Source organism: Battus philenor, unplaced genomic scaffold (assembly GCF_028537555.1).
Source record: "Battus philenor isolate CCGP_79_NKW_IND1 unplaced genomic scaffold, ilBatPhil1.0.hap1 SCAF_21, whole genome shotgun sequence".
NCBI lineage: Eukaryota > Metazoa > Arthropoda > Insecta > Lepidoptera > Papilionidae > Battus > Battus philenor.
The window spans coordinates 11,114,047-11,258,225 of record NW_027181684.1 but is presented as its reverse complement, the minus strand read 5'-3'; the positions used below and the strand labels follow the sequence as shown (position 1 = coordinate 11,258,225).

At 33.6% G+C, this 144,179-nt stretch overlaps 3 protein-coding genes and 1 non-coding gene across 9 annotated transcripts; 2 read left to right on the top strand and 2 right to left on the bottom strand.

Annotated features, from left to right (window-relative positions):
* Positions 1 to 45,302: 45,302 nt before the first annotated feature.
* Positions 45,303 to 76,930, top strand: LOC137923509 (ankyrin repeat domain-containing protein 29-like). Its single transcript, XM_068766769.1, has 11 exons — positions 45,303 to 45,332; positions 47,055 to 47,183; positions 48,097 to 48,195; positions 48,784 to 48,882; positions 52,234 to 52,431; positions 65,317 to 65,514; positions 65,894 to 65,992; positions 66,125 to 66,223; positions 72,107 to 72,241; positions 76,201 to 76,273; positions 76,861 to 76,930. The coding sequence occupies exons 1-11, from the start codon at positions 45,303 to 45,305 to the stop codon at positions 76,881 to 76,883; spliced, it is 1,182 nt and encodes a 393-aa protein (XP_068622870.1). The 3' UTR covers positions 76,884 to 76,930.
* Positions 66,441 to 66,512, bottom strand: TRNAC-GCA (transfer RNA cysteine (anticodon GCA)). Its single transcript has one exon. It is a non-coding gene; the product is annotated as a tRNA-Cys (tRNA).
* Positions 76,931 to 80,244: 3,314 nt separating the features above from the next.
* Positions 80,245 to 112,922, bottom strand: Hrb27C (Heterogeneous nuclear ribonucleoprotein at 27C). 6 transcript variants are annotated; one of them, XM_068766411.1, is made up of 12 exons: positions 112,770 to 112,922; positions 109,942 to 110,145; positions 102,987 to 103,177; positions 101,629 to 101,711; positions 100,794 to 101,017; positions 99,730 to 99,929; positions 96,936 to 97,025; positions 94,093 to 94,265; positions 89,845 to 89,917; positions 83,036 to 83,121; positions 82,268 to 82,346; positions 80,245 to 81,560 (listed from the first exon to the last, which is right to left on the bottom strand). In XM_068766411.1, exons 1-12 carry the CDS (start codon positions 112,805 to 112,807, stop codon positions 81,436 to 81,438), a joined length of 1,566 nt encoding a protein of 521 aa, XP_068622512.1. In that variant the 5' UTR covers positions 112,808 to 112,922; the 3' UTR covers positions 80,245 to 81,435. The 6 variants fall into 6 exon arrangements, with proteins under 6 accessions (XP_068622512.1, XP_068622507.1, XP_068622508.1 ...); XM_068766406.1 differs by lacking the exons at positions 82,268 to 82,346; positions 83,036 to 83,121 and having other exon boundaries at positions 112,770 to 112,912; XM_068766407.1 differs by lacking the exons at positions 82,268 to 82,346; positions 83,036 to 83,121; positions 89,845 to 89,917 and having other exon boundaries at positions 112,770 to 112,908.
* A 1,435-nt stretch (positions 112,923 to 114,357) lies between these two features.
* On the top strand, positions 114,358 to 133,805 carry Impbeta11 (importin beta11). The gene is made up of 17 exons (XM_068766511.1): positions 114,358 to 114,645; positions 115,095 to 115,241; positions 116,368 to 116,588; positions 117,112 to 117,271; positions 118,096 to 118,342; positions 119,446 to 119,727; positions 120,395 to 120,576; positions 121,403 to 121,588; positions 122,757 to 122,856; positions 123,330 to 123,538; positions 125,018 to 125,215; positions 126,711 to 126,903; positions 127,470 to 127,722; positions 128,770 to 128,996; positions 129,708 to 129,837; positions 130,305 to 130,479; positions 131,583 to 133,805. Exons 2-17 carry the CDS (start codon positions 115,107 to 115,109, stop codon positions 131,685 to 131,687), a joined length of 3,003 nt encoding a protein of 1,000 aa, XP_068622612.1. The 5' UTR covers positions 114,358 to 114,645; positions 115,095 to 115,106; the 3' UTR covers positions 131,688 to 133,805.
* The last annotated feature ends 10,374 nt before the right edge of the window (positions 133,806 to 144,179 follow it).

Sequence of the window (144,179 nt, the reverse complement as noted above, 5' to 3'; positions counted from 1 at the left end):
ATGATCGAGAGCTTCGTTCTTTTTCTTTTATTTGCCTCCGATCTTTATAAATGACTTACTCATATTATTATCCTATAACATCTTATGTATAATAGACGTGGTCACAAAAATTCTAATGAGTTTGTTCTTAATTTTTCTCAGGACCTGTATGTATCCTCGTAGCTTTATTAAGCTCGAGAATTAGTAATTTGTGATCTTTTGACAATAGAGTTTAATTTGCCATTAATTTTTCTCAAACAGGCTGTTTTAATCTTCTTGTCGTGTACACGAATGAATACTGTAATTGATTCAATGTTAATAATAGAATAAGTGGATTAATATTCAGGTCGAGTCTCTCTTAATTTTTGACAAAAGTGACTATCATTAATTCACTGTTTATTTATAACTTGATATTTCTAGAGACTTTGTAAAGTCAATTCAAAATAAATGAATAAAAATAATTTCATTTAAAACTTTATTTATTGATTCAACATCTAAATAATTAACCAATTAATTAAAAAAGCCTAACCATTTTTCTATTCCGTGTACGACATAATTTTAGTGACAATTTTAACATGTTTTAATTGTCATGTTTTGTAATAAAGTGATAATCACATGATTGTTTTTATAGCAAAAGAAATATATTGGGAGGGAGGAAAGGAAAAATATGTCCGTACAGTTTCATAGAGAGGCGTTTAAGAATAAGACCCTTCTAGACTGACGAGGCACTTTAAGAAGGCATCATCATTATCTCAGCTTATAGACGCCCTGCTAGACATAGGCTTCCTCAAATATAGCCGCGATAAACGGATTAGCGCTGACCGTATTCAGAGACATCCCGCAACCTTAATTGTAATTCTAAGAAATTCTGCATAATTGTTAAATATCAGTGTGTGTTAATAACAATACATTGTGCATTATATAGAATTGTCACTGCTCACCAACAAGCTTCCGGAGAATGGGCATTAGCATCCTCTGAGTACCATAATACCACACAGCAATCGCTAACCAGCCTGCCAGGCGTAGCGACTATAGTATATCCCCTCATAGATATATGCAATGTACCTAAATGTTTTCTTTCAACTAACCGGTCCAAGACGCATGCTTCCAGACTATGCCCGGTGCGATAAAATGCTGCATGGGTCTAAATATGACGAGAGAAAATATATTATTTCTATTTTAGATAATTGGATTCCTATAATTTGTGTTTGTCTCCATTCTATTTACATTATAAATTATTATAATATTATAGTGTTTCATTTATAAATGGTTAAGGATTTCATTTAAAACAAATTTTAAAGACTGAGATAGACTTCTTATTAAGGGTAAACGGTAAACACTATAGGGAACGCATATGTCTACCAGTGAACGTCGTACGGCTTAAACGTAGATGATAAAACTTTAAAAGTCTGAAACTGTAATAACAATAATATTTTCTGTCAAGTATTTAATGGAATCAGGCGTTACCTTCTAGGCGTTCTTTTCTTATTTTCTGTCAAGCATCTCAATACATTTTTATTATTCAGTAACAATATGCCTTTTTAATTCTGCCTTCATTGTTGCAGACGTGACATGTAAAACTATAAAAACCAGTTTCAAAGAACTATTGCAATACGCATTATAAAGCTTTTCAGTGAAAGTAGAGCTTACTTTTGTTTACATCGAGGTCTTGGTACACTGGTCACAGAAGGTAGACAATAATGAGTATTGGAAGCGTACTTTGTTGCAATCGACGCTTGGATGTCATAGCGTGACGTTTTTAATGAACTGCGTGTAGTTTATAAAGGCAAAACGCGTGGCTGACGACGGCTTGAGGCAAAAAGTAATCACTGATAATAAATAAGCCTTAAGAAGAATCAATATAGGTGTCCGCAACTTTCGATAGTGGATTTAATCGTACTTTTTCAAACTCAAGTTTACACTTACGGCGCAAAATCATTGTATGTTTTGGCTTGTGTGTGTAAAAGTTCAATTGTATCTACGCACTATCTTTTAGTTCTTGCCCTTTAAAATATGTGAGCATAAGTAGTATTTTTTAAGCAGTGGTAGCGTAACAGTAGAAGACTGAAACTTGGGATCGTAGGTCGCGAGTTTGATTTCCGGGATACAGTATTATAGTATACTAGGATATTACAGATATATACAGTATTACAGTATGTTAGGATTGTTCCTGCTCACAAACAAGTTTCCTGAGGATGGGCAGCAGCATCCTTTGCGTACCAAGAAACCACATTGTGATCACCAACCCGCCTGACGAGCGTGGTAATTATGGTATGAGAAATATATTTTTGGCGGAGATACAAGGCAAGGCATAGCTTGCAGTGAGCGTCTGTGGGCTGAAACGAGGAAGCACACTTTTCAATTACTCACAGTGTTCACGAGTCGATAGAGTCAGAGGGAGCCCTTACTAGGTGAACCGACGAAATAGTTAAGGTTGCGGGAAATCCTGACGGCGCAAGACGGTTCTTTGTGGTTCGTTCGATTTTTGGGAGTGGCCTAAATGGGTAAAACATCTTTACTTTGTCTAGACAAAGTAAAAATGCTGTTTCCAATATAAATTTGATGTAATTATTATCCAATATATTTTCTACATATACGTTAGGTAAAAAAGTGGTGCAAAGAAATCAGACGTAATAGTGGCAAAGGGAATAAAACCAATCTTACGTATTCTGCAACACATAAAAATTTTACAGCAAATAAATCCACGACAAAGTAGGTAGTGAGTCCAGATTAAGGATTTATCAGACGTTTTAGTGAGAAATAAAATTTACGATGATCCCATTGTTGGGATCAAGGCGCTTACGTATGTATGATATAGACTAACAAGGTATAAATTTTTTATCTGTAAATCGTAACGAAAAGAACTTTCTCCTAATGCCAAATCCAATCTCCCTGTAGATTTATTATGAAAATCTTATAATATGAAATTATTTATTACCTTTGATGTACAAAACTTTGTTATGAATAAATCTTAATATGTTATTTTTACTAAGCATATGAGAAAATAAATGGCTTTTTATTACTTACCTCCACAGTATTGTTTTTTCAATTGGACAGACTATAAATATTTTATAACTTCTGGATTTCATCTTCATCATTACAACCGTGGGACATTCATTGCTGGGAATATGCCTCCTTCCTAAATTTCAGCAGAACCGGTGGGAAACCATCGCTGCGTTTGCCGGCCCGTGGTCTCCCTTGAACCTTGAGGTCACAGCGGCCATCTATTCTGTTCGCTATGTCGTCTGCCCACTGCTACTTCAACTTGTTTGTGAATCGTCTCATTCTCGACATGTTGTGTTGAAATCCCGAGCACAGACCTCTTTATAGTTCTTCATTTTTAATAACGGGTGTATTCACGCGGGCAATTTTGTTCAAAATGCGATATATAATGTTTTTTAAATTTTATTGTAAATTAAACGTATTGCTATATTCCTAAAATTTTAAGAAGAAAAAATATGGGTTATATATAGTATCTTTAATTATAATATTTCAAGCACATGTCTAAACTAAATACCGTAATTAAAATTGCAATCAGCATTTTTTGTCTTGTAATTAGAACTGAACTGGCTTGAAGGTATTACTTTTTATCGCTGGATGCGAACAGTTCAAGACGGGTTTCCTTGGAGATTTTGGAGCAGGCTTATGCCTTGCAGTAGGCGTCAATAGCCTGACATGCTGATAATGATGATTTTCTATCCCATACGCCTTAATAATATCTGAAATGATAGTTTTTCATCATTTTTAATTTTTTTTCTATTGCTACAGTTACTTATAAATGAGGTTGATATAAATGTAATATTAACCAAGAAAGTCTAAAATAAAAACACATCATTAGACAATATAACAAAACATCGTGAGGAGAAACTCAGAATACAAGATACTGCAACTTATCCTACAGGGTAAAATTCACGAAAAGCTAAGTGTTTGTTAAAGACGAATATACTGACTGAAAAACTTACGCAAGTGGTTTAGAAACAGCACCCGTTCGATCTTTTCCACCTTCGTAGGAACATGGCACTTGAAGAAGAAGATACGATAACTAAATTGCTGGAGAAAGAATTTCAGATTCATTTAAAATTGTGTTACGTAAATAAGTATACAATTGATTGGTGTTTTAGTCGCGATATTTACATATGAATGTTATAATGCTTCCGTTTAAACGTATGCCAATTAGAATGGGCGTAGGCTATATTGATTTAACTTCGTCTGTATGTAGGCATTCCTTCGATTGTCATTAAGTGATATATCTTAATGAACGGTATACATACACTGCAATAATACAATGGTGAACATATTATTAGATATATTTCGAGGAGGGTTTTTTATTAGCTAAAATAGATATCATACTTTGCCTTTAAACTAAACTTTCGAAGAAAAGTTTTGTGAAGAAAAAATGACAACAATACACATTGTCATTATTTTTGTTTGTATCATAATTCGGTTTGAGTATAAAAATAGTTATGTATATAAGAAATCAAGTAATGTACAGAAGTTTAGCTATAAATAGAAATAAAGATAAATTTTTACCTTTTTACAAGCTTCATAAACTTTATGGGCATTTGTATTATTAGTTACTTAACACTGTTTGTAAAAAAAGGTTGTAAAAAATCCTTTTACAGTGAGAAGGATATTTTAAGTGATAATTAAGTTTAAGCATAAATTTTTATACTACTGCATTACAGAGAGTTGTCGTGGGTTCCGCCTGAGTCTATCATAGGTTCTTCTAAGATCAAGGTGCGTTTGGAATTCTTGTAGATTGAAGTTAAGGGGGTCCACAATTCAATTTTAATTTGTATCAAATTAAGTTTTTCTGATATTATTCTCATGATGTATACATTTGATCGCTGTTAATGAATCCTAACTGTGAAACTCTACCAGAATGATACACGTTTATATCTTCTGACAGTATAAAGTCTTCGGAGACAGATAGTAAACAATAAATAGTTTTAGTATGTAGTATTACTGCACATATTATTTTTTAAACCATTGACATTTGAAATATGAACACATGAATTTGCCGTAGTCAGGATTTCTACAGAGAGATCGTATTACCAAAGTAAATTTGTATTATCAAGATTATTTACACAATGTATCCTATACGTATGGAAGGCACAATTTCACGAGATAAAACTGGGTCAAAAAAAGGTATGAATACTTTATAATCATGAGTTAAGTGTCGTAAGTACTCATTTGATTCTTTCTGTAAGCTCTCGTAGCGGTTCTACAGGTCGTCAGTATCGCGGGGATTACGGCGTAGCACGCACGTGGTTGTCTGTTACGCTACCCGGAAACTCGAATACACGTATTTTTTTTGATTTCGTATTATTTCATTTTACATTAATCTTTTGGTGAAAGTCGGTCTTCATAAGAAAGGACACCAAAGGTAAGTGATATTTCATAGATGACGGTTGAACAATGTAATAACGTATACATACACCGTTCACAAATAAACAGAGTCGGATATCCGGTCGTTATTATATGTGTTAAATGCACTTTGAAATTTTGAATCATTACACTTTTAAATAGCACATGGGAAACTGAGAAATATAAATTACCTGGATACTAGATATTGGCCAATTTTTAGTAAAATCACGTAACGGGTTCGGAGTTATTTTTAGCAGAGTTAAAAATAAAAAAATTACAATATAAACAGTATAGATTAAATAAAATTGATCTTCAAATAAACAAGAACAAGATATGATCACGTCTGTAGTAAATTTATTCTAAAGGATAATCACGCGGCTTAACGTATGAGAATGTTTCATAAATGATAACGACCTATATATCAGGCTCTATAGGCAAATAAAGGAGATTATATTTAAATAGCTTCCTACAGTTCCTGGTAACCTAGTACATTTTATATAACGCTATTATTAGAATAAAAACTATAATTAATGATAATTTTACATCTACGGATGGAACATGTTGCGATTGACAGGTGATAAATATTTCTCGGAGCATTTTGGATCTAATTCTATGAAATAAGGATCGGTAGTCAATTTAAACAATGTGTTTAAAATAATGCCTTAACATTATACCGATGGCCATTACAAAGTCAGTTGGCCGAGAGACATTAAACCGAAGTAATTTTTTGATATTCTTTTATTCATTTATCGCTTTAAACTTAAATACTTAAATTTTATTATTAACAGATAATAGGAATATGACTAATTCTTATATTTATATATGTTTTGTTAAAATAGTTATTCGCATTTGTACGTTTCATTTATTTTACGAGATGTGTCTCTCTGTTGATTTTTTTCAGTCTTATATTCGAACACCTTGGATACACCAAAAGGAGACGTGAAAATAGCTTTGTAGGCGTGTGGGCCGGCTATGGTGTTAAAAGCTAACGACCTATGTACAAGTTTAAGATGGCCTCTGTGTATTGCATTGACGTTCATCTACACCGACCAAACCCTACCTAAACAAAAATTGAAAAATTAACAATACTGTTTAAGAAGCTCGTTCCGAAAATGTGCTGATGTTACCTTCCATACACTTCACTGTTACATTTGTCGCTCCGATATACTCAAATGGCATAAAAATTTGTTATTGGTATTTATTCCTAGTTATTTCGTCGACAGTAATAATAATATTAACAAATTTATTTAGTATGTTTTCTTCACAAGCTAATATACAAATGGAAAACAAACTTTTTAACTACAAAACCTATTCGCAGAATTACAACAGTAGTGTAAATAAAATGAAAAGAAAGAAAATAATGAATACAAAAAAAATTAAATCAATTAAAGTGAAATAATTTAGTATACAATACTATTAAACTGAAATTTAAATAGAAAATATCTTTATTTAAGTAGGCATTTACGAGCGCTATGGATTCTTCGTTTATTTTAATATTATAAGTAGTAAAACTAAGCAATGGAACATATAAGATTATATATATGTATACTCAGACCAATGAAGAATTTGTTAACTTTTCGAAGATGAAATTTAGGCGTTACGAGTTTATTAAACTTAAAAATAAACCTTAAAATTATAGCGTATAAATAACATGTTATTGAAAATGTATTGTGAAGCAAAGTTATAATATGATTTTCTTTAAAAACGTCTTTCAGATAATCTCCAGCTTTTAAGTTATAAATAGGCCATACAGCAATTTTTTATACAATAAATATAGATTTAATATCGGCGGCTCTGCGCCAAGATAAAATAACGTGAGACAGAACTCTATGAAAATAACTTATATATACGAGTCGGGACTTATTAACGTACGTTAACTGTCTTACTTTTTAATTTGCAAAGAAAAAATTGCAAAGAAGGCAGAGTCGAGTTTACCTGCGAATGTTTAGAGATGACGGATTCTCTGAAGCTTTTTATCCAAATTAATGCCCAAGAGAACCGTTGAGTCAGTCACCTCTAATATTTCATCGCTAATAACTACACCACAATTTTGACTTTTTACATTAGAAAGTGTAAACCTGCACTTAGATTCGAACCAATGAATAAATGTAACAAGTTCGTACTTTAAATTTATCACGCGTATATAAAGGGAATTGTTATCGTTGCTAAGGAGCGACAAATGCTCGATCTCGACAAACAAGTATCCAGTCAACGAGATTCAGGACGGCGGAAATTATTCCATCTTGTTGTTTTCGAATAAGGAACCATTGTTATATAAATAGAACATAATGTTTTTCAATTTGTTCCTATATTAGACACCGTTACAGTACATCGCTTCTGTTTATTTTGAATAATTATATCAGTAAAAAATATTTAGGGTCGGGACAATGGTCATAATGGTGGAAATAAAATACTGTTTTATAAAGTACACCGCATGACTGGACCATACGGAATCATCATCGTCATGCTAGCCGATAGACGCCCACTGCACGGTAAAGGCTTACCTTAAAGTTTTTGTGCTGCTCACATTCAATGACTGTCCGCAACTCTGACTATATCGTATACCCACCAGTGGTCGCTAATTGAGAATCTTTCAGCCAAGTGGTCGCCTGTTGCACTAGCGATGTGCCCCGCCCACTGCCATTTCTAACGAGCAATTCCTTGAACTACGATTTGATGTCGCAGCGAAACTTCGAGCTTCGCCCTTTCCATTGCTCTCTGGGAGACCCCCAACTTTCTTATAAAGCCCGTGGTAATGATCACTTCCCAGGTCGTTGCACGCAGGTGTTGTGGTGATATCCAAGTAGACAGTCCTTTAAACAAAACTCCGAGCACAGCTTTTTTTTCCATTGTTCTATAGGTAACCTTAAACTTAAACCTTCTTAGGAATCCCAACGTCAACGACCACATCTCAGATATCGGCATTAATTTTTCTTATAGAATGCTGTTCCGTAAGTATATCATCATTTTCTTGTAATTGGCGCCAATTTCCAATTAACCAATCAAAAAGCGTTTTATTCTCACTCAAATTGTAGAAATTCTAGCCAATAGCCGACAATCATTTTTGACGTTCGCACGTTCGTCCAATCACGGATCACCAAAATTAAAAAGATGGCGTCCTCCAGTGAATCGAACTAGTTCAACTTAATTAGCTTGATGTCGGTTTTAAAAATAAAATACATGAACTTACATATTATTTAGTTATTTAGTTACCTTCGGGAATAATATCATGAAAGGTCCTCACAGTCGCGCGACACATGAGTTGTTCATGTTCGTCGTCAACCTCGTCCTGTTGCATTAGGTGTCACTTATGTCCGCTGTCAACAAGACGATCTCTCTTTGTTCGTGTGTTTGTGTGGCATGTGTCGGGACCAGAGAGCTAGCAATTAGATGATAACGTATGTAGCTAAGCTATATGTGCTGCAGCAATAAGTATTTCATTCTGTAGTTATTTTCACTTAATAACAGACTTTTTTCCGTTTCCTAATTTTACTGCACAAAGAATCTTTCATTGAATAGATTTAGTTGCTAAGAGAATTATATTACCCTTTGCATATTTTCTATTGATGTTTATATATGAAATATAATTTATCTAATTATTCTAGTACAGGGAAGTTGTTCAAAGGTGTAAAAGCTTTGTAAGGTTGCACATGTCTTATCAAAAAATCAACGGTTTCAGAAATAAAAAATAACGTAATGATAATATATTAAAAAACGGTTGTCAAAATTTGTAATACAACTTATGAAAATTTTTTTTTCCTTTATAATCTATCCGTGTACACTTTTTAAGAAAGTAGAAGAAAGAAGAAGTTATCTTGTCGCATTAAAATAAAAAAAAAATATTTTACGAGTGATCTCTTTATAAAATTTGACTATTTTTGCCGACAAATGTGCTATATTCACCTCTTTCCAACTTTTTAATTTATAACGAATCATCCTGTATTCATGTGACTATACTTCGGTATAATATTTTAGATCTTTCCCAAAAATCTTACGTATCATCAAAAGTTATAGTATAAAATTAAAAAAGATGTGTAAGTAGGTTTAACTTTGTCCATTTTAGGAGCCGAAGTTGTTCGCGAAACTTCGGAATCTCTTCCCTCCGGTGATGCTTATACTTTTTAATTGTTTAATGAATATCTAAGCACTTAATTTCCCTATTTGTTAAGTATCAAAGAATGTTTTACAATTTGTTATATTTAAACAACTGCTTATTTATAAATTTATAATGTATTTTGTATTCGCTAGTATATATATAGTATCACTAGTTATAGGCGTGAGGGTTTAAAAAAGAAATAAAGATCATTTTGAATGTATAGTTTTATTTAACTTATACTACACCTATTTTTAATTACCATGTATTCAAAGTGGTCATTTACACTTTGAAATACGTTACATTACTTTAATTTTCCTATCAAAATGCTACAGGCAAATAACTTATAGCATTGTAAACTATTCAATAACAGAGAGTAAGCACTAATTCATTTTAATTTGTAGTTGTATAAACGCGTATTTTTTATAATTTCTTATAACCATATTTTATTTTCATCAAGTTATTTATTATTTCTGAAATCATTGCTTTTTGGGCAGAGTGTAACAAACATTAATTAACTAATAATTAACTTAAAATGGCAAATGATGGTATATGAACTATACATTCACCTCTTTAATGTTTTTATAACTGTAGCACATTACCCTGTGTGTATATATTGTACTTTTAAAAACGTTAAGTTCAAAAATCACAAAGGCTCCAGACGATAAATTTAACTTTCTTGTTAAGGCATTTACTTCATAAACAGTATGCATCAAAATAAAGAGAAACTAAAGTTTTCTAACGACATTATATTAAAAACTAAAAATAAAAACTCGTTTCGCTTTTAAATCGGAACGTCGCCGTAAAAACAAACTTGCACGTAATAGCCCGCTTTTGAATCTCTCGCTTTGTGCATGCGTTATTATGCTCTGTTTAGACTCGCAACTGATTTTTTTTTAATCATGATAGACTGCCGTCTCACCTGATGTAAAGATATATAGGTATTTGTAACACATGCTGGCCTGGTAATAGCGTATTCATATAAGGCCTTTATGATTTTTGTGATGAAAATTCAATTTAAAGATATGTAAGAGATATACTATACCCTTTATATATATATAAAGCGTAATTGTTAATAGGTGCAAAAATGATCTCTAACTTCGGACCTCTTTGGCAAGCTAACAGTTTAGTACCGGAAATTATCTATAAGATTGAAAAAAGAGATCTAGAGATGAACTGTAAGTGACGTAGCTCAGTAGATTAGCAAGTAGAAGTGTCAGTGAGCACGCTGTGTGCGCAGAACTGATGACCACTGGATCCTCAATATATTGTAGTGGAGACCATGGAACCGCAAGCGCAGCGTAAGACGTCCACTCACAAGGGGAAGATGTCCTAGACATGACCTTCTTATGGTCGTCGGAAAATGTTAGATGCAGACCGCTTTCAACCGGTCTTGTCGGAAATATGGTTGGTGCCAATGTCCTGCAGTAATGATGACAATGACATGACTAAATATCTTTCTCAGTGAAATAATATCTTGGACCATACTTTATTAATATTGTTAAATATAAAATAAAGAAATAATGATAGTTATCTGCGGTATTTATACAACTGAATGTTATTAATATGATATGAAGTTTTAATATTGCACATATGGAGGTAGTGACCGTTAATATTTTATTAGTAAATAAACCTGAATCATAAATCTATGAACTTAAATATGCTGACAAAAATAATTTAATGTTCAGCCGATTTCATAAACATGTCTTTAATAAATTTTAACGACAGCCTTTATTGTAATAAAGAGAATAATAAAAAATACCAACGCTTTGTTTGTTTGTATGTTTATTTAATAAGTAAAGTCATTAAAAATGTAAAGCAAAACTCAACAATACGTCAATGTTGTACCAGGCAAACACAAATACAGAACAACAAAGCTTACATGTAAAGTACAGTTCTGGCGCCAGGGGGCAGCACTGTCGCGGCGGAGGTCACTTTTCTCGAGGGTATTTATTTGTTTTGAAAACATTGTGAAACCTGAAAATTTCGACGCCTCTACAAATATACTGTAATTGTACTTGAATATCATCTAAATTACGTTTCTTCATAAAACTGTTTAAAATTTACGTGAATTATAGATATGTAAATACAAATTGTACATTTTTTTAGATGATATATTTAGAGAAGGTCTCAATTTGATGGCAAGCCCTGAGATACCTGAAGATTAAACCTTAAAATGATTGTAAAAGAATTAAACATTTATTTTATTCAATCTGTACTATAATTTTTAAAAAAACAATTTGAATTTTTTCGTTCACGATTCAAAATTTAATTATAACTACGTAATATAATTAATACGCAAATGGTTGAACGAAGGCCTCATTCACAATTTAAGCACAAAACAATATTTTATTCCTAAAAAAAATATTTCAATTAATTTTAAATTTAATATTCTTTATTGTTCACGCTAGGATACATTGAAAGTTTTATAATAAGCAAAAAAGGACAATGAATGGTCTTATCACACGAGGCGATCTCTTACAGACAACCATAATATGGCAACAGTAGAAGTATAAATAATGGGTAGTTAATTTGTACAAAACCTCCATACGTATGTATATAGCTTATACGTTTATAATAAATAAGGTATAATACATATTACGGTACAGTACAAATTATAAATATAATACAATAATAAATAAAAACATCATACTGAATTGAACACACTTACCTCAGAAAGAATAAAGAAAAAGATAAAAATAAATAAATGAAGTAACGGATAAATAATCATGGGTCTAGTAAATAGTTTTTAACCATTTTACTAAAGATAGGTAGTGACAGCAGGTTTTATATTATAATCTTCTACGTGCTAATTTAAAAAAAAAGTTACAGGCCGTAAACCTATCCAACACAGCCACCCATTCGTTCGATTTGTCAAACAATTATTATTATGGCAACAGGCGCTGTGTCAAATGTTTATATAATAAACGATAAGTGCGGCGATGTTGTTCGAAACTAAAATGGATGTGGAAATAATTATAATTTGTGTTTGAAAAGTTTCACGAAGCTTTTTATTTATACATCATCTACAGCCATCTATCCCGTTTTACTAATTAACTAAATGTCTTGTATGTTTTGTATGTCTGGTTCATGCCTGATGATGGTGGGTTGTAGGTAAATCCTGCAGTTCCTAAAAGCTACTTCCAAGCTGTTATTTGTATGCAGAACTACGTTTCAGTTTGGTCGCAATGTAGTTTATGAAATTACTTTACTAACAAACGTACTTATGTTATCATGGAAGAAACAATAAACTAACCTCACACTTACAATAACCTTATACGCCCCAGCATGTACCTGTTCCTTCTTGTTTGCGAAGTCACGTATATAATACTGCGATTAAAAAAATAGGTGAGTATGTGTATAAAATGTAAGTTCTTTATTTATTCTTCTAAATCAATTTCGTCCCCTTCAAAGGTATTCCGTTCGATAAAACGTACTTTTGCTAACACTTTTTACAGTCCTCGAAACGGCGTCCTTGCTGGCTTTTTGAGTTTGCTTAATAGCCGGAAGTAAATCAGGCGGATACGGTGGTTGCGGAACGACATGGGTCAAGTTTTTTTTACGCTTTTTTGCTTTGAATTTGATGCGTTTAAGACGCAAAACATCTTTCAAAATGATTTGGCATGAGTCAAATAATATTCGAGATTTTAACGAACAAATGCTTGGCAAATATTATGGCAGTTCTACCAACCTTTGCAAATAATTACCGGCCCTCATAGTGCTCAAGAGTTTTAAATGAAAAATTCACCTTACTTTTTTAAACAGCAGTATGTGTTAGCGGATAAAGGTGACTTACCACCCGAGCACGTCGGTGAGGAAAATGAGAGCCAGTAAGGTGTATTTACATTTATATATTTACAGAGTCTATAAAAAATTCAAAATTTACAAGAACTTAACGCAATGGCATCCGCCACATCGCTTATGACGTCCGAGTTCAAATCGGCATTCGAATTTGAATTTAAAAGCGCTTGATTGAATTCATTCAAAGGTGAATTGTAGCAGTAGTGGCCAGTATACGTGAACGTTACACACTTTAAAGCTTATGGATGTAGTATCACTTACCATAAAATCCTATATTCAATGATAACCTCAACAATATGGTGTTTCTCAAGAAGCATGCATTATGCAGTTTCTAAAAAAAATCTAGTCGTTTTCATCAAGTACAAGGTGGTCTTCAATATTACACAAAATGTTATTCTCAAGAAATAATTTTTTTTCAATCACAAGCTTCAATTTGAATTATACGCAACTGCTTAAGAACTTTGAAGGAGGCACGTTTTCAATTTCCATTCGCAGCAATAAAAATATTGTTTCAGTATTTAAACAAATCAACGGAACATTGTTTGAATTCGGTAATGGGCGCGAAAGAAATTGTTTATACTTGAATTACGTTTGGCGATGGTACAGAAAAAATGGAAAATTATACCACTAGTAAATTTTTCCAATTTAAAGTTGTTATATTCAAATAAAAAATTAACGACAGTTCCAAGTGAGAAATTGAAGTGACGACAATTCGTAATACTAAAGGCGCGAATGAACAAAGTCAACCGACATAATAAAGTGAATTTGTAAGATGAAGTAGCAATGAGCAAGTTACATAGTGCGCATAACATAAGACCAGAGCCTTAAGGTTCTGTAGTAAAGGAAGAAGAGATCTCCGACCGGTAAGATTAGCATAGGCTTTTCACCCACAAGGTAGATAGACGACCTTAGTGATTTGTCAGAAGACGTTGTATAGAAGTCGCTTTTAACCAGTCCTATTTGAAGTCTGTAGAGAAGATGATGATGATGATAATAATAATGATGATGAAAGATACAGGCTATGCCGAAGAGGCAATTAATGTTTTTTGGTAAATTTGTTGTTTTGATACAGCGGCGGTTTTCTGGATCTGGGAAAATATAAGCAGTTGCCATTGGACATCGATACTTAACAATTATATATCCTAAATAGTAAATATTTGCACATGTTTATTTTAAAGATATTTAACAGAATCACGAGTTTAATAATACTAAAAACTAAAACCAAAATAATAATTTTAGGTCTCATATAACAGAAGCAATAAAAAAGAAGGTCTAGGAGACCTGAGGAGGCAGTTCGTCGAATCCTCGTCCAAGGCTTTCAAAGCAACTTTCATCAATAAAACTAATCGATGAACAAGAACAAACATTTTTCATTTATTCCGCTCCTCTTCATCCGTATGAAATCCACTAATATACTTCAAGTCCGCGTGGTGGATGCCGTACCATATCCCGAAATGGGAGATTGTATGTAACAAAGTAATATTACGAGGTCGAGGAATACCCGAATGGTGCCGGTATAATAGAAAGATTATTCGCAACAATTCCTCGAAATATTCTGCATTTATCTATTTATTTATATCGTTATCCGCTTTTCACAATTACTGTAACCAGTTGTGTACGTGATAAAAATGAAAATTCCCGAAAATTATAATTTGATATAAATTAAAATCAAATAAAGTTTGCTTATAGTTGTATACTACAATAGATGACTGCAAGAATTTCAAACGCTACCTAATGTAAGAGTATAAAACAAACTCAGTTACGTTTTTCGTGCAATTCATTCCCATGTTGATGTTATCACCTTAAATCTTTTCACTGTATGTGTAATTACATTTTTTATGCTAGTTTTTGTTTAACTCTTTAATTTTATTGTTTTATAATACAGAAGGGAGATGGAGGTGTTGCTTATAACAGAGATATTTTAAATGATAATTATGCAAACACATGTGTTCATGATTCGAAATTACAATTTCAAATTGCTCTTAAGCAAAGTCTGCACTGTTTATGTGGCATACGGCATAGATATGAATTCATTTTATTGCATTGCGAATACAGTTTCAAATAGAAGTTATGCGACACCTTCTGTATAAATATCCGCGAATGTAAAATATAAAATGGTCGTTAAATCTGTTAGAATAGAATTCGTTTTCGAATACGAATTATTTTTTGCGCAAATATAAACGCGCGTTACGAAAATACTTTTCAATACTAACCGCTCCGATAAACGCCGCTGCAGGTCGCCGCTGCGAACAAAATCGGACGCCACTTCAGTTGTGTGAACAGGCTTTATGTATTCGAAAGGTGTTAAATTTTAATTACAATTTCTATTTCAAAAACAAATGTTTGTCACACAGTTCAGAGTTCATTTCCATATGTTATGATGACCTCTGTTGCGAATATTTGCAATTTCATATTAGCGGTAAAATATCGTATTACATCGGTTGGAAACAGACAGCATTCAATATCTTAGGAAGACTTTAACAACCTTGTGGGTGGACGTCTTTCGCTGCGCTTGACGGGCTACTGTCTCCAGAATCTTAAGGCCTTGGTGGCCATCTATTTTGTGCGTTATGTGACTTACCTACTGTCACTTCAACTTCCGAATCTGCTGGGCTATCTCGATTACATTTATAGATCTTCTAATTGTTGGTATGATCTCGTAGAGAATTTTTGGTTACAGACCTCTCGGTGTTTTGTTGAGCGACTATTAGTTTTATTACTATTTCGCCAATCTTGTATAATACTTTTATATAACAATAGACGAAGAGGACGTTCACGTAATCTTCAGTAATACGAGTCGACTGTAACAGTGCGGTGTTGAATAGGATTTCGTAACATAATATCCTGCGCTAAGCCACATTTGCGCTTATCGCCTTGAGACACGGGACGACACGTCCCATTAGGTCAGTAATTTCATTTGCTACGGCGCTCTTCATACCGGAACTCAGTTAAACTTGCACACTACTATTACATGGTATATATTTATATATATACACGTATATATATTTGGTGTTAAAATCGTTTGACTTTTATTCACTAAACAACCTAAGTATAAAAATAAAAATAATTAAAGTCTCTCAAGAGGCGATTCGATTACACATCCCATTAGATGGACCTATAATATAGTAAAAGTTGCAGGAAGTGGTTGAGTGCGAGCAGCCCAGACCGAACATCGTGGCGTAAGTTAGAGTAAGCCTGTCTTGCAGTCAGATGATAATGATGACTATAACAGTCACAATGCAAGATTCATCGATGTGGCGAAAACGGCAACCGGCAAATGGAATAAGGATGAGGTCAGGGAAGTGGTCGCACAAACCGTAAAGTAATAAACTGGACATTGTTAGGGCGTCACTATGACGTATTAAGCCTTCTATTTTTTTTACTTAAATACTGTAACATGCAAAAACGTGAGAAAAAAAATCTGAAAAATAAACGTGAATGTAAAACAAAGGCACAGACACTAATGTCTTTGGAACATCGATTATAATAATAAAAAATTAATAGTGAAAATTAGTATCATCATCACTACAACCGTAATACGTACTCTACTAAACATAGGCCTCCCTTATACATCTCCAACAGAACCAGTTGGGATTTGCCTGCGTCCAGTGTCCTCCGACGACCCACCCCCCACCTTGAGAGCTGGACTCCTTCGCTACGCATTCCACTACATTACTTTAAGAATTAGGTCCATATGTTCTGCGCATTATGTGGCCTACAAACTGCTACTTCAACCTGCCAATTCGCTGAGCAAGAGTGATAATAGCTCCTAATTGCTTATTTTGCAGACGTTTTATTTTTTTTAATAACGGCAGAATGTACGTCGTAAATAAATGTTATAACCAGCCAATTAATAACAAATAATTACTGGCCAGAAAATTAATGAACATAGTTTACACTAATTAAATTACAGTGTTTTAAAATAAATTATTAGTTAACGTTTAGTGTAAATATTTTCGAGTTAATTTATCAACATAAGTTCGTTTATTAAGAAACTTTGAATAGATGAGCTGTCCATTGCATGTGGATAAAATTTAAATATTTCAAGTGAAATTGATTAATTATTTTTAAATATTTATTTTCGTAACAATTTCAAGTAAACAGCAATTGCATATTTTTATAAGATATAATTGTTTTGTTTTATCTACATTGATGTAAAACATGATTTGAGTACTGATATGTTTCAATTGAAATTACCTTACCATGAAGAAGTGATCATGAATATTAATAAGCAGATTTATTATTCAATAACATTTTCCGGTGATCTCTTTAAAAACTGTTATCAAAGTTTCGCCCGTTTCGTGTAGTAAAACTGCACAAGTAGTTTGTTTGTTTTAATTTCGGTATATTACTGTGAGAAACTGGTTTATTATTCTACGTGTTACTGAAACTGCAGTACTGCGCCTTAGGTATGTGCGCGGTGAGACGGGGGAAACTCGGTCACTCAGTTCCGTCAGTCTACCGTTAACGCTCAGGGCGACGTCGGTCATGCTCTTTTACGCCCTGCTACCACCTCGCCTAAGTTTCCTAAGGAGCGGTACAGCGGTTTCGGTAGTATATACAATAATATACGTGTTTCGGTACTACTCAATAAGAGAACTGATATATTATTCTTTACTTGTAACGTTATCCCTGATTAGATATTCCTGCGATTTACTAAGTCAAACCCTTTGGTCGTTTATTCCTGAAGTTCCAAGGAAGTTTGACTAGTCCAGGTTTATTGATAGTCCTTATAATCCGGATGTTAAACTTTTATTTGTATTCTGTAAGAGGATTGTCATTTTGAAGGCTAACATTTGTCCTGGTACCTGCCTACCTGTCGCGTGATCGCCAGTTCCTTCCAGCTCGTCTACTGCGAACTTTACCTACTTTTTACTGCTTGCGGAACACAGTCTGCTTTGTGTCTATTCAAAACCGCTGTCTCAACAAACACGTTACCTTTAATTTGTCGTCCTTGTGTTTTATGTATCAAACTCAACCAAGTAACTACGTTATAAGTCTTATCGCTAAGAGCGATCTCTTTGCAGTGTTTTAGTTTTTTTAACGTCTTGGTTAATTAAACGAAAAATCTCCTATATACATTCCATCTTGTAATATAAAGTCTCGTTTACAATCTTGGGTATTTATTTAAAAAAAATGGTATTTTTACATTGTTTTGAGTAAGTTGGAAATTGGTATTTTCACATTGTTTTTAACAAATTGAAAAATGTCAGTCACGTCACATGATTTTCTGTATAAAAAGGACGTACGAAAATCTGACGCAGCAAGAATGAGTCAGCGCGATCTTAAATGAGCATCGTTTTCATTGGAATTGAAGATAAATGGAGTTCGTGTCCAATCCGCAGTCGTCACTCGGGACAGAGTGCCGTCGCAACTTATGTACTCAGTTGTTAAGACACAACCCGTGAGAACCTGTTCGCTTATACGAAATATATAAAGTATATTCCTTTGGGATCGAAAATCTCGAGAAGGAAAGGCTTGAAAATTTTTATTATAAATTTTAAATAAAATATTTTTAAAGTTTTGCATATACCGGTTTAGCTTAGCGGATAAGAAACTTGAAGTGACAGTGGGCTAGCCATAGCGCACAAAATAGATGGCTGCTGGAACCTATCGCGATTACAGTATTCTGTAATCGCGATCACGGATCGCCAAACGCAGCGTGGAGCCCACAAGGTGGACAAACATCCTTGTTAAAGTTGTCGGAATACGCTGGATGCCATATTGGGATTCTCTAGGGGAAGTTTTTCTCCATCAGTGGACTTATAGCTGAAATAATGATGAATATCTCTATTATACAGGTAGTTAAGATCCGTTTACACCTCTCGGAAATTGTTAATCTTCGTGTTTTGAGACCACACAGACAAAGACGACGTTATAGTGAGACTTTTAACCTAGTGTTAATTTGGAAAATCCAAAAAACGCTTCACTTTGCGATGGACAGGTTGATATTAAGACATTACAATACCGCCCTTATATTATTGCACGTGAAATGCTCCAGTGAGAGAGAAATAGCGAAAGAATGTGAAAAGTCGTGAAAGAACACAAGTAATTAAAAAATTGGATGCAAAAAACAAGCTGCCTATGTTTTTCCACTAAATTTTAAAAAAGTCTAGTCAACCATTCACAATTAACGAGTAGCGTTTAACTGGTTTAATTTATTTTCTGTAGAGTCCTCGAATATCTACGAAAAATAAACTAAATTAATTCATCCAATGAAAGTATCTCTTCTAATGAATACACTTTTATTGCAAACTTTTAACATCTTCTTTTTAAAATTGCGGACCTGAATTCTTTATAATCCCTCGCAGCAGTACCTGCCTTCAGTACCTCGCGAACTACGGCGTAGCATAGTCAACTGCTACGTTACCAACGGTACGTAGGTAACGAAATGTTTTATAATTTGTAACAAGTGTTTAAAAATATATTTAATACCACATTTAAAGCTTCGTGATCATTATATTAACATATATTTTAAATGAATACTTAACACAGATTTTTAAAAGTTTATTTATTTATCTTAAGCGTGTTTGAAATAATTTGTGGAGCTTTTTAATCGTAAGTATGTTGTAACTTATTTATATCTAACTTATTTATTCTTTGCCTTTAAAAGTAAATTTTGTATTTACATACGTATAGATTTAATAATATTTTATTGCTGTAATATACTGCCTTCGGCGCGTTCCGACGTCAAAATATATAAATAAACGTAAAGTATAGATTTATGACAATAATATTAAAAAATTATTTGTTTAATTAAATACTTTATTGTGTTCTTAATGACGGAATCCATGTTCAGTGAGCCAATGCATATGCACACCTACTCGTATTATTGCAATTATATAATTTAAATTATTTTATCCGTTCTTCGTAATTTTAAAATTTGATTATTTATTTCTTTATACATGTCTGGTTTTTAATATTTTTTTGGACCCTTGTTGGGACCTCGCGTTCTACTCCCATCGCGGACAGGGTCTTTATTATACACTATAAAAAAATTCAAATTACTTTTTTTATTTTCTTTATTATTTTTAATTGGTTATATTATCATTTTTTCGTCATCTTCCTTCCTTTTTGTCTTTTTCGTCCAAGCTTCACTACCTTCCATGCATCGCCTTTTATCCCTTATCACTATTCATAGGGCATCACAGGTTATTTCTATTTTTGGTACTTTTGTATTATCACATTGCAGTATCAAAGACTCTGAAGGCTCTGATTCTCAATTTTTCGCTTAATATTTCAACACAGCACCTTTTTATTTTATTAGCATCTATTTTCATTTTTCGATTTATATTAATTCCTCTTTCTTTCTTACCCAATCTTTAACTATCCTAAGCCTTGTTCTTGTTTATTACGTACTGCACAAGTTTTTGCATTACTCCAAGAAAGTTGTGCGGAAATCTCTCATCGTCACCCACCAGGGAGAGTCCTAAGGTATCACAGTTTATTATTGTTACCCTTTTATTATCACATATTTATTCATATTAATATCATATAAAATTAATCAGACTGAGTAAAATAATTAGTAATGTAATATTAAGATAAACATAAAATAAAATAGCTGGCATTGTAGCCGTCGTAGACTCGATTCAGTGAATAATGTTTTAATGTCAACAAATGAAAGAATAAAGTGTAAAAATTTATCCCTATCTGGAAATCAACGGTTTTAAAAATAACAAAGAACGTAATGAATTATCACTTTTACTTATTATATTAATAATAAGGAAAAGTGACTAATATTTATTAACATAAATTACTGTTTACTATGTATTCATTGTAACTTTTTACTGCTTGGAGTTATTGACCTTTGGCATTCTAATAATAACAATAAATTAGTCAAAATTATCGCTATATACCAAGTTTTTTTATTGACAAATGAAGTATACATTCACTCTTTTCAAGCCTTTAAATTTATAACCAATAACTATGTATAAATAAAAAGATTTAATTTCTCTAAAGTATAAACGGAAGGCATAGCTATCTATATGCTGTCTTTGTCTTTATCTATAACAATGAAAGAAATGTAAACATTACCGACGCGTTGGTAGAAAGTGCTCATCTGTCATTTCTCATAATTGGATTTTAAATTGATTTATTGGTTTGATTACTTCCGTCCGGTAAATTTCATTTGAATACATAAATGACGAGAATGTAATAAATAAATTTAAAAACGGAGCATCGATCAAATATTTATGTAAATATATATATTTATATATATATACATATATATATATATATATATATATATATATATGTATATAGCTGACTGTGTCAGTATTCTCCGTAAAGAGCCTTTTGCATGCACATCTTGATACCTTATGAGTATAATTGTATTATGGCTTGAAAGGCGCCACAGAGTAAAGAAGAATACGATTTAATATCTCAAGATGACAATCGCATTCGTAGTGTTTTACATGAAAATTTATTTCATCAAAATTCTGGTACAGTATATTGTTAAGAATAATAAAAATACCATATAGTCAAATAAATTTAATGTTTGAAGTAATAGTACTTCCTACCTATTGTATCTGTACGTGGATTAAAAATAATGTTGTACATCGGATGAAAAGAAACTGAATCCTTTGAATATTTACTACAATAGTAAAACAGGTACGAGATAAACTTTCGGTCATTAGAAACGCTGCAGGTAGTCGCTACTACGCCCCACTAGGCGGACCCCGCTAGGTAGACTCCCACTAGGTAGACCCCCACTAGTTAGACCCACCTAGGTAGAACAACCACTGGCTATACCGAAGACATCATATCGTCGCGGGAAATCGCTGAATGCGACGAGATTTGTTATCGAGACGATCTTTGGGGGAGGCCTATGCTTTACAGTTGGCATCTGCCTGCTGATATGATGATAATTGTTTATTTCGTTGAGATACCCTTAATATATAAAGTAACATATAAAAAATACCATAACATCAATCTAACTCAGTAATTTTAATAGTTACTGTTTTAATGGTTTTGAAAAATACATAGCGTCGTAGATATAATTTTCAGATAAAATAAAAAATGTTTCTCAATTATCATGATTAGCATATAGCGTGTGACTGTTACGATAGACGCTGTGATTTATAGCTTTTGTTATTATTTTTATAAATAAAATATTCTGATTAATTACAGTTTGTCGATAAAATCAGAATATTGGTTTTGTTTTGTACACCATTAATTTTAGTAAAGTAAAAATAGTAAGTGGAAAATGTAAGTTATTATTTTAATTAAAAATCGCGTGATATACTGCACAACCATCGGTTGAAATGTTGACGATATCTGAAATTTATTTGTGTAAATTTTTATGTTTTTAGCTAGATAAAATAGGCTGCAATTAAAACTCCCACCCATTCCTGATGTTACACGGCATTTCTGTTGCGCCCAAGGCTTTTATTACCAACTATATTTATTATCATTATACCTAAGTTAGTAACAAGAACTCGTATCTGTCTAAAGACATGATTCACTTGTATCTTTGCCTTGTTCTGTCGCCAAAAATTTTTTGATAGACCCGTCGTGGAAGTTCAAAAAGTGTAGAGCGTGCGGTACGTTTTTCAAATATTATTTCTAATCCAGACTTGATAACTGTGTCATAGTATGGGCCGGGATTAATAATAGAGAAGTTTGAACGATGTTAGATTTTACTAAGACACCGTGCGAGCCGATAGACACCCACTGCAAGGCCCAGGCCTACGCTAAAGATCGTATAGATAATAATAGGTCTTGAACTGAACCCATCTAGGGACTTCCCGTGGCTTTGACTATGTCGTCTGTATACCTAATGACAGGCCTACCCACGCTGTGTCTATTGACTCCATTCACTACTCAAGTACCTGCCAGATCCAACAACGGTTGGACGCACGAGCGTTACGCCCGCCCACAGCCTCTATTTATATAAAATCCTCATAAAATTCTTAGTTTTATACGAATTAAAGCGCATAACCAATATCCTGATTTAATTATTTATTTTAAGTGCAATAAAACCCGGAAGTAACTTGAGAAACTACACGGAATTGAAATTTTCAGTTTGTCAAAGAACTACTCAGAGATGATTTTATATTGCGCGTAGTTAATTTCATCTCTGTCTGAATAAAGCAGACATTCATGTAGATTCGGCTTTAAGTAAAATCTCTTTAAAAGTTTAACTCTCTGCATTTTTATCTGTGTTGATAGAGCGCATAAAACGTATAATTAGTGGAAAACGGCGCAATCATCAATGCTAAAGAGGGGGCAGAGAGATATATAGAGAGGGATGGATAAAGAGAGGGAAAGAAATATTCACAAAACCTTACGCACTCTTAGATATACACGCTTAGATATGCATGTTTAGATATAAACTTATTTTCTCTGAAATAAATTTAAAATATAGACTAGCCAAAATTTTTTTGGATTTAAAAAAAAACTTTTATCTAGCATTTAATGTAAATGGCTTTAGGGGGTGCATGTGTGGCTGTTAATTATAATAACTTATTCCAAAAGCTATAGTTTCAGAAAAACGAAATAACGCATGTAAGAATAAGCGTTTTAAAAATTCGAATTATTACGTATTAAATTTCATTGTTGTTTATTATCTCTCTACAGAATTTTGAATACTAGAAGTTATTGGGCTGTTGCATAACAATAAAGTTTTTAAGTGATCATTTTATACAGGATGATTTAATTTTTTTTATTTTGCTGATAAATGGGATGTAATACTTATAACCAATCACGTAATTTAACCAAATAAAATATATATACAGAGAAACAATTTGTGTTAATGATGCAATGCTACAATTGTACGCCAGCTCAGCAAATGTTGTCGCAAAATTTTCCAACGAGTCGAATTTCAGCGAGGCACACGTAAATGTGCGGCTCCGGTTTTTGCGTTTTCACTAATGTTTTGCAACATTTACTATTTAATGTATATTATTTATATATAAAGTGAACAGACGATCTCTCAAATGTCGTTGGAGGTTGCTGCAGACCGCTTCTTACTGCTTCTTATTGGAAATCTTTGAGGTAGGTATATACTTATTCTGGCCATAAATACTGTTATAATTAAAAATATTACTTTTGAATTAGCAATTTGTCATTTATATATGATTGATCATTGTGGTCAAAAATATTGTCATATTAAAATAGTTTGCATTACATAGGTGCGAAAAAAAAAGATCAGGCCTCCACGTATTCGCTATCCATTTTTTTAACGGGGAAAAGGTTTTTACAATTGAACAATATCTTAACTAAGAAATTAATTGTATTAATACTGAAAGCTCCTAAAGAAGCTTCCTAATAAGTCAACAGAGTACAACATGGCCATTATGCGACTTCATGATGGTTTGGTGTGGTGTTAGATATGAAAGAGTGACTCAGTCATATTTTATTGAAAAAGATATCAAAACATCGGCACAAGTGTATCAAAATACCATTCTTCAGAAGGTACTAAAGCCCGTAAATAACACCATGTTCAATAACCAAGAGTGGATCTTTCAGAAAGACTTGGCGCCGAGTCATTAATATTGATTTACTCAATCTTGGTTAGAAACAAATGTTCTGGACATCATAAGAGCTGAAGACTGGTCGTCATCGAGTCCTGATCTGAATTTACTGGATTATTATTTGTGGTCAGTTTGAAAGAGAAATTCTTGCTCTAAACGTCATGATAATTTGAAGTCCCATAAATAGTCTATTACGGTTGGCAGTGAAGAACTTTTCCATTGTAAGAGTGCGTACTACTATAGATAACTGGCCTCTAAGTTTAAAGGACTGTGTTGCAGCGGAAACCACTTCGAATGGGCTTTATATCTTTTAATGGTTTTATATTATAATGTATTAAACTAACACGCTGTAATAGTAAATGTTGTTTTTCTTTGTAACTATATTTATGGCTAGACTAAGTTTACCCAGTAGTGGACATTTTATGTGACGTGAGTGATGTGAGGATGATATAGATTAATGATGTTACGACACAACAGAAGGTTTTCTTTTATTTTACATTTGAATTTAGTCGTTAATGATTATCCTTTGACCTAGAAACATTCCGTAACGAAACATATAAGTTATATTCAGAAAGTCAAGTGACGCTGTAGTTGTAGGCGTACTTTCTGACGCTACTATTTGATTGATGGAACAATTCAATGAATAATTAATGCTAACGAACTGTAATGTAATGGAACCCATGAAACAGAACTAATAATCTTTGACGTTCATGTGGAAACGCCCCATATTACTGGCCACAATGGCTTGGAGTTAAATTATTCTTAATTTAAATTTTAAAATTAGCCGATTAGAACATCGTGACGTAGTCCCAGCCTTTATGTTTCGGACAAATTATAAACAGTATACGATTATAATATTTCTCTACTTTGAGAAGGAACAAAATCGTGCACGGGTGGTCTCTGGCCCACATAGAACATGTAAATTATATATATAATGCAATTTGTATTTAATGCTCGCTTTATTCATTTCAAAACAAGATCTACATGTGTACATAGTACGCCGGAAACCCCTTAGACGATCCATTTCCCTTCGCTAATTTTTCGTTAGATGTTCCATTTAAATTTTCCAATAAAAAGTCGTCTCCGTTTCTGAACGTGATCGATTTATAACATCGTTTCGTGTGACCTCTAGTTTTTATACACGAGCTCGAAATAAAATGCAAGTAAATTTAAGAGTTCGAATCTTTTATTAGCTTTCTCCGTAGTTACATTATGGTTTTCCACGAAAAAACCTATTGTAGTCGATCGGATACATTTCATCAACATCACCATATCAGCAGATAGACGCCCCCTGCATAAGCTTCTCCCAAAGAACGCATCGATGAACGGTTTTGCGGTGCCCCCATCTAGTTCCTTGTCTATGTCGTCCACCTAAAGTTTGTTGAATATCCAAGAGTCATATGGAGCAAAATTAGGCGCATGCGGTGGTTGCGAATCGATTTTAATCAAGTTTTTTGAATTTTTTTTTCAAAAATGGACCGATTTTGACACCAATCGAGACTTAACACATTTGAGACACGAAACATCTTTTAAAATGGTTTAAGGTGAGCCAAATGATATTCAAACTTTTGACAAATGGTTGGAAAATGTTTTGGACAGTTCCACTGACCTAGAAAAAAAAAACCATTGCCTTCCTAATGACCGAGAGTTTAAATGAAAATATCATCTTATTTTTTTAACCACAGTCACAATAATATAATGGGCAAAGTCAAAGGCAGTAATGATATTTGCTTATATGCAAATACAATTAATTTCATGCACATTTGTGTTGTGGTATTCTCAGGAAAGAAAACTATGCTATGCTTATTATTAAGACTTAATAAGCTGTTCTTAAAGAAAATACCCGACATGAATATATAGCTCATTTGCTATTAATCTATGCATCGTACACCTTATTTAAAAATCACAGTTCAGATGTAATACAGAATGTTATGATAACAAATCAAGACAAAGGTTTTCAAAATTCAAATTACTATATACCAATATTTATTGTTTACTATCTGTCCCTGTAGACTTTGTACTGCGAATAAAATATTGCCCTGTCGCATTTTAATAAAAAAATAAATTAATGTAACATGTTCCAGAGTGATCACTTTATATCGGGTGATTGGATATAGCTAATAAGATATGAGCTATATATTTACTCCAATAAGGCCTTAACATCCATAATCAACCACCATTTATAAAATCTTTATATGTATATATAACAAATTGTTTTTGTGATATGGTTATATTTATTCTTTAATCTCATGAATTTATGTTTGACAATCACAGTAGAATATATTCACAATGCTCCGCTTCTAGATTCTAAGCGACGAATAGGTAAATGCAAATACAACCACCGTATATTATTCTAAAGAACACAATATAATTTGATGCTGTTTATGTTCTCCTTGTAGACTAAACCGGTCTCCAGCTGTATATTTGTTTAGTGCAGTCTCCGCTACTGTTGATATTTTAAAGAGTTATCTCTCTCTAACGGGCTTCTCTAAGGATTTCTTCTCGGTTGAGTCTGTACGCTGTTTATCTATTTATATATAGCAAAATAGGTTACAATTTTCTTTGGGATATGTTTTCGTAAATAATATTTTGTAATACTGATAAAAGTTGCTTTACTTCAACGTAACTTCACCATACATCATATTTAACATTTGGAATACGTACTCCTATCATCATCATCATTTCAGCCACAGGACGTTCATATATGGTTTCCTCCATAGGTTTTTAATTATACTAAGAAGACAGGAAGGGGTCTGCATTTAGCGTCTTCCGAGGACCTTAACAAAAAAGTTTTCAATAATTCAATCGAGAGATCATTCTGAATAGCTGAACTTGTCCGCATACATGTATAAAAAAATTCAAAATTTAAAAATCGAATATAATAAACGCAGAAATGCAAAATAACAAAACGAGATTTTCTAAGCTAGAATAATATATAAGGAAACATAAAAGAGCTATGATTATAATTTCTCTTTGAGATCATATCAGACATGAAGAGATCCGTAGAGAAATAAATATTACCGACGTAGCCGATTGGCAAGTAGAAATGACAGTGTACTGGCCATATAACACGGAAGCCCCAGCGGCCATCTAGTAGAGGGTTTAAGAGTTTTTAAGTGGAGACCACGGGCAGATGACCTTGTTAAGTCATCGAAAGACGCTGATTGAAGGCTGTTTCAAACCGGTCTTAATGGAAACGTATTTCCAGCAGTGGACATAAGCTTTCCCCATATGGTTAAAATGAAGATAATACATCGTAGAAATCCATATTTTACAAAATAACATACAAAAAAGACTATTATAAGAATTCATAAACAAGTTACGAAGTTAAAAATGTTATGATTATGTTTAGTCGCGTGAAATAGTTCGTATCTAAACGAAAGCTTTTAGACCGAGGAAAATTTCCATTAAATACGAATGCGGGCAACAATTTGCATAGGCCCGCGTACTCGCGGCGTAATGCACTCCGCGCTAACGACACCCTGCATTACCGGTGAACGCATAACGAGAGCGCGGGGGGGACGAGGAAAAACTGCCTACTGCGCGGTATTGAATTAAACGCTTGTATTTTATTTATTCATATAAAAATCTACATAGGATGGATCACAGTGACCACTTCTGTCACTAAATAAAAAGAAAATAAGAAGAGCGAAATATGACAGCTACCTGAATCAGATTGAACTGCCCATTAATAGCGTCTATTTATTTATATATTTAGGTATACCAACGATACACATAAGTTAAAAAATACAATAAATGTTACCGTATAAATAATGGTTCTGTTATGTGTTCCATTATAGGTGATGCAACATTAAAAAATTATATTGTAGAAAAAATCAAATAAAAAAAATTGAAGAGAAAAGTCATCACGCTTGAAAAGAAACATTTGGCTTACTGGCTTTAGGCACCAAAACAGCTCTTAATTTGAAAATGTTTTCTGCGGCGCGCAATCATCTTTAAGATTGTGAGCTTTAAAATTTTTAAAATCTGTTATGGATACAGTAAATTATTAAGATGGTTTAAGGCTTTATAAGAGACGCGAAAGATATAGATGGCAGGCAATCCTTCAAGTTCTACGAAAGTTCCAACGGCCTTATCTTATAAGAGCCCGCAGCGAAACAGGCGGCTTTATATAATCACTTCGACTTTATTCCTAATACTAATAATAGTACTAATAATAGAGTCCTAGTACTAATAATACAGCTATTTATTCCTAAACTCGCTTAAAAATCCTTAAAAAATCAAAAGGCGTCCACTGCTGGGCATAATAAACTAAGGCAGCTGAACATTTTATAATACTAAGAAATTTTCATTTTCTTAGTAAGTTTTAATTCATCGCATGTGAGCAATTATTTTATATGAACGTTTCAAAGTTCGAGCTAGGCGCGAAACAAACATGGACCATCGATCAAAAGTTACAGTTCTCAACCAATGGTCTAGTCCACTTTTAGGTAATGTTTGACGTAAGGGTATTTGCAGTAGCTAACTTTAGGGATCTAATTTGTTGTGTAACACTTGACCCTCGTCACTCAAATATTTGAACTCGGGACCTCTGCCCGCCAATTGATAAGAGCACAATGGTAGCATTGTGATGGGATTGTACGACCTTTTGTTGCGTGGTATTGTTGCTTTTCTGCAGGATTTGATTAATCTTATTGTTGGGTTCGCCTCGACTCGCTTCTCCATTACGTTTCTAATAAACATAAGTTAATTTATTTTTGTATAGCATTACTTTGTCTGTTTCTATTCTTCGGTAAATTGGTTATAAGCTAATTCAAAAACTTTTACAAAAGGCCTTATTATTATGGTAGGTAACTTTCTAAATATTAACGCAATAATCATTAAAAATGATATAAAAAAGAAAATACCAGTTTGTTTATTTCTAGATAATTGCTTTGTTGTTTGCCTCGGGCGATAAGACTGCCTGTTGTATCACTGCTGCGAAAACATGTATTAATTTTTTCAAAAATGCGTATAATAAGTTACATAGCTTAATATTACGTTATGTGTATTATTTGGTACGATGTACATTTTTTTATAAATATATAAAGAGGGACCCTTACAATAGAACACATACACTTTTCTCTTTAACAAAAATAAGTTATTTCTTGCAATCCAAAGTTTAAGTTCTTAATGTTTTTTAATTTGTTTTTTTTTTTTTTAATTAAGGTCATGCAAAAGATAAAGTTAAAACAGGGCAAACAGAATCGATTATCTTAACTTTAAAGTGACATCGTTAATAGACTAATAAATAGTGTAATAGACTCCATTTTGTCAAAACATATTTAAAAATGTAATAAAATAATCGACTGTATATGTAGCGGTCATTTATTAATTGCCAAATGCTAATCCTTCCAATACATTAAAACTTTAATGTTTTACATATATTACTTTATATATTTATTCACTTTTTGTGAACCTATGTTATCTATGCACCACCATAGATAACATAGGTTTGTAAATATTATATTATTTTTATTTACAAAAATAGTTTGCATATAAAAACTCTTTGCTAAAGTATATAGTGATGCTATAATAAAAAAGTATTATAGATTCATTTGAAAGCAACGTCGCAGAATGATCGTATAAAGTTTTTTTTTTTGTAAATGTTAAGAATAGACTCTTTCTTAAGTTTAAACTGATAATAAATAGGATCGAGAGCAGAGAGGTGATAAGGTAATAAGCGAGCTGACGCGAAGTGGGTCAGGCGCACTCTCGCGTCTCCACATCCAGTATTTACGGTTGAAAGAATATTTTTTTACAGGTTTAAGTGTGTAATACTGCTAGTTTTATATCAACCACGTAATACTAAACAGAATAGAAAGTTTTTTTTTTTAATTTTGAGAAAAACATGGGCGCCATTTTCGCTCTCATCACCTTATGACTTGGCACGTTTCATCAGATCTGTAAACATACTACAGTTAGCTATATCAGACAGAGATAAATAATACTAGAAAATACACAATTTATCTCATTGGTTAAAGAAATTTTTTGATAACTGGTGATTTTTGAGTAAATAACATATATGTTAATAGATGCTGAGAGTCGCTATTCCCGGAATACATTATGTATGTATATATATATATATATATATATATATATATATATATATATATATATATATATATATATTTCACACTTTGTGCATTAATTAAAGATTGCAATTGTTCACGAACAAGTTTTTATACGATAAGCAACAACATTATCTCCGTACCATAATACCACACTGTGTTATTGAATGGAGTATATAACCTGACTGCCAAGCGTGGCAATTATGATAAATCTTTGGGGGAGGCCTTGCAGTGGGCGTTTAAGTTTAAATAAAATAAATTAAAATATTGAAAGCAGGAAAATATACGCGAGAATGTAACTGTCGTCCAATACATATTAAAACATTCAAAAAACCGTGAACTTTCCACGTGAATACAAAACAAAGCGAAAACAAAATATTTTCTCTCGAATCGGAACAGCGTTGCCAGAAATTGGACCGGAACACCGATGAATTTCGGCTCCGCTTATTTAATATTTCTAACGAGTGGCCGACTCTAAATGTCTCTTACGTAATTTAAATTCGGTTTATTTAGACATTCTTGTATTTTCTTGATTTAACTAAATTAAGAAACTTAACATCTACTTAATTTAGAAGCAGACATGTTTCTCTTGAGCATTTGTTTATTTAGGTCAATTTAGATCAGCTTGACTAGACAAGCCTATTCCTAAATACTCGAAGTAATTTGAATATAAATATATAATGCAAATAAAATTATCTTAAAATGGCTAGCTGATTTTATTTATCGTCATATATTTACAAAAACGATTCAATTTAATTATTGTAATTTTTATTTATTTGTTTATTGACACTCTGTGGTAGAACTGAACTCTTTAAAAATACATCAAAAAGAAATGTAACAAAATAACATAGATAATAACAAAAAAAAGAAACAATTTATATACAATTACAAGAGGCGGTCTTATGGCTCGAGGCGATCTCTACTTGGAGATGAGAGACATGAAAAAGATGGCAGTTTAGGGTGTATATAATAAGAAAATTAAAGGCATTAAATATACTACGCATTTTATTGCTGAAGTGTTTCAGTTTATTATAATATCAACCCTGAAAATGAGGCAACAAACCAATACATACAACATAAACGAACTTGAACTGCAGTCGGAGAAAGAACCTGCGACTTACGATTATAAGTCATTATTCTTAACCAATGTAGTTACACACGAAATATTACGTAATTGCTATTAAAATTATTAAATTACTGATGAAAATTTAACCAACCATTCCTTAACTTATTCTCCGCTTAATTTGATGGAAATCAAAAATTATTTCTATTGATAGAATCGAGGCCCGGCATATTTCGCGCTAAAATTAAAAATAAACATAGGTCGTTATTGTAAGGTATTGTCGGAAAATACCCCGCAGCTGGCTCCAGTAACCTCTTTAACAGTTTGTGTATTTTAAATTTCGAATACATTGAACCGTTTATTTTTAAATTGACGAGCCGGACAGAGTAGCAAATAGAAGTTAATAATTCATATGTATAATTTTTTCCAGCCCCTCCTCCGTATTTATCAAAAATTAGATAATTATTATGATATCATAGAAGATAAAATTGGAACCAAATCGATACTATAAAGTTATAGTAATATTTACTAAATTCTTGCCATTTTAAAAAACATTTGATGATTTGTTATCATCAATTCAAATTGTTAATTCTGTATTCCATATATAATGGATTACATTTCTCAGTTACATTAAGTTAAGTTTATCATTTACTCGAATGATTACATGGTTTATTTATAAAAAATATGGTGTTACCAAAACCACTGTACCGCGTCTTAGGAACATCGGCCGCTCAGTTCGGTCGTTCCGCCGATAACGCTCGCGATGGCGGCGCCCTTGCTTTCTTCCTCGGCCTCCACCATGCCGCGTTTTCCTAACGGTACAGCGGTTTTGCTTATTAGTGTGTGTTTGTATGTATTCCAAAAACAATAAATAAGTATAGATAGAAGTATAAATACAAATACAAAACATTCAACCCTTTTTATTTAGTAATTGTATATTTAAACAAAATTACTGGTTTTATCAAATTATTGTAACATCGTAATAACTTGCAATTTGTTTCTGATTCTGTATCTTGTGTTGTTTATTAATTAATTTATGTTTGATCAAGTCCGAAAAAATAAAACGTTTTCAGTTCGAATGAAAACTTTTATATACAGATATTCCACGGATTTTTTTTTACCGTAACACCTAAGTCTTTAGCATAAATTACTTGGACGTTACAGTGGACGCAAAGTCAGATTTTAGCGAACACATTGATAACAACAAAGAAGGCAGCATGTCTTACCAGGTTTTGTGTAACGACAAACAAAATTCTTTATAATTCCCAAAATTGCTGTTGTCCTTTTTAGATATTTTATACGATCTGTTATTGAACATTGCTCCACTATCTGGAGTCCATCATATACCATATATATTAAAGAGTTTATGTATTTTTTGACGTACGCGAATGGTCTCTGTGACTTTTCACATAGTTACAAGAAGAGACTTATTCATTTCCAAGTAATTTCTCTCGAAAGTACGCGAATGGTCTCTGTGACTTTTCACATAGTTACAAGAAGAGACTTGTTCATTTCCAAGTAATTTCTCTCGAAAGTAGACACAAGGTGACTAACTGATGCAATTTTTCTACATAAATTAGTGAACGGTATTACATTGACAGCCCTGATTTGCTAATAAAAACTTAATGTTACTCTGCCTTGTTCCAACAGCCGTCTAAATAATAGAGTGAGTTTCAACTTGCCTGCACGACGAACTAATTATGGTAACTGCTCGCTGAAAGAAATAGATATTTTTTATGTTAAAATATATTAAAATAAGAAGCAAAGTATAATTACTTCTATACATAATGTTTGATTTTACTCTTTATGCATAGTGTTCACTTGCCGAAATTTGTTCACCTGGTTTATTTCAAATATTTACTTTATTTACAATTAGTGGTATATGTAATCGATTAGTTTTGTAAACGTAACAGTATTATATCAATTTTTTATGTTCACAAAACTAATCGATTACACAAACACAATCAACTACATTACAACAAACCAGAATAAATATGTGATCTGCTTAAACAAAATATTTTAAATAAGCGTAGTAAAAACGTAATGACGACAAACTTTCCTCAATTACTTCAGTCAGGGATGTGGAATTTGACGCATCACGTCTCAAGGAACACAGTAATTGTTCTTTAATATAAATGTTTAATAATCGCAATATTAAAATTTAACCCATTAAACACATTTATTAATTAAATGCCCGCTGGGGCCTTTAGGTACTGTAGAGGACAACATCGACCGGCAGTCGCACTGCCCACGGGGGCTAAGTTCAACCACAAAGCGGACAGACAGACGTTATTAAAGTTGTCGGAAAATGCTAGATGCAGATCGCTTCCTATTGGAATTGTTGGAAATGGAAGACCTATATAACCTCATATTGAAATATACCTATATAACCTCATATTGAAATGAAATAAAATTGACATGTAACTCCTATAGTAGCATGACCCTTATCACAACTTCTCGCAGTCTTTCGCCGTCTGACACGACACGCATCCATTTTAGAGCGATTCTTTGAGAGTCATCACCGGATTCATCCATCACGATCTAGACGACTGGATCTACAGTTATTTACTATACTTTGGACAATAAGTTATCGCAGCGCCATTTTTCTTTCTATAACGTGGTCAAATAATTTTAAAATTCGATTTTATGTTAGGTAATGATAATGATGGACGGACGATTAAATAAAATTTATTTTAAGTAAAAGAGATTTCTTAAGATTTTTTTTTCAACTACAACACATTCAAATTTAAACGTATATGTTTTAATTAAAAGATATAGATATTAGTATTAGTAGCTATCCCAACAAACTTTGTACTTATTGACTTTATTGTCGCAGTTCAATAAAAAAAAACATATTTAATAATTTATTGTCTTAATGTAATACAAAAATATGTTTTCTCTTTCGCATACTGCAACACACATTAATAATATTACTTAATTATACATGATATTGTTTATTTGATAGCAACCTTTTTTTATTAAACGCATTTGTTTTATTTTTTTCTATCAAATGCTTTACAATTAGATTCTGTGTAAGGAAAGAAAGAAGTTCTGTTATTTCATATTTTCTTACGTAAGTTTTCCTTAAAGAGGTTCTTTATTTAAAGGAAGACATTAAAAAAACTAATTAGCCGAATTGTTGGGTTCTTGATTTTTGCGCTCAAAATAACTTAGTGATTCTTTTTTTTGCTTTAATAATTGTCAATATATCTCCGAAATAACTTTAAAATACATGACAAATTTTCAACAAAACTCAATCATGACGTCGTTATTGTGAAAAATGTAAAAAAAACAAAGGTAAACTTTAATATCCTTCGCTCCGTAAGAGCCTTTGAATAATTTATCATGATTATGACACATTCTTCCTTATAAGATAAGGCAGTAAAAAGGTTCTTTAAATTCAACAAATAAAATTAAATAGTCTTGATGATTATATATTTAATTTTTTTTTATACATAAAACTGATCAGGAAAAAAAAATCAATATGACGTAAAAGTATTGTTCCTTAAGGACGATGATTTTCCTGGAAGAAGTCTTTAAGCTTGTAAACTTTACCGGGTACGGTATCAACATAAACAGCGAGTATATCACTCACCTTCGGTTTGCCGATGATATAGCCATTTTGGCTGAGACCATGGGAGACCTGAGTACAATGCTCGATGATCTCAATAGAGTCTCCGGATGAGTTAGTCGTTTTGTTTAAGCCTATAGACGTCTATATCACAGACACGCTATGAAAGGGTATACTATAATCGTCACGCTTGGTAGGTGCGATGGCAATTGCAGTGTGGTATTATGGTACGCAGAGGACACTGCAGTCATCCTCTAGAAACAATTTGAGAGAAGTGGCAATCCTATTTAAATAATGCACAAAGTGTGAGTTATATAACACTGTATACCGGGAATTGAACCCGCGGTTTACGGTCGCAAATCTCAGTCTTCTGCTAGGCTACCACTACTTAAAAGATATTATTATTCACATAAATACATTTATTTTAAATTTTAGCTACGTCTTTCAGTTTTATATAAATAAGAATATAAATTCTTATAACATGACTTATAAAATTACAATAAAGTCCTTCTTTAAGTGTAATTTTTCTCGAACATTTGACATTTGTCCTGTTTTACTTTACAGTCACTTCAAATCTCGGATACGCCCTTAAGACATATAGAATATAATTTTATAAGGCTATGTTATAAATAACACGATGCATTTCATTATTAATTTCGCCATAAAATTAAATTCGTTCTGCAAGAAATAAGAGCTAAATATTTTAATACTCTGTGCCCTCGTTACAGAGAAATACACGCAGAGAAATGTTTGTCGCGCAAGTGCATGTTGATTGCTTTGCTCATTAAGTTTACCGGACGCTAATTACTCTGTGCGGTTTTTTTCAGAATTCCCCTATTATATATTAAAAATAAGCAATTAATTAAAAAAATAATTGTATGTTAAAGAAGTTTCCATACGTTTACATATTTTTATAGGTATAAAAGCTCTAATGGGGTTTAAGTATAGTACGTTTGCTATTAATTAATATACACATACAATACTCATAGGATACAGCGTATGATAATCAATTATTGTTTTTATATGTATGATTTTGTACTGCCACAAATTACTAACCCGTCTTCACCTTCATTACGCATTATGAAGTGTTACACAACGTTGTAGTGTTACAAAAAGTTGTACAACCACGTATTTCAGAATCCTGAATCAGGACTAAATACATAAATAATTATCAAAATGTTGATTAACATATAATCTTAGTCATCTTATGCCTACGCCATATCTGATATATAAAATTCTCGTGTCACGGTGTTCGAACTTGAACTCCTCCGAAACGGCTTGACCGATTTTTACCAAATTTTACATGCGTATTCAGTATGGTTGAGAATCGGCTACTATCTATTTTCCATACCCCTAAGTGATAAGGGTGGTCCACCCCTAAATTTTATTTTTATTTTTTTAGACAATTTTTTTGGTTTTTGTTTTATTATGATACAGCATATAAAAATACATACAACCTTAAATTTTCACCCCTCTACGATCAACCCTTATCTTACATTTGTTAATTAAAAACTTTAATTTTTTTGCAAAACAACGTTGCGGGATCAGCTAGTTATACATAAATTTTATATACAAAAGCTACGTATTTTGCAATTCAAGTTTTAATTCTGTAAAAATTTATTTATTGTTTGCTTAAAATCTCTTGATATTTACGTTGAAGCGCTTATAGCGTCGTTAACTGATATAGCTATTTATTACGTTTTAATTAATGCCTGATATTTGATCACGGTCGTTATGTTGCCCGGACACACAAATTAGCTGCAATTAATTAAATCACCAGTCGCTCTCCATCCAATATTTGCACTAATTGATTATAATTATATTTATTGATGCTATAATACCTTTAACCTCAAAATCACAAATTTTATTACCATGTTGTGGTGGAATTTAACAGGTTAGGTAGACAATGTTAGAGACGACCTAACCAGCTGGAGCACAAAAATTAAAACGCTTGGATGATAGTTAGACACAATATATTTTAAAAGTCATCCGCCTACAACTTCAGATACACCAACGCCGTAATAAATTATTTGTCATGCGAATTAAATAATTTTTACATAAAACTTTCACCATTCATTTGTAAATATTAAACATTGATTCAAAATTAATATAAGATAGTCTTTAACTCAATATTCCACCAAGCACTAAAGATTTAATACAAATTCATAAAACAACAAAACATATGTCACTTGACGCCGGTCGCCATTTTGTATTTCATAATATTTTTTGGCGTGAGACGCGGTTTTGACGATCGCCTACAAATCATACGCCGCGCGTCCTTAGATTTTGCGCATGCGTGGATGGATTGACAGATAAGCGAAAGCATTTTGACAACTGCGATTATTTCGCTACAATGTCATGAACCAAGCCATTCATCATTATGTCAGCCGATAAACGCCCATTGCAAGGCATAGGTCTCCCCCAGAGGTTACCACGTTGACTGGTTTTACACTGCCCGAAAATTGTGAGTTCTCCCGATTTTAACTACTTATGTCGTGGGTGCACTTAGTGAGCGACCTACCTATGCCGCGTTTACCGGCTCCTGGTTATCACCTTTATTCCTGAACGGATGTCGCATGTCTATTAATCAAGTGATTAACGGAATAGTATTAATAATGTACATGCTTGAAAATCACTCATTTATTATACATTCTATTTGTTTCGTTGTCCGGTTGGTATATGGCTAAAATATTCTGTCCTTGTGCGTTTAACTTAACCACATTATCGTATTCATTTACAACAATCGATTTTCCATTTTTCTAATAATCGTGAAGAAAATCTCTGCAAAAGCCGATGATCAAAAGCTTTGTTTTTTATTCGGTACTTTATACTATGAAAGTTTTACTTTAAGAATCGTCTGTCTGTAAATTACACTAAGGTGAAAAACTATATATGTCTGCGCTTTCAACAAAATCATCTCATTTTCATTTTTCAACGAATCGACAATGCGTGACCAATAAATTTAGTGCATTCATATTGAAGTAAAACATTATTGCATATTTACAGAGTCGTTCGAATCACTGTGACCATTACATGTGCAATTAAAAAAATATGTAAACTTTTTGCGACATTACCTATATGTCGACGTCGCTAAATATGGACAGAGAAAGACTGGTCTTCATTGCGATCTTTAGAAGCCTGCGTCACGCGTTAGGCGTCTATTGACTGACATAATGAAGCGCTATTTTTAACTCTCTATAAAATCGTGTGATCTTATATCGTGAGTAACAGTTGATTGCAAATCCCCGGCTAACTACACCTAAATTTTCAAATTGACCATGAATCACGTAGCAATTTTCATATTGACCGCTTTCTCGCATCGTTTTTCTCATTGTTAAGATTATTGTTCTGCTAGTAAATCCACCTCCTCAATATGCTGCGCCACGTGTCACCGTCTAGCGTAGCATGAAGTTAAAAGGAATTTTCCACGTGAGCGGTTTTCTTGGGTTATTTCGAGGCATTCAATTTCTCTCCAAAATTAAATTTTGAGGAGGATTTAGGCCCTCACGGCTACAGAGACGATTTATGCGTTCATCTAGGTGTCGGAATACTTAATTGCTACCCGATAACTCCGTCGCTGCTTGTTCCAAACTCCGATAACAAAAAAAAAGGATTGTCTGAAAATTTTTGCCTATTTTTTTTCGACCCTGGTAATAATGCCTGAAATTATCATATACATATATATATGTGTGTAAATATATATATACAAAACTATAATAAATGATAAATATATACCAGCTGGTAAAAAGTGTCTGCAAAATTCAGACGTGAATTTTAAATTTCATTCGGCTTGGAACTCTCAAACCGCATCGTGAAAAATTTTCTTTTTTTATCTCAGTGCAGCTTCGCTTTAACTTTTTTGAAAATTCCGATTTCTATGCATTGGAATAGACACTTTCAATATCGCTATCAACATTCGAAAGCGTTCATATAATAGCATCAAAACTTTTCATCTTAAAAAAAATATCCGATCTGAACGGAATACGAAAGTATCGTAAATTGAAAGTCAAAAGCTTAAACATTTATCGAACTTCATTAGAATTCTATAGCTTATTTATGATCATACGTAACGGTTTAACTTTTATAAGTTATTTATAGATAGACGCTTTCTGCAAGACATGGACCTCCAAGGATTACCAAAATGATCAGTCTTGCGCTGCACGTATCCAGTGACTTTCCATGACTATGTCGTCGGTCTACCTAGAGTGGGATCGACGACTCATGCCTCGTCTACCAGTTCTTAGCCGCCACTCCAGAACCTTTCTGCACCCAAAGGCCGCCGTTTGTGGACATTTCAGACTAGCAATAGTTCTTGTGGTGTCTCTGTGGATATTACTGTACTGTATTTAAATTATATTTCAATGTTGTTTAATTGATCAACCTCTGAACTGATCTGTAACTTTATTTAAATTATTTTTTACCTTTTTAGGCGGCCGAGTCACATACTGAAAATCAGTGCTTTGCTTAAATTCTGCAGTACATAGATGGGTTCACATTTTTGGTACTCTAATTATTTACCTACCCATAGTAATTTTTGAGATTAACCAAGAAAAAAAATTCTTTTCATTAAAACTAATTTTGTTTATTAAGGCCACAATTATTTTCTGTTGATATTATGTATTTGCTTAACCGCCACTAAAGAAGATCGGTAAAGAAGGTGACAACTTAATCCGTAAGAAGAAAATTTAAAAAGAAAACCGTCAAAGAGTGGGTTGTTGAGCTCGAGTGGCGTCGTTCAGCTGGCTTGAAGGTTAATTCTTGAGAGCTCCTAACGTGATTAACTTAGCGTGATCTCGAGCGAGATTTTTTTTAAATTGCTCAAGATTCTCCCCTTAATTCTTTCGCTTATATTTTTAATATCAATTTCAAACTGAAATAGGATGTAATTGCGTTTCGTATCTTTTTAGACAACCGTCTAGGTAGGCATTTCCTTTTTTCAGAAGGATGGTCACTGCCTTATTGACATTTACAGATTCCCCGAGTTAAGAGCACGGTGCAAATGGTGGTTAGCCGGAGATAGACTCGAGCCACTACATACTATTTTATTGCTGGAACGGGGGACCTCAGAGTTATCAGTTGGACAGACGCTCCATGTTACTCACCTGGCGCTGGGGCCCCTGAGAAGGGAAGAAAGAAACCTTCCGGGTTTATGCGCTGAAAAAAAATACTTTGTTTTCTGTATACTTTATATAGTAAACAAAGTTTTTTTGTATTTATAGTACAAATGTGTAGACAGTATCGAAATTACATATACACTGTAATAGTAAGTTTCATAAAAAAAAAAAAATATTTTGGCGAACCTTGAAATAATTTTATTCTTATGATATTTCGTATTTAAAAGAAGTCAGGTTATTTATAAAGGAGATATACATATGTTATAGTTTTCCTTGAGCAGAAAATTATAAACTTTCCGTGGAAAACATGCAACGCCTTGCTAATGTCTTTACTGAAATACATAAAATCATAGTATTCGTGCGTGTTCTCTTTAAAAATTTTACAGCTTAATTAAATTATTTACATTAGGTTGATAAAATAAACGTGAATATATAATTTACAATTTGAAGAACGCATAGCTTTGTAGATGTATAAGCTATAAAGTTAATTATCGATCAGCATACGCACGGTACATATTTAATGTGTGTAAAGAGAGCCTGGTAGTTTAGGACTGTGGCGTGGGATCATAACATGCGAGATTTAATCCTCAAAAGTCACACTGTGTGTTTTATATTAAATATCTAACGATCACAAATGGTGAAGGGAAGCATAAGAAAACGGCTTATATACAATATTGTTAAATCCTACTTGAACCACGTGGTAGATGATTCTCTCTTTATGATTCAAAAGCTTGAGTCTGTCTTAGAGAAAAGATTCGTGATGAAAATATTATTAATAATTAATAATACATAGAGAAACATAAAATAATAAAGTACAGGGAAATGTTACTGGTACCAAATTAATTTGCAGAAAAATAAAAAAAAATGGTACCATAGCAGTGTCCAGAAGGTATGAAAGGTAACAAGGTATGAATGTAATAAATTTATAAAAAAAACTTGACTACCTCTCCTATTCTCATGTTATTTGTCCGTTGTCATTCACAGTTTGAATTTGAAATATCAGACACTTGATAGCGAATGTACTAGATCTTTTTCCACAATGTATAAATTCAGAAATATGTAAACCAAAATTCGAAATTATATACATAATAAAGACAGTAATAATTAACGTAATTCCTAAAGAAAATGTAACTACAAATGTACGCGTACGAATTTGAAATGGATACCGATTTGAAATATTAAAATGCAAACAGAGAATGAGAATACTTAAATTAGCACAATAAGAACTAAATCCCGCGTTGTTGGTGTAAATAAAACATTTGCTCTTAAAAATTCAAGCGGAAAATACGAGATGTTTTCCGAAAGAAATCAATTATTCAGCGAACAGTGGGAGGCGGTTGGATCCGATGCATTTATATTGTACCAGTGACGAGGTGGTGTCTTCGATCTGGAGGTAAATAGTGCTACTACATGACAATGTGGTGGAACATAGTTTTGTGTCAGTAAAATCCTGTGCAATGCGCAAATCACGGTTCTTTTCCTTTAAGTACATCATCATCATTATTTCAGTCGTAATATGTCCACTTTTGGACATAGCCCCTCGTTATAGCTTTCCTCTATGATCAACTGAAAGTAGCACGCTTCCGACAGTTTCTGATGACCTTAACAAAACCTCAGTATTTTTTTAATAAATACATTCACATTATTTACAAACATCTTTCCTTTTAAAGAAATATATGTATGTAATAATACATAATCTATATGTTTAATATTAGTTTAAACTATACTTTTGTACTATAATTTCAGTCGTAAAATATCAATTGCATATGACTCTCCTATAGATTTGCAATAGACGATTGGAAAAGGTTTGCATCGAGCGTGTTTAAAAGACGTTAATAAAGATGGCTGTCGCAAGATCGGACGCTCTAAAGTGCGCTTTAATACTGCCTTAAATAATATCTTCACTTGTTTATATGCCTGAAAATATCACTAATTTGAATATCGGAATGTTTTTTTTTATTTATTTATTTACTTTATTGGAGATAAACATTAACAAAAGGCAGTAAGATAGTCCAAACTTAGAAGTAGAAAATTAGTTACAATTGTTACCTTATAACTATCTCACTAAGAACATGATATAGAAAAGAAATTCTCGGTCATGAACTCTTGTCTGAATGGTCGTAGTCCTGCCCCGTTCGGTTCTAGTGGCTAGTTGCTTTCGCTATTCTTTGCCATCTAGATCGGTGTTTGATGGAGCAAGGGCGTTCATTTACTGAGTTTTCAGTGGGAGAAATAACAAGATTAGTCTATTTTGTTGAAAAGCGTCCACGAGATCGGCTTGCTTTTCACTTCGCCTTGCACCACAAAAAGCTCCGTGGAGTCCTCATTACGGGTGACATCCAAAAAACTCGAGGATTTGTTTTTGCACAGTCGATATCTTTTATTTCGAGTTCTTTGAGGATCGAAACGTTGGTTGAGAGCGCCGTCCACGGGATTCTCGGCACTCATCGCACAAAAAGGAAAATTAAAGGTTTTTTTCTTTCCATTTTCACTTAAAAAGTAATTATTTCCTTTAATTTATTACTTGAGAATAACACGGTTGTTTCCTTTAATAATTTAAGGGAGGGCGGAATAATTTTAGCCTCTCCCATAGCGTGGTCGACTCTGACACTTGTTACATTTGTGAGTTATTTTTGTCTTACCTTCCTCCTAAATTTAATTTAGTTTTCTTATAACTTTTAATTTTAATTATTGTTGTATTTGATTGGGCAATAATTATACATACTAAGTATATTAAAAGCACATTGGGTAATTATACGAACAGAGTTTTGATAAATTTTAAGAAGTGCGACCGTTCAAAAAGTTTTTATATGCTTAACACTGGTTAATAAAGATTAAATTTGTTTTTTTTTTTTAATTAAAATTTTCGTCTAAATATTTTTACCGGCATCAAGATATTAACGTTTCTTATAAAAATGGATCGACGTCGGAAACATTTTCTTAAAGTTAATGAATCTTTTAATCTATTTTAATTAGCTTTTATGGACAGAATGCCTTCTGAAGCCACCGTGTGCCGGTGGTATAACGAGTTTATGCGCTTTAACAAGTTGCACAGAATAGAAAGATGCAGAAGGAAGTAGTACTTCTACTTCCACCTGCTTCTTTCTTTTTTGTTGTTTAACACTTTTGGGTGTGAAGAACACTTGCATAAGCGCCTTTACACCAAACGCAGCGATCAAGACGAAGTCTCACTTAAATAATACACTGGAAAACTTTTAACTTATCTGCCTTGCAACTCTTTTTTGACTCCATGAGACTTCTTGTTCTTCCACGGGATTTAAGCGTTAGAAGATCGGTAGGAAGTATCTAATGCTGAATGGAAAATGTACTTTGAAAATTCATACCGAAGAATAACATTTTGTATACATGTTGATAAAGAAGTCCTTGATAATACTTACCACACTCTTTCTTATTCTTCTATCTTCTACTATAATTTTAGTTTAGGCCTTCATCTCTTTCCATTATTTCTTCTTTTTGGCAGTAAAGGTTCAGTTACTGCTCGCCTTTATGATGTGATCCCTCCATAGCATCCGTTAGCTTCGCATTGGCTTTTTCTGGTCCCGTGGTCTCCACTGTAGAAAAAACCAGAAATTTTTGAGCAATGTAAAGCAATCATTTCCATTTGAGTATTACCACATTAAAGCTGATACCAGAGACAGAATAAAAAAATGAAAACAACCCTAAACACGAAGTGTATACCTAATTCATGTGATTTGTCAATCTGATATCATCATCCTTTCATCTGAAGGACTTCCACCGCTGGACACAGGCCTCCCCAGACCCACGACTAGAATAATGTGTACGTATTTTAAACACGAATCTTTATCACCTGCCCTGATTTATTTGATATCCAGGAGAGAGCGGTACATTAATACAATAATCTAATAAATACGAAACAATTCAGAACGGTATTCAGTCTTTGCATCTGTGCTTGGATTTATAAATAGACGTATTTTTAAAACGGTTTCTTTGAGGCCTACCATCGGTAACAATCATTCAGGTTTTAGTTACATATGGGGTGAGTGTATAGCTCTTTTGCTACCAATTAATTTGTGATACAAACAATCCAAAAATCGATTGTTTCAAAAATATTAAATCACATAATGCGTAAAAAGCGATTTTATAATCGGATTACTACGTATGAAAGTTAATTATTGTTTACCATCTGCCATTGCCGACTTTGTAATGCCATATATCAGAAAAACTACAATTCACAGGACAGTAAATACTTTTATTCCACTTTTAATACTCTTACAAGCCAACTAGCATAGTTTCCACTAGACAACTTATCATTTCGATGGTTATCGAACGAGTGACCGAGCTAAAAACGCTGCTTCAATCCCACCACTTTCAATCCTTTTACCGAAAGTTGTCACAAAAGAGTGACGGGTTCTAGTAGTGTTGCCATTTCAGAAAAATAAAACTACCTTTTATAAAATTATCACATAAATGTCAGTGATCTGTCGCTTTCCAATAAAAAACTTCACCAATTTCCAATCACCCTGTATACTCAACTATTTAACTTGTTTTTATTTTACCGGATAGTATATAGAGAGAAATGATAGAAAACAGAAAATTGCATTGAAAGTGCTTCGCATTACTTCCGGGTATTGATGATCTTATAAAAGAGAAGGCATATCGTACTCGCAGCGCTAATGGCCCTTAATAGCCTGTAACAAGATATTGTCTACGGGTTATTGCATTTCTGCTACTCAATAAAGCAATCAAGCGTACGCTTTACAAGGTAATTGTTTTTGCTCCTATTAAATATGGCACCCTGGTACTTTGATTACGAAAATGTAATTGTTTTAGTAGAAAGAAATATTTTTGTATTTAAGAAGACGCTATGTACACAAACCAGGCATACAGACAGACAGACATCTTGACGTGCAATGAAGTTTTTCAAATTCTAAAAATCTACTTACAAACCAGGGCGAAATACCAAAAAAAAACCGGTACGGTTTAACCGTTTCTGCGTTAAAATACATCTTTTTAATTGCAAAAACATAACGACTTTAACTACGAATGTCTATAAAATGCTAAGTCTTTCTACTACATCTTCTTTGAGTACGTAATTCTTCTGTTAGTAGATTTTTTTTAAATCTAGTCCAGTCGTCTCTTCTGTACTTCTTATTTATTGTTTATGTTCATTCTATTTATCGCTCATTTTATATTTGATCGTACTGGACCTCAACATTTATAGATATTTAAATTTTTATTTAATTAAATATGAATTATTAATAATTGCTTTTATTTATGATGCTTCAATGACCTCCTGAGAAATTAAACATAAATCATTGATCAAGAGAAAAATAGTATGCCTCCTTCGTCTTTTCAGCCCGTTGACGCTCATTACAAGGGATAGGCCTACCCCAAAGATATCTGTGAAGGGATATATCATAATCGCCACGCTTGGCAGACGGGTTGGCAATCGCAATGTAGTCCTCTGAAAACTTGTTTTCAAGCAGTGGCGATCAGGTGTCAATTAAGTCAAAGTGCGAGTTATAATAAGATTGTATCCCGGGAATTGAACCCGCGATCTACGAGTACGATCTTAGACTTCTACCGCTGGGCAACCGCTGCTTACAAATGGAGACATACTAGTGGAGGCTTTGTGCAAAAAACAGATGTAAAAACCGATATTTTTCTCCATTCTTATTTCTTAGGTCTAAATGTTATGAATACGCTAAAATAATTGCGCATTTTCTGAATATTAACTCTTTCCCACGAATACAATACAAATAGATAAGAGAGAAATAAATACGTCTTGTTATATAACCACAATAAGTAATATTTCAAAGAAGTTTCTACTTATCTCTAACTTGGATGAAGATCGTTCCGGCCATAGAGCGTACGTCGCAGTTGGCGCAACTTTCCGATTAACTTAACTAGTAAAGTACGGACGGCAATATAACTTCTATTTATTGAAAAATTATGTATATTTGAAAAAATATGTTTCTTCTTATGACTTTTTTAATAAATTGTGAAGTACATGAATTTTAAAAGAGCAGTAACATAAGTAGTTAAGGAATACGATATACAATCATATGCCGCGGATTCGTTCGCTGGAAGACAACAGTGCGAATTACTTCCACAAATTTGGCCAAAAGTATTACGATGGTCTCTCTAAAAGAAGGTCCGTCTGAATAAACCTTACAATACCGTGTTAATTGTTAAATGAAATCATTCGTGAAAGGCCTTAGAAGCAGCCTCAAGAACATATGAATGGAACGAGAAATCGAACAAATTTTAAAAAAAATTGTCTGTCTGTCTGACTGTTTGTTCCGGCTAATCTCTAAAATTGGTGTACCAATTTTGATAAGAGTTATACTAGTAGATAGCTGATGTAATAACGAATAACTAACGCTTCGATTATTTTATAAAAAAAGTTAAAAAAAAATTTAATGCCACGCAGACTTTGTCACTGGCACAGCTAGTAATAAATAATATTCTCCGACTATTATAACAAACTACTTTCAAATCTTTTGTAGATTTTCTAAGTTCAATTATTATTTACACAGATCACTATGGAGAGCCGATTCCGAGTGCAGGAAAATGACCTTCTGCTGCACGAAGCCGTCATCAAGAACGAACCTGCTGCAGTGAGGGAAGCTCTGCAGAGACAACCCGACGTCAACTGCAGGAATAACGTTAGTCTACCTTCAAAACTAACAATAAGCCTAAAAGATGGATGGTTCTCCGTTTAGGATTAATAAATAAGGGGATACCTTATTTACTTCCCCGCTGGCGTGGTAGTGTATTTTAAGCGGGTTTGCAAGCGTAGGAGGTATGGACTTCATTGTCCATTGTGAAGATGAGAATGATAGCCACACGTTGCGTCCGTACAGCGAGGTGTGATGGTTCCGTCATAGTTTGGAGTGTAAGCAATGATTGGTTAAAAGTGTAGTACGAACCTCACATAGTAGTGTCTGCCCGCCAGAGGGCAGAAGTATGTACAGGTGATGAAAATAAGGCTCCGGGTAGCTCGACGCTATGATCAATAAACATATCTCGTGAAATTCATAAGGCTATCAATTCAATGGAAGGTTATGTAAGAAACTATATTTACGATAAATCATTATTGTATTAAAAGTTTGTATAACATTTTATGTATTACGTCCCAATATATTTTCAAAAATTACGTGTCATTACGAAGTCATATCATAATTTCGTGACTTTATAAAAAAAGTATTTCATATACACATCTTTTCATAATCATATCAACAAAAAGAGGTCAAATGCTTCACTTAAGTGTACACAATGAATTACCAATAATATTGGTTGAACCGTCTACCTTTACACACGTTTACCAAATAATAACATTAATACAATATTCTCTGGAGGGTAATTATTTTTACAAATAGAACATATTTTTACAGTGGTGTTTCAATAACAAAGTCAGTAAATACTGATTAAATTAAATATAACACATGACTAAATAAATAACGACACAATAAAAAGTAAAATATCTTTTAAAATTCGACATTAGAAACCTGAATATATCAGTAAGGTAAAATATTTGAACAAAACGCTTTTATTAATGTTTTTTATTCCTGTTTGTAGTATGGAAGGGCTCCAATTCACTGGGCAGCGAGCAGGGGGAATGTGGAGATCATTAACCTACTAATAAACGCCAAATGTGACTTGGAAGCGGTTGACAAGGTAAGCAACTTTGTTTACCAAGCAGTTTAAACTAGTTTTTCATTTAAAACACGTGTGCCCTAATAAGAATTATTTTTTAAAATTGCCTCTATTAAAACTGGTATAAACTATTACTAAAAATTTAAAATCAGTTAGAACTAGTTCTTACTGGATAAAAGTTCTACCGAAGCGAGTGAGACAAAACTGTCTCTACCGAGGCTTCATCGTACCTTATTCTGACTGGCTCCGAGATGAAACCTGATTCATCAAGTAAAACCTTAAACTTTTTTTAATTTTAAGGTCCAACCAATGGTCATCAATGTGAGTGTAATATAATTAGTTTGCTAGATAAATTACGTCTTGTTATCCATCTCAAAATAGTTTCTCTAGTGATAATTTTAACTAGAAATCGGAGTGACAACTAGATTCAACTAATTTTTTTTAGTAAAAAAAAGTTTACTAACTTAGTATTAAAAGGTCTTTCTAGGGAAGAGGCATTCTAAGAAATATGTTTTAACTGAGACATTAATCTAGGTTATTGATCAAACTGAATCATTTGTAAAAATCTATAAGATTATGAGAGAAATATAACGAATGAATGTTTCACAGTTTGGAATGCGACCACTTTTGATGGCCGCCTGGCATGGTCACTTGGAAGCAGTTAAGACACTGGTACAAGCAGGTGCTTGCCTGGCCGCTACTAACAAGGTATATCGAATATTTGCCAAACTCAATTAATGTAGTGCTCTCTCTTTCATCATTTTCGTCAATGAAAAGAGATAGACGATTATAACAGACGACAACAATAGAAAAAAAGTCAAAGAAGCGCTAACACGCGGCAACTTTTTAACAACAACAACTATTAATTTACGTATTACATTTATCGTGTCTTTGATAAAAAGACACTGATTAATCTCTCTTTGTTGCGTGATTTATATACACATGAAATTAGTTCAGAAACTAAGTAAGATTGCTAAAAACAATCAACACAGGGCAATAGAGCAAGTAAACGCATTCTTAGCCGTTTCTTTTTGACCAATGAGATAGTTTGTAAATTTTTTGGAATTAAACACTATATTAAAGTGACGTTGAGTTATATTGAACGTATACTTTTTTTTAGAAAAGAATGTTTAGTCAGCGCCGCAATTTCGACGTCTCCTTATGTATCGAAGTGGGTTTTCATTTATTTAATAAATAGATCATCAATTTGTAAAGATACTACTTTAAAATGTAAAGCTCATTTGTCAGAAAGCTTAAAGCTTCTTACCTATGTCAACCATTATAAAATAATCACTCTTAAATTGATAACATTAATTTATTTTTTCTGTTGTAATGCGACAAGATAATTTCTGGCTGTTCAAAGTCTGCAGGGTTATAATAATAGCATTACACTAACTATTATTCTTGAAACTTGATTTTTGGATAAAGCATACTATATATAAATTGACTGCAAAAACATTCACCTCTTTAAAGTTTGTATACCTAAAAGATATTATAAATCGAAATAAGAGTTGAAAAAAATTGTAAAACCAAATGAAAAATTAATTGTAAACATAAAAATACCTTTGAAAAAAAATTTCTAAAATAAAAGAAAAACTGTAAAACTAAGGAATTAGGTGACGGAAGAAAGGAATCGGAAAAGGAGGAAATGGAATGAAAGAGTAAGACAGATGAAATGTGGAAAGTAAGAAAAAAAAGAAAGAACTTAGATAAATGGATATAGACTGCGGAAATAAAATAAGATGTGAAAAAAATATTAAACGAAAAGAAATGTCCCTCTTCTTCTACAAGGTAGTGGAACGAGAAGTTCCTAATAGCGGGGACCAAAAAATAAAAGCTTGTACACCTATAACTAATCATCCTGTATATTCGATCACCATGATTTTTACATTGCATTCTCAAAATGGAACGCAGACAACATACGTATCATTTTATTTAAAATTTACCTTGTCGGTTTTTACCTTTATTTTATTTTTTCGCGCCAAGCCGAATTATAAAGTACTTGTTAGTTCGGTTTCTTTTATCTGTTGTACTAAAAGTTCGGTTTACATAACATCAACCATTGCTCTGTTTTATGAGTACATAAAACTTGGATTCTGTAATATTAATGAAGTCCATAATTCGACAGATATTACACATTTATGTTGTTCAGAGACACCGCGTTGAGTTTATGCTGTATTTTATGGCATCATGAAACGACATCAGTCACTAGAGGGAGACTGTAATATAATTAAACCAAACACGCGACATTACTTAGTGTTTTTTGTTACTTGTAATTTTTAAATATTTTTTTGTTAATTATTTGAAGCCATTAAGATAATAGTTTGTTTTACATTTGACGCTGGTCTTCACCTTTATATATTATTTGTAGCAAAATATTGTATTTTCTCTAATATAACAACTGTGTATATTTACTTTGTTGATATTTTCTTTCTACGTACAAAAAAATATTTTAATTATAAGCGATATACATAAAATGATAAAAATTTAGATCCGTGATGTTTTGTAAATATATTTTAATCTATGATTTTTTTCTGTAGGTCTATTTATTAAAAAAGGAAAGAAAAGTTTAAGAAGAGACATTTCAAAAACTTATCGTCTATAATCTGTATATATATATATATATATATATATATATATATAGTACCTAAGAACAACTTATTATAAAGACGATGGAATAACTGTATATTAGTTTGCTTAAAATTGTAAATAGTAAGGTAAAGGTTTTTTATTAAGACTGGACTGTCACTGCCACCAAGTGGCACTTGCAGAATCCGCAGGTTTGAGTAGGCTGTGTGTAGAGTTCGCATAGCCTTTAACCTCTTTTAAAGTAGCAAAGCTCTAGGGCTCCCGGAGAAGCCTCCTCTCGGGCTAATACATACTATTATTTTAACGGATTAGTTTTTTATTCATTGTTATAAAAAAAACTAAATAAATTTAAGAACTTCTCAGTTACTATATATAACAAAAACAAAACACATAAGATGGAAATTAAAGCTGTTTGATCTCTGAATGAATTTATTATTTTATTTACTTCAATATACAACGTTATTAATCTTGTAAGCAGTGTCTCCAAGCTCATTTAATAAAGAGACACACGTCAATCCGTTTGATCTTAACACGCACGATATAGATTAAACAAGATATCTACTCCGACATTTTGAAAGCACGTATCTTATGATTAATTGCTCTAGAATTTAATTGACTTAAATTATGATATGTACTCTAGAAGTCAAGTAAAGAATTTTGCTTTCACAATTTTTTTTAAGTCGGAGAATAAGAGAGTAATATCAACAAAATTTCGTTGATACCTACACTAGTACAACTCATTTAGTCAGCTATTTTTGTTTTAAAGATTATCTCTTATTATCTCTAATCATACAGTGTGAGGTGTAATTCTCAAATAAGTTACACTAATTTATTTATTTTTCTATTGAAATTCGACAAGACAATAACTTCTGGCAGTACAAAGTTTGCATAGACATATGGTAAACAATAATAATTTTAATACATAGTAATCCGAATTTCGAAAACGTTTTTTCTATGTTGCTATACATAATATTATTACGTTATTTATTATTTCTGAAATAATAGATTTTTAGATAGGGTGTATCATAGGATTATTGTAAAAAAATGAGCTTTGCATTTACCCCTTCAAATCTTTTAATCTTATAACCATTCATCCGATATAGTTAACGAACTTAGTCATAAAGTAAATGCAATAACTATATTTATGTTTTAATATGTGTATGAATTTTTAACAGTTTTTAACGCTTTCCACTCCAATGTCGAGTGTCACTTGACACTTCTTTTGTTCCACAAGCTCCACTGTCTCACTTCTTTTTGCGGAAAATTTTAAAACAGGAAAGATTTTCGTTACTAAAATGTTTGAATCACGAATGAATGAAACATATTCTAGAATCGCAAGATACTATAATTCAATTAAATTTTATCGATGCTACATAACAGCCTTGGAGTGGAAAGGGTTACCCTGGAAAATCTTGTATCAGTTTAGGTGTTACAGGAGTCTAAGCTGATAACATTAATATTAAATAACAGAAACACAACGATCTTCTGCAATGCGCCTGCGTCAGGGGTTCAGTGGAGGTGGCAGAGTACGCGATATCTCTCGGCGCGCGTGTCCAAGGTTCGGATGCCGCTGGCGACTCCCCGCTGGCGCTCGCTGCCAGAGCAGGACATACTTCGCTGGTGGAACTCCTCCTGGAGAAAGGCTCCAACATCGACGCTGTTAACAAGGTAAGAATCATTAAAACGCAAATATATTAATGGTTTGTAAATAAAAAATCATTAGTGCAATTGGCAACCGTTAGAGCAGAAATATTTCAATGGCGACCAAGAGCCGGTAGATGCGGTGCGAGTATACAGGCGCCGTAGCCAAGATATTTGGTGGAATCGGGCAGCGGAATACCGTTGGTCATGGTACTATTTGGGATAGGCCTATGTAAGAAAAGGACCAATATTTAGCCACTTCCGCACATGCAGTGGTAGTCGTGCAATGAAATGCATCGCCCGCCAGCCCGCTGATAAATGCGTAAGCGGCAAACAATGCGAATCACACAACCGCCACCACCAAATTACTCAACGCGTGTTTCACCCCTCCACGGGGCATCTGCAGGAGTTATGTTACACCGATTAGTGCCAAACACAGAGTTTAGAGCCAAACATGCCTTGCAGTGGGCGTCTATGAGCCTGACATGATAATACAAACTTTTTTTTCCAACAGACATAGATATTGCTATGTGGTTTCAACAGGACGATTTCATATACGGCAATGAATTATTTAAATGATTGCAAATAAAACTGTCCAGTCGCATAATGTCTCGCAATATTTTGTTAATTATTAGCCAATCCAATTATTTGATTTAACACACCTAGATTATTCATTGTCATTCGATCGATTAGAGCCACAAAATGCAAATCCGTGACACGATTTACAAATTCTATTTACCGACCTGATATTTTGCCTGATTAAAAATTATAATCCCTCCGATATCTTTTTTCATAACTGTAAAACCGTAAGGTTTTTAATTATAATGCGGTCATGTTAATGATCTTTGGAGAAGGCAATAGCCTTGGCGGAGCAGATAGCGGGCGTCTATCGACTAAAAGAATAAGGCTTTCCAATATAATTGTTTGATTTGTTGTGTCCACAAGGTGGACAGAAAACCTTGTTAAGGTTTTTAAGACGCTGTGGACATCCAACCAGTTCTATAGGAAATCTGTAGTGAAGTTATATTTCCAGCAGTAGTGTCCTAGTGCTGAAATAATTATAATGATTGTTTCTATAGGTTCTATTTCGATTTGAAACAAACGTTCTTATTTGAAAATCCTGTATGAGAGATTATGTAAGAATAATTAAATTCGTAGAATTTATCGTCTACCCATATGAATAACAAAGCAAAGAAATATATAAACGAGATGTTGACGACATATAAAACTTATAAGTATTTTGAAAAATAAATTCGTTAGCAGTGTGATGTTAGCTCGGTAATTTGATTAAATAAAGTGCTCATCAAACCGTGAAGCCTATGTTTATGAACTGCTACCGTGCAGTGATCATATATGTTATGAAGTATCAAAATTTAGGTCGGTAAAAAGCTTTGTAACATAGATATATTCAGTGCTGACACATAAAACTATTCATTTATTTGCTCGAAAAAAAGAAGTAAATATTAAACGACAAAACCAGCTCGTTAAATAAACTTTCATTTGATTAGTTTAGGAGTAGAGAAATGTAGTAATAAAGAGCTTCTACATCCTAACTAAAATGAAACACCAAATTCAATCGGACTCCGGGAAAAATCAGAAGTAATTAGAAACACCAATTTTCTACCTGCACGGAAACATGTGTGTATATCCGTCTTACTAACGCGGGATTTTGTTATAAATGTACTTTTGTTCTTACAAGTGTGTACAAGTAATAAATGATCATTCGAAGTCTGATCTCTAATTATCACACATTAAGCATGCCAAAATGAATTTTTCAGTGGTACAATAAGGAAAATAGTAAAGTAAAAGAGAAAATAGAAATAATGAGAAAATTGTCAATTAAGATTGGTGTTTAAAGTGTGCTAAATGCCACCTATGTGTAAAAAGATCGCACGCACACGAGTATCGGGAAATAATTAGCAAGGTAGACACAAAATAATTTAATTTAATTCAGTACAGAAAATAATTTGAAAACAAAAATTGTAAACAAATATAACGAATGAATCAGAAATAAGAGTTAAGTAATTAAGATTAATTGTAATATTAATAAAAAAAAATCCTGAACTATAGCTTAGATAAAAAAGACTTCCAAAATAAAAAGGAAAATAAAATAATAAGATCATTCAATAAAGATAATATTAAAAGTGTGCTAAATACCTCCTGTTTTTTAAATAGGTGGCATTTGCATTCCCTGTGCTTGTGTGCCCGCGATTGCAAACAAGCACAAGGAATAAATCAGTAAGTAAGACAAAATATAATGTAAGTGAATTACTAAAATTGCACATAATAATAAAAAAATGTTATAAATAGGCCGGATATAACAACTAATTAATCATAAGATTAATAATTAAATAAAAAAATTGTTACTTTAGAAATAAACTGCCATTAGGCGGTACAAGTTTAGATGGCGACAAAAATAATAAGAAAAAGAATCAAGTGGTACAATAACATTTAAATGTTCAGATTAAGCATAACTTAAAACTTAATAATAATATGTATGATTTAATTGTTACAATTCATCTCAGTACAATAATGCGATCATTTGAAAGGTTCTATAGCAACAGAACAATTACCAAGTTCGTTCATATTTCACGGACCACCGGCTTAGTTTCCATTTCAATGATTTCTTACATCTAAAATTGATTATTAACAAGGTACTTACCGGTTGTATAACTTCGTTATTGGATTATTTTAAGTAATCTAATTTTATTATGAGAATTAATATGAGGTTAATAAGAAATACAATTTCCATGTCATTCCAGCCGAAGGACAACCGCAGCTTTCTTCACTAACGAACTTTAAAAGGAAATCGAGCATTCTGTATGTACGCGAGCCATTGTTCAATACCTAATACATTTAGGCGTTACTTTGCAGAAGTCCATAATAAGTAAGAAAAGGGCTAATATATAGCTACTTCTACTATGCAGCAGTAGTCGTGCATTGAAGTGCACCGCCCGCCAGCCCGCTGATAAACGCGCATGCGGCAAACATTGTTCAAAACAAGTTAGTGACGCTGCGTGCAAAAAGTAAATCGCGCGGACCACTTCCTTTTATCTTTTACCACGACCGCTTCCAACCGGTCCTTTTGGAAACCTACTAGGAGAGGCCTATGTCTAGAAGTAGACGTTCTATCACTGATAATGGTAATACTAACGTAAGAATAGTGAAATCTCAAGAACGCGATACTAGGGCTGTATGAATGCATAATAAAAAATATCATGAAACAACGGTATCGAAACTTCGCGAAAATTCTCATTTAGTCAGGAAACTCCCAAGAGAAATAACACAATATTACCCCGAAAACATTAAGGTCGTTAGAATTCCGACCGGTACGAAGCTCACCAAATAACAGGGATCAAAATTAAAGTAAGCCTATGCAAACAAAGCAATAAGTACAAAGTCCCTTTTTGACGGACGAGTATTTTGTTAGCCTGTAAAATGGACATATAAATATGTGGCAGCTTTTGTACCACTGGTCAGCTGCTGTGACTTTACGCTAAACTGACAAATTGTATATATTATGTATCCATTGGTTCTCTTATTGAGGTGGTTGGAGGACGAAGGTGATTATGATTATATATCATTAAACTGGCTAAACCAGCGGAATTCGTTCTGCTTAATTTTTACACGACTAGTCCGATGCTTGTACTAATGTTTTTACTGTTAATTTTCGAAACCGAATACCATAACAATAATTATTATCTATCTTATTTTGGAAGAAGACAAATTCAAAAATATAAACATAAATATAATTGGTCGCTAAGTTAAGTATATATTTGTTTTAATGTTCATCATCTTAAGACTGAATCGTGGCTGTCTTCTGTAAGAGTATTTTTAATGATGTTCTGCATAGCATCTTTATTTGGCCAATATGAGACTTCGACCGCAGTTTTTTTAGCTATATAACGCGAAAAAAAATATTCGTGGTTTTCAAAATTAAAAAATGAGGACTCTGATTCTCGCTGCACCTGTTATAATTGTGAATGCATATGGTTGCTTTCGACATTCTACCATAACTATTAAATGATTTTCAAACATTAAAAAGTTACAATCAAGAAAACATTTTTTACTTGCTACTTTTCTATTGTATAATGTTTTGAAAATCAAATATTTATACCGTGTTATTTACAAATAATGTAAATTAAATTTGTATCGAATTAATAAGAATTCCATAAACTATTAGTTATTTGAACCAAAATTCAGATGTCAAACCCGTCAACAAATAACCGCTGATCACAGCTTTGTTTCGGTATGATATTGTTACTAAGAACCGAACTGACAGATCGCCTGTCACCTGTCACAGAGTATGTCTACCCGTCACTTTGGCTTTGTCGGGACTCAGAGCCGAGAGCTAAAATTTCAAAGCCGCATATTTCGTTAATATATTATTATAAGCTTCCTACCTTAGCTAGCAACCAATCTGCGAACTACAAATTTATTACACACTAATATAAGGGTATAAAAAATATACTTGAAATTTATTCTTTCTAAAAATAAAGTCATATTTAAAATATAATAGCCTGTATAATTCTAGAATTTTACGGAATAATTTATACGTATTGTCTCAATATTGTTATTATGTCTCTTTCTGTTTGATGACCGATAGATGTCGGCACAAACAAGTCCCCTGATTATAATATCTTTAAATGTAATATATCTTAAACAATGCTTTTATATGTCGGCAAAAATCAACTCTAAGTTTTCAAAAATAAAATAAATAATTTATGGCATAAAGTATACGTATTTATTTTACAATATAATTACAATCATTTTCAGATCTGCCACTGGAGATATTTAAAATCAATATTACAAAAAAATATTATTGAAAAAAGTATATTATTCTATCCAAGAATACTATACTGATGTTAATGCGTGAAATTAAACGTTGATGCTTACTCAGGAAGCTAATTATTGTCGCGGACACTTTATAAAATTATATTCATAAAGAACAACCGTCGAATTTCTCGCCGGCTCTTCTCAGCAGAATTGCCTTCCGATTCAGTGGTAGCTTCCTGTAGAAATAAACAATGCTGACATTTTAGGTTGATTAACAATTCAAAAGTGCTTGTAACAATCTATGCGAATAAAAAACATTTTGATTGTTTTTTTTTTACTGTATATTTTTAATATATTATTGTCTTTGTATTTTATTTTATGTTCTGCGCATAGATTCAATTAGGATAACTTTTTAAATAAACATAAATAATAAAAAGTTTGTGGCATCTGTCATTAATAATTATGTTACGTTGCACTAGTTTCACGATTTACAATAATGTTTTTACGTATATGATTACATTTACCTTGTTAACGTGTTTTAAAAATTAAATAAATAAATAAATGCTTTACCAAGATTGATTAAAATGTATATTTTTTAGGATAGACCTTACTTTAAAGTATTTATAAGATTGTAATTTTTTCGCTTAATCTGTCATATCGAAATGTTTTCATTATATTTTAACTTGATGTGGTTACTTCTTCTCCTTTTAAGTCGATAGATGCCCAATGCAAGGGATAGGCCTACCCCAATGATCTCCATGTTCACCTGTCTTGGGTTGCCCCTTTCAGCGAATTCCCGTGACTTTGAATATATCATTGGTCCACCTAGATAGGGCTCACCTTCGCCGCGTATACTGGCCATCGGTAGCACGAGTTATGTACACCGTCCATAACCACTTTACACGAGTAATTCTTTAAGCTACGTCGGTGATCTAAGTTCTTTTGCTGACTTCCCCGTGTCTGATTAGATCTCGCAGCGAAACTCCGAACAATGCTCTCTGGGTGATCTTGAGCGTTCTTAAACGGTGCACTGTAAACTACCACGTCTCTGATTCGTAAGTCATCCTCGGCAACACACACTGGTCTAAGAACTTTGTCTTCAAGGATTATTTTAGTATTTTGGTTGAGAAGATGTGCCGGAGTTTACCGAACGCTGCCCATCCGAGTTGAATCGTGTAAGTGATCTCGTGTGAACTGGTCCTAGGTATATATATATGTCTATAACTTCGAGCGTAACACCTCCGACAACTCCTTTAGACAGCATTAGACATCAACTTCGTCTTGTTCATTTTTATTAGTATAAACAAACTTATGAATTTTCTATATTTTTATTACATATCTAAGTAACAGAATCAGAAAATTATAGGTAATAATTAACATGATATCGGACTCGTAAAATATTCTGTCGAAATTTTGCTTCTCAAGTTGTTACGACGAAAACATCTAATCTAATTTAGATATATTAGCGTCTAAACAAGATTAGACATTTTCTTCGGATCGTACAAAATAATATCTTTATAAAATTATAAATTGGATATAAATGAAAACTTCTTGAGAATTTCAATTTAATGGTTAAATTAACGCGATCTAAACAAATTGAATTTCAAGAAAATGAAGCATCTTTTTGTTGTAAACCATCGAAGAATGCTATTGTTTGTTACACAAGTAAATTGTTTACGAAACGTTTTCAAAAGCGAAAGAAACATTTATTTCGCTTCAATTATACTTTGTAATATTGGATACTTTTCGTGTCAGTGAATTATATTAATAACAATTTACGAAATTGTAAATAGCCAGTTCACAGTCGTTGAACGGTCAATGATAAGTGTTATGCTCGGAATTTCTTTTCTTAATGAAAGTAAACAACATGATGCATCGAATTAGCAAGATACATGTACAGGCACATAGCAGATGAACCTTTAAGGTTCTCGAGCAGAGATCATAGACTATCAAACCCAGACGGTGGACAGACACCCTGGTTCAGATTGTCGAACACTGTGTACAGGCCGCTTGCAAAAGCTTCTTTTGTAAATCTATGTGACATGCGTAAGTTTGGCAATAATCGTTCTATGACTATGAATACTAGGTTTTTAAAATGTTTATACAAAAAAATATTAATCTTGTACCATTCACATTACTATGTAAGACGTTTTAGCTGGTAGAAGTCTAACATTATATCCTTCCATTTAAGCTTACGAATTTTGGATTCTGGAGTCGCTAGGGACGAGTTCGACAGAGCTCTAAGAGCTGTAAACAGTACCAAATGAGAATATGAATTAAATGACTAGTTGCAGTGGATGGGATTTTCTCTCGAGAACATGTATAGAGATTATGTATGGTAATTATACCGTACTTAAAATCTATAGTTGGATTTTATATACGAGGATTAAGAGCAACTATTTTTATTTTGTTTTATCAATGTTACAAAAAATTTCAAATATAAATGCGTTCAAGTTATTAAAATTTTAACTTGTGAACTAACCATAACTACGTTTTTTTTTTTAATTTGTAGAAAGCTTTTTATTCAATCGCATCGGTTTCACTTTGCGTTGTAATGTACTCCTCTTATCTCGATACTAAAACGGGCTCTTGAAAGTAATCGACTGCAATACTCTAATGTTTTTTTACGACACAAATAAGAAAGTATATATGTATGTTATTGTAGATTTTCAAAGTGCAATACTTTATTTAGATGATTATTATGGGGTATTGTCTTCTGCTTTGGTGTAATGAAACCAAGATAGTTATTTTTTATTTGTATAAGTAAGTAGGTTAGATAGATCGACAATAAAATCGAACAGATCAATATTTGCAAAACAGGTTGTTAGTCTTTAAGTAGCGCGCATGAAAGAGTGGCGTCAGATATTGAACGTTCAATATTAAGTGGGCGAGTAGGTCGCCACATGTAATTTACTGTGAGGAGCACTTCCAATGAGCTTCAGTTGGATTTTGGTCTGGCTTCGGGCTTCACAGAGGGCCGTTACCAGGTTTGCTTAGAACGGTCACGTTAACATTTCTCAAGAGAGTTTCCAATTTCTTTGAAAATATGGTCAAGAGTCCTACCTAATATATAGTCAAACAAATTCCATTTGCACTTAGTTTATTATTCTGTTACGTATTTGTGGCAATTATTCAGTAATTTGGAGGTTTTATTAGGCCAGAACACTGAGAAACTTTGGCAGTGGCACCGGTTAATGTAGATTTGGATCCGTTGTCGTATCTGATAGCCGTAAATTTTAAATATCTTGGGTAACTTCGTGATATCTAGTTCTGTTGCCAAAAAATAGCAATACGTTGTCATCTACCTAGTATCTCACATTTTGGCGACGTCAAATTCGGTGTTGCGCGGAATTACACATTTCAAAAACAATTCCATTGAACAGGGTGTTTAATTATTCACAATTAGATTTGCCTCTTTCATCTAACATAAGATACGCGATGAGATGCAACTTTATAACAGCGATCAATTTAGTATTTTATTGCTTGCTAGCAAACAGGAAGTAAAATTCCTATTTCCTGAACTGTGTATTCTCTGCACGACGAACCTTGTTTGTGATTAAAACAAACATCAAAGTAAACATTGAAATGAAATAGTCTTTATTCAATCTGTACGTTTCAATTGACTGAAGTAAAATATCTCTTGATTTAAACGTGTTATGAACCTCCGACATGTTTAGTACATTTTCTAGCCTAAAATCGAATCAGCCGAAAGACGCCTGTGAAAAAGAAAGATCATAAAATTAAGAAAGCAAATGAAATACAATTTTACGGCGTCTTTAATATTATTTGCCTGTGACAGGAATTGAGTCTAAGTCTGATGGCTGCGAAGTGTGATTTCTTTATATAACTTGCGATTTCCATTCATGGGCGTCAGTGTTGTAAAACATAGTACAAAATCAGTATGTGGAACAACATGTCAGCTGATAGAAGTCTATTGCAAGGTATAAGCCTCCTTTAAAGATAGCCACGATGATCAATCTTGCGATGTCCACATCCACTAGGTACTTCCCACGAGCCTATGTCATCTGATCACCGAGAAAAGTGACACCATCGTAGAGTCCACAGGCCAGAAGCTAGTATATAAGTACTAAAGTCTAAAATAACACAAATAACTGATGGATTACGACATACTCACCCTCTGAGAAGGAGGTTTACGTTCGTAATACGTAACAAACCTAATATAATTACATAAAACATCGCCCGTAGCAAACAAGCTCGGCTTCGTTGTACCTACTTTTAATGATGCGAGATAACACGACAAGATAAATCGATTTGCCGAAGGCTCTGCGTTATATCTTTTTAACTCATTATTTTATTATACTACATTTAATGCTAAAGCATAATTTCACGAAATAATACTGAAAAATACTAGATTACTAATTTAGCAAAGATCGTGATCGTAAAAGGTATAAAGAGATCCTTAGACGAAATTAAACGAAATAGCTCTGCGGTTTGGTAATTTAAAATTACAGGGGGCAAGCTACATGGCGCGCATAATAGATTGCCGCTGGAATTCAATGGTTTTGGAGTTTTTACTACGTAGTTGACCTGCAAGATAAAAGTAGCTGTGGGCGCGCAGAACAGATGAACGGTAGGGCTTTAAGAGACCACGAATGGTACAAAAACAGGCGAAGCACAGCGAAGGACTTTAACCAACAAGGTTCATTGCAAACTGGTCCTATAAGAAATCTATGAGGCGCTCTAAGACCTCTATTTCCAGCAGTAGACATCCTGCGGATATAATTCTGTTCGCTCATTGGAATTTATAGTTTCATCGGCTTTTTTGGTTAAGTTTTGGCATGTAGTCTAGTGTTCTTTATAGTAATTAAACATTACAGCTCCTTAAGGAACCTGGACTTGGATAAATCACCCCATTGGGAGGCAACCGAGTTTGTAGGACGTATGGGCGCACGCTCCACAAGACACAAGTGTCGTAAAAAGAAGACCCCAGCTTGGATTGTCACCCAATAAGCGTACAGCATTCTTATTTATATGTGCTCAAAAGCGCTGGCGTTAGAAGGAACCAGGTGTGGGATTAAAAGAAAAGTAAAACTAAAAGAAGTAAAACTTTTTAATAACACTGTATTTTTTTAAATACGTTATTTCCTTAATTAAATATGGCAAAGAACTATATGACGCGATACACTAAATTTTTAAAGTAACTGTGAATTTTATTATAAGTTTACAAATTCGGTTAATTTAAAATTTTACTTACGATTTCATTTAATAAAAAAATAATTACAATAAAAGATATTTTGGAAAGGGTGTTCAAACGCCAGATAAAAGAACTATTAGAGAACTTCTCGGAAAAATAAATGCGACGTTAATAAAGAAAACGCTTTGTAAGCATTTAGTTCATTGACAATCCTGTAATTTATTTATTTTAGAGTTCGATTCAGTTTATTTTAAAAAAGCTGTTTTAAAAAAATCTCGGACTTTTTTACAATAAAAAGAGACGATACAATCACACGACGTTAGTAATATTAGCTATATAATGGTAAACCGCGTGAATAACACATAATTTTATGCCATAAAACACAAAACACTACACCAGCGAACATCACCTTGAAACTCGTTTTCTTAAGAAATATAGAATACCATTTTAGTGGTACAGGACTGAGACCTACCGCGAGATCGATTCCCGTACACAGTTTTATTATTTGTCTTTATAATTCACACCTTGTGCATTAATTTTACAAAATCACAGGGCACTCACGTTTCCCGCCCCATTACTTAGAAACTTGTTTGTGAGTAGTAACAATCCTATATAATTAAAGCATAAAGTGTGAATTATATAGGAATGTATCCCGGGAATCGAAACCACGACCTGCGATCGCAAGTCTCAGTTCTCTACCACTGGGCTGCCACTGCTTATACAATGCTTGTATCGTATTACTTACCTTTTTAAATTTAAAACCTTTTCGACAACCTCATCGAGAGATTCTTCAATATTTAAAATTAAACAAAATATTTATATCTGTGACACCAGGTCTCCAAATTTGAAAAGGGCTTAATTTGCTAATGTGACGTTTTGATAATACATGGAAAACAAACAGATTTTATTTAACCCATCTCCAAATAATGAATGTAAAACGTTTGGCTCTGACATTTCAATTTGCTAAATAGTAAGATGAATGTGGTATTCATTTTTACATAACTTACTCATTTAAAATGTGATTTGAGGGCAAAGCGAAATCGTCAACATATTTTAAATGGTAACTATCTAGTTTGAGTAGACTCGTGTATAAAAGAACTTATTATTAAAATTATTTTGAAATCGTACAGTATCACTTTATATTATAAACATTTTATTCAATGACTCATTTTATTTTTTTATTTTATTTTTATAGCGAGCAAAATGCGTTTCTGTCTCGAAATTTCTTTTTTAATGAATGAATTAATAATCAAAAATGGGACGGCACTAAGGAATTAAATTTATAAAGTTTTATAATTTTCTAAAGGCAATAATAATAATTTGTTCATCTTTGAAATTGAATTTATTTCAAATCTTTTGCGAAATTGTCTTAAGATTAGTTATACGCTGTAAATAACCGCAATATATTATATAATAGAATATCCTAAAAAATATGAAAAATGAAGATAAATATGTCAATTTAGCTTTATTATATGAGATTATTACCATCATTTACAAACGTCAGCTTAAAATTAAGAAGAACTAACAAGAATCATTGAAATTTGTAATTTTATTTCCTTAAAAATTGCAACAATTTAGTTCCAAATATCTTCATGGTGATCATACGCCTAAATATAATTAATAAAATTAATAAATAGAGTAATTTGCCTTTTGGCAAAGACTCGGTTCAAAAATTTTCTAAAATTTACAAAGAGATAAATTTACCGCGTGGTTTGCTAGTTTGATATATTTATTGGATATAATACATAGCCAGGGGTCGTCAAACTGCGGCTCGCGAGCCACTTCTTTGAACGAATGATTTTGGCTCGGATTGATTGTAGAATTTGAAACATTTAAATTTTTATTGCGTATGTCATAAGTTCATGGGAAATCGAAACAAAGAACTCGTATCAATAATTTTGTTCTGCCAGTCATAATTAAGTAACCGGCATTTGAAATAATTAATGAGGAGTACTGTCGTCACTGTTCATCAAACTTGAAATAATTATCTACGTCAATTTTTATATCTAAATTAAATACACGTATTTTGTACTTTACTTTGTCCTGTACTTTTTTGTATTACCCCTGATATAGGCCAGTCGGTCAATTTCCAAAATGTGACGTAAATGAAAACCGTACGGAAGGTACGTTTTTTTTGTTTATAAAATATTTAAAATAGGCGAAATATATTGTTTATGAAAGACGGCATAATTACCAGGCGCCTATCAATTTGTAGGAGCTGAACGAAATTGAAGTATTTTCCAATAACAGTTATTATTGTCAGCGGCGTTGACGGATTTCAAGCATAAACCGCTTGAAATCCGTCGTTCTGTTCGCTATAATTAGAAATCGGATTTTCATGTGCATATTCACCTGAAGTAGTATCGAATATTCGGCAGACGGGTGATTGATAAGACTTATGCGTAGAAAGAATCCGAAATTATTTCTTTTTATTAATTGAATAATTGGTTAGTATTTGAACTCATCTCTATAGTTTCTTACCTGAAGCACGTCAGTTAAATATACGTCTTAATATATAATCACCGGTTATTAACAATCTTGAACTTACGAACATTTCCAAAAATAATAAACGGAAGCTTTTTGTTGACAAATAAGCTACACATTAACTGCTTTACATTACGAAGTAATCACTCTGAAATTGCTTACATTATTTTTTATATTAGAATAAGACAAGCTAATAAATAACTTCTAGCAGTACAAAGACAGCAGGGATAGATTCTAATCAATAACGGCAAAAAAAATACCAACACATTCAGCCTTCCAAACTTTTTACTATAACTAATCAGCCTGGATAGTTAAAAATAAAAGTATTTCAAACAAAAATTTCAATTATCATGGACGTAATTTTTGGTTACGAAATACTAATTTAATCTTTTAAAATGACTACTTTTTTAACAACAAAATATAGTATTTTGCAAATTAAATTATCTACGTTTGAAGTTTTTTATAAAATAAGTTTTTGTAAAATAACATTTACCTAGAACGGTCGCACTGCGCTGCACGTGGCTTGCGAGGGCGACCACTCCGATACCGCTGTGCTCCTGGTATCCAAAGGCGCGTCACTAGAGGCGAGGGATAACTCCGGCCGCACACCGCTGCACATCGCCGCCGTACACAGGCACACCGAACTCGTACGGACGCTCCTCGAAACGAAATGTCACGTCGACGCTACAGACAACGTATGTACTGCGTTTATGCTAGCCTAGTTATTGATATTAACAAATGAAAAGTCAGGTGACGCATGAACTTAATAATTATTTTTTTCAGTAAAAGTATTTATTAGTTGTGTCATTTAAATTGGCAGTTAATTTGAAATTAGAACAACAAGAGACGCAAGCTTAATTAAAAATTATCTATATGTATATAATAAATGCTTCCTTTCATTTGTATTTTCAAGAACATTTTTTTATCATTTAAAACCAAATCATTTGGGCATTTATGTGCTCCTAGTATTCTCGACATTGCTCACGGTCGAAATAAAAGTTAGAAAAACAAAAGTGTCGAAATGTTTGTTAGGTTGGCGTGTTTTTAGAACGACCTTTTTGTTTTTGTATGCAGAACGGTGTTACAGCGTTGCAGATGGCGTGCGCTCAAGGCTGCAGGGGTATTGTAGAACATCTCCTGGCCTTCGGGGCCGATGTTCGCTTGCAAAACAACGTAAGTGTAATTACATATTTTAACCACTGACTTGGAGAATTGACTTGTTCACTTCTCTCTTGTAATCTTATATATGTTTAAAATGTCGCTAATTTCATTATTGTATATTACTAAAATTACAGATAATTTCAGGTGGGCTCTTCAGCGTTGCACGCAGCCTGTGCCGCCGATGCAGCGGATATCGTAGAATTGCTGTTGGCTCACGGTGCCGACCCTGCGCTCACAGATAAGGTATAAAATTAAAATAATAAATTATTTTTTCATACCTATCTAGAAAACTTATTTATAAAAAGTTAATTAAGATTTAAAATTTCCTTTACATCCACCATTGCAACAAAAACATTACAGTGAACGTAAAAAAAATAAGGCAATTTTATTAAAATATTTTTTTTACTTACAACATTGTAAAACTTACAAAAAATTATTTAAAAACAAAAAAGATTTTTGAAGGGGACACCCGGGTTTGAACCGGGGACCTCTCGATCTGCAGTCGAATGCTCTACCACTGAGCTATATCCCCTCTTGTAACATCTATCGTAATTGTAAGTCTAGTTCTTGTACATAAATTCACAAAATGCATAAATTAATAAATATTTTTTATAATTTTAATAATATGAAATATTGTATACAATATATAATACACGTATTTTTCAATACCACAACAGAAACAATATTTTAATTGCTTAAGTTTTAATAGTACACCCACTTTCAATGATGTCATCTAAATATAAAACATGATTAAAAAAAAAGTTGTATTCTAAATTTGTTATGGTATATTAGCTTATCGGAGGAGGCCAATAAAACGGGTTGCGAATCAGCATGACGTCACGAGATTATTTTAAATACTGCACATTTAGAGGCGATATGAACGATAAGACATCGCCTGTACAGAAAAACTACATTTACTAATAACTTTCTTATGATAACTCTTATTTATACACGTTCTTCTATTTTAATTATATTTTAACAAATATGTCATTACCAGAGTTACTTATTTACCAAAAGTTGAAGCGTTGCCTTGATATAAAACAGTATTATATAGAATAAATCCCAGGATGCATAGGGAGCAGTGAGATGGCTAACTAAACCAACGAGTCAGATATTATATTGTCTTTTCAGCACTAAAAACCCTCTGCAATAGTTTTACCACAAAGACTTTTATGACGATATACCATAATTACCAAGCTTGGGCGATTTTCATGACCTTTTATTATCAATTAAATAATTATAAATTATTAATAGTAAAAACAAATCTTATCTTATTTATGAATGTAGATCATTTGGTGAATTTCCAAAATGTGACGTGGTAATAATTCTGTAGTCTAAGTTTCTCACGGTTTTACTCTGCAATGCTTTGTCGTTTCAACCCATAGACTGTATAGTCTCCTCTAAAGATATTTATATGCGTGGCGATTATAACATGTTCCCATATACTATAATCGTCACACTTGGCAGGCGGGTGGGCGATTGCGGTTTCGTATTATGATATGCAGAGTACGCTGCTTTTATATAATTAATAAACAAAGTGTGAATTATATGAAATCTAATTCCGGGAATCGAACTCGTGACCTATGATCGCAAGTGTCATTACTTTACCGCACAAGATAACTATCCATCATACATCTACTTGTTTTTTTTTATTTATAACAACATAGGACTATATATACAATGACCACTTGTGTATGTCATGAGAAGTATTGGATAAGAGAGTGCAATATGGTACAAACTAGTATTAGATTGAGCTGTTCTATAATGGTATTTTACAATTTAATGCTAAGAGAGTTCCAAACGCAACTTGATCTGAGGAAAGCCCGCAACATACTCAGACCAGTTCTTTTATGGTCACCTTAATTTTCAAGACTACAGGAAAGTAATTCGTCCGTACAATATATTCACTCCAAAAATCCTTCAAATTATAATAGAAATTGTTATAAGTAATTATTCAATAATTTAATTATATAACATGATCATTCAGTAACATTTCATAGGAGTACATTGTAATAGCCCATTAAAGAGTTAAGAGATTGTCAACTCTATTCATTTGGTTAAAATTATTTTTAATTATACGCTTTCTTGTTTGCGTTGTTACAATTGACATGTAGTACTTCACATTCCATTTTCTTTGCTTCGTACAAAAACAGCAGCCAATTAGTAGTGATTTTTCTAAAGCCATTTGTAATCATCTGACGTCAATAGGCATTTCTACATTTTCCGGTAATTCCTTATTTAATTTTTTACGTGTATTCCATATCTAATTATTACTTCATTATAATCTTAGATTGCTTATTGGTAAATCTTTATCTGCTTATTTTATTTTTCTATTTACTTATTTATAATATTAATTTACTTTTATACTTTTTTTTCTTAAATTACTTACTAGTTCTATTATCTACATGTATAATGTGTTCATTCCGTCTTTTTACAACAAATAGTATCGACATTATATCCTTTTTTACACTTCTAATTCTTATTCTAAATTAACTCTATTTATTTTTATCTTAGTTTGTTTCCATGCCATCTATTTAACAAATAGATGTTATTTGACACAATGTTTATACGAATATCTATAATATAAAAATCTGATCTATTTGATTTCTTTATTGGTGTTTTTCATTTGGGTTCGATTGTATTCTATCGATTGAACGTAAAACGGGTTCCGTAAACAACATTTATTCAGCATCTCGTTGAGGGTTAAGCATATGCAGATGCGATATTAAAGGGAGGATCAAAACAAACGGAACATTGGCGTCCGACTGTTGGCTCAACGCACGTGTTCGCTACTCAATAATGCATGGCGGCGTCGACCCTCAGCCCTCGTGTAAATTTCATCACAGAATCACGCTATTGCTCCGCGTGCGCTGCTTTACACGGAAAGTTTAGTCTCTCTGAAATATTTACTTACGTTACATTCGATCTAAAAAAATTCAACGTATATAATTTTTGTTATATTATTTTATGCCAATTATTTGCACGTCTAAAGTGGCATTGGGTTGAACCCATCGTTTGTGCAACCGTCGGTCGTATGACCGGAAGGTTTTCTAATGGCAACCACGATTTGATAGACGCGACGTCGAAAAACCCTCTACTAGGCCAAGAGAAGTACGCAGTGCAAGATTGATTATCGTAACAATCTTTGGGGGAGGCCTATGTCTTACAACGTTTATAAACTGATATGATGTTGACCATTTACTTGTGTGGTAATGGTAAACGTAGAAGAGACCAATTTTATTCAGGTTTATTTTTTTTTTAATAATCTTTAGACTCACTTTCAGTGGTTTGGTCGTTTGAATCCTTTAGTTTTTTACACGTATTCTACTGTCTTAAGACTTGATGTGTTCTCAATTTCAAAACATCCTCTTTGCAGAAGGTTTACCAAAATTTGTTGATATTGTGAGATTCTTCCTAGAGCTAGGTTTTAGAGGTAATAACAACACGACATCCGAATTACAAGTGTGTTTATTCTTCATTCTTAGACCATATTTATGCCAATTTAAAACTATGAAAATAAAATTTATGCAATCAAAATCGTCAGCCAATCACAAGTCGAGCAGTATTATCAAGTGCTCTCTTTTTCCCGATGTTTAAAAGAAATTATATTTCAGTGGAATTCCCCTCTTCGATGCGCCGCTGACGATGACGTAATGTAACTCCTACCTCATATTTGGTTTATGATATTCTGCGTATGTAGTTAAATTAAATCACAATTAATTTAAAAAGCGTTTCTTGTAATTAATTTAATATTTCCATAAAATTTTAAATGCTCCGAATATATTAATGGCAAAATAACCGCGCCGCAAATTACGGCGGCCTCATTACTCCGAACGGGCTTTGAATAGACCTACATTACTCTGTACATTTAATGAAGTACGTCGATTTACCAGACGTACGACCAATTAATGTATTTAGTTTTGGTTTGTATCTGTTATTTTGAGTATTATTTGTAAAACGCATATTTAAGTTTAGTTTTAAACATATTTAATAAGTAGATCTTAACTATTTTAGTACCGATAAAAATGGCGGATATCTTATGGCTGAAAAATTGTTTTTTTTTTGGACCGGACTTGTTGTAGCATTTGCTGATTCCGCTGTTTCAAAATGTCAGGGCGCAGAGTATGCTTAGCATAAAACCTTTTTTAAGGTGGCGAAACACGAGGGCTCCCTACAAAGCCTTGCCTCGAGCTTTTACTTAGCACTATTTTACCGGATTGTAAGGCCGGCGAGATCCTATATTGGTTCGGCAGATATACGACGGACATGACTACTCAAGGGTCCCCTCAAAGGGACACAGACGTGGACTGTCACGCGCGACAATACCCGAACAATAATAATGTTGATATAGTGTTTATGTACTGGTTTTCGTAAAGAATTTTGTTTTCTTTATAGCACACACTAACACGCTATTCCAACTAAGATTGCGCAACGTGTCATTAGGAATGTGACATTAAGTGAAAGAGCCTAAATTTAAAAAAGTAATATTCAAAAAATGTTAGAATACGTATCAAAATTAATTTTGAGTGAGGAAAACATCAAACAATATAATTTTCATGAGTTTTAAAGTTAAGGCTAAACTTAAAAGAAATTTAATATAATTTTGTTATAATTTTTAAGCGCCTTGTACAATCAACTTGAAAATTAAACAACGCGTGCCTATTTAAAATAAAAAAAACATGTATTTTTCTCGCCAACGATAATACAAAATCTAAATTAACAATAATTTCCTTTAAGAAAGTACAAATTTAAATATGTTGCCTATTGTTGTACACTGTATTTATGTGGCGGCCAAGAACTGGTAAACGCGGCATGGGTAAGCACCCCACTTAGTGGACCAATAACATAATCCAGGTCGCGGGAAATCGCCGGATGTGAGCAGCGCAAGACGGGTCATAGTGGCGATCTTTGGGGGAATACCTATGCCTTGCTGAGGGAATCTATCAGCTGACATGGTGATGATTGCAGGCGTATACGGCCCCGGTTATAATTACGCTACCTTATATCTAAACGTTTATAACTAATCTAGAAAACAAGACAGTTAAATAAACGATTTTTTAAGAATCTTATTTCTTAGAAGCAATAACCGATTCTTCTAACTTTTACAAATCGTTTTGTGTACGTGAATCACACCTTTTAAAACAATATATAATCAAATCAGATTTCCAGCGCCTAATTTCACGGAATCCAACACCGAAATTCAATTACCCGCCCCGAGATCATGCTAATTAACACCACTGAATTGGTTTTTATCGAACAATGATAAAAATCTATAGGGAGCTAATCAAATCACATGTAGAATAAAAATTAAAAGCTTGTCGTTATTAATGAAATAGTCTTACCTTTTTGACTAACTGTGATTGAATATTTCAACACGAAAATTGATAAATAAAAAAAAAGAACTCAAGCGCGTTTTTGCGGTGATTATTTTTTGAATGATTTTTGATAAAAATGATTGCTTTATTTTTAGTTTAAAAATAAGTTCTTCACTGAAAAGTTTCTGATATATTTGGAGTAGACGTACTTTAATCTACATAAATCTTACCAACTGAAGAGAGAATAATCGTCTTGTAGACGACGGACTTCGAGTAACCGCCTAAAGCGCAACAGAAGAATTGTGAACGAAAGGAAAGAGAAAGGAAGACTATGTAAAGACTGAAAGAGGATGTAGTGGTAGAAATTGTGAAGGACTAGAGAAGAGAATACGTAGTAAAAAGTGTGATGAAAAACTCGTGTGTAATAGTTTCAAAATAGGGGAACGTGAGGACCTCAAAATGGGGACTCCGTTAAAAAAAATGACACGAATTGACAAACGTTGCCACAACGAGACACTTATACACGCTGCACAACTGTTATTATTTCAACATATGTATAAATAACCATGTAAATGTTTTCAAATTCCATGATAGCGTTTTGTACAGAACAGTCACGTGGCTACTTCACAAAACACTGTTTAATTTAATTCAGGATAGAGAATCTCTCTTCTCCTAATTATTTATTAAGATGTATACGTGGAAAACATGGATTAATATAATTATAGGATTCTTACGATCATAATTTCAGCCGCACGACGTCAACTACTGGACACTTGCAATACGTCTTTATAACCTATACTTATTGTTTTAGTGGTCCCAGTCACCGGTCAGCGTAGCTGGTGGAGCTGCAGAGTCGCCTCCTGAAGGTTTTCGGCGAGCGGCGAGAGGTTCCTTCTCTGCTATTCTAGATTTGCTTACGGCCACCGCGAACGTTGACCTTCATCAGGTTAATATTTTAAACTATTTAAAAAAAATACGAAAAAAAATACTTCATATTTTATTACAAATTTATTTTGGAATGATACAATATTTTCGTCCAGTTTTCGAATACATAATTCGTTCAAGAAAACCACCTTTTGTTATCTCTAACAACATTGCTTTTTGTTACTTTTAAAAATAACATGTTTCAAAAATTCTACATTATTATGTTGCCCCAATTTAAAAGGATAAAAAAATAGAGTTGCGTTATATTTTTGCAAATGTCTACTCGTTTTTAGTACAGTTACAGACAGTAGTTCAAGTTCTTTTCTTTTTTATATTCTTTATTGCAGTAGTCACTTTATACCAATTATTATATTATATTATGTATTACAATAAAATAATATTATGGTTGTCTGGTAGAGATTGCTTCGCCTGATAAAACCACCTATTGTACTTTTTTCTTTATTATTATGAAACTATGTATATATTTTCTAGCGTGTACAATAAAGAATATTAAATTAAATTAAAACAGCTTTTCAGAACTAATTAACATGACTTCTATATATTATATTTAAATGTATTGAAATAAAAAGTAAATATGATGTAACAAAAAAAAAGCAAAAGAGAGTTATATACTTACGGGACTTGAAATCAACGAAGGCTTAAAATTAAATAAAACAAAAATGAATTAACATTAATATTTATTTAATACAATTTTGAAGTGGTCGTGGGCAGGCTACATAGCGCATTAGTCGGATGGCCGCTAGAGCCTTAAGGTTCTGGTGTAGCGACCACGGAGCAGCCCATCCAGGAGGTGGATAGACAGCCTTGTTAAGATCGCTAAATGACGCTGGTTGCTGACCGCTTCCAAATGGTCTTCCTCCGCTTACAAACTCCATTAACGTCCTGTATTTGAAATGATAAAACACGAAATAAATAAATATATAATAAAAGAAAACTATTAGGACTGTATAAAACGCATTTAATACTTTTTTATAATTTGTAAAAAATATACGAAAAGACGTATAAAAATTTCAATAAAAGTTTGTTGTTGGTGAGCTAAACAAATATGTAACGCTTAGAAGAATTGCCGGAGCGACAGTCGTAAAAGAACCTGTAATTAATGTCACATATTTATTTTTTGAACTGAAATTTTTTTTATTTTTTTTTGACAAATTTCTCCCTTATTTGATTTATTATTACATTACTTGGCCCCTTTAGACTAGTCGGAAGTTTTTTTTCATCACTTGTGGGCAACGGTCTTGGTCTCATAAAATGTTGTTTATGTCAATGCTTTTAATATATAATAATCATCTTGTGAGCCAAAAGACACTCACTTTAGGGCATAGGCCTTCCTAAAAATGGCTACAATGATCGATCTTGTGCTGCCCGCATCCAGCGATTTCCCAAGACCTATGTCCTATGGCCCACCCTAAACAACTACGTCTCAGATCCATACATCATCACCGACATCACATACTAGCAAAGATCTTCGTCTTCAGATATTTCATCCGAGATTATGTATTTGTAATTCACATCCATCGGTTCGGAATTACAATTTTTTAACATAAATCTTTGAAATTAGCTCAGTTAATATTAGAAAAGTTGAAGCAATTTAAGTTTTAAAGAACAACTTGCGTGTAACAAGTATATGAGTTTAAATATAAAATTACTCCGGGAAAGTTGAGTGTTTTCCTCGCGAAGATTTTTTTTCATTCCTCGAAGTTAGAAGAATAGAGGGGATGAGAGACTTACAATTTTGTTATAACGCAAGAGTTGACCTCGGGTACTTCAAATTGAGTCGTGCTTTAGTTTTCAGATTAACTTATGCTTTATATTTAGTTATTTTTATTACAGTGTATGTTATTATAAATATCAGTTTTAAGTCTATGCCTTTGACACTTGGTATCACATTTGTATGAAACACATATTATTCACTTGACATCCATTCCTTTGTGGTTTAAAAAGAAACACAAACATGTTTGTTTTAATTTATTCAACTACTGCTTTACCTTAAATCATAATTACGTATGATGTAAAAAAATTGTGTACTTTTTAATTCAGAATGAAGTTAGTGACTGTAGCCGTGCAATGCTATTACATACATCGGCCTCGGGGAGTCTCGGAGCTTACAAAGTTGTGCGCTTATTTGTGTTTTAAATTGTAAATAAAAGTGCTTTAAATGAGATCTATGATCATCGTTACATAAAAGATTTTATATAAAAATCTAAAGCTAAATTACATTGATACTGAAATCTATACCGTAGCATGCCAAATAAATAAATATTTACCAACATATTGATTTCATAAAAAACTCATTTTCATTAACATATCAATAAGTGCAACTGTCGTGTCTGTAGTTCAAAAACAAACGTAAGCATAAGAATCCATTTCATTTGGCTAATTACGGTAATCTATACAAACACACCAAAACTAAAATTATTAACAATTTACATGGTTATTCTTTAAATTTGTTGAACTCATTATAATTTTGGTAGTCGATATTAATTATTATTGTTAAAAATAAGTTATGAACAGTCTGCTAAAATAACGCTAGGTTAAGTGTTACCATATATCACAAATTAAGATTAGTAAATAAAATTTTAAAAAATGAGTGAGTGAAACAACAAAGTATAACGCTTGTGCCCACGTAGACTTCAAAAAAAGATCCTTTGGTTTATTTATCTATGAATAAGGTCAAAGAATTGATCCTCGGCAGTAGCAGTGGGCGGGGCATAACGCTCGTTCCACCGACAGCCGTTGAGGCCCAAAGATTATTAAGCGACCACCGCGAGCCTGTAGACGAAGCATAGGTAGGCCCTCTAGTAAGTGGACTGAGGACTTAGATAAAGTCCCATAAATTCGCTCGACATTAGCAGCGCATGACCGACCATCTTTGGGAAAGGCATATGCCTTGCAGTGGGCATATATTATAAAAAGGCTATATACAAATATGCAATGGTTGCACAATGGCAATCTCTGTTCGTGCACCATCGAATACATTTAATTTAATTGTAGTCTAATATATGCCTTTATTGTAGCATTTAAAAAAAAATTAAGTCGACGAATGTGTATTAAACTAAAAACAGCAATTTAACTCGCTTTGTACCTTCTTTTGTGTTCACAAATCCCCTTGTTTAGTCGTCGCTCCACCGCGTAAGTACAATAATCCGGGACATGAAGTTTCCAGCGTGCGACGGAGCGATATTTATTAAGCTTTCATTCAAGTTGTTTAGACTGCGTTTGTAAAGGGAGGCAAGCTGGATAGTTATAAACTTGCTTTCACCGGGAACATTTTCATATGCGCAGTTTCGAATATTACCTTGTTATTATAATTTTTTGCATTTAAGAGTTTAATGAATATATATCGCGTTTCCAGCGACAACCAAAACAGACGTGTTTGGAACTCTTTATTTTAATCTCATTAAGGTTTTCAGTGTACCATAGTATATATTAGGTCGTCGAAAAACGTTTTGATCAGTCTTATTGGAAAGTGTGAGGTGAAGCCCATGTCCAGCAGTGGACATCCTAAGACTAAAATGATAAATATAATTTGTGTACATTAATGGCTTCCCAATCTCCCTAGTCTACAGTCAGGTCCCATCAATGTATGTATCAAAATCAGAAATGGACGTCAAGATTATAGGTTGAAATACGGATCTTTCTTATATAAACGGTAAAATCGGTTTTTTAATTTATTAAAGTACGTTCTTATATTATGACTTGATTTTTATTTGTGACTAATTACATCTCGTAATGATATTTTAATTTTTTTTCTTTGGTTTTTATACTTTGGAAACAACAACTTGCCCTTAGAAACGCTTTTAGTTATTATGTCATGGTCTAAATTTTTTATTTTGTGTACCTAGTCCTGGCACCTACCTTTAATTCTTTAATAAAATACTTAATGATATGACAGACAATTGAAAACTAATACTAAATTACTTTTTAGCATTTGTGATTTGTAACATATTATTTCCACAGGATCATTCCGACGGATCGGCCACGCCACGCACTGACGATAAATCTGGAGGTCATTCACCCGCTCCAAGTGAAGGTATTCTAACATTATTCATTCGTTTTTATGATCCGCTTCATGGATTATTCTAGTGAATTTAACAACACGTGTTCACTTATGCTGTTTTAAACATAAAACTGAACAATCCAGCTAGACGGTATTCGTCAAGTTATAATATAATAGAAGGTGTGAATGAATTTTTACGGAGTAAATGCTACATCTGCCGTTTCCACGGTACAATGAAATTATACATGAAACTTAAAAATATATTAAACAATATTTTTAAAAATTATAAGTGTTGAGTGGAAAAATGTCATAATAATTATCTTGTAATTTAATGTAAGATTCAATTTAGAAATCGACAATGAATCCATGGTAGTTACAGATTTACGTGTTACGTACAAACCTTTCGAAACCATGTGCAAACACCTTTTATTTTAAACTTTTGACTCCAGCTACAATCATTTCTTTCTTTCAATTACGCGGTTGTTGGTATCAGTGCGGTTGAAAAGGGGGAATAAACAACAATGTTCTCTTCTTACCATAAAGCACACTGTTTTCGTCTCAACCAATATTGTCTAATAATAATAAGACCAAATAATATATTTTTTATTATCTCTTCAAAGGCACAGACGGCGATGAACGGTGATGGTCGGCCACAACTCTGCTAGATCGACTGGCCCAGCGAGGGTTTGCGGCAGACACTCGTCTGGCTCTACCGCCGACTGGTAATATCAGAGTAGTACAACGATTGATATCAAACTAGTATTGGGGTTTCCTTTCAACTCAGTATTTTTTTGATACTGTTGCACAAGTGACATTTACAGATTGCTCGGGTTCAAAGTGGCAGGGCGCTTAGCCTTAGACCTCTTTTAAGGTAGCGAAGCACAAGGACTACCCAAGATACCTTGGCACGGGTACTACTATTTCACCAGATTGGAACTAAGAATTAAACAAAAAATCACTACTTATCACTTTTGACACCACTTACCGTTTACTTCTGCATGCCCGTAGAAAACATTCCCTTCGTGCTATGGTCTACTATAAGGCTTTGTATAAATAGTGTCTTATTAAAATCAGTAATTGTTAGGTCATCCATTTTTATTACTAACTAACGAAATTGCTGCTTAATAAACTCGTATTTAAGAACTCTGTAAATCACTCTCTAGCATGACGGGATATTTTTTATTGCGTATGGCCAGATAGTTTTTAAATTTTTATACAGAATGATTGGATATACGGGTAAGAGCTTAAAAGGGGTAAATGTGTTCAATTGCAGTAAATTGTCGTATGGTACATCTTATCCACAAATCAGTAGTTACAAAAATAATCAATAAGTTAATAATGTAACAAAGAAAGAGTTTTCAAAATATAATAACATTAGTTATTTTTCATATCTGTACCTGCAGACTGCGCTCTTGGAAGTTGTTGATCTCGGCCGTATTCCAATTACAAAAAAAAATAAAGTAACATATTCCAGTGATTACTTTATACAATGATCGGAGAATAGTTATACAAACTTTTAAAACTTTTTACTAACAGATGAGCTATACAGCCCTTTAAAGCTTTTCAACCTATATCCACTAACCACCTATAAACACTACTTACTAAGAAAACAGTTTCCGCCATTTTAACTCAGTTATTCAAAATTCGTTATATTCCGAAAAGTGATTCTAAGGAACTGAAAGCGAAGTCAGTAAGGATAACAGAATTCGTTCTTTCCTCTATAGATAAAGTTTGGTGCACCTGTTATACGAGATACGTTGACGGTGCAATTTAGTCAAAGTCGCGGAAAGTAGCTAAATGCAGGCAACACAACACCAGTTATTGTTGCCATCTTTGGGGAGAGGTCAATGCCATACAGTGAATGAAGATCAAGTAAAATAAATTTACTTAATAATTTTACAGGATGTGCCCGCTACAGGGAGCTGTGCTATAGAGCGGCGCAAGCTCATGTGCCATACGAAATGCCGCAACGGCCCTGCGAATGTGTCAACTGCACCTCCAGGCGAAACTCGTATAACGAACCATGAAATCGGCCCTCCGTGCAGCCCGTACGCCCGACGCCATCAATCGTATTATCACGAATGTTTAAATGAGATTTCAAAACGACTTGATATTTTAAAAACAATTCTTGTATCATTTTAAGTTTTGGTATATATGTATAATAATCGTAAGATCTAACTACATAACTAAATCGAACTTTAAAACGTTAGGTAATAATTACTTTGATTCTTTTTAATAATTATTTATCTATGATTTATGTGCGATTATCAGTATTGTTACGCGTCGTATGTTTTTAAACATTTTGTTTGGAGAGATCATGGTAAATATCTAATCTTTATACAACCAAATAATCGTTCGTTCAATTGCTGGAATAATTCAAATCACAGTGCAATTATGTTTGCGGGTATATACGTAGGGCTTGTACGTAGAGTTGTATAGAATATCAATTCTTGCATTGACATTTGGCGACTACAAATATTGAATAAGATTGCAGCAATTTATTAAATCGTATTGTATATTCATGAGACGGATCAGTTTTTTGGGAGGTCCATATATCTATAACTTACTCTTTATGAAATCTCTGCTTGTCTCGTTTCCTATGTAATAACAATTTACCAATAGAACAATGTGGAAATATTTTTTTTTCATAAACCTAAAATATCACTTTTTGCGTTTTGGCTGGAATAATCAAACTTCAAACCAAAACTAGTTACAAGGTGAATTGGTGCGCCTATAAGTATAGCTGATTTCCGGAGCTACTTAGATGTATATTTACACTTCTTTATATATTTAACATTTTTATTATTATAAAGTTTATTCTCTTTTTCAGCCGTAGAACATTCGCTGCTGAACATTGATTTAGCGCCATCTATCGACTTTAACAAGATAGGCCACGTTGCAGTTGGACGTCATACGCTATATACTCCTCGATAGCAGTGTTATAAAGTGGAACCTACTTTCTATCCTAGTGCCTTACCTCGAACTCCCTGCGTCACTCCGCACTGCTTCTCGTTCTAGCGCTATTTAAAATATCGATGCTCATGACAATTTTTAAAATAATAAATTAAGTGTACATATATAAGATGAAAATGTGTCAAATTCAATTTATCTGTCCGTCGGTACAAAAGTTTACAAGTTATCTTAAATGCCTATGGTAAGCGTATATATTTAGAAATAATTTAAAATGAAACTTTACACAATTTTTATTACGATCAATCAATACTACATAAGAATTTATCGTATAAACTTATCTAACCACAAATCTTTATATTTAATGGCAAATAACTTACAAACATAATGATAGTCTATGGACGTTTATTACTCTATGGTTAGACATTTAAAGTGTTTAGATTACAATCTCCGTGCCCTACAGATCTCTTAATTTTAGAGCCTAGTAATATAACTAGATATATCTAAAGTAAGTAATATTTTCCTAGCGTTCTATTTTATCTTTGTGCATCTTTAAATTTAAATAGTACCAAGAAATATGCAACGTACATGTCATTCCCTTCTGTTAATGCTAAATCTATGTTTTAATTATATTTATCACATATCTCGTCTTAGTAATTTAATTTCTTCTTACCCATCTTTATTTAATTTAATACGAGTTAAACATAATCGAAGTCTAGTCTCAATTTAATGAGAAAAATATTCAAAAATATAATAAAATTATTTAAAAAATACACAGGCTGACTAAATTAAAGTTAATATTAGTATAAATCACTAGACTAGATATTATTTTTGGGAGAGGGTACACGGGAAGCATACGCTTAAATTTAAATAAAACTTAAATTTATTAGTACATTTATTTAAGTAAACAAAAACCACATGTCAATGTGAACAAAGAGGATCGCATACCACAAAATTGCAAGTGGAATTGGGGGCAAGTAAAAAAGTAGTCTGTACAATAATCAATAAGGTTGTCAATCGCTCAAAAGGAACTGTTGTTCACATGAAGATTAGCGGACATGAAATCGTCGTTTTACAGGAACTTTAAATTTAAAAAAAAAGTCAATTTCGTCCCAAATGTCCAAATAATTTGTTTCTAAAACTTAACTGACTCCTTTAGTTAATTTTAATCAATAACAATAATTTTATGTAAACATCTGAGGTCCGTGTACTTTTTAAAAAAATACATTACTTGTGGATTTTTAAAATTTTCTTAGCATAACGACCAGATCGTTAAAATGTCAACCTATCCGAAGAAGTACCTTTTATTTAGAAATTTTTACTTTTATATTATTCTGCGTGCCAGCGACTACCCATAAACTAATTAATGTTTTAATAACTAGTAAATATTACCTCTATTGTTCTCTATGGAATTTAGTTAAATCCACTAGAGCCAATGCAATCTTTGAAAAGTTGTCCACAGAAACATCGTCTGTGCGAGGGCAAAAGGTTCCGGCGAGGTTGACAAGAAGCTATAGTAAAAACGCCTTCTCAAGACACGAAACTTTGTATACGACATTAAAATTATATAAAAAATATTCTTCGATATGTACTACAGACGTCACAGTACTATACTAATCTATAATTAATAGAAATGGGTAGGCAAATAGTTACAAATTTATTTACCGTATCGTAAAAAATTAAGAATATACTTATAAAAATTTAAGAGTAAACGACGGAAGGTGTTAACCTAAATCGTACGAGTTCAAACTTGCAACAGTCATACCTTTTAGTATTTGCAATAAAAATTAATGTCTATACTGGTCTGTAAGATAAGTTTGTTACAACTTTTAATTTAAGTTCCCAAAGCCATCGGAACTTTCATCCAAATCACAAGAAAAACATCTAAAAGAAAAATCTATGATACTAACTTATATACGGGAACGAGTTTATAAGAATCCAGATAACAAGTACTTTTAGAATCATGTCAAACATTTCCAATTCTCTTTTTACTTTTAACATTTAAAGATTAGATTTCTCTTATAACGCTCGCGCCCAAAAAAAAAAAACAATTTACAAACTCAATGATTACGAGAGTACAAAAAACTATTATACAAATATTGATATGTCGGTTCTTTAAAAATTAGTCTGATCGTCAATATTTCCGTCATATTTACACATATGGCGCTATAGAACTAGATAGATGAACTGAACTTCAATAGTGACGGAATGAATGGACAGAACCGAAAGGAAAGTAAAAAATACCAGGATGGCATAGGAACGAGGAGTTGGCGTAGCGTCACTCATTAGCGCCGATAGGGATGGTAGGAAGGCGCTGAAGCTGTTCCGCCTGATGACGACCCGTGGTAGCTCCGCTTTGATGACCGCTGGTACCCATCTCCGGATCCACCGGTATATTCATAGTCATCACCTACGTTCATTAATTTATTATAGACATATAAAGTAAAAGAAGCATTATAAAGAATATATAGAAAGAAATATAAATTTGTATACTTACCGCACCACACGCCACCTGCTTCGCCGCTCTAGTGACAATTAGCAATTAGTTTAGGCTCTAACCCGCCTCTCGAACCTTAACAATTTACTGACACGCCTACATAGTACGTACGAGATGTACTCTACGTAATACCTTTCAATATATTTTTTTAAAAATATATTGTAATAGATAAATACTCTTTAGTATATTTAATATTCCCACTATAGGGACAAGGCTTCCGAGTTGTAATCCGCCATTTGAACTTTTTAAGGATTGACGCCTAAGACAATAATCGCAATAGCTTCTAGATCTTTTTTAAAACAATTGATATATGTAGTTATAATAGTATTGCAAACGATCACTTGGAGAACACACAAAAGAAACATCGACTTACACGATACTTCACCACCAACACATTTCTCCTCTAGACTAACGTCACGATTCAATAAAATGCTTAGTTATCTAATACTAAATGGTTAAAATAATGATTTTTAATTGATATATGTAACCCTATTAATTGGAGGGCCACATGACTTACAGATAACTAGTTTCACTAATGACACACACGATACCATGTAAAAAACAAGAATGACAGTACAATTTCAACTACATGAGTATAGATGTTAATATTGAATATAAACCTGACGCCGATGCGGACATATCGGAAACGTTACAAAAGGACGGCTGCGGTGACACCATGCCGCAGTACATCAATGGAACCTGTCGGTACATGCCAAGTCAAGAGCTAACACAAACTATAAATGACATTGAGAACACAAATATGCATTTAGATAAATGCTAACATATCATTTAATATACTAATCCCTATTCAATTATATTCCTATTTCAATTATAGCTTTGATTTTCATAAAACGCACATAATTCGCTTTAATGGCGAAAGTATTTCCAAAGCTTTTTTTATATTCAATTTAAAATCCTTTAAAACTTTAAGCAAATCATTGGCACATATCGCATTAGATACGATCAGACGATACATCTATTCACATCTACCGTGTCATACGGAGCATTACTGCAATGAGAATCTACAATTCCACTCAAAGGCGTTAATAAAGAGAAAACTTCATATATCTTTAATACAAAATTTACTGGTGCTAAATCAATATTACAAAGCCTAGTTCACAGTGGTCCAGGTGGACATTCTGAAGTCTATATTGGCGTACCAAAAAATAACGAGGGTCCGCAAAAATGGTTCGTCTACTAAAACTACTGCTACTTTGCAGATAAAATTTTAAGATCGTCTTACTTTAAAAGTTGTTTATGAGAAAAAAATTCTGGAAGCATCTCCAAAGTATATTGCAAACTCTCTTTGCAGGTAAATGGGCTTTTGGTAGAGAGATGAGAGAACTATAAAGGATGCTGTTGATGTACAGATAACGTTTGTGTTTAACCTGTGGCGGTGCCCCAATGGCGTCGTTCATCTGCGGAATCTGCGGGTATTTAGGACTGCCGGCGTTGCTTCCTACACCATCACCCTCTAATGCAAGGAATACGGTTACAATCTACGTATGTAAAATTAGGAAATAACATCTAATCATAAGAAGAGTAATCTGAAAAGTAGAGTGTTAACCTATGTCCAGCAGTCGACTGATATATACTAGGATAAAGCAACATTAGTTGCTCTTATTAGGTCTTGTGGACAGTAATTACAATACATTCCCATGCCATGTCTAATTTGAAATAAATTTAGGAATCTCGTTAAAACAAATCACGTGTTTTTTCATGTTAACTAGCGATGTTTCTAAGTTTAGCACTGAAGTAAGCTTATAAATTAAAATTAAGTTTATTGACCAATAAAATAACTTTAAAAATCATATTATAACGTGAAGGATTTCTAATTAATGCTCGGGAATGAATTGCTATACTACTATATCAAGAATATTGCGACCACAAAATAAACCCGATTGAGTAGGTCGTGAATTCTTTTTAGATCGGGGCAAGTTCGGAAGAAGTTCAAGGCAGTGATTACAGGGGAACTCCCCCGATTGAACTGAATCTGGTTTTAGATTCTATATAAAAGACTCGCTCTTCTGGTATTCTTCTCATAACGTACACAAGTCTACCAACGTACCAACTCGCTGACGAAGAGCCTCCTTCAATCAGAGCCATGCCTAATCAGTTGACCCCAAGTTTACAAGAAACAAATGTTTGGATATCTATCAACAAAGTTCCGTCAAGGTCCAGATTTTATTTTAAAAGGTTGAATAATTCCCATGCTAGTGGTATTTGATGACAGTTGAGTCTTTTGATTGAAAATGTTTCTATTTTTATCCCATTTAAATCAAATTTAAAGTACCCAATGCACATTGTACTGTGGTTAAAAGATATGTGATATAGTGTTGTAGCAAAAATGAATTAAAAAATATGTATTGATATAACTTTTAATTTCGTGATATTATGTGTGAATATGAAGGATAAAAATAATAAAAAATAAATACATATACATGAGATAAATAACCAGCAACTAAAGTTAGTTTGCAGTAGAGAAATTTGTGGGTTTCGCATGCATAAAGTTGTGAATAAAGATATTTAATGTGAATATCGTAGGAGTAAACAAATGATAGAATAGGACAAACAATAACAATTGGAAACGGCTCATTTTAATTGATTCAGTAAGACTATTATTGTGGGGCGTTGTGACATCGCAGGTTTACTTTATGCGGTCGTATAAAAACAAAAATTATGATATCCGATGGGAGGTAGTGGTGTATCCGATGAAGGGATGAGGATAAAGGCAAACATTAAAAAGCCAGTTATATTTTGAAACTTTTGATTTCTTTTAATTATCTACGTTTTATAATGTCCTTATAGTAGATATATATTTCATCATAAGATATCTCAAATATTTGCAGTGGTAATATTAATATTTTAATTAATCAACCAGTAGTATTACTTAAACCATTAAGATAGAAGAAGCTTAATAATAGGAAACTACGACAAAACCGTTTTTATTTTTTCCATTACATTACAAACTACATACTTATGTTACCTGTTAACACTAACGCTAATATATACCCAAAGTACCTAATATGAATAATGCATCGTTTCTACTTCGAAAACCTTAGTGTATGTTGTGTGGTAGCACTTTGTTTAAACTGTTACATCGAAAACTTTTTGCACACAAGCTTCCCGTCTTAATATTTTATTAGTGCTTCAGTTAAAATTAGTCATTAAAACCGTAATTAACTAATTATCATTAGATAATCGTAAAACAAGAGTTAACAAGGACGTCCGTGAGTCTATCATAATTTTCCTTTTTATATAACGAACATAAAGTAAGGCGAGCGCGGCTGTGCCCCGGCGGCCGGGGCGGGGCGGCGGGGCGACGGCCCCGGCGGTGCGCGGCGCGTGGCGGCCGGGGCAGCGCACTCGTTAGGGCTAGGTATAGTTAGATTACACATTAGAGTTTACAACAAATCTAGATAATAGTCTTACAATCGCAATATACTTAGTTTGTGGCTCGGTCGCGGTGGCCGCTTCCAATTAATTACATTTTAGGAAATTAATACAAGTCTGTATATAAATACACCGCCCCCTAGCGGGCGCAAAGCAAACCTTATACACCTGGCGTAAATAACCATTAAGTTAAATATTGTACATCAGTCGACAGTTCACCTAAACAATTTTGTAATCTAATCGATCGAGAGTTATGTACTTTAATAATCCACTACGATGAACAAAATATCCTTTAAAAATAATCAACATCAAAATTTTTAATTAAAACAGAAATAAATAACAACTTGCCCTAGGTTTAATGTTATAATTAATCGTAAAGCCCGTGCAGTTCAATTTTACGATAGGTTGCGTCTCAATAATTACATTTACATTACAGTAGTCTAGTATAAATATGAGGATTTATATTAATAATACCTGCATTGTTTTAAAATAACTTTAGACTCGACCACAGTTAACGATCGACTGGCTGCCTGTGCGGTTAAATGCGAACCCTCCAGACGAGTACAAGTGAACTTAAAACAAGATTTCTGCTAAGCTAAAGTTAACACTAGGGGTCTCGTACAATATAATATAATTAGTCAATTACGATCGTAAGTATATTTAATGTATATACGCGCGGCGGCGTGACATATCAAATACCAAAATACACCTTTACACAAAACATGTCGCTACTGAATAAACATACACATATAAAAACCGCGTACACTATATAATGTATTACAAACAAGAGTCGAAAGGTTAACTACACAACAGTACTACTGTTAAGCCATGATTTAAATATTATTCATAAACATTAATATTAAGATACAGTGTATACGTTACCGGGGCGCCCGGCCCAGTACAACGTGCAGTGGATGCGTGCGGCCGGGCGCCGCGCGCATTTGACAGACGGAGCCTCTAACGAGCCTTACCGTATTTGTATTTCACTAACTATTTTTAATTAATAAATTCATCCAATATTTTATGCTCTTCACCTATATAATAATAATTAAAAACCCATATAAATAGTCTCAATTGATTTTTTTTCTTCACAATAATTTGCACTAAGTTTAAATGTTTCGAGTAAATCTAAAATTTCTAATACATATTATACTTTATTTTTAAATAAATTATATTCTTTATGTTTACTTAGAAGATTGCCACGATGGTTAATTACAAACTAAGTTCTTAAATTGTTCCGCAGGTCCGTGAGTACGGGGCCGTGGCCCGGAGCTAACCACCTTACTGCTAAGTCATTATCACTGAAAGTAACATAATTATAAATCATCTATATATCCACTTAACTTTTTGTAAGGCATCGTTTCCTAATATTAAACGGGCGCGCCGTTGTCGGTGGTTGTGTACATTAAACCTACGGTGAGTAAATTAACCGAACAGATGGAAACGACAGCGCGAACTGAAATCGAGGTCGGTGATAGACGAACGTCTGCAGAGGAATGAATCGAGACAAATTAACCTAACTAACATAGGAACGAAACAAGAGCTAAAACAAACCAGAAAGCGGCACGAGTGCTTACGCATCTAGAGTTCGGTACGGCACCGACGTCAATCAGTCATTAATATTAGTTTTGAACGTATTGCATAGTCGTCCTCGGGTCAGTCGTTTAACATACAGAGCTACAAGAGATGTACCGATATATATAACGTAGTCGGAACTTCGGTCTGTCGCGGCGCCCACCGTCGCGGAGCTTGCTCATCGTCCGCTTCACCTCACCTTGATAAATTATATTTTACTTACGGTGCGATCTTAAATAACCCTATACTATACGATCAAATTATGCATTTGCAATGTAATCAACAATTCTATTTAAAAAACGTTTATAACAAACCTTACCGAGCGCCTAGTCGTCTGTACGTCCGTAAACTCTAAGATAATTACAACAAATAAGGTGTCGCGTGCGGCCGCGGCGAGACGCCCCGCTATTAATTACTTAGCTTATTCACTAAAATTTTAATCAGTCGATCGGTCAAATGCTTGAGCGATATAGTACAGTAGAGGACTAACATTAAATTTAATCTAACAATGTTATTTTAAATTATAACTCACTTTGCTGCGGGGGCGCGCGCGTCGCAGCTGTCCGCTCCGCACACTCTAAACCGACCACGCCGTCGGAAGCTCTATACAGTGTTTAAAGATATTTGGCAATCCGCGTAAATTAAAAACTTTAAAACTATGTCACGAAATCGATTAAAATTATGCTTTACACACGAGTCGGTATATGTACAGGTGTGAGGTGCCGCGCGGTGGGGCCTCCGGCTTCTATATCCTAATGATTGAGCTTCCTCACTTACACTTACATCGCTTGCTCGCTTACAATTTGGCAGGTAAATTTCATTTATTACGATTACCATAAAAATCAATTATCAACTTATACCGCGTTAAAAAAAAACTAAAAAAAACCGTTTATCGATAGACGAAAAATTATAATTACGAATATTTATACAGAATTGCTCCCCTTTAGAAATTAAATAAAAAATCGGGGAAACTATATATAATATTATTTAAAATCACGATCAGTCATACTATGTCCTGTTTAAATATTAACACATAATTATTTCATTAGTTTCCTACCATTTTCCTAAGTCTAGTGGGTGGTAAATAACCAAAATTCTAATATTAAACATACATACCGATATATATACCAAATATTTATACAAGTCATTAGCTTAAGTTAAGTTGTTTAGGTCATTTTCCCTAAATTGGCCTTTATAACAGTTTCTGTCAAATGCGCGCGGCGGCGGCGGCGGCGCTCGGCTTCGCGTGTGTCGCCCAGTTGCGCCGAGATTACACCGCTCGATAATATATTATTAAAAGAAATCATTAAATTTCCAAACAAAATCAAATTCACGAGTACAAGTAAATATTAAAAAGGTTTTATAGAGCCCACATCCGAATAATAATAATAAAAAAGACAAAGATCGTGCACGAATGCTGTACAGTTGACCTTTGGGGTCAAGAGAGGGGGCCGCGAGAACTGGGGAGGGGGATCAGAGTTGCTCGGCACACGAGAGAAACATAACGTGAACACATTCAATTTGTAAGCCCCGTGTAGTCATTCGCTACGGGCTGACCGTCGGTCAGTTTACGCGACTTATATAAACTTGATTTCTTCAAATATCAAAATTTCTAATTAAAATTTATTCTCTTTAAAAACAACACCTTACTTACGCGTGTGGGTTTGTGTTGGTGCAGTCGCAGGTGAGGCGCTTATTTTTATACATACAAATATAATTTCTTAAAAACGCATGCAATATTTACTCTAAACATCAAAGTTTTTTTTTTGTATTTATTGCATTGTATAAACCCTCGCGTTTTAAAAATATACTTAAAATGCAATATATAATATGTCGTTTGTTCTGTATTTGTGGAGTAGTTGCTTGCGAGTGGTTGGGGTGGGGGACCGCGAACACCTCAACTAACTTCGGTCTTCATCAAGAAGTTCCTCGTCAATTAGTGGATTAAAATATCAAACCACCGCAAAGTACGACAGCTCGCCAATAACGCTACGTCGCGTTTCTTTTTAAACAACAAATATATATTAAGATTATTGCAAGTTGAAACTGATTGTTGTGCGATTTTATAGCCGGTTACATCGAGCGTAGCTTTATTTCCAAACGAGAGTGATTAGTAATGGTAGAGATTAAGAGTATTTGTTAAGATTTCCTTGGCCCGACAATGATTTGTTAATAAATAGCTAAGCAGTTCAGTGAGCGCTGAAGAAAATTTCATAAAGCTACGCCATGGCAACGGTATCCTGCTTTAGAGAATTTAACAACAACAACTAACACACGCGCTGTTAACAGATCACGAATACCGTAGTCAGGTATAAATGAGTACCTAAGATATTTTGTAAACTAGATGCATTTTTAACAATGCGCAAATGAATGAATGAATTTGAAAATTGTTATATGATGTATGTACCAATTTTGTTAAAAAGTTTGATGAAACATAACTATCAAATCTTTCGAAGTTATTTCGTTGGAATCAAACCTCCGAACCTGACGGTAGTCTAAGTGTTAATAAATAAATATGTTAAATCACGTTATGTCAATGTCTACTATTCGAAAGAAATATTTGTTTTATTGTTTCTTGTTGTTAGGTTCGATGAAAGATATCTTTGTTATTTTTTACAAAGCGATTTTGTCTATTTTGGAAAAACAAGAAATGAAAGTGCGTTAAAAAAGAGCAACTGTTACACCTCTGGCCGGCTCTAAGCGAACGAGCTTTCCGAACCGGTGGTAGTTTATTGCTTATGATGTTAAAATAATTGTCGCGAAGTGATTTACACCCCCTATTTGAAAATGATATTTTGAATCTGAATTGAATTTATATAATTTATGTTATAATACCTTTTTGTTTATGACTTTGCACACCAGATGATTTTTGTAAAGAAAAGTGTGTGAATGTATGAATAGGAAAGGCGTTACAAGATTTAGTCAGTAATTAGTCAGCTGTGATAGGTGTGGTGTTGATTGTTGTTCGCGGAAGAATCAGTTTCAACAGAGTACCGACACTCGGCACGGGCCGACGACTAGCGGTGCGTCCACGTGACGACCGACACGTATCGCGACACGAGCGCTATCTGCTGGCAGTAGCGGCGGTGGCGGCGGGCGTCGGGGCGGGCGCCGGGGCGCGCGTGCGTGGCGAGTGTCGGTGCGAGTGGCGATTACGCGGCGTTCCACTCCTTGTTAAAGTCCTGCGCGGCGAAGTGTTTGGGCGCGTGGTGCGGCAGCGCGTGCACACCTGGCGGCTGCGCGCCGCCCGCCGCGCCGTGGTACTCGCCGCCGTACGCCCGCGACCCGCCGTACGACGAGCCCTAACGTTACCCCACCCGCTCATTAATAGGGCCGCGCTCGATATTTTACTCCTTGTTGTTTAAAGAAATTGCACCGGACCATTTTAACCCATCCGGCAACTGAACGGTGATCGACGCACACTTTGCGTAAAAATAAATCATCGCGAGGCTCTTCGTAGTCAAATGGTCAGGTGTTATGCACTGACGTCGTCTATAGGCGACGTGTGTACACACAGGTCGTCGCGCGCAGGTCGTCTATAGGCGACGCTCGTAACAAAGGGGTTAGCCGAATTACTTTCCTTAACTATTATATAAAATTGATGTAGAATCTTTCTTAAAACAACATCAGTGTATTTGTCAAAAATATCGCAGCGTCCCTATGAACGCGTCGACCGACCGAAGCCTCGAGCGGGCCACGCAATCGACAGAGGCTACGTTAAATGCGAAAACTTTTTATGATTCTTTAAAATGTAAGATACAGCTAAGTCAAAATGAGTATACAAGGATCCTATGTAGGTGTGACAGTTACATAAACATAGATAAACATTAGAGAATGGCGACGATACATAGTGTGTTGGCACTGTAACGTAGCCTCGAGCCATCGCCTCGCTAGCGAACGCTCTGCGACACAGAGTAGAGCGCGCGCGGGTGGCCGAGGCCTCGGCTGGAGCGCGTCGGCTACGTCATGAGGGATCGAAATGAGGCCACAATAGCTGTATGTCAATAGATTTAATATGTCATAAGAAGTCCCACGAGAGGCCGCATTCTACGATGCCCCATGATGTTTTAACACAGTTTTGTTTATGTTCCTAAATATAATATGCTCCTCTCGTTACATTCAACAGAATTACGGATTTAGTCTCTGAACACTTAAAGTACAGCTCTCTTAATATTATTTTTATCGTTAAAATTAACTATTAATGAACCTGTAACAACACGAGAAAAATCCAAATTTTACTAATTTGTACTTTAAATGCCAATTTACATGTGTTGAGATGAAACAAGGCGTTTGCATCATCTCGCACGGCTACGGCTAGTAAAACAAAATGCAATATGAATATTCTGAATGGAACTAAAGTAAGCTTAACGTCTAGTGCGGTGCGATGCCTTTTAGGTGAGCCCGCGATCGTCGCAATAACCGAACCGTCCATAGTGAGAAATCCCCAGAGTTTCGCGACATTCCCTCACCCGAACCCTTATCTCTAATTGTCTTTCTGGAGGAGCCACTCTTGTGGACCCTGATCGACCAACTGGAAAAGAAGAATTACAAGACATCAAGTCCCACTCGCCACAATGCACGACCTGTCTCAGCGGTATGTAAGTAGCGCAGCGCGTGACAATGGACCGGCCGAAAGCAGTAATGTGTTTACACTAACCCCGGGGGCGGGATGATCGCGGGGCGGGGGCGGGGGCGCCGGGAGAGGAGCGGATGGGAGGGGGAACGGCGGCGGTGAGAGACCTTCAGCGAAAGTTGACAAGTGAGTTTGTTAATCTTCTTGATTTTTCACTATGGATAGCGGTGCATCGAGCGAGTGCCTCGGGAGCCGGCTCGCGGCGGCGGGGTCATAGCAAATAACGTTCTCGCATACAGCGAACGAACCGCAGCATAGCTCGTAAAATCAAAAAGACATCGCACGTTTTCTAATCTGGCCACTGAAAACATGCAGAGAAGGTCGATGTCTTCCATATCGAAAGCATTTCATATCTCAAAACGGCACACAGTAGCGGGGGCTGGGGGGAGGCAAACTAATACGGGCTCTATGGTACATAGTACATGCTGCATCTCGACCGCAATACTGTTTGTTTGCATTCAAATTAATAAAAAAAAAAACTTCGCTGAATTTCACTCGCTCACCGGGAGGGAACGGAAAACATTCGTGAATCGCAAACAAACTCAGTAAGTACAACCAAATTGAATGTTTCGGACATACGCTCACACGTCAGCCGCGTACGTCGCGGAGATGATTGTCAACAAGGAAGAAGGTTCGTCCATGCGCTCTCACGTACCAGAAACCTCGCCAAACTAATATACAGAACGATGCAGGGCAAAATCAAAGTTGAAGCGGGGGCACGAGGATACGGGAGGGAAGGAAGCAAGCCCCTGGGCACAAGAAAATACAATCTAAATCAACTTGGCTGTACTTTAGTAATATGGCTCTAAGCGGTTTCAAGCGCTGAGATCATAAATGAAATAAAAACATATCTTGGATCAAACTTTTTGGGCATTGAGAGCTTTATATTCCATCTTGTGAAAATCATTAATTATGTCAATTAAAAATATTAAAAATAAAATGTTTATCCAAGATATGATTTTGTTATTACAAATTGAGTAAAACAATGTAACAACTTTTTACCCAGCTTGCGGTTGTTAAATAAAATATAATGGCAACAAAATGATTTTACAAGCGCGTATTTATTTGCCCAATATTCAATGATTAATTTAGATTTGTCCCATTAATTAGTCAAATTCGTGACACTTTCAACAGTTTCTTCAAATTAATGACTTTCATTGTCTCTTTTAAAAATAGTCATAAAGAGGCACGAAATTGTTTCGAAATCAATGATACTGAATTTATTTGAAAATGATTTTTTTCTGGCAAATGAAAAACAAAAAGGCAGATGCAATGAGAATAATGCAGTGGAAAGTTAAGCCTAAAAAGCGTGAATTGCAAAAGGCACAACTTTAGTCTAATCTATTTTGCAACTCGTGCATGTTGGAGCCTTTAAATGAAGCATTTTAATTTGTTCCGAAATTTGAAACAGTGTGAACGCATCCTAATACCAACACCGTGTTAAAAAATATGGAGCATATAGTATTGTTATTTTAATTGCCCATGCTAAGTCTCAAACAAAAAATCATGACAGTTTAGTAACACCAAAATCTTTTCACATATCTCGCGATATACTAAACTTCTGATGACTTATTTGTGTTCTATATTCAGACAAGCCAAACATGTTATTACGTGTATAAAGGTAAACATTTTAAAAAGAAATTTTACTTTTAAACTATTCTTTTATCTTCTAAACATTACCATATGATACTAACAAATTTGACTTATCTGGATAACATACATATAGCAAATGTACAATATCATTTTGTGCTTAGAATAACTTTGTAATGGAATTATTTATTAAAAATATAATGAAATGACTCAGAACTTCTATTACAAATAAAATGATATTGCCCAGACTAATTATGCTTAAAATCATCCGCAGGTAGTTAATCAATGCTGGAGATTATTTAAAACTTATACTGTTACAGTAAAAGTCTTATTTACCTTTCTAAAGTAGATTATTTTTAATTAAATGAATGTGTAAAATAGAGCAAATTGTACTCCAGCTAAGAATAACAATGAAGCAAATATAGACGTGTCCACTTTTTGCTTTACACGCCAACAAGATGAAGTATATACATGTGTGTACACACCCAGGTAAAGCAACATCAGAGATCGGATATTCGGATACATGTTTTATCTAAAACTTGTTAAGTGTTGTGACTACTGTGAATTTTAACTGTACACCCTTTATTTCAGTACAAGGTTGTTTGTTGTCAAAAACACAAAACTGAAAATTACGTTTAATAACTAATTAAACTATAGGTGTACTAAGTTTATCCATTTAGTCTTTTTACATTTGATAAGGGCAGATTTAATACCTATATGCGTTCTAGTCAAACTAGACAAACAAATGTGTAAATGTGATAAAAAATTCACAACTGAATAAACTTGGACCATTACATACTACATTTCAACAGATTGGTGTTGGTTTATCATGTAGACTATATATTGATCGCAAACTGTTATGGATGACTATCATTACAAGAATATATATTTAAACAGACGCCGCGTCACGGCGGATATGTAATTCATCGCGAACGCCCCAATACAAGTAATTCATACAAATTAATCGACGATTTGAAAGTGTACGTAAATGCGTTCAAAAGGACGTGTGTATGCATATTATAATAAAAAACATTCTAGGCATGAACTAGTTTAAATAGCCCATATTACTTAGTACAGATAGTTTTAGGTAAATCCGAATAATCGATCTCTGTTCATCTATAATTCATTGACCATTTTAGATTCTGTGTCAAATATTCTTACAGTATATAATTAGTTATTAATTTGAGTTTAGTGCAATGACAAGGAATGTGAAATGGCCATAAATGATCAATAGCAATATGTGCGGTGACATACCTGGTCCTGCTGGTAGGCGGGCGGGTACTGCTGGTACGTGGAGTAGTCGGACGAGGACTTGTTGAGCGCGGCTGAGGAGAGCCCGCCGGTGAGCGCGGGCGCCGCACCGCCGCCGGCACCACCCGCTCCGCGTCCGTACATCTCGCCGCTCTCCGACAGCGGCACGTACGAGCCTGCGACATCGACACGTACGATTCAGAAACAATTCACATCTCTGACGCAAAATGAGCGCGTATCGCTTGCTTGCGAAAACACACCCGAGACTAAACTAATTTAAAATATTTAATTTCATTTTTATTCAACGGACGGTGGATTGGATTTTGACGTCAAATTAATGCCTTGAGGGGGGTCACGTTATTTTAGAAAAGTTTGTAACTTTAGCTATATTATTAGAATCAAAAGAATAATAATTTTTTCACCAAATAAACACCTAAATTTGTTAAATATAATATACATGTATTCAAACACTTTTTATTCAACAAATTATAGGCTACATAGATATCCAGATGAGTCTACCACCTATTAGGATGTTGAAAGCCTCAGACCTGAGAAGAACAAGTGAAAGAAACACGGCTAGATTATTTATTTAAAAAAAGCCATAAGCCTGGATGCAACCGTATCAACCACAAGGTGTGCTCCATCTTCTATAAAGTAATTTACAGTGTAACGTAGTATTGTATTAGTATACAAACATTTGTTTAAGGATTTAAACTTTTTTATCGGCAGTTTACACTGCTACCCAAGTGGCATTTACAGGTTTCGTGAGTTTGAGTGGGCAGGACACAAGTGGCGCAAAGCCTAAAACCTCTGCTAAGGTATCGACGCTAGTAGGCTTCTTCGCGAGCCTCGGCATGAGCCGTTACGTATTAGTTTCACTAAATTGGTAGAAATCGGCCAATATTAGTTCATTTGCGGAAAGAATGCATTGAATCATAATAATAACGCTTCATAACGAGAAATCGTTTATAAGTTTTAAATTCACAGAGACCAGTGGAAAGCCTACTTTCGCCGTTTCACAAATGTGTCTTGGTGAATTAAAGTTAAAAAAAATAAATACTCCATCTATAAACAAATAAGAGTTTTGATCATTCCTTGCTCAAAGAAGGATAATTTACCTTAATAATTTTAAGTCTATGGTAGGGTATAAAATACCAACAGATAATACTAGTAATACTGATTACAATGAAAATAACTACTTTGATTTTTAATTTAAAAATCAAAAGATTTTTTTCTACATGAAACTGCAATAATAATTACTATATTATTGAATTGAACTATGGTTTATTCCGCTGTTGCTGAAACGAAAAAAAGAAGCAGGTATTGATCTTTTCTACAAAAGGAAAGCTATGCACTATACAACTATATAAGCAAGTCAACTAAATACTACCAAAATTAACAGTAAAAAGAAGAATATTTGTATTCATTCGTGCAATAAACTGTACAGTACAAGTAATTATCCAATCATCAATTTTTATTTACCATTCAAGAAATTTTAGTTTACAAGATACTTTCTCTTTGTAAACATAGCCTATTCATTTTTAAAAAATTTACATTTTTCTTTTAATTATTTTTTATAAATCTAAAATATATTAATTATGTTTTATAAATCGTACTAACTGTGAAACTTCCCAATTGAAGTAAATACAAAATAAATATATTATTTTCTACAATTAATTATTATTAAAATTAAAGCATTATCTCCCTTATGAAGTTGTGAAAACCTCACATTATTCAATACTTTAATAAATGTTTTTGTAGTGTCTCCTGTTAAATTTCTAATAAAGCAAATGCAATAAGAGACCTTGCGATATACCTTTTCATGCACGTATTTAAATTTTCTAAGAGTTTTTTTTTTCATAGTAAACAATCTTTGTGTTATTAAATCAGCAAAATGAGAAAAACTATAGAACGGTATATACAGTGACAAAAGCTTGGCATTTGTGTAATCCTTAATATTACTTGTACCACTTTATGATTTAAATTGGACAAAGCACCGAGTCCCGTTTAGCCCTGTAATTTTCTACTATAATTCGCTTGATACATTTAATGTTGATACATTAATTCGCATTTATGTAAGAAGTGAATTGAACAGTTTATTACAACACTCCAACAGTTTTAAAGAAATCTAAAAATATGACTACGTTTTTTAAAATTGCGCAGGTATCCATCTTTTTTCAATATATTATCCGGTTCATTGTCATTTAGTATTAATTTTTGGTTCTAGGACCTATTCAAAATGTTCCAATTGAAGGTAAAATAAAATCAGTCCAAAACATGCTGTAGCATATACAGGAACGGACATTTTGCACCCATAAAAACATATCCAACATATGTATTTTCTAGTTACATTTGGTGTAACTCTGTAGGCTCTACACAATAAGATATGTCATCTCACCGTGCACCGGACCAGCGTTCATATTACCTTTATTATACTATAATTTATTGAATGCAAGGCATATTAATCATGACTAGACGATTTATTCACTATTTAAAACATACAACGCCAATGCAGTGTATAATTGAACCACCCGAACATAAAGTTTGCAATAGGTTAAAAATTTATAATAACGCAGTATTTATTATTATTTGAATAAGATTAAAAAGCTCAATTGGGAGTCGATTAAATTTTTTCAGACTGATACGCTAAAGTATCAATAAGCACCTAGAAAGCGCCGTTTTAATAGCTGTTATGTTTAACCTAATCGGAATAAACTAAATAGCAAGCGTGCCTACAGTTCCTAACATTTTAGCGCGCAAATGGGAAACGAGTTGGTTTGCACCTATCGCCGTATGTGGGGGGAAACGTTAGCGAGCGAGTTGGACGTATTATTAAAGTGACTCACCGGAGCCGGTTGAGTTGGAGTTCTGCGGCATGTTCCAGGTGGTCCACGAGCCGCCGGCCGAGGCGCCCGCCGGCGCCGAGCTGTAGTTCGCTGCACAGGACAAACGTTACGTCAGCGACATACAGCGGTTGGCCGTTTCGCGGGGCGGCGGACAACGTCCGGGAGGAACGGAATATTGAGTCAATTACCGACATCGTATGACTCGATGGCAAATCGCGGCGCGGTAAGAACAGAACTGAGGCGATAGATAATTCTATGAAATGATATCCGAGACGTTTAGGAAATAGATAAGGAACGGTTCCAAATTTGAATAAGTAAGATTTGTAATTTTTAGATGCTTTTATTTAGTGTTAATTCCTAAACAGGTTGAAATTTAGAGACAAATTTTACTGCGATGCAACTTATACACATACACGCGAGGGTATAAAATTTTTGTAGCAAACTTTGTAGACACTTCAGCTCATATGAACTATGAAGAGTATATGCTGGTCTGCGATAATGTACCACAAACATCTGAACGTACCAACAACAGGTGCAGTTGAGGGCACTGCCTGGATGTGGAATATAATAAGTTGTTCATAAATACACTCTTCTCTAATTTATTTTATGTAATGAATGCAGATTAAATTAAATTAAATGTATAAAAATAATATTTTAGTAATAGTTTCTCTTTAAGATTCTCATTTGTACACAAAACAACCATTGAGAATCGATCAATTAGAAATAAACGTAATATTGAACAATTTCAATTAGAATTTGATAAGTAAAGATACAAGAAAAAATCTTAACAATTGAATGCCCTCCTTTCAATACAAAGACTGTGGAAAACATTTTATCAAATATATTTTGAAACTAATCTTTATAATGAACACGAGGTTGAAATTAATCTTGTTTTTTAGCTGGTACGTTGCTTACTTTCAGCAAGTTCTTAATACAATATTTTAGTTGACGCATATCTTTTTAATTCCTATTTTACTAAAATAAGCCTTTTTTTGCAAAGTTAATACCGGTAATAATCACGCACGCGGCATCGGGTCGTAGCGCTAACCGATTGCTTAATTCGCCTATTTTGTATACAGTTCCAACTGAGGGTAAACGATTTATATTAAGATAAGTAAAAATTACGCGATGATAAGTACGATGTAAGTAATTAAATGAGACGATAATGTACTTTTAATCCTATATGTTGTCTTCCACGAAGACGAGTTATTGGTCTCAAAGCCTGAGTAGCTTCACTCCCATGTAGAGCAAATATAGACAAGAATATAAATCACCCATAAAGTTACAATCATGCGCCATGTGATTGTATAAACGTCCAGTAAACTCTTGACAAAACATATTCGGCGGCACTGCCCCGCTACTTACAACTCCAAACCAGCGTGTTGCTAAACATCTAAATATACAACATGTCATTGAACTAAAGTCGCATGCATCGCAAACCGTACAATCATAAAGCATATATTTACTTTATTTATACATACAATCTAGTTTTTGCAGGAAAAAAAGCATACATGTACACCAAACTCTTTTTAACACGATTTTAGAATAATGTGCAGTTCAACTATTATTCAATTAACTAATATTTTGTTTTCATTTAGGTTATATCTGCATACACTTAATGTAATTGATGTTACGCTGCTAGCTGATTTAGGCTTTGTGCAGCTTCATCGAAATTAGGTTTACAGAAACAGCAGTCAATGAGCTAAAAATTTACACTAGACCGTTGTATTCCAGTTACATGGATGACAACTTTCTGAGAAAAAAAGTGTGGTTAAGTTTCTTCCTACTTCTCCACACCCAAAAAAATGGATTAAAAAGGAGTTTATAATCTAAGAGTCATGTTAAAAGTTCCTAAGTTTATTATATGAATTTTAAAATATCTTTTCCAACAATCAGAATAAATACTCTTTTTTATTCAAGTTTTTATGCTTGCAATTTTTTTTATATTGCGCACAGAAAGTTATCTTGAAAGTAACCACATACACTTGGGGGAATACCATAACCCCTGGATAGGTGAACAAACTGTCGAATTACAGCCACAGATGAGTACATCATGGGGGAGTTTGGTCAAGTTTGTCGATTTTTATTATCTAAAGTCTATAAAGTCTAAGCCTAACCGTTGTGCTAGTATCTCATGATGGCATTTGTGGTCCAGTCCATAATAAACATGCAAAAATTGTGTAAAATAACAATGAATAGCAGCAAAACTGGTTTATTCTCAATTTCAATTAGTATTTTTATGTTTTGTACTAATTGATTAAATTTTCACTGTACACTTAACTTTTACAATAAAGATGAATTGTTTTTGTTTTATAAATACTTATGTAACATGGATTTCATTATTACTTATTTATAAATTAGTTTTTCATCTTACACGATTGTACAAAATTTTGGAACATGTCCCGATATATCACATGTATTTTTTACAAAAAAAATTTTAAGTAACGACTTAGAAAAACGCAAAAAATTTATCGATACTTTTATCTGCACACCGTGTAAAAAAGGAGTTGAGTGTATTACCGAGCATGCAAGGTTTTTGAGACGTCAAAAAAGTATAATATTGCTTAGTTATCTTCTGCATCTGGTCCAAGATTAGGTGAGTGCAACATGCTAAACTCCCACTAGCATCAGCTACTCTGAGCAGACGATCTGGATCAACGAGGTCTCGAACCTTCGTGATATCACCACGAAGGTTTCAGGGGTAGCATGAACAAGGCATACATGGGGATGGGTAATTCCCAGTTTTCCTAATCTGTACCAAAGGCAGCTCTGGACCATGTGTATGTATACGTACCGTAGCTGCCGTAGCCTTGTGCGGGCGGCTGCGCATGCTGAGTGTAGTTATTAGTGGCAGGCCAGGCAGGCGCGTGCGGCGGCGCCTGGGGGGCGGGCGGGGCGCCCCAGCCCTGGTAGTTGCCGGGCCCGGCACCGCCGCCCGCCGCCCCGTACCCCGCGTACGACGTCTGCCCTGCAGATGTACCCCAACCTTGGTACCTGTACACATTCAACATTTTGAATATACCACCGCTATAAATACAATTTCGACCATTTCCTCTCGTACCCCCTATCTGGTGTGAGACAGGGACTTTTTGTTAACATTTATTTATTATTTTCACAGACATTTTTTTTGTTTTATTTGCTTTCTCTTCTTTCACTCGTCACATTGTCTTCCGTTCGTTACTTTCTTTCCACAATTCTACTGTCTTTCTCTTTCGCTCTGTAGCCTTTCATTCATTCATTCTTCATTACTTGTTACATTTTCTTACATTCAATTATATCACATTTTTTACTTATATTCTATTATTATTATTATTCTTACATTTTTATTATTTTATATCTATATAGGAATATTACATATTGATTTGTTTTACATTATTTTTGATTTTTGTTTTTACATTTTTATTGGCTTTTATTTTCTCTATTGCATTTCTTATTATTTTTTTACAAAGTATGAGGAACTGTTCTTTGCTTTTTTCATCGTTTATCAGGGAGGCTATTGATTCCTCCCTGATTTTTACGCCAGATTTAGCTACAGTTGGTTTAAATTGGAGCACAGATGAACAATCACAACAGGGGATATCTAAACCACAAGGTATAGACAATCACCTTGTTAAGATTGTTGTAACGAATTTAATGCAGGCCTCCTCTAACAAATATTGAAAATCAAAGAAGGATGCCTGGATAGGCATCTGCTGGATATCAGAGGACATCTTGCAGCTAAAATAAAGATGATTCACCAGTCGTAACCTATCTAATCGGCCACTTTAGAAATGATTCTACTCTTTATAGCTTAGATACTACATGTATCAAACAACACATATGGACCATATCCACATACTAAAGACAGCTTGTACTCACCCTTGCATGATATTGGGGCCAGCCATAGGCATATTAATGGGCGGGCCGCCCATCTGTCCATTGTGGCCCTGAATCATGTTGATGGGCGCAGCTTGCGGCGGACCCCACTGGCCAGCGGCAGGCGCGTCTCCAGGTGCCCCACCCATGGCACCTCCGCCCATGCCTCCAGAACCGGAGCCCATTTTACCTGAACCATCGCGAGGCTCTGCGCGTTTAATCTCCACCTGGAAATTTGAGATCATTAGTCGTTTCTAAGACGGATCATTAGATAGCCACAGCGTGAGTTTTCCCCAAGGAGATCCGACGATATGGTCAAGGGCGCAAGAAGTCGCTGAGCAGGTAATTCAATTGTGACGTTCTTTGGAGGAGGCCTATGTGATACATTAGACTTTTATCGGCTGACATTATGATGGTTGTGATAAGGAGAATGAAAATAAATAGTCACTCATAGCAATACTAATTTGTAGTAGTTGTAGCATAAAGAAAAGAATTTTTGTAGCAAACTTTGTAAACTCTTCGGCTCACATGAACTATGAAGAGTATATGCTGGTCTGCGATAATGTACCACAAACATCTGAACGTACCAACAACAGGGGTAGTTGAGGGCACTGCCTGGATGTGGAATACAATAACATGTATATAATACCAAAAACAGAGTTTTGAAACAAAAATATTATGTACAGCATAAAAAAGTTATTTTTGTTGTATTGTTACAAAAGTCATCCTCTTTTAAGTTAGAATGTCAAGCAAAGGATATATCTATTACATATTATATTTAGATAAATTCTTAGCCCTGCCTATATAAACAATCTTGTACTAAATCATGTCCAATTACCTGTTTGCCATTTAGATTGATGAAATGCTCTTGGGTCACTCTCTCCACTGACACCTCGTCTTCAAATGACAAGAAACCGAAACCTATAAATTAAAATAGGATTAGATTAATCTTTATGTATAATAGGTATAGCAAATTATAGATGTGGACAAATAGTAAATATCAACTGAAACATTTCAATGGAACTTTGATATTATTTCGGTTATGTATTATAAATACATTAATATATGCACATTGATCGATTAAGCTGCCCGTCGGTTGTTTTCTCTAAACATTGACTTAATGCAATTAGCTCGGTTGCATGCTGCAAGTCTGAAATATGCTATCAAATGCTTGGTGAAGATGCCCAAGCAAAAGAACAGCTTTTAATCTACAAGACAGAAAGTATGTTGCGACAAAAGCCACAAAGTTTAACAGTGAATGTCAAAACTAATTAAAGTTTACCAGACTTCAACAAATGTTTTATGAAGCATTGTAAGATATTTAAATATATATATAAATACATCACTTTATAAGAATATTCGCTTGCAGGAGGAAGACATGGTGTAAACATAAGCACAGATTTTTATAAATACAATAACCAAACATCTCTTTTATATACTTATTATATATGAAAATGCATTTCTACAACAATTATTGTCTAAACTCCATTCACTTTAGAAAATTTGTATAAAGTCATTATTACATACCTAGACATCGCTCAACTAGGTGACAAAAAGAGACAATTTGTTAAACAAATTTATCTTCATTTTTATTGTCTATTATAAAAATCTTTTGCCGATACAAACTAAAATACCCTACATTGTTCCAAGTCAATTGTAAAATTTCTGCAAACAATTTTTCATTAAGCATATTATTTACAGAATAGCTAGGTTAGAATAAAAAAGTTGTTCCACAAATGAAGGTATCTGAATTTTTTTGGATATCTAAAAAAAATCCTGATATCAAGAAATTCAATTTTAGTAACGTAGGAAAAACTTCTTTATGTTATTGTGTTAAAAATTTGACAACTAGCAAAGGCCAGCATAAATATAGTATGTTATAATTAGTGAAGCCCTGCTTAAAGGCAATACCGTAGGCTTAAATTTGCAATGGTAATTGAAGCTACAAGTTATAGGATAAAAATGTTCTGTAAAATTATCCTTGAGGAACTACTTTTGCCAATCATGCTAAAATGTGTAATAAATTTTGAAGGCCAACAGAAGAAATAGATAAATTTTTACTAATTATTTAAATGGTTTCATAGACTACATGACGATGATAAATGATGGTGAGATGAATTTTTCTAAGTATGCAGTGATCACAAAACTTCTAACTCTTCAAACGTGACAAAACTACGACTAAGCCAAGAAACTTACCTCTCGATTTCTTCTTCTCCTGATCATACATGATGACGACTTCCATGACTTTGCCGTAGCGGCCGAAGAACATTCTCAAATCGGTCTCGGTGATATTGGAGGGAAGCCCACCCAGGAACACCTTGGGGTAACCGCCCCCACGCTTAGGCTTTTGGAGCGTGCGTGGATTGCAGGGCTTCGGATCGATGGTTCTGTTGACAAACAGTTTTATCATTATTTACATTCATCTTTATTATATGATGGATACATACATCGTAGTCCGCAAAGGCGTGTTAAGATAAAATCTTTATAAAAAAGTAATGATAGTAGGTTGGTAGTATCATATTTCCGCATTTTTTCTGTATGTGTAAATTTGGGTATAATCGAATACTTATTTAATTTTTTTCTACATATTAATAATGTAGAATAAAAATAATTAAAATTGAATATATTTATTTTACTCAATCGATTAGATTTCTGTTCGAACCTGAAACACGTGGTACGGTATCACGTAGGGACGCCAAAACAAGATGGAGGGTTGATTATTGGTTAGGGTGTGTATGAGAAGCCAGCGCTTATGTATACGTTACAAACGCGCGTAACTTTCAAATAACATTTTGGTGTGTTTAATATTACAATATGTATATATTGTACCATGGCAAATAATCTAAAATTATATTGAGTTTTAAAATATTTTTTGAACTTGAATTTATAGCTTTGAATATATATAGCTTTGAATGTATTTATATCAATTTGTTCGATCATCAATCTCCTGTAATGTATTGTACTCATTAAGCTTACTAATTCATGTTAGCGTTGGATAATCTAGTTTATTGGGCTGCCCGTGCGTAAGCGGCAGAAGCGCGTCTCACGCACTTAATTTTAACTTTGAATTCAAAAAATAAGCTTAAAAAGGTCGTCGTGTACCTTCTTCCAGTACTTTACGAATTTTTGAAATTTCAATAAATTGTCATTGATTTTAATTTTTAAATTATGTATACGTCAAAATTATTTTATTTTGCTTATTAAGAGCGTTGTGTTTATATAATTAAAATTCGATTTTTTCTTCAAAACAGTGTCATGGAGTGGGATGGGGGGGTAATTATGATTTTCAACTTACGGTGAATTACTGTGTCTCAAAAAAGTGCCCCATAAAATATTTCATTTTATCAATCAACGGCAAAGTCACTACATGCAGTATTTTTTATTACAAAAACCCGCTAGTTTTGTCAAAAAATACTTTAACCCTTAAAAGCTAATCTACATTCAGTGATTTTTAATTTTTCTTTAAAAATCTATGTATGTCCGTTTCCAAACGCACTTTGATAGCCGTGTAAGAAGTCACGTGTAACAATGAAGGAAATAAACATATACTGCTATCTTTGAATGTGTTTGAATAAAAACGTTTTATCACTATTTTATGCATCTTTTTGGATTAAATTAAACAGTATTGTTTTCACACGATTATGAACTTAAGATGCTAGAAATATTCTTAAGCGCAAAACATATATTTTAATATTAGTTAAGGAAATAATGGCGCGCAATAATCGAAGCGACGTCCGAGCGTCGAGGATGTCGATACGCGTCGGCCGTACATCCATTGACCTCGGATAAGAACGGTATACCCGAATGGATCTATATCGTTAACGGGACTTAGCAGCCAGCACTATGACTTACAAAAAAAACAAGATTAATATTTAACATTGTAATCTTTCATTTTATATTTTAATACAAACATATATACTTTTTATTTATCAAGCCACGATGTTTATTTATAAAAAAAAATTCTATAAAATTTATGTATGATACATCATATCCAAAAATTCACCTCTCTAAAGCTTTTACACCTATAACCTATCAACCTGTATTTATACTATTTTTACGCGGAAAAGTTCATGCAACAGAAAAACGATTTTACATTTTTTATGTATAATGACGTGTCAACAGAATTGCACTAAATAAGAGGTAAAGATGCGTGTACACGTCCGCGTATAAATATATATTTTTTAAACTATAAAGTGACGACACAAACAGGGCATTCACCTAATGGTAAGTAATATGGCCCGGTAGGAACTGCGGTGTTCGTAGGACTTTGTAATACAATATTCTGCGTAACACGTCTACACGCTCGTAACTTTACGGGAGATGAGGCGTTATAATGGCTTAATAATTATATTAACGCCGGACCGAGTTTAATATAGAGCTCTTTCAACCGCACTTGGGAAGGGAAAGTTGACGTAAATTTTAAAAATGCGTTTACACGTGGCTACTTTAATAACAACTTCCTAATTACTTTTAAAAACATTCGCCATTTTCGGCTTTACTAAGATTCTGAGTTAGTTATATTATTGACAAAATTTTCATTTTCAGTCGTCTCTATGTTCCATGGCAATCATTTTTGTTTCTACGATTGGCACGTTTTAATTACTAATGAGATAAAACCAGTCCAAAAACACCTCAACTCGTAGAGTAAATAGAAACGTTCAAGAAAGTGACTTCACGTCGCTTCTTTTGACTTCACTTTGCTTTCTTACCTCACTATGACAACCAGACATTTTGTACATTTTCTGGTACGAAGTCTGTCCTTCATCTGCAATACAGGTAGTACCGGATCTTAAAACTATTACAATTCAGCTTTCGTTATAAATTTGGCCGCAGACTTACTTCGCAGGGATACCTACCTATTTACAACTAACATTTGACGCCTTATGTATACAGGTGGTTGGTGTAAAAGCTTTAAAGAAGTGAATGTATGACTTTAAATGAGTTTCCATTCACCTTTAAACCCGAATTAAAATCCATAGTTATACCATAATTAATAATATATTGATGGTATAGTAAGAAAAGCGTTTTCTAAATTCCATTCCATTGCCAGAAGTTATTGGCCTATCGCATTCCAGTAGAAGAATTTACTAATCTAACATTTCAGAGCGATCACTTTATACGGGTGATTGAAAATAGGTGTAAAAGCTGACAAATGAGCTATACATTCACCCATTTCTATAGCTTTAACACATAAAACCAATCACAATTATAGCGACCATAAGACTACTTTTTTATCCCAGAGGGCAAAGATTACTTTTTTCCTGCTAGTAATTAAGAGCAGTTCATCGTTCAACGAAGTACGGTAATGCGGCAGTACAAGCTAGTGCGCAACCACCCCCGCGACTCTAATTCTATTGTTGCCGGCAACAATTGCGTTTTCTGTACCCATTGTTATTCGAGACAGCTGTTTGCTTGTATTATAGTGCTTGTAAATTGAAAATCGCGGACCTTACTAAAAAGTTAACAACAAAAATATTTTTTAACGCTTTCCTGTCTGCGTTTGACCAACAAAACAACCTGGTTGAGCGACAGTGTGGTCGAAAATGAAGCACGCAGACTTAGTAATTAACTTAATAAATAAACCTATTCACTGTGACTATAAAGAGACCTGGGTTATAATTCTCGAGAATTAAAGGAGCAGGCAAATCGTTCCTTACTCGGGCTGATGCGGATCATAAACAGCGTTTAAACGCATGATACGCCTCTAAGGAAACCGACTTGCTACTTTACCTATGGAGGAATATAAGTATGAAATCCATGTTAAGTACACAGAATCCATGATAACCTCAAAATACTCAAATTCTATTCTCAGATTAAGGGGAGTTTGGAACCCTCCTCTCGTTAAGTTTAACGATGCCTGATAGAAAAGTTCAGTCAGAATTTAGTTCCCAACAAATTGGGCTCTTGTGGCATTCTTTTCATGACGTACGCAAGTCTTTACTGTACGATTCTATGCAGATAATAATAAGCATGAATGAACAAAATATTGCATTCATATATCTTTTGCATAATTTATTCGGCCGTGTGTTTCCAACCTGACATTGTATAAACACAGGTGTGTTCCGATTTAAAACGACTTTAGTCATATATTTACAAGTGTTATAATTATTTTTATCAAACAATATTTTCAGACGAGGCAATTTTTTTTTACTAAATTTCTACAGGCTTTGGCTCATGTCGCGTTGGTGTTAACGGCTTACCAATAATCGATAATAATAATCATTTGAAACATTTTGTTGAAAAACCGGTAAATAGTATATTTAAAGTTATAATAAATGCTAAAGATTAAAACGTATAAGTGGTTGCCAGTTTATACTGTACTCTCTGATATAACGAGGATCTTAGCGATGGACAGAACCTTGCTAGTTTAGATATGCATTTAAGGGATCTATCAAACAAATCCACGACAGTGATAAAAAGAAAAATTACAACCAAAACACGAAGTCATTGGATATTTGGACAGTTCAGTTCATTCGACAGTTTAGTCATTATCATCACGAATGGAAAATTACTATTTTTTTTTTGTATATTTTATTGGTATCCAGGGTAACTTCGGGCAGTACAAAGTCTGTAAGAACAGATAGTAACCTATGATTAATTTTAATATATAGTAATCCGAATTTTAAACAGGGCTTTTTCTTACTATCATAATTTATTGATTTTTGAATTTAAATTTTTTGAATAAAAAAGTTTATCACATATTATTTGACAACAAAAAAACAAGATATATTACCCCTTTTTATGCTTTTTATACACTGATAATACGAATTTACAGGATTATACGATACGTATGAACAATTGGATATCATATTAATAAGGTCGAGAGCAATGTACTTGCCATTAAAGGAATGAAGCTCCTATATTAAAATCATAAAGGTCCACCAGGTCGGCGCGCGGGGCTTATGTCATGCCATCGTATATCACAAACTCGTTAATTAACTGGAATTACTTTTACAGCTACGCCTTAATCCCCCCAAGTAAAGATCTAAAGCAAATACACCGTGTATTGATTTCTTATCTATTCTTTTTCAACGTATCAGCCACGTCCCCGAGGTCGCCGACCCTCTTTCGTATCTAATTTCAACAAGTTTGAGTTACGTCATTAAAACTAGATTTCAATTGTTTTTATAAGAGATTATAAAAGTTCATGTTATAAATTTAATGTAGATATTTAGAATGTTTTAATATTACCTGTCGAATTGGTCTAAGAGTAAACTTCTATTCTACTATTACTAAATCGTTATAGATTAAAAATTATATGGTAGTCGAGAGGAAAAAGTCATTGCGTGTTGGGGTAAAATCAAAATCAGGAAATCAACTGTTTTATTATATGAAATAAAATTTAAAATCGACATAGCAGAAGGCTTGAAACCTAAAAGTTTTTATTAGATTTGTAAACCACACCGTCTAGTTGGACAACGAGGCTCAGTTTTCTGTGCGTTTTTTTTTATAGTTGCAATATGCGGCTTGCGGGAAACCATTCCGATGAACCTTACACGCGGTTCACGGGTGACCCCATGGCTTATATGGCTCAGTGATAGATGTTGCGCCGGTGAGGACGACTTATAAGGAAATACTTCATTTTTCACATAGCTTTCATAAATTCATAGTTTCGAAAATAAGAGGAATTAAAAAAATTACAAATATACATTGTTTGCGAAGTTTAATTACGACTTCAAATGTTAGATTAATACACAGTCAAAGGCGGGCCGATGGTCGTTTATTTTCGTTTAATTAGGTCACATTTTGTCTAACTTTGGCCTGAATCTTTTCATATTAGCTACTATTGTTTTAGTTTAGTATTAATTTTTATAACAGTATTTATTCATTGTTTTATTTTAACTTAGCTCGATAATGTATGCTTTCTTGTTTATTCCAGTATGTTTGTGTGAAAATTTACACTATTTTAACAACCTGTATAAAGTGATCACTCTGAAATATGTTGTTACATTATTTTATTTTCTCTACTTGAATGCGACATGCAAATAACTTCTGGCGGTACAGTCAGCAATAATTAATTTCAACATGTAGCAATCCTAATTTTGAAAACTCTTGCTATATTATCATTAAATTAGTTATTATTTCTGAAAAGCTTGATTTTGGATAGGGTGGGGCGTACCATACATTGTTTGACAGAGAATGTGTGTAAATACTGGGTGTATTTAACCTTTTAGAGCAGTTTGGCTCGATATCACCTATTTAAAAAAAATAAACATTCCTTGAATTAGTTCAGCGATTTTTTGATTAACATGGTAACTAATATTCAATCAAGTTCAATAATTTCCTGCTGCAAGCCCGAGAAATCAGACTTGCCTCTATTTTTTTCACTTATCATTTAGCGACCACGTGTCAATTAAACATAACCTCAAGTAATCGTATTGCGAATACCAGTGAAGGGATTGCCGTCCGCGCAACCTTCAAACGCACGGTTTTCGCTAGATAAACCTCAGTCGTTATCACAGTTGCCTAGAGCCTCAATGAATTCAGACTAAAACATACTAAGTTATTTATTATTCATACATTTTAAACAATTATGTATAACCACTGTTTTATCGACTTCTTTGAAAATAATCAGAAAATATAGAATGTTAGAACTAGTAAAAAAACTTGTAACAAACAAATTGTAAACTCTAACTCTATAGTAAACAAAACAAACACTCGCGTAAACTTTTATCTCTTAAAAGCATTAGAGATCTGTATTTATATACAAAGTGACGTATATTCTATACAGTTGTTACAAAATAGTTTACACTGGGAATATATAATTTACGAGATAATAACTACTTGATGGTTCAAATAGTTCAAGTTTGAAACGAAAAAATTTTTTAACGATTCCTGAAATTTCGTCATCTCTAGAGTGGCGCATATCATTTAATTGGAAATCTTACTTAAAAACTTATTACTGTTGCATTATATAAACATGTATGTACAAAATGCTCTGGTTGAGACACAGGCAATGTTCTCAATAAAAATAGAATAAACAACACGTTTTCCATGAAAATACAGTGTTATTAAAATAATCTGTTAGTTTGACAGTTATATATATGTTGCTTGTAAATATTGTTTATTAAGACAATAAATAGATTAGCAAAGAGCCATAAATAGGTGTTGTGCATGCATATACTAGCAATATAAACGTAAGACAACTGACCTCCCATCAAGCTGATGTGGTCCATTTTGCAACACTACATTGACCAAAGAAGGCTCAGCAAAAGTGACGAATCCAAAGCCCCTCGACCGGCCCGACTCGCTGTTCTTCATCACCACGCAGTCAATGACATCCCCGTAGCGGGAAAAATAGCGCTGCAAATTCTCCTGTGATGTCTCCCATGACAGACCACCCACAAATAATTTTCTGTCAATAAAAATAAATGTTTTAAAGTTATGTACCATAACACTTAGTCTATATTAAATGAATAAAATAAAACATGTTATATACTGGTTATATTATTGGTGATTGTTACATATATAATAGTCATGATTACTAAAATTGGTAAAAATTTTACTGAAAAATAAGTATTTGCGAACACATTCAACAATCTAAAAATATTACCTTAATATATGTATCTGCTCATATTCTTATAAACTTTCTTAAAATTAATTTCATAGGCTAATGTCAAAGATAATACGCTATTGAATGTACAGATGATCATTACCATTTTGTCCCTAGCAGGTAAAGATCAAACATATTTACTAATATTTTATAGGTAAAATATACTGGATATAACATTCAAATAAACAAAAACTCTAAGTCTCTGATGAAAAGTAATGACTGAGATCTTGAATCTAACAAACTGACATAACTTTGGCAAAGATTGCATAAATTATAATTGAATATAAAAAATCAGCTACATTGGTAGTTGTATATTTAAAAAATATTATTAAGTGGTACATATTTCTGGCCATCACTGTATTAACTAAAATATTTTGCTACCAATTTTCATTTACAATCTGTGATCTTTTAATGCTTGTTCATATCAGTACCACATAATTTCACATTAAAAATGTGTTCCAATCAATAGCTTTCTTTATTTGTTTTATTTAACTTTACATTGTAAATTTTGCAATGAATTAAAAAACATGCAGGCAAATAAATTTACATAATTTACATCAAATATCTTTCAAATTCTCAATGTTCAGGTTATCGAGTTTTTTAATAAGAAAAAATTTGGATTGTTATTTTTGCTTGTTATAAACATAACTTTGGATACTTTCACTTTTTTCTACTGAAGCTATTTGAAATAAAATTTTCAAACATGTGTATATACATTACAAAGAATTGTAAATGTGGCCTTAGCTAAATTGTTTTGTTAAAAATGCTAATCCCAATTTATTAAATTAATCTTAATTTTGTTTTAATATCTATGATCACAGTACCAAAAATATTTATTACCGCAGGAAGCAGCCAATTAAGGAAATACCAATTTTTTGTAAAGTTCAACATTTAACATGTAAAATTCAAAACAAAAATTTGATTAATACCTACTACATTTAGCCAGCGGCATAACTTTCAAGTAACATAAGGAAATCCCAAATTATCTCAAACAAAATTAATGTATGCTCTAAATAAGTAAACTGTAATGACCATTTTATCATTTAATAATAAAAATATTTTATATATAAGGCAATACATCAGATATTATTTTAAAAATCTGGCTAGTTAACTATTACCACTATATGTTAGACAATTTATATTATTTTACAAATAATGGCCCATAGTTAGCAATTAATGGATTTACTAAGAAAGTATAAGAACTACTTGTTTAAGTCGACCCAAATATTTATAATCTGTTGTATATATCTGAGATTACAGTATCAAATCCTTCCATATTTTATTAGATATCAATAGAATTATCAAATGATTCAAAACAGACTGTAAGTGAACAATAATTAATTTCTTAACATGATTTAATGTACTCTAAATTATGAAAAATGTATGGTTAATTCTATTTGAAGTATATTTATCTTGTGAATTCATAAATATTTCTGTTTCATTATTAAAGCATTTTGTATCTGTAATACAGAACATAATTGCCATATGGTGAAAGTGACATTCACTTACATTCTTGAATGTGATTGTTCATGTTTTATGTATGGAAAATTTTCAAAACTGATCCGTCATCAGGCCGGTATTTAAAGGGCTGTTTGATAAAATAGATGCATTTTGGCATAAGCAACCTTGTCTAAAGCCGAAATGTGAAACAAGCACATTTTCAGTTAATGACGCCGAGCGTGTTATTTTTGCAAAGAGCGTGCTCGTTTTCAATAAACACATGCTTAAATTGCGAAAAATGCGTGCAATCGATGAAGACATTTTACACGGCTAACGTAGGTAACAATATGCAAATGAATCAGCATGTTTTAGCCGCGTCTCGTAAATGAGATTGAGCTACGCGGCACTCCGTTGCTCTAATAACCTCATTATTTTACTGGAGAATTGATCCAAATTGATCGTGCATCGAAATAATAGAAACTTTTATGGTGTTAAGTAAGTATAACCGCGAAATATACGATAAGAGAAAGCATTGATTCGTCACAGAAAGGTTAATCTTACTACGACGTTTCCGCATCGGAGGTATTTCGACAATGTCGTTATATAAACGTGTGTATTTATGTATTTGCATTAACGAAGTGAAGGTAACCAAAATGAGGGGTATACAAGGAGAAACTGAAGCTGCCATGATCGTTTGCACGTAAGTCGCACACTAAGGCTTGGGGTCGGTGGCCGCTCGCCGGTAAAAGGCTAATTGAACAAATATGATCTGAACTCTTGGATATCTAACAAATATATAAAGATTTCATTTAACACGTAATAAAATTCTTATACACAATGCTATCCAACAAGTAACCCCACTAGGCAGGCTGTAGTAGCCGTTCATGAAATGCGACACAGCAAGCGACATGCAGTTTGACCTATTATAGTTTGACATGGTCAAAATACGATTTAGAGAATAGAAAAATGCTTTTAAATACACTCACCCCTTCTCGTCATCGTCCATGTCTGGATTCATACGCATAACTTATTACTAATTAAAAATAATGCTTGGCACCGGTAAGACACCCAAACCACACAACCACAGACCCACACGAATGGTTATGGCGGACCAACCATATCCGCTTTCTCAAAAGTCATGAAAACAGGATATAGTCAAATACGATACGTATTAATGAATTCTCATAAAAAGAGTATTAATATTTAAAATGAGTGTTTACAATATTTAGTTTATAAAATATAATTGTTTTTAAATTTCTAATACTACGGAATAATCTAGTATAAAGAAATAAATAAAATTAAGTGTTATTTGATTTTAATTTTCTTCAAAACGCACAAGATGGCAGCCTGAAATGAGTTATGTTGCCATAATATTTTAATAGAACAAAATAAATGCTTTCGTGTCACGGTACAGACAAACAAAAAATATTAATATGATAAATAATTAGCAAACATACCCAAAAAATACCTAGTATAACTTAGTGAAAGCAATAAATTTTAATATTGACTACAAAAATAGGCAACAAGTGTTCTTTTAAAACTAAAACTAATATAGGAAGAAAAGAATAATAACTAATTATATAGTGAAAAAGCCTGTATGTGTATTACACTATTGTGTTTTCGTAAATGATTAAAACTTTAAAGCATTAGTATTGAAGTAAAATTAAATAAAAGCGATATAATGGTTTTTAAGGAAGCAAATTTTCAATGTTCTAAACTTTTTAAAGTTTATTATTAGCATTTAAATAAAGTTTTGTTCGTTATATAAAGCACACACACTCGCAACTATTTCTTGGACTTTTGGATAATTATTACATTATTATAAAAACTGTTCTATATTCAATTTATATTAACTTATAATAGAATTCAATTTTTTTATTTTAATCTGAGCATAGTTAAATGCCATTTTTTTTAATTTACCACCGCGCTAGATAAAAAATATTTTAACTGTACTTAATTTTAAATCTACATGGTAAACTTCAGAGCTCCAATGTGTCTTCATTGAAGCAGTATTTAATAAAATGTTGGATATTCGAGCCTTTTATACTATTAAAGATATAAACAAGGTCAAAAGCAGGTTGTTGACTAGCGGTTATTGCAACGTATGAATATCAGAATCTTCAGAAAACATTGATGTGAACAAATATTTATTTGTGTACTCTCTCTTAAGTCTAAAAGTAAATATATACAGATGATAATTAATTTTATAAAACTAATGCTTGCAATTTTCTATATTTTAAGCGAGATCGAAAAAATGTCCAATGATTAGCGGTTGGTCACTAAATTTTCGATGACTGAGTTGAAAGTTTTAAGATGTGCTAAATTATATAACATTTTATGAATAAACATTTAAATCTCATAACCGGCAGTTGGTTAATAGGTGCAAATGTGAAGTGACATTATTAAACAAACGATGATTTAGTTCTTTTAAATTCAACAATTTTTTAAGTTTATGAATTATTTAGTTTTATTAAAGCAAAAACATACCTAAAGTGATCTATGTATTGTTTTTCGATGAAAAAAAAAACAACATGACCTTTGTACGCGCCAAACTTGTTAATTTGAAGATAACTTTTTTCAATCTAATATCTGTACCTAAATGTCCTTCGATATTTTGACCGGACACGGCAGAAGCAGTTAAGTTGACATTTTGATTTGACAGATCAGGATTGTCTAGAGTTTTTCTGTTTCTATATTCTACTTCTGATAGCGTCATGAACAACTTTTTAAATTTGATTACCATGCATTTTATTGATGTCCTTTGAATATAAGACATAATTTTAAATGATCGCTGAACAATATGAGTGCAATACGCAAACAATGTTAGGTTATGTTGTGTGATCTGTTTTTTCGTCGTGAAAAGTAAGTGACCTTATTTATTTAATTTTCTTTTTAATTTTTAATTTTTACATTAGTAATATAGAATACACTTTATACTAACACTCGGTTACGTCCATATAAAACGTTCCTTACCGGTGCGCAAATCGCAACGTCAGGATCGATTCTGTTTAAACTACAATGTTATCCGTTTAATTTTTGTTTTTATTCATTGTTAATAATATATCGCCTGGTAAATGGTTGTGTTTACGTAATATAAATTTAAGAAGCGATAATAAAAGTTTCCATTATTTTTTGAAGTTCTAGAACTTATTTGTTCAAAAAAAATAACTATGATTTCAAGTGATGAAACTAGTGGTACAATCACGTTATTGTGACACACCTTACTCATTACAATAATAGTGTATCTGCCCTAGCTTTTTAAATACAGAATCTTGTTACCTATAATTGTGATGTAATTTGCTTTGCCACAGATAACAATTGCAATGGATCCCAACATCTATGCTTTAGTATTGGATACACTTAACCGTGCCACAAGTCAAAACACAGAGGTTTTGAAACCAGCAGAGAAGAAGCTACAAGAATGGGAAACTGAACCAGGGTTTTACTCAGTACTTTTAGTTAGTATGGTTTTTATTATCCTTTGTTTTTTTTTTCATATTTATGTAATATTTATTGAACTTTTCACTGTCATAGCTTTTTATCAATGATATCTTATATCTTCCTTTTCTTAGTTTTAAATCTAAAATTAAAAGTATATTATTAAATGAATCTTATTATAGCATTCATGAGTAATTGCAATGTTTTGAACTTAGTTTGTTTACTCATTTACATGGTTGTTTTTATACTACAGTGTACTACATCAAGTATAGTTAAAATTCTGAGCCAGTGGTGATAATGCGGGATTAATCCTTATTATAAGTAGCTACAATTACAAGTAATTCTATATTGACTATTCCAAATTATATGTAAATGCCTATTTAAATAGATGTTTTGAATTTGAACACCCTTTTGATAATGTTTTTCTTCACTACAATCTTGAAATATTTTGTTTACAGTTTTCATTGTAATAGTCATAAAAACTAATATAATATTCTTGTCATTTCAATTTAATCATGTAAAAATAAGGTATTGAAATAACTTAATCTATTTTTTGTATTTATGCCTTTTGTGGTGGTTATTTATTTAAATGTTAGAGACAGACAATTTATTTTATTTCTAAGGGAACTTGACATAGAGTTATAAGCTAATTGATAAACAATTAACTTAATAAGTTCAAGTCATTGAGTTCAATTTTTGAATACTGGAAACTAAAAGAAATTTCTATATTTACTTATATAAGTTGATTTGTTAGATTTGTAAAAGCATAAAAGGGGTGAATCTATGGCTTGCTTGGGGTCCATTAATGTATAGTACACCTTATCCAAAAGTAAATGATTTTGGAATAAATAACAATGATCAGAAGCATCAAAATTCAGATTACCTGTATAATTAATTATTGTTTATAATCTACCACTGCACTTCCTCAAAAATTATTTGTGGTTAACATTTAAAATAAATTAATGTTACTTATTTCAGAGTGATTACTGTATATAGGGGTGATTGGATGTAGGTGTAAAAGCTTTTTGCTGAAAAAACAGATATACATTCACCCCTTTAAATCCTTAACATCTATAAACAATCACATGTTTTTCACCAAAAAAAGAAATTACTTGATTTACTAATATTTCTTTATATTTTTTTCAGAATGTTCTGTCAAATCATTCAATTGACGTAAATGTCCGGTGGCTTGCGGTAATGTGTTTTAAAAATGGCGTCGAGAGATATTGGAGAAAAAATGCACCTCATGCCATAACTGATGATGAAAAACAAAAGTTAAGGCAGGGGCTCCTTACGACAACTATTTTGAGCGAGCCTGTTGCTCAAATTGCAACACAGCAAGCTGTCTTAATTTCTAAAATAGCAAGGTCAGTGTTTTGGATCATATTAATTTATATGGGCTACATAAATCTTTTCATTGAAAGATTCAAAGATTCTTTCAATTAGCATCATTTATATAACCTGCCTATAAAGTGCCTTTGTGCAGACTTGAATTTTTGGTATTATTAATAGCATCTAGGAATGATTTTTGACAAAATCTTTCTAGCAAGTAAGTCAATGAGGTATTTATTCAGTTTGAAAAGCAAGTGGGGGACAGCTAATGCAATAAACCTACTTTGTCAGAGTCAAGGTTCATTTATTTTAGGCATTAACTATGTTCAGTGGTCTTAGACTTCAAGCTCATTGAAACAATGACCGTAAATAAATATATCACAGTTATTTAAAATTTAAAGTATTAAATGTCTAAATCGCCAACTTTTTTTCTGTGATGTGATATTTTCATTACTGTTGAAATAATATGTAAAATTTTTTAAGTGTATTTATATAGTGAATATAGTTTAGTTAGTATTATTTAAATATTTTTTTAATTTAAATGTTACTTTTTTAAAGGTTTGACTGTCCAGCCAATTGGCCTTGTTTAGTCCCAGAGTTGATTGGAGCTTTGAAAGCACCGCAGCCTCTCGTGCAACACCGATCCCTGCTAATATTTCACCATGTGGTTAAAGCTTTGGCAACTAAGAGGTTGATTGGAGACCGAAGAACATTTTTTGTATGTTATACATGTTGACATTTACACTTACACTTTGTGGAATACATGTTTATTGCATAATATTAATTGGAATGAAAGATTTTTTAGAATGAATTTGGCTTATTTAAATAGATATTTCTGTGTATCATACCCTTATAGCCATGTCTAATTCTATAATTTAATGAATATTTTTTAAAATAAATAAGATGAATATCAGAAAAAAAATTAGAATCAGAATTCTTCAAAATATCATAATGTCTAATTTATTCCTGTCATTACCTGTGGTATATAACAGGGGTGCTCAAACTGTGGCTTGCCTGCATCTTTTTAGATGATTATTTTCAGCATAGATTGATTGTTGAATTATTTCAATATTTAAATTAATAATACCTGTCAGCTTATGGGAAATTGAAACAAATAACTGGGGTGAATAATAATAATTATTGTTCCACCATAAAATTAGCGAAATTAAAATACCGATCATAATTAATTAACCGGCATCTTATTAGGAGAGGCATTATTATTGGGAGAGTTGTCATATACGGATGCCATTATATCTAACTTCAATAGATATATTTGTGACTTTTGTTTAAATAATTTCATTAAATATAATTTTGGTAAAAAAAAATTGTCTTGCGTTTTTTAAATGCGTATTTAATTGCGGCTCGCAAAAAAAAATACAGTTTCGAAAATAGGCTTGCACTATCAAAGATCTTGGCCACCCTTGGTACATAACCTTTAAATGGTAGTAAGTGTAGATACAGTCGTTAAAAAGTGTTTTGTTCTTAATTTTACTTCATCTTTTCTTTTGAATTGTAATACTGATGAATAAATTAAATTTCTAGGAGCTATCCAGCTCGGTTTACCCATTCATATTGCAACTATGGCATGAGAATACAGAACTGTTTTTGCGTCACATACAAGAAGGCGCTGCTACTGAGCTGATCACCGAACATTTGGAGAAGGCTCTTCTTTGCCTTAGAATCTTAAGGAAGCTCACCGTCTTCGGTTTTAAGAATGCCCACGACAGTCAGGACGCTATTGCTTTTCTTAATGTCGTATTTGATAGAGCCAAGACGAGTTTGGAATGTCGTGAGTACAAATAATTTTATCTAGATATTACTCTCGTATTATTACTAAATGTTCACAGTAGAAGTATTAAGATATTCAATTTTAATATCATAAGATAACTTTTTCAAAAACATGTATCTGTCTTTGTAATAATATAACATCAGTTTAAACAAAGCCTTATTTTTCTTAACTTTTAAATAGAAAATTCTTAATAATTGCAATTACACTTGTGATCTGTCATCGCAAAATAGTTTTCAGTAGTTAATGATAGTGTCTGACACAATCTGTTAACAGTGGATAGTGCTGCAAAGTTTTATAGCAGATATTTACTTATATTCAAATTAAGAAAACATAACTATGATATTTACAATAAAAAATACATTATTTATCTACATTTATTATTATAATAATTTAGTTCACTGTTCTAACTTAAATTGGCTATCATTTTTAATGAAAACTACCAATTAAGCAATTTGTAGCACATTTTTTGTATGAAACACAATCATTTGATAATTGCAATAACCATGTTAAATGCTTCATGAAAGTCAGGAAATGTTATCCTGGCAGACTGCATAAACTTTTATAGACTAATTGAATTATTAGGGGGAGAAAGTAATGTTTCGTTTTCTTAAGTCAAATTCATACACCTACTTTAACACATATTTATTTCTAATCAACAATATATTTACTTCATTATCAACAACATTTTGCCATCTATTATACAAATTTTCAATGCGGTAAAAATCTATCAGTTTTTCTGTAAAATATGTCAACAGATATATTACTTTACAGTCCCTGTAATATAACACTTTCTGTTCCTCCATTTCTATTATTTTTATGGATATTTAATGTCGGCTTTTCCTTATTTTTATAATTTACATTAGATAAGTATACTCCTTTTCATGTAATTGTGATATTATGTAGAATAACTTTAAAAAATTAAAAAAAGCCTAAATTGCTGGCATTATATTCTTGATCAAAACATCTATCAATACAATAGATGTTTTGATCATGAAACACTGATGTAGATAGAACTTAATACACTTTTATGAGAAACGTTTTCTAACTTGAACAGCTATTCAATTAATTGAAGAAAAGATTAATAATTTTAAAATTAATTTCAGGTAAATTACTGAAAGGGCGCGGCATCTACCCATTGGAACTCTGTGAGAAGTTCATAATACACCTTACGAAAGTAGCATTGGGAGTTCTCTGTTTCCATCCCTTCTCTTATGTCCCTCTCATTCGACCATCACTAGAGTTTGCTTTATTCTACTGTTTTACTGAACAAGGCATGTCACTTATATATGATAGATTCACAATACAATGCCTTAACATTGTGAAGACGATATTGCAGTGTGTAGAGTACAAACTGCCCAAAGGCGTGGATGCTGTCAAGGATCCATGTGAGTATACTTTGTTTTGATTTATCCCATTGTTATGTTTTCCTGGTAGATGTTCATAACAACTGTTTTCTATCTGAAAGATAGAAAATCCAGTAAATTAAAATATTTTTCTAATAGATTCAGGCGTTACCTCACTTATGACACATTGCATGACTACTGCATTGCGGAAGTAGCTATATGTTAGTCACTTTCTTAGTATATTTTTATTCAACGGTAATTTAAAAACATAACAATCTAATTTCATAAATTTGATCGGTTTTAGGTATAATTAATTAATATGATATGTCTGTTTACGACACTTGAGATTGTGTCAGCTGATATACTCTTTCTGCAAGATATAGGTCTCCCTCTAAGATAGCCACTATAACCATTCTTGCGCTGCCCGCTCTGACTTTCCGCTATCTTAACTATCTTCGGTTCACATGAATGGGTCGTGCCCAAGTGTTACCGGCTTCATGGTCGCGTTCTAAAGGTCCAAAACTAGTATTATTAACAGGAATCGCCCAGAATCTGAATTAATTGATGATGAATTAATGTTCTTGTGGTAATCACATCACAAGCAGTTTTAATTTGATTACATTATAAAGTTATGAAAATATAATCATTTTACTTCGTAAATTTAACTATAATGTGATGTGAATGTTTATAAAGATTTTTTTAACCACAGTGGTGTTACAAGCGCATCAAGTAAAGTCGGAAGTGTTAGACCAGAACACAGTTTGCCACATGTGCCGACATCTCGTCACCCACTACTTCCTCCTCAGTGCTGACGACCTTGCACTTTGGGACGCCGAGCCAGAGAGCTTTGCTACCGATGAAGCTGGTGAATCTTGGAAGTACAGTCTCAGGGTAAGTAAACCAATCCTGGAAAATATTTTATGTAATACATAGCCAAGTTGAGCGCAAACATTGAGAATGACTTACTCATTTTCTTCCCATGTCTTTGTTAAGGCATGTTGATAGAATTTCTTCCGCCACTTCTCTCAGCTCTAATCACAAATTGAAAATCTCGCTATTTTATAAATTGGGACATTTCATTTAAGTTTAGATTTTACTATCTATTTAATAGATAATTAAATTGTTTATAAAATTTATTGTGAATGTTACAAAGTGTAACATGGCGTTATTCTTTCTAAAGAAGAATGATGTAGTCATTTTAATTATTTAATAAATGAAATACTACCGGAAGAGGGTAACAATAATGATTATATTATGACTATTATGAATTATGAACAAATATTGATACATTTCATTTGTGATACAGTTAGCGTTTAGCTCTAATCTAACTTAAAATAAAAATTTAAACATTGGAAAATAAATAGATGATAATAAATCTTCAAATATCTGAATAGAAGTTGCACATCTAAATATGAAACAAACACAGTATATGAAAAAAAAATATCTGAGGCAAAAATTCAAACACCCAATGTAAAATATAACTTCATTCTTTAGTATGACATGGGACAACAGGCGATTATTTTGTCAATTGGTGGAGATAATTCTTTTATGCTTTATTTTTACCTGTGTTAGATATTTATTGTACTGTATGTGCTACTATTACTAGTCAATTTCGATGATCTAACTTCTGTGAAGCCATCTGTTCTTAAATATCTTGTCAATACATTGGTTTCATTGTTGTATTAATATCATTATAAACTTATAACTTTCTTACCAGCCATGCACGGAGACAGTATTCATGGAGCTATTTCATTTGTACCGAGATACATTGGTCCCGGACTTGGTACAACTGCTGGCATCCCTGCAACAGACTCAGATAGCACCTGATGACTTGCCCGCCATCTTGAAAAAGGACGCAATTTACAACGCAGTGGGCTTAGCAGCTTTCGACCTCTATGATGATGTGAGTAGTGACACTTGAAAGACATTTACTAATCCTCTTAACTGTTGCAATGTTCCCGTAAGGTACATATGACTACACTTTTCTTCTTATACAGATCTTTCAAAATATAGCCGAAACAGTTAGAGCTTTATAAAACACTATCTGTCTACATTGATTGGTAAAATATAGGCAATATTTTAGTTTAATCGAAAGCAGATGAATTTTCGTGGATCCCTTACTAATTGAAAACTAGCATTTTGTAAGCTAACATAGACTCCTGTAGAGTCTCTCCTGAATCATTTTAGGGAAATTTGAATTAACTCTCAGCGGCAAGGAGCGCCGTCGCGCTTCTATCGCTAGTTGTGAAAAATCCTAGCGTCGCGATAGCGCTCCTTTTGACAGATCACTTTTGGCGCGCGCATTGTGAAAAAAATGATCGCACGATAGGGAAACATGTTTGTAAATCAATCTTGTTCATTTTCAATATAATTTTTTATAATTTCTTTGTCAATAAATATGTAGTATACCCTTTTTGTGTTTTTATTATCATAGTATAAAATCTTCTGAAAAGAATGTTGAAAAAATTATGAATATTGGTGTATTATAACGAAAATGGTGAATATTTTTCTTGTTTACATAAATTGTCTACAAAAATGCTATCCTTTTTACTGTAATTTTAGTGTGTATTGGTAAAATAAGTTTAGCACTAAAAAGTTCAATTCAACGTTCACACTTAGACATTGTTTTATAAAGAAACAAAGTATCAATTACTATTTTTACCATTACTTACAATTCAAATGTTGAAGCATGTCTATACTGGAAATCACCTTTGTCAATAGTAATGAAATAGTAATAAAATGTATTGGGAATGCAAAAAAGATGGCCATATGAGCTTTTGACATATTGAAATATAAATTTCTGCAATTTGTTTGTATTTAATTGAATATAATTAAAGTAAAGTACTAATTGTTTTCTATTGTTGGATAAAACAGAATAATTATTAAGAGATATTTATGTGATTATTGAGTGGACTTAAAATTGGACAATGGGTTTGGGTGTTAAAAATATTATCTAGTGTAAATTTGTGTGTAATAAGTAGTAGTATGAGCTTTATAGTTTTACATCCAATAAAACTAACTTTATAAGTTATTTACATACTGAACATAATAAGACATTTATGCACTTTTAGGTTGATTTCGACGAATGGTTTACAAATGTTCTAAGTCAAGAACTTAAAATTAAAGACAATAACTACAGAATCATCAGACGGCGAGTGTGTCAGTTGATTGGTAAGTAATCACTGTCACTATCTGTTATATCGAAAAAATAACTTTGCTAGCTAAATTTTATTAGCAAATTTGGTACCCTAGCAGACTATACCATCAAAACTTAGAAGTACAGACAAAAATGCTTATGTTGAGGACTAGTTTATTTAAGTCTTTATAACAATGATTACTCATACAAACAAATTTTCTTTTTCTTATTAGTACATGATATTTTTTGGTTTTAATTGTGATCAAATGTTTGACAGCTATGTGAAAGACAAATTTTGGGGGCAATATTTTCTTTGCAATTATTTATTTTTCTCTCCATGAAAACCTTGCTGTAAAAAATTGTCGACCTCATCAAGCTTTTCTCTAGTTTTGAGCTACACATTACATCTGGAGATTAATTTTATTTATGTAGATTTAAAAGAAGAAGTAGATTTTTTTGGTTGATATTGTTTTTGTATGTACGTTTATTAATTTTTAATACATTGCAGGCCAATGGAGTGGCGTTCGCGCATCACAAGCTCTACGACCGGCAATGTACGCAGCGTTAATAGAACCCCTCACCCGCTCCGACGAGGATCCCGCAGTGAAGTTGGCCGCGGCGGAGGCGCTTCGCAGTACGATTGATGATTTCAGTTTCGACGTGGAAGTATTCGCACCGTTCGCGCCGCACGCACTCGCAGCGCTATATGATCTCCTTGTAAGTTATGAGCGCCTGGTACATCTTACAACATTTAATGTTTTATGTTAACAGAAATATTTTTACATTTGAAGGTTTTTTTGTTATGTGAATTAAGTTATTGAAATCTAAAAGAGAAGAATATTAAAGATCTGTCTGGATATATATGGATTCTTCTTCTTATTCACTTTGTCATGACTGAGGGTCGAGTCCAAACACTCTAGGCTCACTCTGTGTTTGGCACTAATCGGTGTAACATCCTCTATATCTCCTGAAAATGCCCCGTGGAGGGGTGAAACACGTGTTGAGTGATTTAGCGGTGGTAGTTGTGTAATTCGCATTGTTTGCCGCATGCGAATTTATCAGCGGGCTGGCGGGCAGTGCACTTTGTTGCACGATTACGACTGCATGTGCGGAAGTGCCTAAATATTGGTCTTTTACTTACTTAGGATGGACTTCCGCAAAATAACGCCTGAGTCCCTGTTACCATCACGTCCATACACGTCAGTCCCTGTTACCATCTTTTTCCAGGCTGTTCTATTTTGAGTAGAAGTTTAAAGCAGCCATTTCCAGCGAGTAGGTGACCATCCTCTATCTCTTTTTCCCTTCCACATCGCGGACAACTATTAGCTTCTTTAGATTATTCAAGCACTTCTGTACAAAATATTTATTCACACCAGTAAATTGTTTCGATTTCCCATAAGCTGACATAGGTAATATTAATTTAAATATTGAAATAATTCGACAATCAATCGGAGCCAAAAATAGTCTATCTAAGCTGCATCTGGTTCGCAAGCTTCAATTTGATCACCCCTAACATAGACATTACAAAATTTCTGAACATTTATATTCAACCATTGTGTTTGACCAGTACATATACACTACCAGACATTTGATTCGGTTCGTCGACATTAAACCGGGACTTTGACTAGGTTCGGCTTTTAAAATTGTAATCATTGTCTATCACAATAACCAAGCTGGAGCTATGTTCTATAAAATCATTGTGACCGATGTGCCAAATCAAATGCCGGTACTCTACGATCGTAGACATATTTTATATCCACAAATTAAGTATGGAGACGCGATTCATAATGCCTAATAATTTGTTTCTTAGTAACAAAGCTATTATCATTTGCTGCTAGCTATTATCAATTTTAAGTACTTATTATTTCAATAACTTAGTCACACAATTTGTCAAAATTGTTTAGTACATAATAAGAATAAGTATTGTATAAGTTCTCCAAAGATGTAACTACATACAATAACAAGAATTGGTGGCATACTTAATTTTTTTAAATTGATATTATTTATACAAGTGATTTTTTATAGATGTAAAGGATATAAAGCTTTTTGATGGCAAATAAGCTATATATTCACTCATTTAAATCTTTTATACCTATAATCAATCAAGCTTGTGTTTCTATACTTAGTTTCTACCATTTATTATATAAAAAAAACTTGTGTAACTGCGTCAAATAATTGAGTGAATGTTGTTTTCAGGTGGAGTCTGAAGAGTGTGACACGAAGATGCACGTGCTGCACGTGGTGTCGTATATAACCGAGCGATGCGGGGCGCGCGTAGCACGCGGTTGTGGCGCCGGACCGCTGTTCGCGTACCTACCCCAGCTGTGGCATCACGCTGCTCACCACCACATGCTTCGTGCCGCCGCCCTCGCCGCCGTCGTGCACCTCGTCAAGGTGACCACTTATCCTACACTCACCACAATCGATAACGACATGCCTTGGTACACCTCATATGTCACAGCAGGTGACTATTCGTATTGGAGTGTCCACTGCCTTCGTCATAGGCATTCAAAGACCTCATTTAAAATAGTGAAGCTGGCTACAGGGGTATGAATGCTTCTAGAATTTCACCGGATTAGGACATCACTGAGCTCTTAGATCGCTTCGGCGGACGCTTTAGGAAGTGACTTCTCTTATGGGGCTTTACGAGAAGACATCAGCTTCGGCTGTAATTTGTTGGTGATACCCGCTTAGATTTCAGACTGAGCGAGAAGGCCGAACCGCCACTTGTTGCCTGCTATTGCCAGGCTAATATTACTTGTACCACTTTGTAGGGGAAAAAACTTCAGCATCGCTTCTATTTAGTATGATAGGAGATTGTGGTCCTCTGTGTGGTATACTATCTGGTCGGTTGGTAATACGGGCGACGAAAACGGTGTGCAATGTACGTGGCTTGTCTTATTGTCATCGTATGGTCCGGACTTTCCAAGTACGTGTCTCAGGACAGTGCGGCGTTTGAACGGAGCGGGTGTGTCGGCACCTAAATATAATATGAATAATCCTTTACATTAACGGCGCCTCACAACACTACCCTCTCCGACTCATTATTTATCTCACGACGCCGTAAAAAAGTTATTTAGGCTGTCTCCAAGTACTGACTCCAATATTCTTTTATTCAAAGTTTACACCAAGATTTGCTTGTGTGTAGCCTGAAGAACTTTTTAACTACACAATCAGTCAGTGAAATGAACACAATGATATATTTATCATTATTATGCTCAGGTAAAGTAGTTTTGTCATGTCTCTGCAGGTTGGTTTCCGTAACCAAGCCGCGCTGCGCTTATTTTTGATCGGGGTTAGCCTTACTCGAGCCAACCCAACTTCTCGAAAAATCCCGGCAAATGTCCAGCCAGATTTTTGTCACAGACGTACTCAGACAGACACCTCCCCAAAAATCACCAACCCAGTACACTTATCAGAAATCTCTTTCTCTTCCAAGCATGGTCGCGAAAGCCTCTTTGGTTTATCGGCACTTCTCATGGCTTGATACAGCATGACTCACTGTGTTGACTCCCAGTACGCTCAGATACGACAGATCTGGCTTTACCGATTGGTAGTGGGATGATAGGAGCCGGACCGTAAACGACTACGTTACTCTCTCCTGGCCAGTTCATTTGCAGCATCTTTGCCTCTGCAGCCGCTGTGACTTTTAGTGGCAAGTAATACTGCCGTATTGACGTTTTACTGTTTCTTTTATCTTGAGTATCGTGGATTCCAGATCCTAAATTCAATTAAGTCAGAAGATGTCTTATTATTTTATTTTCTGATAAAATATATAGTTATAATTAAAGGCTTATGCTTTCGTATTATATTTAAAAACGCTAGTTCATAAGGACATTAAAAAAAAATTAAATGTTGAAATCTATAAAGAAATAATCTTGTCTATTAGGCACTGGGCGAATGCGCACCGAATATGCGGCCATGGATTTTGAGCGTTGTGAACGAGTCGACAAAGCTCAGTGAACCCGCTCACGTTTATCTTCTAGAAGATGCTTTGGAGCTTTGGCTCGCTATCCTCGAGACGTCACAGACTGCCGAACCGGCGATGTTACAGTTGGCTGAGAATTTACATCCCATATTGGGTAAGTGAAACGATTTAAAAATAATTATGCATAATAATTAAAAAAAACTTGTAAATTTTGTTGTTGTCCATTCGTTTTGATTTTTAAAAAGCTTTTACGTTAAGCGAGTAATGGAATTAACATTGCGGTTTTATATTGATGATCGTTGGTGGCAAGTGTATAGGCGTAAAAGTGCCATTTCAGCATCTATTATACATTTAATAGCGGCATTACAGTGTATTAGTATTAGATTCTTATTATTATCCATAGTAAATAGGGAAACAAGTAGATGATGCGTGGGGAGGCCCCCCACTAGGTGGACTGCCGAAATAGACGGTCGCTTCAAAGTTGCTGGGTGCAGATAGCTCAACCGATTATCGTGGCGGTCTTTGTGTCTCTATAGGCTTAGCTTCCATCTGCAGTCAAAGACCTGGACGATGGAGGATGTTATACCGCGCCCTTCTCCATTCCTCATAACATGGCCTTGGCAATGGTTTCGGGGTGATCGTAACGATGTTCCTTACTTATAGTCTAAAAAGATTTTCATTTCATGCCTCGAAAAGTTGTAAAAATATTTTATTTTCTAGAACAATCCACGGAGCATCTAAGGATAGTCGTGTACATAATGCAGGCGTACACGCTGCTGTGTCCTGAAGAGTTCTTCCTGGGAGCCGGTGCGAAGTGCATGGGCCTGTTGGACGACATGCTGAGCGACATGCGGACAGAGGGCGTCATAACCGTCCTCAAGATGGCGGAAATATGTATTAGTGTGTCGTACCCCGAGAGGAACGCACTCTTGGGAGTGAAAGTTATATGGCCTATATTGATTCGAGTTATTCGGTAAGCATTTTATTAATATTCAGTAGTGCTGTTAACCGATATGGCTTTTACTTCATCAAACTCAGGGATACATTCAGAATAAAGATGCAGGGGAAATTAAAATTAAGCGGCTCCTAAATATAGAGTAGAGAGATCTATGAAAGTCGATTGGTGATGAAACACTAAGAACCTGTTGATTAAATAGTACACCAATACCTCGCTTTGCGTCGTTTCGTTTTCCGTTTTTTTCGAAGTTGCGACGCTGCTTAATTAGTACTAATTTTCATTGTGCCTCGTTAGAATTTCGAGGTTGCGTTGTTTTGAGTTCTAGTCTTTAATTTTTTTCGAAATTTTCTTTTTTGTCTGAAAGATTGCATAACTTTTGTTTCTAATTGCGCCATGACATCAAAACTCAGGGAATCCCTTTCTAACTAAAAACAATATGAATACTGTTTTATTTTCACTTTGTTTTGCTAATTTTAGAGTTCAGTTTCAATTACGTAGTGTCTTGTAATGTAGCGTGTTGTGCTTTTTTAAAAGATAATAATAAATCTGTATAAATTTTTACGTGTTGTTTCTGGTTACAAAAAAGGTAAATATTTTTCCAAGTAGTATTTTCGTAACCTTGGAACCTATCTTCGATCTTTAAATGGTTTGTTATAGAAAATCCTAATTCACTTTGCGGCGTTTCAATTTGCGTCGTGTTTTTTTGGAACGTAACTACGACGCAAAGTGAGGTATTGGTGTATTTGTTTGTGTATAAGCTTGAATATAGTACACACACCCAGTGTGTGTACTATATTGTGATTTGTAAAATCGATTATTTACTTGCAATAGTTAACACGTTCCGTGCCACGGCAATTTTTGAAGTTTTCCATCTCATCAGAATCAGAATTAATCAGAAATCTACAAAAGGATATAGACCATCCTTATATATGTTTAATAAGACCGGTTAGAAGCGGTCAGCACTATTTTGATTCACTTGTAATAATATCTATATTTATTTATGTGGAAGTGTGTTAATTCCATTGTTTACAGCGTTAAAATTGTTATTATTAATATTTTCAGATGTCTGTTAGAAGGGGATGACCTACCTATGGTGTTGTCTGTACAATTGTGCCTTTTGTCACGCGTCATACTACTCTCGTCTGATCTATTCTACAAAGCGATACAAGAGGCAGCCAACGGCCTCGTCGACTATGACTCCGACCCCGCGAAGGTCCTCAACAGGGTTCTTCACGTTTGGACTGAGAAAATGAATCTAGTAACACAAGTGGAAAGGTGGAAAGTTGTTGGTAAGTTATATTTTTAATTTACTTTTCAAATACGTAAAAATGATCTATATAGCTTTGTAGTTAATTTTAAAGATACGTTCACATGCGGCCATTTATTTAAATGAATGCTATAATATACAAATATTATCCTCATTTCGGCTGGTGATTGACACCGGCGCAGACTCATGTTACTGGAGTTTCAGATGTAATTGCCACCGTTATCAGATAACAAGGTATTACATTCATCGTCTTCGTTTTAAGTTATAGACGCCCACTGCAAGAGACAGGCCGCCCTCAAAATATCTATAAGGGGATATACCATAACCACCAACCGTGGCAGGCGGGTTGCCGATCGCTGTGTGATATAATGGTATGCAGAGAAAGCTGCTGCCAACCTCTGGAAACTTTTATGAGCGGTGGCAACTCTATGCACAAAGTTTGAATTATATAAGATTGTATCCTAGGAATCGAACCCACGACTTACGATCATAAATCTCAGTTTTCTATTACTAGACTACCGCTGCTCGAGAGTGGAATGCATTGGAACGAATTAAAAAAAACCACAGTTGTTTACGAAAATTTTGACTCCATGTGAACGCATACTTAACCCATTGTCATTAATCGATATGATAAGTTTCACAGTCTGATATTCAAGGAGGTGTCGACCAAAATATGATTTTTTAAATTTGTTACAAACAGCTATATTAAATTAATAATTGTTTTCATTCTCAGGTTTGGGTCTGGCTGCTCTTCTCACCACGCAGAACGCGACTGTCTTGCAGAGGTTTTCAGCGATTCTGTTAAATTTAGCCGAAGTATTGAACGATATTATGAAAACAGAAGAAAACGGCACCTATGTTGAGTGAGTGTTTTGTAATACCTTTTTTTATATAGAAAATTTGTTTATCTGATAGTAAGTGATACAATCTGGTACCTATGTTGAGAGAGAGTTCTGTACGTATTATTTTAATATTAATAACTTGATTCGATAATAAGTTTTACAATCTGTGTATGTGCTGTGATATAAAATACTTCAAGTAATACAAAATCTTGTACAGGTAATAATAATTTGTAATAGATTTGATAAATTATTAATAAATATTATATATATTTATTTAATAATTTATCAAATCTTAAGGTAAACGGGGTCGCATTAAATATGGATAAAATCCTCTACTCGAGAACCTTATCAACCGACCCCAACGGCCCAAGGTTATAACAATATTAATATTCACTTACAAAAGTACCTTCACTTGACCATATATTTTAATGATTGCTAAGACTATGATATCAAGTACCAATAAATCATAAGTGTGTTGATGTTCGCAGCGGCCTACTAGCGCCGCCCGGGTCGCGGCCTGCGTCCCCACTGGAGGGGCGAGGTGGCGCGGCGCGCTGGGGCGGTGGCGGCCGGGAGGATACGCCGCACGAGCAGCGCCGCCGCCGCCTGGCCGCTGCGCACCCCGCGCACGCTGTTGACCTGCGCCTCGTCACGCACCATCAGGTAATACTCGCTTGACCTACTAATTTCCTTTGTCATTCATCACCATTGTTTATCATAATTTTCTTCTCATATTCATAATCATTCATTATCACAACTAATTATTATATCAGCCGTAGGATGTCCACCGCTGGACATGGCCTTCTCCATAAATTTTCAACAAAACTGGTTGGAATCGGCTTGCATAAACCGTCTTGTGACGTTGATCCATTTCGATTACTTTCGTTCGTTCATAGAAAAAAAACTCCGCTCTCAATATTTTTTTTTTATTAATTTAATTATACGTGTAAAGAAACTAGTTTATTTATATATATAATTAAATTGGTAATGAAAATATATAAGGGGAGAGCCCTTTGTTTAGTAATCATCATCTCTGTTATGATGATTAACGAAAAGATCAGACCTCGAGATTCCGGCAGCTTCTTAATTCTAGGCAAGGGTATGTACAGCTAAGGTAACGGCGGAGTAGGGAGTGCACTGGAACGTGGTCCCTCACTTCGGGATTCATTGGCAAGCTCAGCTCACAGTTGCTCAAAAAACCCTTGAAGAGGGCTATGCTCAGGATTTCTGTTTGTTATCGAATTAGGTCTGGTCTAAAATCTAAGTATGAAGCCTATGTGGCAGGCCTGAAATAAAATTTATTTCTATCCTGAGGTGGGCGTTATGTTCACTGCCACACATATATTTACACTAAGTACTGCAGTTAATTACTACCCGTCGTTCCTTTTTTTCATATATATTTCATACCAAATAATAATTATTGTTATCTGAAGAGAACTTGATTTTACGTGAGCTGTGTAAGTCACTATCAGATGAAAGTTTTGATCAAAGTATATGTGAAAATACCTTTTAGATTTAATTCAAAAAATTGTAATTTATTTAGCTTAGAAAGCCCTACATCTATTGACGACAAGACATCCACTAGTTCGGACAAGAAATCCTTCGGACTGTATATTTTTTAAAATAATATATTATTTCATTGTAATATATTTAGAAAACTAAAGCACAAAAACACTCTTTGTTATTTTTTAAATCTAGCAATTGTAGCAGTATGAACATTATGTACTAACTGGATTAGATAATAAAATATAAATGACTGGTCACAGCTGGAAACACTGAAGAACCAAGTTGGGGCTGAAACGTTCGAGCGTCTGCTGCAGTCGACAGAGCACGACACGCTCCAGCAAATCAGGGAGTATATACCTCTCTGAAAGGATATTTACCAATAGTTGACTACGTAGAAAACCTGGGTTATTGTCAAAGGAAAACTGTTCTTATTATCTATACAGTAAGTCGCTATTTCAGTGCACATGAAATTGTTCGCTTGTAGTTACCAGTTTGGTAGTTTCATAGTCTAGTCATCGGTAGATTCTTCTTCTCAGTATTGACATAGGCCTCGCCCATATGGTCACTTGCCGGCCTGTGATCGCCATTCGAAAACCTTTTGGCTCCAATGACCATCGGTTGTTCGAGCGATATGCAGCGCCCTCTGTCATTCCAGACGGGCAATTTTTGTAACTACATCGGTAACTTTGATTCTCTTGCGGATCTCGCATTGAAACTCCGAGTACAGCCCTCTACGACCACGTATCTTATCTGTCCACCAACAACGGCAACGTTTTCAGATATTGCGGTATTTTAGATCAGATGTTATTAAGCTTCCCAAACGCTACCCATTCGACATTACTACCAATCGGTAGGTTGCTGGTTAGAAAAGGCTATACATGTAACGTTTGGAATAATTCTCTAATAATCCAGGAAATTGTACTAAATCTACCTTGTTTTAATTTAAGTTTTAACGTGTAATTGATGTTAGTTTACAACTACAATTGAATTTATTTCCGAATTAATTTATTTCAGTCAATTGGAATATTTGTTTCAATGAATACTTCAAAATTAGTGATTAAAGGCGGTCAAAAATATAGTGGTAGGTAGTGTTATTCTCACTTAAAAAGAATTTGAATATGAAAATTTCAAAAGATGGTCCTTTTGAAATTTTCAATACATTATGAATTTGGTATTAAACAGTTTGACAATGGCTCAGTTTTTTACACAGTCCACTGGAATTATTTTATAATTAAATAAATCCCATCGTTAAATTTCGTTTGTAATTCGATATAAGGCTAATGCCTATCTATTTATTTATATTCAAATTTCAGTTTTTGCTTGTTGCATTTAAAATCGGAGATCTTATGTTCTTATGCATATTATCGAAGTAATTTTAATGAGACATTATAGAGGTGGCTTCAATTAGTAACTGATAGAATAGTTACGCACGATCAGCCCTCTCGTTCATTTGAATCTAAGGATTTTTTAAAAAAAAGTGCTTTTTATAATGAGCTAATTTTTGGACTTAAGGTATATATATGCATATGACCATTAGATCTCGATTTATAACTGGATTTTTTATGACATCATTGGTTTACCACTCACACTATCGTAGTATAATGCTACCGAAACAGCTGTACAGCTCCTTGGGAAGCCAGCGAGGTGAGGGTTGAGGAAATAAGAGCATGAGCGCCGTTGACAGCGGATTGATGGAACGGAGAGGACGATAGACCTCCCCCCCTGTCTACCTAGACACCCACCTGCCACCTACCGTTATTAATCATTGCCGAGTGTAGGCGGTTATTTGATCGAGAGTTACCTCATTATCGATCTAAAGGGATGGAATACATTTTATTTGTACATTTTGTATTGTCATAGTTATTTTATCAATTCAAATAATTTTAAAATTAAAATTGAATGAAATAATTTTTTTTATGATTTCGCCCGATATTATTATATTACTAGTAATTAACAATTATAGCCTTGTTCCGTTTATTTGACAAATGATTACCAATTACCGATAAGCATATTGACAAGAATCTAATTTAATCTGTTATTAATGCATTGTGAACATCTTGTTGGTACAAGCACCCAATTTAAGGCCTTTTCACACTAGCGTTCACACATGAATTGTTTCCAATATTAATCCTAGTGTGAAAGCGTCCTAAACTGTTTTAAGGTGTTGAAAAAATAATTATTATATTGAAACATTGTAAAAAATATATGAAATAAATAAAAATATGTCCTTCGACTCTCTGTATTGTTGTGCTTAACTATAAAATTGTAAATTGTAAAAGATTCCTAGTAACATTGAAACTGTAAAATTTTATGTAAATTTGTAACATTGGATTTTGTATTAATTTTTGTCCGTTTGTAAACTTATTTGCCAGCAAATAGAACATAAGTCAGTTATTGTTTACTAATAAAAAAAAAACTATTAAACAATAGGAGATATGTATACTTGTGATAATCTCACGACTTCCTTTGTTATAGCTTTAAATATAGGGGATTTAAATTCAAAGTGTTTTTTATTGATCCTGTCAAACCTATGTAGATCTCCCCATTTCCAATAAGACCACTTGGAATTGGCCTACAACCACCTCCAACGACCTTGACAAAGTCTTCTGTCAACCATGGTTGGGCGCCCTATGCTGCTCTTGCGGGTCTGTGGTCTCCATCATCGAGCTGGTTAAATATGATAATCATATTATTAAACCTTTGACTATTAAAAAGGAGTTTTCAACAGAAGTGCTCGAATCTGTTCTGGAATTTGTCATTTTTATGTGATACTTTGTTTTTTTTATTTTCTCGCCAATATATTGTAAAATATTTTGTGATTTTAAAATGGAGTTGGGAGGAAAAGAGAACCGAATACCTGTGATTGCATTACATGAAGTAGATATGGTTACATGGCTCATTCCATGCTGTACATGCTTGAGGCATGCACCATACAGCATGGAATGAGCTGCGCCGAGAACTCGCCGACATGGGAATAACCTATCGTTACCAAGTTTTGTTAGGGCAGTCATGGAGCACTGGTATAAGCTTCTGCGAATAAGTGATGTTGCAGAAGTAGGCTGCAGAGAGAGAGAGAGAGAGAGAGAGAAAGAACCTCTGAGCTCCTCATCCGTAGTCAGAGACCTGGACATCGGAGGGGGTTATACCGCTCCCTTCAACGACGGATTCGGGGTGAACCGCCGCACGTTTGCACTGGCACACGAACTAAATCTCGCGTATTTATAACTAATGGGTGACTCCAGCTCTAGTCTAAAGATTTGAGGCACTAGGCCGCCGTTGAAACTGATGTAATATGTGAAAGCGTTCCCGTGGTTTTAACAAAAGGCGTTCAAGAAGACCGTGGGGTTTTAGCCGGTACGATTCCGACATAGCCCTTTCGTTGTCCCCGCAGCGGAAGAGTGGTATCCAATGCAGGATTTCCCACGAAAAAAAAGGTTACTTGAAGTTACCTGACTATCTACACACCTGCGGGAATAGTATCTTTAACGTTTTCCACAGTCGCACGGCAAACGGGCCGCTCGTTGTAGTGAAGTTAGTTAACCCGTTTCGTGTTGCATTTTAGTCGTAACTTGAAATCCGACATCTGATACAAGTGTAGCATCTACAGATCCATCTTTTTGCTTTGGTTTTAAGAATATAAAAATAGATCAATGTTTCGTCGCCTGTGAAAATGACAAATATAGGATTTAAAACTTTAATGTCGAATTTCAATATAATTTGACACAATCCGTCGCTTCAAACATGTGATATTATTTAAACAAGTATAAAAACGTACAAGAGCAATAAAAGTAACAGAATAAGGTTATAAAATGAAAAATGCAAATAAAAATATTGAAATAAAGAAAAACCAAAGAACTGTGATAAATATACAACTGTAATAAAAATAAATAACTTAAGCTTTAATAAAATAGACTGTAATGTTGCGAATGAATCTAGACTGTGATAATATAGGCGAGGATAAAAGGTGATGAAAAGAAGGAAATTTAGAATATATAAGAATGTTAGATTATGTGATATATGTTAGAGGAGTGAATGAACGATTATGTGAAGACTGGAAGAAGAGAGGAATTAAAGAAACGTGAAAAATTTATTAAAAATGTAAATGTGTCTTTCCCACAATCAGCTAAGGGTGTAGTACGTGTGGACCCTGAAAACGGAGACCATTAAAATGAAATAAAACATTTGGTGATATTGAAGGGAGTCACTCGTGCATATGTGACCCAGCGGTGGACTAGACTGTGGTGCACGCATTTGCTTGCTGTCCCGTTGAACTGAACAGCAACGAAAATCTTCATAATTAATATGAACAAAATTTTCTCGTGTATATATGGATATACACGAGAAAATTATATTATTATAAATGGATATACACGAGTGAAGATTTTCGTTGCTGTTTCAGTCGTCAAGCCACGATAGACTTCAGTTTGCTTTTACCGATCACCGATGTGAATAAAAGCATTGGGTGGAGCAGCAGCAACAACAACAACTTAAAATATAGATTTCTACGTAATTATGGAATAACGTAGAAATATATATTTTTTTCAGTTGCCGCCAATTTGTGAAAATAAATGATAGAATGATTTGTATGTGAATTTATTTGTGAGTAAAGATTAGCAAAGAGCTCTATTAACGAATTTATGTATATATATATATAAATATATATATATATATTTATATACACATACATAAATATTCACACACACATATATATATTATATTTCGTGCGGGCCAGTTCTTAAAACTTTTAATGACATCAAAGGAATATACTTGGGATACACGTTTTATTAAACAAAGTACAGTTTTAGTTAACGTGAAAAATAAGCATTGAAGATATACGATGCAAGTTTTGTTGAATGAAGACATTACTTTCAAAAGTGAGTTACAACGTAAGGATAGGTGTCAACACTGTAATAGAGTTTTTCACAAGTTTTTTTCTTTAATAAACTTCTTCAATTATTACACTGATAATTCAGACACATTACATGGGAGTGTATTCAAATACGTGAGCCGTAAGAGCCCAGCGATAGAGGTCTAAGACTTGTAATCGTAAGTCGCGGCTTCGATTCCCGGGACAGTCATATACAATTCACACTTTGTTCATTAGTTATATAGAATTGACACTGCTCATATACAAGCTTCAAGAGGAGTGGCATTAGCGCCTTCTACGTACCGTAATACCACACTGCGATCGTCAACCTGCCAAGCAGGACGATTATGGTATATCCTCCCAAAGATATTTTTGAAGGAAGCCTATGCCTTCCAGTGATCATCTGCTGAGACGCTGTATCGTATAGAGAGGGGTATAAATATATAAATAACCGACATTAACCATTTACTTCTTATTGCTAATAAAATGTACTAAAGGAATATATATTTTCGAAGATATTTGATGAGTTCTATCAGGCATGCTTCTGATATTTCCAAATAGTAATTTCCTTGATTGAATCGCAAGCGCTTATGCAACATTTTCGTGGTTACAAGCCGATCTGTTGGTTTGTGCTGAGTGGCGTTCCGTGTTGCATTCCATTGATGCGATTGTACCTTCAGATTTGGAACTAAGCTGATTAAGACAAGGAATGGATTCGTGCCTTGTGTAATGGATAGTAACAGCGTATGGTTTAATTGCATTTAGTTAAATCAGTTTCTTTTTGCGAGTGAGATGAGCAGTATTCATTTATCTTTATGTGGAACGGCTGAACAATCGTAATATTTATACTAATTTTAATAATACTTTTGCAACTGTCACTTGAACCTGTTTTAAGCGGAAAAGAACAATTTTTTTCTTGACAGAAGATGGACTTCGAGTAAAATTCCAAGAGCTGTAGTTATACGCAGCGCGACTGTGAGAACCTTTCATAATATTATTTTCGCAGATGTTAAAAAGCTATATCAATTTCTAAATTTAAGCATTTTTTAATAGTTTTTCGTATGGAACAGCCATACGGTCTACTTCACACGATTTTGTTTTAATTTTAATTAGTACAGATAACTTCTCACCAACCCTAAGGTTCTTTGTATCTAAATTCTCTATCTTAACTCTAACATATGTTAACATTTACAAAATTATGTGGTCATTTGTACGTATTCAGGAATAATATATGGTGTCGTATTGCGACGGCGTTACTCGAAGTGCGATCCGTTTCAATGTTTCTTCGTGTTCCTTATTATGGCAGCGTCGCTAAAAGTGCTATCTCAATCAATGCGATGACTTTCTTGAAGGCTAATCGCATATGACAAAACCTTTTTTTTAAGAGAGTCGACTTCACAGTGGGTTAAGTTCCGCTATTTAATAGTTGTGTGATATGTGCGTAGATTTTATTGTGACAGTTATTACTTCAATCATTCAGATAAACTACATTTAAATTTCAAAACTAATAAGAATTTGTTACATAAAATAAAAAATCCTTCTAGACGTTACTCCGTAAATAAAGGTCCAAGACGAAGTTAGTTTTTCCAATTTAATACACTAAAGATTTTCTCATAAGACTCAGTTCCTAATGGAATAGATTTTAAAGTCGTCTGGTACGTTAGAGCTGGATATACGCCAAGATCTAGTTTTAGATTAAAACGATATAATCTATTTGGTTTCCTAAAATTCGATAGCAATTTGGTTTTAATATAATATATTTTAAAGTTAACCAAACTCTGCCAAGTAATAAAATTGATAAAGTTTCAAAGTAACATGACCCTATGTTTATAACACGCGAATATGTGGTTTATCAACTATTTATTAATTTATTGACTTTATTACTATAACAGGATTATTGATCACTTTTGTACAACGTAAGAAGAATTCCAGAAGAATGCACTTTAATAGAAATTAGATATCTAGAACTAGAATAGGATTATACTCTCCTTAATGCCACCGATCAACTTAAAGCTATGATTGTTCCAAACGCGCTCTGAATAGAGCCTTAAACACTTGCACAGTATTTATTATTACATCCAAATCATACTTTCTTACTGTATTAGTATAGAAATTTATTATTAAGCTTTATAACCACATAAAAATCCTTGCATCACCAATGTAACTGGAATATAGCTCGCGGACCTCTGTTTCCGTGAGCTAGATTTAGATGAAGCGCACAAAGTCTATATCGGCTACCACCATAACATCAATCATATCAAATACCTGCTAAAAATTCTTCACGTTGTAAAAGACTTGCAGTTTTTTTAAATAAATTAGTTAAATTAACTAGATAATACATTTTAGTATTCACCTATACAATGGCTTTTAACAGATGATATAAAGTAATAAAATGTGTCTGTAATTAAGCATTTAAACTTCACCCACGGGAGTACATATAAATTATCTGTCATAGGTAAAAAGGTTTACAGATAAAAATATAGGTCACATTATTCTCAACTCTTTTAAACGCCTTTTTAGTAACGACCGTCATTTTTCCCGCGGCCGCCCACAGCGTCCGCAACACGCCGATGACTAATATCAACATATTTATCAAAGTGTAACATTAATCACGAAATGATATTTATTTCAAGCGTTCGTTAAGGCGGCTAATTGCCACGTCCCTGTCCTAGCTTCCGACCATAAATTATCATTTGGTACAAGTCAAACGAGCTAGCGTGTAACATCACCTTTTCAGTTAGTAGTTGAAACAATTTGACAGTTGTTAAAGCATAAAGTATAATGTTTATATATAAATATAAATAGTTAAATATATTTCTAAGCGTAAAGCTTGACAACTGCTAGACTATTTCAGCTATTTTCAGTTTTTTTTTATTGTTATTGAGGCAGGAAAAGTATACAAGAACACTTATAAAGAAAGAATATTAAAATGTATATACTGCAATTGAAATAGTAAAAGTAAAACTTGTCTTTTCTTATACAAATCAAAGAGTAAAAATAACACAAGTTAACACTGAACGTTGAATATTACTAAAAAGACATTAAGATAACCATTAAGATGTCCTCAAATAAAAGTATCTATTCAAATAATATTTATTATGAGTGAAATATGTTTATTATTTATTATGAGTAAAGTATGTTTTTCATAGTTTTGGTACGTAATCTATTGGGGGCAGTTAGTTACTTTAACTTATTATAAATAAGTCACAATAAAATGATTTTACGACGCAGTCAGGTTGACATCATCAACGTATCAGCTTATAGACGCCCACTGCTAGATATACCTTCCCCAAAGATGGGTCTAGCGCTGCTCATATAAAGCAACTTCCTTCAACCTTGACTATGTAGTCGAGCCTTCTAATTCAGGCCCACCCATGCCACACCATAGCGGTAAATCCTCTCCAAAACTGTCTAAGTTCAGTAACGTGAAAAAAACTGTAAAGTGCAAAATGTATATATATATATATATATATATATATATATATATATATATATATATTTATATAGATATTTATATATATATATATATATATATATATATAATTAAATATATATAATTAAATAGATATATACATTGTATTTAGTTAAGTCGCAAATTGTAATTTATATGAAAAGCGAAATGTTTTGGAACAGCCTATCTTACAACGCCACGGACTATATTCTCACCTTTCTGATATAAAATAGTAAAGAACAATTGTTATAGTTTTAATCGATGATAATGTAAATGTATTATATAGTAAATATTTGATTGCTTTTGCTCAGAAATTTCTTTAATTTGATAGTGACTTTAAGCGCAATAATCTATTGCACATTGATGATCAAACTTTTTGTTTTTTTTTATGTATATTTAATTGTTATAAAGAATATTATATTCATTTTTTTAAAAACAATTTTACGTATATTATGATCGCTCCCGCTTCTGGTCGCACGTTGCGCCGGCGCCAGTGTCAAGTTGCCAACGCCATTACGTTTCTTCTCCGTCGACTCGGCAGGGCAGAGTTACTCAAGAATTAGCTAATGAACGGCGGGATACGCCACTGGTTGCATTGCAGCTACTTGATAAGCAGCGCTTGTTAAGATTGTGTTACGCTCAACTAATTTACTCTGTCGGCGCGATAACTCTTCGCCTTGTAACTGTCCGAACTTACGTAACGGTTTATATCGCTCTTTGGGAGAAGGCTTACGCCGAAGCAGTAGCAACATTCACAAGCTAATATTTACATGCATATATGTTTACTTATAGGTGTAAAAGGTTTAAGAGAGTAAGATTATAGCTTAATTGTTGTAATTCTATGTATAGTACAACTTATTCAAACATCAATGCTTTTAGTAATAATAAATATCGTTATCATAACATTGTAAAAAAACCCGTATTTAAAATAAGGATTATTACATAATAAAATCAACTATTCATGAGTTTCGTTGCAAGATTAAATCAGAAGTCAGAAGAACTACAGAAGAAACAAGGACACTGACGTAACTCGAACAATTGCCTGCCTGAATTGATAACAGGTGGGGCTCATCACTCGTGGAATCGATGGCCGTTGGGGCTGAAAGGTCCTCGAATAGCGACCACGAGCAGGTAGACGTACGCTCCACTAGCTAGGACATAGTTAAGGTTATGGAAAGTTGCTGTATGCGAGCAGCGCAGGACCGGACGTCGAGATGATCTTTGGGGAGACCTATTCCTTGCAGTGGGCATCCATCAGCTAAAAAAAGAAACAAGAAAATTAATAACTGTTTACTATCTCTGCAGATGTTTAATGACAGAAGTTATTGGGCTGGAGCATTTCACTAGAAAATATTAATTAATGTTACATATTTCAGTGCGATTAGTTTAAGCAAGGCGATTGGGAATTGCTATAAAGTTTTTATATGATGAATCAGCTCATTTGAATATATTGAAAAAGTAAAGAGTGTGTATATTATTGAGTTTCTCACTGTCTTTTGGCCGTCTATTTTTGAAAGTTCTCACGCGTGCAACGGTTTCCAAGTCTTGTGTGGGTTTTTCGCAAAGAAATATCTAGACTTGATCTTAGTTTCGTAACTTTTTTCATTACTTTTAAACTGCAGTCCATTTCATGAAACTATATTTTTAATTGCAGCGAAGTTCTACATCGTCACTTCAAGTGAAAATGAAGTTTGCGCGCTTCGTCGTCCGCAGAGCCGTGCGTTCGATTTAATTTGCTGCGAACGCCAACGGAATGTTTGAAGAACCGTATTTATTCAAGCTAAGTGATGTTTAATGAACCGGCCGTCACGGACTCGGTGCCGGATCGGAAATCCGCTTAAAATTTAAAGAAGTCTCTCGGTGCTTTTTTATTTTTATAATCAATTCGGGGCTGGTATAGTGTTTTACATTTAAATGGAAGACCTACGGTTAAATGGCGATAATATCAAAGAATTTTCGTGTAAAAGAAATAACGGATTATTTTGTCAAATTTAAATTACAACTTAGTAAGTCATCATCATGAACACATCAGCCATTGCAAGACTTAGGCCTTCTCAATGACCGGTCTTGTATTACCCATATCCACCGAATTTCCGTGACTTTAACAATGTCAACAGTCTACCTAGATGGGGTCTACACATGCCCCGGGTACGGGCTCGTGGACTGTATTCGAATACAAAGAACCTTTCGACCCTAACGGTCATCGTGTATGAACAGCTCTTCGACCTTCGTTGTTTACTTTATTTCTTCTGCAGATCTCTTAATTTCTCATTCGATCTCATAGCGAAGCTTCGAGCATAATTCTCTCCATTACTTCCAAGAGTTATCTCTGATATTTAATCTGCTAACCAGTAATTTTACTAGTTAAAACATCTTTGAACTAGATTACCGTAATTCTTTAGTTAGAGATTTTGGACCGGCAATTGCAGCGTTGGAAGTCCAGCCACAAGCTGGACATACGACCATGTTTAGGTCGGAAGATACTGGATCTAAGTCGCTTCCTACCTGTCCTGTGGTAAGCTATTCAAGCTTTATGGCTAAAACAATAATGTTAGTGATCATGATGACTGTTTGGATATATACTCAGACCAATGCACCTAGACAGCCATTTGAAAGTATATCTAAACGCTAAAATTCTTAAAGTATGTACTTTATCAGTATTGTATTGTCTTGTATTCGCAGTATTTGTATACTTTTAATTTCTTAGTATACCTTAGAGTTCTAGAATGGAGACCACGGACAAGCACAGCATATGACTTCCATCCGTAAAGTGGACAGATGGTGACTGTGTTTATTAAGTACGTAAAGTATTTTATTATGTTCCGTATTATTTTTTCTATCAAGATTATTACACATCTGTTAGTTATCTCTATACCACTCTTGGTTGACAGGTATATGCTGTACATAAAAAATCTTGCGAAGCATTCTCACGGTTTTAAAACCACTACAACCAAAATTACAGGCGTAATATAACTTAGTTACCATTTTTCAAGATGCAAGTCGCATATCAACGCCTGTAAAATATTGTACCCGATAGGCATAAAAGCAAAAAAAAAACTTCACGAATAACTCCACACAATTATTTACTCAACGTAGAATTCTTTTTTTTTAACTGTAAATAACTGTAAAAAATCAATCTCACGTAGAAAATAAATAAAAATATTATTGAATAACTAGCAATTGCTAAAACATGCTATCCAATTTTCTTTGTAATTTATCAAAATGCGAACTTTCTTGTGATAAACTGGTTAAAAATCACTTTCGTCACTTGAAGACCACATGACTCCCTCCCATTCGATCAGAGATGACCTTTTTCAGTTATCACTAAATTGGTAATCAGTTTTTGCGTCGACTATTATTTAACTGGACGCTTATATGTGGGGATGTGAAAGTGAATACATTTGATTTAAACCAAGAACTTTAATTAAACAAAAAACACTTGTTTTCGTCGTACATCGCAAATCTGACAATCCCCGTGACATCCTCTGTTAATATCAAAACTTGCATCTTTCTAACCTAATATTGTTCGATTACCATTTTTCTCCCTCATTTGTAGATATATATATATATATATATTAGCCACAAAGATTTTACGTACTAATATTTTCTGTTTATAAATTCGTCAGTTACATTTATAAAAAACGCACAAAAATGACCACACAAAAAGCAGTTGTGTAATCTACGAAGGTAATTCTTATCACGTCAAGGAGCTGCTCGTGTAGTTTACAATAACAAACTAAATTAGGTAAAACTTTAGTACAGTTGCAAATATGAGTCCGTGCCGCGTGTAGCGCGCTCTATTGTACTTTACGTAAAAGGATTCCCGTGCTAAAGTTAACTCATAAAACTTAAAGAGCAGTCCGCATATGTGTTACGTCGCAGTATATTATCTCTATCGCTTCGTTCCGGCCAGTTCCACCAGCTCCCATCGCCTTGTAAGGCAGAACCTTTTTACGTTTATTTCTATAGTCTCTGTGAAGCGTCCGAATAAAATGTATTTTCTTTCTTCAAAGATGTAGCTTATGTAATGGTTTACACTGCTCTTTGGGTGAAGGCTTGCGCTACAGCAGAAGCAATATTCCCAAGCTAATACTTACAGGCATCTTAGTTTTTGGTTATAGGTGTAAAATCTTTAAAGAGGTGAATATATGTGTGTGAATAGCTCATTTGATATCAATTAATTTATGGTACATACATACATCGATTCTATCCAAAAAATCAATGTTTCAGAAATAATAAATACCGTAGTGTACATATGAAAATGTATTATTGTTTACTATTTGTTCCTGCAGACTTTGTAGAAGTTATTGCTAGAAGTAATTAGTCTTCCGTATTCCAAAAGAAAAAAATAAATTAATGAAACTTATTTAAGAGTGTTAACTTTATACAGTGCTTTGAAATACGTGTAAAAGGTTTAATGTTTTTTTTTGTTGAATAATGAGTTATAGATCCACACCTTTAAAGATTTTACATTTTTAGCTAAATCATATTGTATTTATTGTTGATTTGGCTTTAACTTTGTATATAACGTATATAAAT

What these genes read in the sequence shown, in the direction of transcription:
- LOC137923509 (XM_068766769.1), top strand. Translation starts at nt 45,303, where the DNA reads ATGGCACCCTGGTACTTTGATTACGAAAAT. An exon ending in ACTTGGAAGCGGTTGACAAG is followed by an intron (nt 48,196 to 48,783) that starts GTAAGCAACTTT and finishes AATGTTTCACAG; the next exon opens with TTTGGAATGCGACCACTTTT. An exon ending in ACGTCGACGCTACAGACAAC is followed by an intron (nt 65,515 to 65,893) that starts GTATGTACTGCG and finishes TTTTGTATGCAG; the next exon opens with AACGGTGTTACAGCGTTGCA.
- Hrb27C (XM_068766411.1), bottom strand. Translation starts at nt 112,807, where the DNA reads ATGCGTATGAATCCAGACATGGACGATGACGAGAAGGG. An exon ending in ATGGACGATGACGAGAAGGG is followed by an intron (nt 110,146 to 112,769) that starts GTGAGTGTATTT and finishes TTTTATTGACAG; the next exon opens with AAAATTATTTGTGGGTGGTC. An exon ending in GGAGAAGAAGAAATCGAGAG is followed by an intron (nt 101,712 to 102,986) that starts GTAAGTTTCTTG and finishes TTTAATTTATAG; the next exon opens with GTTTCGGTTTCTTGTCATTT.
- Impbeta11 (XM_068766511.1), top strand. Translation starts at nt 115,107, where the DNA reads ATGGATCCCAACATCTATGCTTTAGTATTGGATACACTTAACCGTGCC. An exon ending in GCGAGTGTGTCAGTTGATTG is followed by an intron (nt 122,857 to 123,329) that starts GTAAGTAATCAC and finishes AATACATTGCAG; the next exon opens with GCCAATGGAGTGGCGTTCGC. An exon ending in GGAAAGGTGGAAAGTTGTTG is followed by an intron (nt 128,997 to 129,707) that starts GTAAGTTATATT and finishes TTTCATTCTCAG; the next exon opens with GTTTGGGTCTGGCTGCTCTT.